At 41.0% G+C, this 139,285-nt stretch overlaps 2 protein-coding genes across 4 annotated transcripts; one reads left to right on the forward strand and one right to left on the reverse strand.

Annotated features, from left to right (window-relative positions):
- Nucleotides 1-4,837: 4,837 nt before the first annotated feature.
- LDAH (lipid droplet associated hydrolase) lies at nt 4,838-113,620 on the forward strand. 3 transcript variants are annotated; one of them, XM_036881729.2, is made up of 8 exons: nt 4,871-4,926; nt 19,476-19,561; nt 22,542-22,697; nt 40,709-40,852; nt 52,896-53,065; nt 82,082-82,316; nt 96,770-96,852; nt 110,450-113,620. In XM_036881729.2, exons 3-8 carry the CDS (start codon nt 22,544-22,546, stop codon nt 110,639-110,641), a joined length of 978 nt encoding a protein of 325 aa, XP_036737624.1. In that variant the 5' UTR covers nt 4,871-4,926; nt 19,476-19,561; nt 22,542-22,543; the 3' UTR covers nt 110,642-113,620. The 3 variants fall into 3 exon arrangements, with proteins under 3 accessions (XP_036737625.1, XP_036737624.1, XP_036737626.1); XM_036881730.2 differs by lacking the exon at nt 19,476-19,561 and having other exon boundaries at nt 4,838-4,926; XM_036881731.2 differs by lacking the exon at nt 82,082-82,316 and having other exon boundaries at nt 110,450-110,663.
- An 11,012-nt stretch (nt 113,621-124,632) lies between these two features.
- On the reverse strand, nt 124,633-129,475 carry GDF7 (growth differentiation factor 7). Its single transcript, XM_036881784.2, has 2 exons — nt 128,989-129,475; nt 124,633-126,259 (listed from the first exon to the last, which is right to left on the reverse strand). The coding sequence occupies exons 1-2, from the start codon at nt 129,371-129,373 to the stop codon at nt 125,298-125,300; spliced, it is 1,347 nt and encodes a 448-aa protein (XP_036737679.2). The 5' UTR covers nt 129,374-129,475; the 3' UTR covers nt 124,633-125,297.
- Between the last annotated feature and the right edge of the window lie 9,810 nt (nt 129,476-139,285).

Genomic DNA, 139,285 nt, shown 5'->3' on the forward strand with positions numbered 1-139,285 from the left:
CCGGCAGGCTCTGACACAACCTCCACTGCAATGTCCGCCCAGTGAGGTCACCCGTGTGCACAGTCCCCTGAAATCACTTCAGCTCCACAGGACACAGCAGACGTGGAAGCCTGTCTGCTCAAAAGGAAGCGAATCTCCCTGGTAGCTTACTCTGGCACCGTGCTTCCTGAAGAGCACTGCCTTGGAATCCCCAAATCTCTCATAGATTGTGTAAGAAAATTACATCGTTCTGCTTCCTGCTATAACCCTTCTCTCTCTAGGACTCAGACATGAGTCCATACAGGTTGGGCAAAGAGGGGACCATGTGTCTTAGCCCATCATCCTGAACTCTGTCCTCAAGCTTTTCTTCCCATTCTAGGCCTATGTAAAAAGTACTTAGCACAAAACTTGACACATAGTAAATACTGAATAAATATTAACCATTACTATTATTTGGTAAAAATCTTTCTTGGTCTCTTGGTCTTTACATTCGTTAGAGTTGCATAATCAGCTTACTCTACATAAGCCTTAACTTAGATTTTGAAGCTTTCTTTCCATAAATTATTCCTTGCTATCCCATCATGAAGTTCAATAATCAGAAAACCCTGCATTGCCTCTTTTAGTGGATAGTGCTAGATGAATAATATGCAGAGTCAGCAGCCGAATGCTTTTATAATGAGTCCCCAGATGCCCCTGGGATACGTCAGCCTCTGGCCAACAGCCAGTGAGGAACAGTGGTTGGCCAAGAATCATTTGATTGAGCTTAGCAGTGGGCTGTCCAGCATCAATGGAGCTTTGAGATGTCTACAACTTTGACCAACCAGCATGGCTGCAACTTCACCCAAGACTTTGAGCTACATCATCCCAGCTGGGCTGTGTCTGGATCCTTGACCCAGAAACTGCAGATAATCAATCTTTGCTGTTTTAAGCTGCTGCATCTTGGGGTAATTTGCTAAAGGACAATAGATAACTAGTGTACTTCTCACTCTATCTCTTAACCTGCTTTTAGTTCTCCTTCCACTATTATTACACATTAATACATTTGATTTGTTTATTGCGTTTCTGTGAGAGCAAGAGTTTTCCTTTCTGGGTTGACTTTGTGTCCTCAGTGCCTGGTAGAGTGTTTGGAATGTAATAGATGGTCAATAAACATTGAATGAGTAATAAGAGTCTAAACATTTTATGGTAAAGGTGAAAGCATTTAAATTTCATGTATTGCTCTTCTCACTATTCAATTATATAGCCATGTGTGCTTATAATAGACACCTTTGTGGAATGTTTTCCTGCTCACTAGGATCTCCTTTATAAGCTCCCAACCCTGCCCCATACGAGGTACAGTAGGACCCCTAGTGCTTGTCATTGATGATTGGACAATTGCTGGAAACCAGATCTAAGTTGAGCCGATCGGAAATTCTCCCCTGAGTATTTGGAATTAAAATCAAGAGAGTGAGACAAAAGAGTCCTTCTGTGTGGTTGTCCCCGAGCAGGCCACACTGCACTGCTGTAACACCACCAAAAGTAGCAATGGGGGTTTCTTTCTCTCCTGCCTGTGCTATCACTCAATGGGGGGTAGGCTTTACACAGCAGCTACCCAAGGACACAGGCTGTTGGGACAGACACCGTCTTGAATGCTGCTATCAAACTGCCAAAGGAAAAAATGAAGCACTGGAGGACCTCACACAAGGAATCAGTAGCTCAACCTGGAAATGACACAGTTCTTCTCACAACCTACTTGAAACAATTGCTCCCATTCCCTCAGCCCCACCAACACCTCCTCTGTCCCAGCTATAAGGGAAGTGCAACCCTGCCAAGTGCCTAGAAGGTAGAAAATAGAAACTATCTGAGGATCACTAATGACTCCTCGGTCCACAACATAAATTACATGGGCCGTAAACTGCATAGTCTGTCATGTACCCTGGGCACCAAAGAATGATAATGAAACAGATGCCCAGAGAGAAGTGAAGTCAGGAAGACAGAGGATTCTGCCTCAGTCTCCAACCATTTTTCAGATCTCATTTCCACCTGTACTCAGATCTGAATGCATCTCTGCCCTTGGAGTGGGGAATCAATAGTTCTGTGTGGCCTATGTTAACTTTGAGATGCCTATATGGCTTTCCAGTGGAGATGTAAGGGAGGCTGTTTTTTCTGTAAGTCTGGAACCCATGGGAGTGGTTTAGGTTGGAGGTGTGAACCTGAGAGGTGTCTATAAATGATATTTAAAGCCATGGGACAGGCTATGATCTCCTAGGGAGAGAGTTTAGATAGAGAAGAGGATCAGGACAGTGCTCTAGGATACCAGGCAGCTAGTGTTAAAAGAGACAGGTAGTGAGATGGCATGCGAGAATTATCTTCCATCAGATCTTCCGATTCTTTACCATTTAGGACTTAGCTCAGATGCTTCCCTGACTACCCAACCTAATTTAGCCACTCTCTTTCACCTTGACATTTACTTTTCTTTTGTTACTTTCTTCTTTCTTACTTACTTTCTAACCCTATTTATTATCTGCTTGCCCTTCAAGAAAGCAAAGATCTTTCTGTCTTGTCCCTAGCACTGAAACAGTACCTAGCACATGGTAGGCACTCAATATAGATGTTTTTGAAAGAATGAATAAACGGATGCTGTGGAGCAAATTCATTTCACAAAAAATATTTTGTGCAATATCTGTTGTAAGTGCTAGAAGTGATGACAATTATACATATTTTAGGTACAAATAAATCAACACTATCACCCTCCCACCAAGCATATTCTCTGTGACTGTCATGTAAGGCAGAGCTACTGAAAGTGTTGTAATGTGAGGGCCAGCCATCTGAATTGCAGCAGCAGCTGCAGGCTCTGAAGTTTAAATTCCAGGTCCTACTCAAGACCTACTAAATCAGAATCTCTTTTAACAAACTCTCCAAGTGAATCTTATGCATACTAAAATTTGAGAAGCACCGATAGAGGACAATACTAGAAAAGACAATTTGATTTAGAAATACCCCAGTCTTTCAAATAAATGGATACACACACAAGAATTTTAATATAGTCTTTAAGGATTGTACAAAGCATCATTTGCAGGGCAATCTCTGTCTTAGTTTGACCTCTAAACTAGTATGGAAAAAAAAAGATTATGCACATAAAAGCTCCATGTCCAAGTTTACCTGGAACACATGACAGATGGATTCCACAGGCCTCCTAGAGCACTCCACCCCACTACTTGAATGGCACCATTTAAACATAGATCTGTGGAATGTTCACCATGTATTAGATCCTATTCTAGAACAAGGGGAGGTAGAAGAAGGAAGAGACACTTGTCTCTAGGATCTCACAGTCTGATGGTGGAGACAAATAAATACCCTAATAGAAAAATGCAAACGGTGATATAGGAGAGAGCTCGCCACACCATAAGAGAAAGCCATTCGAAAGTGAATCTTGCATCAGGTGTTAAAGTTGATCAGAGGAGGATGGAGAGAGTGAGGAGAAGAGGGAGAAGAGCAACCCAGGCAGAGAGATTCGTGTGTGCAAAAGTATGAAAGCTTTCCTGAGGAGAGCATGGCCATTCTAGAAGAATGTCCTTTCAAGGAGAAAGGACGTGGAAAACAATTAGAAGCTGTGGCAAGTAGTCCAGGTGTGGAAGAGTAAGTGCTTCAATAACAGCAGAGGTAGTGGGACTCATCCAAGCATGATCTAGTATATAGAGTAGTGGAGCTTGGCCCTGCTAAGTGACCTTTGCAAGCTAATTTCTTCATGCCTTATTTTATCCTGTGGGTAAAATTGAGATAATCCATCAGTCTGGAAAGATAGACTTTTAAAGATTGAACCCCTTTGGTTAATTTTTCTGGCACAGACTTATTTAATGAAATTAGAGACATAAATCACTTGAGCAACACACCCCAAGTGCATATGTGAGGATTAAAAGAAAGGCTACATTAGTAAACCATACTCATTGTAATTTGGCACACACATTATGCTGAACATTAGTAATGAGGGACGATACCTTGAACATATCACGTAATGTCATTGTAATATAATCACTCATTTATTTCATGATTTATGTTTTTAGACTCCATGGTCACATGTTAATACTAACTTCATTGGGTTGCTGTGAGGATTAAAGGTAAGTTAACTCAGGAAAAGCTCTTAGCACAGTAATGACTTTTTACTAACTCACTGTATTAACTATTATACTAAGGAAGTAAAATCAGGGAGGTAAGGAAGAAGAGGGGCCAAGTCTACTGTCAACAACTTGGTGGGGGGAGGGGTGCCTATCACTGAGATGTTGAATACAAAAGAATCAAGGCTTCTCTTTATCTGTGGTTGAGATCTACTTGTCTGTTTGTTCCCCTGGCTCTAAAACGATGTCATATTCACTACTGCATTTTTGGACAGATACATACTTATCACCTACTCTGTGCCAGCTGCTGAGAATGCAACAGCTCTCAAGGCGAATGTGACCTTTGTCTTCATGGAGTTTGGGCGTGGTTAAGTTCTAACTACCTCTGAAATAGACATTTTCAGCATTTACTGAAGAGCAGAGAAGCAGTGGCTAGCCATATTAATGCTAATAAACGAGGTCAACCGAGAATCAGCTTTCCTATGTGAGTAAGGGAAGAGAAGAGTTGCAACGAGTAATGAAGGAACAGAAAAATGGTCAGAGGAAAAACGGGGAGAAATGGAGAAAGGGGTAAGGGAAGACGGAAGTGGATCAGGATGACTCTGAGAAGGTGGCGGACATTCAGATGAAAGGGAAGAGAAAGTTCCAGCACAGCTACACTCTCCTGACAGTCACACAAAGTCGTGCTAGGTCAACATTCTCCCGACCCGGGGCACGCCGGGTGTCTACAAGGGGGTGGCCGCTCGGGTGCGCGGCGCGGCCCTGTGACGTCATGGAGAGGCGGGACTTCCGGTCCCGGTGAATCCTAACCAGAACCCGCACGGAAGATCCCAGCTGCCGCCTAGGCGGACAGGTGAGGTGCTCCCCGCCGCGCTTGGGATGACTTTACTCAAGGATGAGCAGGCTGGCACGTGGGTTCCAGAGCCCTTCCCTCTGGCTCCTCGCAGATCCCGTGTTGTCCTGGGCCAGACGGCCCGCAGCGGGGTAAAAAGCGGTGCTGCGACGGCTGGGGGCTTCGGAACCACTTTGGCTGCTGGCCCGGCGGTCGCCCCACTGGGCGCGGAGACGTACCATTTTACCTCTGATTGCGGCCCGCTGGTCGGGGGTTGTGAAGGACCCCTTTGGGGAGTTGGGAACAGGACGTTAGGATATTGTCTGGGAAGAAGTGACTAGGAGGAGCCAGTGTGGACTGGGGACTCCAAAGATCTGAGTTGTACCGTTAAGACTAGCTAGCCCTAGGCAAATCACTGTCTTCCTTCCTTGGGTCTCAAGTTTTTACACTTGTCCATCAGCAGGGTTCTTTTTAATTTGGCCTTAATTTAAGACCTCTTTTGAGTTGGACTTGGGTGTCTCAGCAGGATCAATCTCCTCCCCAAAGTCTTTCCCAAATTTGTTACACCAGGTACCTTTGAGAATTGACGCTTGAGCCAGTCTCTCTATTTGGCAATCCCTAACACGTGTTTTTTGAGGTTAGGCTGAAGTTGCTCAATTATTTATCAGTGGTGCCAAGGTCACAACGGAGCTTGCTCCCTTGAATTTAAAGTGCAGCATTTGCCTTTGCTGAAAGTGGTATTTTATGGAAGTAGTTTCTGCCTCAATTTTTCCCATCTATGAAATGGGTTACATTAATAGGCTACTGGTAAGATCATTTTATTAACTGAGATAATTCATATAGCACTTAAAACAGTGCTTTACACATAGTAAGCCCTCAGTGAACATCAATCAACACGTTATAGAATGAACCACCCACAGCAACTTCAGCTCTCTTGCTGTTCTTTGCTCACATTGGCATCAGCAGGCATCAGGTGCTCACATTGCCTTAAATTCAGCCTTAAGTCTTTAAGTGTAAACTCTCACCCTGGGTTTTTTAATTTTTCCACACAAGACAGGATGCAGATTTGGACGTTTTATTTCTTGATTCATGAATTCTTTTCTTTCTTCACAAGCAGTTAGTGGGCACTTGCTTTGTGTCTGGTATGCCAAACACTGGAAGAATTTATAATCTAACATCTGAACTCATAGTTCTTAGCCATTTTGGTTCTAAGAGCAAATACCTATGGTGGAGGAGATAGATGTAACAAAAAGATACCCAGAAAAGTTTGAAAAATCTCTAGAATCTTTATTCATGAAGGTTTTTAAAAAGACTTCTTTCTAAAATGGTAAGTAGGAAAGTGTTTTTTAGGATTTTCCCCCATATTTCCACCTAAAGATGAAGGCCTGTAGACTTTCTAAGGCCCTCTTCTCGACTTGTAGGATTCCAGGAGACAATCAGGGCAACACGATTGGTGCCCCTTTAAAATTGGTATTTTGTTAACTTAGACCTTCAGACTGGGTGGCTTTTTTTTTCCTTAAAAGATTAATCTCCTTTCAGCATTTTCTCATTTTATAGTATTACTATATTTAGAATTAAATGTTAATTCCAAAATCTATTTAAGTATATTCAACCAAAGGAATATTAATATATTGCTTACAGTAAGTGTATTTAATATATAAGTAGGGTAGTTTGTGCAAATTTTTAAAGGTCTTGGCTTTAACTGATGTCCAGAAACTGAAATCTGGACATTAGAAAATTTCTGTATGTGTGATTACACCAAAATTTGATGTAATTGGTGGCTTAAAAGCTACAAAGGAGTTATGAGGAAAAAAAGCATTTTTCAAGTAAAGATAATTCTGCAAGTTCATCATGAGTGTAAATGTGCTTTACTTTTGGTATTTCCTGAGCAGTAGTGATAGGTTTTATATCTATCATATAAACTTCATCTTCTGACCCAACCAAACAGATTTGAGAAGAATCCCACTGGAGATTAGTATGTAGTCATTAAAACAGCAAAATTAGGCAAAATGTTGAGATTTCACCAGTTTTACTGCTGGTCTCATGGTAATTTCATAGAACAGGAGCAAGAAACTGTTGAACAGAATCTTGGTGTAACATGCATCATACTCATTCCTACTCTGACTTTTCTTCTGCAATATGCTATTTATTCTTCATATTCTGTAGTGTGGCCTAAAATTTAAGAGTAACATGTGATTGGGAAATACTGGAGTAGGACTCAAAAGACTAAAAAGTTGAGTTTGCCCTTCCCATGTAACGTTGGCTAAATAATGCAAAAATCTTTGACTTTCAATTTCTTATTCCATTAATTGTACTGCCTGCTTTGCAGGAGTTATTAAGGTCAGATGAGAAGGATGAGGATGTACTTAACAAATGAAAAGAACTACAAAAAAGATGGTGGTTCTGTTGTAATTGAGATCATCAAGTCAGGAGATGATTACTTCCTTCAAAATGTTATTCTGGAGGAAAAATGGGATGAGTAAATTAAAACAATTATAGCAGATCGTAGAAAAGTTTCTGCTTATGCATCTGTATTATATGTTGACTTCCAGTTGTATGTTTTGAAGCTTACATGGGGCTATGTGGTAAGATTCCTAGGTTGTCTCTTTCTCCACTTAAGCCAATTGCAGTCAAATAAATACATGTGTAATTAGGTTTTAAAATTGTATTTATTTTGATATAATTATAGATTCACAGGAAGTTGCAAAAAAATGTTCAAGGATGTCGCCATTTACCATGCAACTAACTATACCCATTGGTAACTTCTTGCACAACTATAGTACAACTTTAAAGGGAAGGTTGACATTAATATGCCCCAAAGAGTTTGTTGAGATTTCACCAGTTTTACAAGCACTCATTTGTCTGTAGCTTCTTATTGCCACTACTATTATTAGATACAGAACTGCCCATCTCTACAGGGTTCCCTCATGCGGCTCCACAGCCATCTCCCCCAACCCAGTCTCTAACCCTTGGCAACCACCAGTCTGTCCTGCATTTATGTAATTTTGTCTATTTCAAGAATGTGATATAAATATATAGTATGTAATTCTTCGAGATTGACTTTCTTCAGTCAGCATAATTCCTTTGAGATCCATCCAAGCTATTGAGTAAGTCAGAGTTTGTTCCATTTTATTGCTGAGGAGTGGTCTATGATATGGCTATACCATAGTTTGTTTAACCATTCATTTGTTAAAGGACATTTGAGTTGCATCCAGTTATGGGCTATTACGAATAGAACTGCTGTGAACCTTTGTGTGAAGGTTTTTTTTTGTGAATATGTTTTTATTTCTCTGGGATAAATACCGAGGAGTACAACTTCTGGATCATATGGTGTATATTAGTTAATTCATATGGTCATATGGTTTTTTCTTCAGAATATTGATATTGATTTAGAATATTGATTGATCTTTGAATGTTGAACATACCTGGAATTGAGTCCACTTGATTGTGGTATATAATTCTTTTTATACACTGCTGTATTCTATTTTCTACTACTTTGTTAAGGTATAGATATGAGATATTGATGTGCAGTTTTCTGTTTTTGTACTGTCTTTGGTTTTGGTTTCAAGGCAATAGTATTCTGTAGGTTCTTTAGTGATTACCCCTATTTCATTCCTGATATTAGTAATTTTTGTCTTCTCTCTTTTTATATTTTTCACTGGAGGTTTATGATTTTATTTATCTTTCACAAAGAACTAGCTCATTGAATTGATTTTTCTCTGTTTTCAACTTTAATGGATTTTTTTCTCTGATATTTGTCCTTTTCTTCCTCTTCTCGCTTTAGGTTTGTTTTGCTCTTGTTTTTTCTAGGTTCTTGATTGTTGGTTTGAGACCTTTTCTCACTTCTGATATTAATATATAGTGCTATAAATTTCCTTCTCAGCATTGCTTTCATTGCATTTCACAAATTTTGATATATTGTCATTTTCATTGAGTTTCATGTATTCTTCAAATTTCATTTGAAACTTACTCTTTGGCTCATAGATTACTTAGAAATATATTCTTTAGTTTCCAAGTATTTGGAGATTTACCTTTTATCTTTCTATTAATTTCTAGTATTCCATAATGGTCAGAAGACGCAAGGTGTTTGATTCTAATTCCTATACTAATGTTTGTTTTATGACCCAGGATATCTTCATGAATATTCCATGCTCACTTGAAAAGAATGTATATTCTGCTGTTGTTGGAAATTGTTTACATGTCAATTACATCTTGTTGGTTAATGGTGTTCAGTTCTTCTATACAGTATCAATTCCCTGTCTAGTAGTTGTTTTCTGAGAGCTTCCAACTGTAATTGTGGATTTTTCTGTTTCTCCTTTCAGCCCTGTTGGTATTTGCTTCCTGTATTTTGAGGGTCTGTTCTTAAATGCATATACATCCTAAATGTATAGTAGACTGATGAATTAATCCTTTTATCATTATATGTCTCTCTTTGCTCTAAAGTCTACTTTATCTAACCATAGTAATATAGCCAATGCTGCTTTTTTTAAAATGTTAACATGATATATCTTTAATTTTCAACCTACCCATGTTGTTATGTTGTTGAATTTCTTGTAGACAACATGTAGTTAGGCCATATTTCTTCTTAAATCCATTCTATCAATCTCTGCCTTTTGACTGGTAGACCATTTATATTTAAAGTAATTATATATATGTTAGGGCTTAATTCAGCCATTTTATTATTTGTTGTCTGTTTCCCATTACCATTTTTATGTTGCTCTTTCTTGCCTTCTTCTAGATTACTGGAATATTTGTTAAAATTCCATTTTATTTATTTATAGTGTTTTTGAGTATATGAAGAGACAATTAACAGAAAAGAAAGTCCAAAAGGTCAGCAAACATGAAACTATAGTGTTTTCTACTACTACATTCTAGTAGTTAGAGAAGTGCAAATTGGAGGAGATATTTTATACTCAGAAGACTATAAGAATTGAAAATAATGGTACAGCTTGTTGATTACAGGATTGTAGGGAGAAAAATACCTTCCTAAATTGCTAAAAGAAATGTGATTCTTACAGTCTATTTGGAAAGCAATCTGGCAACATCTGTTACAATTCAACCCAGTAGTCCATAATACTTGGGTATCTGGACATTTGAAACAAAGAAACTGGTATGTGTGGATATATGTAAGAGCACGGGAATGTAAGACTACTTACTGCAACATTGTTCCAAAGCACTAGGAATTGAGTGCCTGTCAGCAGTGAGATGATCATATGAATTATGGTATATCCACATTTAGAACCATTACAAATAATAAATTAGCATTATATGGCAGGGTTTTCATGTGTTAATGAATATGAAAGCAAATGCATAGAAATGTGTATAGTATGCTCCTATGTACTAAACACTGACAACTCATTTATTAAAATGTATATAAATATGCTTATGTATATTTGTATGTGGTTATAGAAAAACATGGAAGACTTTACACTGAGTTAACACTATGGGTTTAAGAGTGATACATGGAGGTAAGGAGAGGTGAAGATGAAGCTTGCAAAAAATTAAAAAATAGTAATTTTTAAAAATCCCAGCATGTATTATATCTTATTTATTCATTACAATGAAATTATATATGCACAAATATAAGTAAAAAATTTAAAACAAAGATGAGTTCTGGAGTCATTCAGACATCTGGGTTCAGATTCTCTCGCTGCCACATTCCACCTTACCTGATGCCTTAGGCAAATTCCTTAACGTCTTTCAGTCAGTTTTCTCTTCACATGTTTCTTGGGGTAGGAGAAGGAAATAAAAGTCCTTATCTCATAGGACGGTTGTCGGGATTAAATTATATATTTATAAAGCATTTAGCACAGTGCCTGGCTTTTAGGAGGTACTTTTAAAATGTGAGTTCTTACTATTGCCTCAGTGCTCTTGTTCTTAACATTTGTATATTTTTAAAACTTCACTATCAGCCCCTGACTTTATTGAAACATTCCCTTTGGCTTACTAAATCTTACATATTTTATTTCAGGCCCACTTTGAATTATTGCTTGTCATTCTTTTGCTGGCTTTTTTCTTGGCAGTGGATATTCCCCCCAGAATACAGCAGTTGCTGTTAAAGAAGCCGTTGAGTTAGATGACGGGAAGAGTAATGGTACTCTGTGTGGTAACAGAGAAGTCAGGATGTAGGGTTGATTTTTGAAACAAGATGATTTGATTTTTTAAATTTATATTTTTTTGAAGTATAATTGACAGTATCCTATTAGTTTCAGATATACATTATAGTAATTTGATATTTCTATACAATACAAAATGATCCCCATAAGAACTCTAGTTACTATCTGTCACCATACAAAGTTATTACAATATTAGTGACTATGCTACACATTACATCCCTGTGACTTACTTATTTTATAAATGTAAAATTTGTACCTCTTAATCCCCTTCACCCAGTCTGCTTGCCTTTCCCTACTCCCTCCCCTCTTTGGTAACCAACAGTTTGTTTCCTGTATCTGTGAATCTGTTTCTGTTTTGTTTGTTTTGTTTTTTAGATTGCACATATAAGTGAAATCATACAGTATTTGTCTTTTTCTGTTTGACTTACTTCACTCAGCATAATACCCTCTAGGTTTGTCTATCCATGTTGTTACAAATAGCAAGCTTTCATTCTTTTAATAGAGTACTACTCCATTGAATATATATGCCATTTCTTCTTTATCTATTGATCTATCAGTGGATACTTAGGTTGCTTACATATCTTGGCTATTGTAAATAATGCTCAGTAAACATAGGGATGTATATATCTCTTCAAATTGGTGTTTTTATTTTCTCCAGAAGTGGAATTGCTGGATTGTATAGTAGTTTTATTTTTAATTTTTTTGAGGATTCAACACACAGTTCTCTGTAGTGGCTACCTCAATTTACATTCCATCAACAGTGTATGAGGGCTCCCTTTTCTCCACATCCTTGCCAACTCTTATTTTTTGTCTTTTTCATAATAGCCAATTTGATAGGTGTAAGGTGATCCCTCATTTTGGTTTTGATTTGCATTTCCCTGATGTTTAGTGATGTTGAGCATCTTTTTGTATGTCTGTTGGCCACTTGTATGTCTTCTTTGGGAAATGTCTATTCAAGTCCTCTGCCCATTTTTTAATTGGGTTGTTGGTTTGTATATGTTTTTTATATAGTTTGGATATTCATCCCTTACTGAATGGATGATTTGCAAATATCTTCTCCCATTCAGTAGGTTTCCTTTGCGTTTTGATGGTTTCCTTCACCATGTAAAAGATTTTTAGTTTGATGTAACCCCATTTGTTTATTTTAGCCTTTGTTGCCCTTGACTGAGGAAACTGGACCAAAAAAATATTGCTAAGACCAGTGTCAAAGAGTTTACTGCCTGTGTTTTCTTTGCAGAGTTTTATGGTTACACTTTCAAGTCTTTAATCCATTTTGAATTTATTTTTGTATATGATATAAGATAGTGGTCCAGTTTCATTCTTTTGTATGTAGCTGTCCAGTTTTCCTAACACCATTTGTTGAAGAAACTCTTTTCACCATTGTATATTGTCATCCCCTTTGTCATGGATTAATTGGTCATAAATTTGTGTGTTTATTTCTATTTTATTCCATTGATCTACATGTTTGTTTTTGTGCCAGTACCATACTGTTTTGATTACTGTGCTTTGTAGTATAGTTTGAAATCAGGGTGCATGATACCTTCACCTTTGTTCTTAAGATTGCTATACCTATTCAGGGTCTTTTATGGTTCCATCCAAATTTTAATTCTTTTTTCTAGTTCTGTGAAAAATGCCATTGGTATTTTAATGGGGTTTGCATTGGATCTGTAGATCGCTTTGGGTGCTATGGATATTTTAACAACATTCTTCCTGTCTGTGAGTATGGAATATCTTCTAATTGTTTGTGTTGTCATTAGTTTCCTTCATCAGTGTCTTATACTTTTCAGAGTACCAGTCTTTCACCTCTTTCGTCAAATTTATTCCTTAGTATTTTGTTCTTTTTGATGCAATTGTAAATGGGATCTTAATTTCTCTTCCTGATAGCTTGTTATTAGTGTATAGAAATGCAACCAATAGATTTCTGTATGTTAATTTTGTGTCCCATAACTTTACTGAATTCATTTGTTCTAATAGTTTTTTGGTGGAGTTTTTGGGGTTTTCTGTGTATAGTATCATGTGATCTGCAAATGTCAAGAGCAAGAGCACTGAGGCAATACAGGTATACACAACCGACTCCCTAGGACAAAAGGAAGGCAGGCAATTTGAAAGACTTCCCAGCAGCGAGTGGGACGCCAGGGGGCAAAGATTACACAGAGCTCACTGCACAGAAGAAAGGGCAGGTGGACAAAATCATCCTGATACACTCACCCAGCAGGTTGGGAACTCTCAGACTCTCAGGGGCTTCAGACACTCCATCCCCCTGGCTGGCAAAGCAGCCTTGAAGACCCCCACTGTGATACACAGCCTGCTGCTCCTTTCTATATTTATCGCAGCACTATTTGCAATAGCCAAGATAAGGAAGCAACCTAAGTGTCCATCAATAGATGAATGGATAAAGAAGATGTGGTACATACACACAATGCAATAGTATTGAGCCATAAAAAGAAAACAAATCCTACCACTTGCAACAACATGGATGGAGCTAGAGGGTATTATGCTCAGTGAAATAAGAGAGGCGGAGAAACACAAGTACCAAATGATTTTTTTTTATTTGTGGAGTATAACAACAAAGGAAAACTGAAGGAACAAAACAGCAGCATACTCACAGACTCCAAGAAGGGATTAGTTGTTAGCAAAGGGAAGGGGTTGGAGAGGGTGGGTGGAAGGGAGGGAGAAGGAGATTAAGGGCACTATAATTAGCAATCACAATATAGGTAGGTCACAGGGTAGATAGTACAGCACAGCAGACAAATAATGACTTACAGCATCTTACTACCCTGATGGACAGTGCAATGGGGTCCGGGGTGGAGGACTTGATAATATGGTTGAATGTTGAAACCACAATGTTCATATGAAACCTTCATAAGATTGTATATCAATGATACTTTAATAAAAAAAAGATTGTAAAAGAATAAACACAGAATTACACTAGAGTTTGGAAGCTACTAAATAATGGAAGCAAGAAATGAGGGCAAAGTAAGAATGAAGTAGTGAATAACAGACTAAAGTCTTGGTAACGATTCTGTGTGGGAAGCCATGGAAGGGAAGGTGGCAATGACAACTTAAGTTCTGATGCTAAAGATGAGGGGGAATGGAAGCACTACTCATATAAGGGGGAACTATCAGGGCAGGGGAAGTTAGCTAGAGGAAAGGAAGTTGCATTTAATTCCAAACATAGTAGGTGTCAAGAATAAGGGACAAGAACTGAAGACAGTGGGAACCACAGAACTAAAGCTCCAGAAAATCTAAAGTAGGGATATGGTTTGCCCAGTTCCTTCTTTTTAAAGAGCTCCTTTGCCTTGTGTCTATGGCATCTCCCAGTCCTCATTAAGGACCTTTTCCTCCCCAAGTCTCTGTATCTAAAAGTTCTACCTGGGTCCTCTTCTCTATGTGCTCCCCTTTTGAGTTACACCCACTTTGAGACCTAGCAAACTAGAAGAATCCATATATTTATTTCTCTATTCCCCAACCTACTTCTCAAGTACCTATCCCATTTTTCCAATTACTGAGCATTTTTAACTGGGCACCTCATTGATACATCAAACTTTACATGTCAAAAATGAAAATTATCTTAAATCTGAAAGATTTTCCTCTAAGATAAGGAACAAAAAGATGCCCACTCTTGCTATTTTTATTCAACATAGTATTGGAAGCCTTAGCCACAGGAATTAGGCAAGAAAAGGAAACAAAGGGCATCCAAATTGGAAAAGAAGACATAAAAGTTACTATTTGCACTTGAATTTTTGTTTGGACCAAATTCTTCTGTCTCTTCATTTTTTTTTTTTTTTTAGTGTCTCTTATGGGATAATAGATTTGTGCAGGAGGCACCATCTCATGCCCAGAAACTCTACTCTCTGGAGCTGCCAAGCACCCGTACCAATGGCAGGGGGTTGCAAGTGAGCGGAACCAGTGCCTGCTGGGAGGAAAGACCTCTTTCCTGCCTTCCTGGCTGTAAGGTCAGCCTCCACTGACAGGTCCAGTGGGCCGACACTCAGGGAGGAGCCTCTGTGCTATGCGCCTGTAGCTGCTATAGGTGGGGCCACCCTCTAGCTGGCCCAGTGCAATGGCGGGGGCAGCAGGTGTGCAGGACCAGTGCCTGCTGGGAGGAAGGAGTGGCAGGCTGTGTATCACAGTGGAGGTCCTCAAGGCTGCTTTGCCAGCCAGGGGGATGGAGTGTCTGAAGCTCCTGAGAGTGAGAGTTCCCAACCTGCTGCGTGAGTGTATCAAGATGATTTTGTCCACCTGCCCTTTCTTCTGAGCAGTGAGCTCTGTGTATTCTTTGCCCCTTTGGCGTCCCTCTTGCTGCTGGGAAGTCTTTCAAACTGCCTAACTTCCTTTTGTCCTAGGGGGCCGGTTGTGTGTACCTGTTCTCCACAAGCAGTTGGAATCTCAGTCTCTCGAGTATTCCACCTGTCTTTGCTTTCCAACCCCACTAATCTCCAGGGCACCATGTAATGTGGGTTCGTGCTCCCGGAGCAGATCTCCAGAGCTGGGTGTTCAGCAGTCCTGGGCTTTTTTTCCCTGCCTACTCTGTCTCTCTTCCTCCTACCTGTGGGCTGGGGTTGGGGGAGGGCTTGGGTCCGGCTGGATCACAGCTTAGTTACCTTACCCATTCTGTGAGGTCTTCTCTTTTCCCCAGATGTGGGCAGTCTGTTCTGCAGTCTTCAGGTTGCTTTTTCAGGATTAGTGGTATTTGCTGTATTTTTGTTTTATGCGATTTCAGAAGGAGGTTTCTGCCTCACTTCCCACACCACCATCTGTTTCTTACCCGTCTTTCACATCTTAAAAGAGCTACTTTAATCAAATCCTTCTCCCCTTTAAAAACAATCAGATTCCCTATGTCTTCCAACATTTTCCCAAACTGTTCTGAGAACGGGGTGAGATATTAAGGGGAGAAGTTAATAGGATCACCATTGAGGAAATTTGTCATCAGTTTTTAAAAGGTTATATGTATACTTTGTCCCTCTCTTAAAGGTTCAGAATTCATCATTGTAATTTGAAAAGTTTGCAGAACTAAAATTCCTATTTTGGCAGATTGTGTTTTCCAAAGTTGGCTACAACAATAATCCCATACCATGTACTCTTTGTACAGTATGACTTTGACATACTCAGAGGGCATGTGTAGGTGTTCCTGGCCAGCATCCTGTCCAACAGCAGCATCAGTCATCGGACATGGCTCCTGCCCCTAGTAAATTAATCATACCCAGCTATGGAGTCTTTTCAGCCAATGCCCCAGACATGACAGGTTAAAGATAGACTTATTTTTTCTGTACTCTTTCTCAATTCCTGACCCACAGAATTCCATGAGTATAATAAAATGGTTGACTTAAGCCACTAAGTTTTGGGGTAGTATGTTATACAGCAAGACTATCTGGAATACCCATATACTATATATAATCTTGTGTGTGAATAATTGAACTTCTCTTTTTCCTAGTCAGTGCACAGACATTTATTTATTTTATGTGTCTTATTGCATTGGCTGGGTCCTCAAGTAAATGTGTAATAGAAGTGTTGATAGCCAACTTTTTTGTCTCGTCCCAAACCCAGAGGGTCTTTCAGCATTTCACCTTAGTAAAATGTTTGCTATAGATTTTTTATACTTATAGTTCATAAAAGAAAAACCCTCTATTTACCCTTTTTAAAGAGTGTTTTTATGACTGTTGGATATTATCAAATTATTTTCTGTATTGATTGAGGTGACTGTATGATTTTTCTCCTTTATTAGTGTTAATATGGTAACTTGATTAAATTTTGAATGTTAAAACAACCTTGCAGTTCTGATCTGTACACAATTTGATTGTCATGTATAACCCTTTAATGTATCACTGGATTTGGTTTGCTAATATTTCAAATAGTTTTTGCATCTCTGTTAATGAGAAAGGTACTTTTCCTTTCTTATAATGTCCTTGTCAGTTATTGATATCAAGGCTTGCTGATCTTATAAAATGAGATGGGAAGTGGTCATTCTTTTTCTGTTCTCTGAACAACTCTGTAAGATTGGTATTGTTTCTTCTTTTAAGTGTTGACTCTCATCTGGAGCAAAATTATAGATTCAATGTCTTTAATAGATATAGGACTATTCAGATTTTTCTAGCCTTTTTGTGTTTCTCTTGGAATTTGCACATGTCAAATTTATTGTCATGAAATTCTTCATAATATGCTTTTATTATCTCTTTGATGTTCATAGAATTGGAGTAATCTTCCCTTTTTAATTCTGGTATTAGTTATTGGTCCCCTTTTACTTGATGAGTCTTCTCAGATGTTTAAGTCTTTTCAAAGTACAAACTTGGCTTTGTAATCACTCAAAAGTAAACTTCTTGGCTATCCCATTAATTTATATTCTTTATTATTTTCTTTCTTTCAATTTTCCTTATTTGGATTCATTTAGTTTTCCTAACTCCTTAAGATAGGTGGTTTGGCCCTTGATATCCAGGGTTTTTTCCTAATATCTTAGGGAATATTTTGGAAAGCATTTTGGGACATTAAATTTTCCTGCAGTTATGCCTTTATCTGCATCCCATACATTTTTATATGTCATGTTTTCATTATTTATTACACTATTATTTAGTTGTAAATTACATTGTGATTTCTTCTCTCACTCATTTGTCATTTAACAGTATATTGCTGAATTTCCAAGGTTGGAATATTTTCTTATTATTTTTTATTTAGGGCATAATTATACTGTGGTTAGAGAACATACTATATATTATTTCAGTTCTTTGATATTTGTTGAGACTTTGTTATGTGGTCCACTATCTGGTCAGTTTTGTACACTTGAAAAGGATGTGCATTTTATCAGCATTGACTGTCTCAATTTTGTTAATATAAATATTGTGTCATTCAAAAATTCTGTACTTTCCTTGATTTTTTTTCTCTTTGCTTATTCTGTCAGATACTAAGAGGTATGTCAGAATCTTCCACTATGATTGTGGTTTTATCTATTTCTCCTTTTACTTCTGTCAATTTTTAATTTATATCTTGGGATGCTAAAATATTTAGTACATGCTCATTTAGAATTGCTGTGGTCTTTTGGTGGATTGACTTATGAAATGTCTGTTTATCTCACATCTTACTTTAAAGTGTACTTTTTACATTTGATTACAGTATAGCTACATCATCTTTCCTTTGATATTATTTGTGTGGTATATGAATTTTCATCCTTTCATTTTTATTCCCATGTATCCTTATTCTTAATGTCTATCATTTGTAAGTAGCATGTAGTTACTTGTTTTATTTTCATCCGATCTGATCTTTGCCTTTATCTAATTAGCATAGTCTATTTATATTGAACTTACTACTGATATATTTAAGTTTAAATATATTATTTTACCATTTGTTTTTTATTTATTTGTTGTAGCTGATCTGTATTACTTCTCTGCTTCTCATTTTTATATCAATGTACTTGTCTGTTTTTTTATTAATTTGTCATTTCATATTCTTGTATGGTTCTTTCACTAGTTACAGATTCTTTGAACTTATTTTTCTTTTTTTAATATTTTCTCTGGCTTTTCAAACTGTTCTCAGTGGAAGGTTGTTTCAAAACAAGCTAGTCTTTCCTTCCCAACACAGGTTCAAACTTAATTTTAATGTGTACTTTAAACTAAAACCCTCTAATTTAAAGCAACCCCCAAACACCTCTCTGTTATATGCCAAACACTCAATATACAGAGATCACCAGCATGTTAATGTTTGCTACTTGACTAATTAAAAAGAAATAGGACTTGAAATCTTCTGCTGCCATTTTAAAATATATTTGTATTTCTTAATATTGTGTTTTGATAACAAGTACAAATTTTTTATCTCTTCCCTGGGCCTTTAAAAATTTAATCTTCACTTGTTCAGTCACTAAATATTTTACAAGTTGGTTTAGTACTGGCGCCCAGGAATAGCACTAATTAATTGACAGTCAAGGCTCATACACATGCAAAGTGTATGATCTGTGTGTAATTGTAGGGTGATAACACAGCTCACAACTCATATATGATAATATTATGTACAAGGTTTTTGCCATTTGAAGTTCTTTCAGGAGCTGCTTATCCTCCTTACCTGTATGATAAATAATACAAATTATAGTTAGGTGTTGTAGCCATATTGTTAAATATTGCTTTAACTTTGAAAGAAAACTATCACTCTACCTTGCTTTCAAGTGTAATATAGTTTAATTGAAGACTCTCTGGACATTGCAGCACAAGTTTTTTAAAAACTTTTATCATTTGCAGTTCTTATGTAGATGGATAAAGCAGAATTCTTACTGAGTGGACAGAATTATATGCAGACATTTTTGGTGTGCTAAAGCTGAGTGAGACTCATTTGTAACTCCACTTTCAAATGTTTTTGTTCATTACTACTGCCTCATTGCTCTCATTGGCTGACTGTATAATAAATAAGTATAACTTTGAACCTCTGAAATGTTTTCTGATCAAATCCTGCTTCTCTCTTTCATTTATTGTCTAGGTTTGTGTAAGTTTAATTGCGAAAAAAGCCTTTTGCTAAATAAAATCAGAAACCAATTACAATAAGCAGAGGAACACAAATTTTAGGTAAGTAGGCTTTGCCTAAGTTCTACAAATTGTACCCACACTTGGTTTTTATCCAGCCTAAGTCTTGCTGCTTATCAAAACTGATTTCATTAAAGATTGCCCATAGGCTGTGGCTGAAGGCTTCACCTTCATATTAAAGGCTTCACCTTCAGCCTTTAATAGTAAATATTTAGAACACACTCTCAGTTGTTAATTTGACACTTGCGGAACTGAATTAGATTGGATTCTTCGGTAAGGAAGAATTTCAATTCGTATTTCTTAAGTTTTCCTTTGTTTTTTATTTGGCTGCATCAAAGTCAGAAAAGGAGTAAGAGTGAAGTAAAATTTTTAAAATGCTGTATAAATACATAGGTTAACTCCATGTTTCTCAGTTGTGTCTTAGAGTTCTGCTTACTTTTTTGTTTCCCAGTTTTTATAGACTGAGTTTTGTATCTACTTGAATTCTCATTAATTTGTGGCTAATCAAACTCCCAAGATATCATTTACTTGAAATTAAGTATTTATGAGTTAAATATAGTTAGTAACTTTGAATTCTCTCTGGTGCAAGTATTCAGTTTAGCCATTGTCTTCTCTGTCAATGCTCAATTTAATGTTGTGTGTAATAGCTAAAACTAATATTGTTTCCAACACTTTATAAATGTCCTAAGACCTTCACAAATATTCTGTGTTTTGTGATAATTTTAGAGATTGGGTTATAGTGACATTTTCTTAGTGAACTAAAAATCAATCCATAAGAAAAGGTGAGATGATACTTTTATTTAGTTACTTAGTTAATATGTTTTGAATGGAGAAGAGTCCTTACTTTTTAAGTGAGAACCTTTTATTTTCTAAGCAGTTTTATTTAAGAAAATCAATTTTGGACTTTTGGTTACACATGGAGGTTGGAATATATGTTTATTTTTCTCCCTTACTAAAGCCACTGAGATGACAGAAAAGTTATAATGGCTTAAAGAAGAAAAGAGAAGAGGCAACATAATACTGGATTAGAGAAGTGAGATTTTAGAAATGTTAGAAAGTGGGTAGATAAAGTATAACCAATTTAGCAGAGCTGAGCAGTTTTGATGGAACATAATAGTTGGTCATAAGGTTGAACTATAATTTATTTAATCATCCCCTTAATGTTGAATTATATGTATATATATAAATATAACTTTTAGTGAGTATATAATGATTTGTCATATTATTTAAAGATTCTTCCATTAATGGCCATTTGGGTTCTTCAGGTCTTCAGTGTTATAAATAGCATTCTAAACATTCATTCCAAAAAAATTTTTTTAATTTCCTTCCTAGAATTGATTTCCCAAAATTACTGAATCAAAGTTTATGCCTTATGGATATTGTCCCTTTTGCCAGATTCTAAAGGCCATTTTCATTAGCACCACCAATATGTGGAATCTCCCGTTTCACTACATCCTAGCCACCATTGCATTTACTTTAAGGTGTCCAGTTCTCTACCATCTGGGACTCTTGCTACAACAGAAATAAGGCATGTAACAGCTGGCCAAGTGCTGGAGAGCTGCACTCCATGGCACCTAACCCAAGAGCAGGTTTGTTCAACCTCAGCACTCCTGGCCTTTAGGGCTAGAGAATTCGTGGTGGCAGAGGGCTTCCCTGTGCACTGCAGGTTGTCCAGCAGCACCCTGGCCACCACTCACTAGATGCCAGCATTGCCTCCTCCCACCCCCAGTTGTGGCAGTAGAAACTATCTCCAGATATTGCCTTATGTTGTCCCCTGTTGAAATTGCCTAAGTTCTACAAATTGTCCCCTGTTGAAAGTTAATGCACTAGAGAAACCACACAACCTGAGCAGCACAGGGGGGAAAAAGGCAAGTGCTCCAGAAACCCACAGAAAGAATGCATTGAAACCAGGAAAGAAAACACCTTTTTCCTGTGTGTCTGTCCAGCACCCTCTTCTGACAAAGCTTAGCATCATGTCAGCTGGCAGAAGAAAAATATTTAAAGGCTCAGATGCATTTTTTCAGAGAAGGTAGTGAAGTATGAATTTGGAGTTGAAGCAGTAAATTGATAACTTGCACAAAGAGAAAGCATTTCAGAAGTGGTTAGAGAATAAAACATTAGCAAAGCTTTGGAGCAGAAAAGCATGAGTACACTGAGGAAATGCAAGGACACACAGACCAGAGTGCAAGGTCAGTGTGCAGTGGGACGAGGAGAAAGGCCCTAAGGGGACTTCGAATCTGGACTCTGGAGAGCTCTGCATGAGTGGAGGATAGGCGAAGAGGAGGATAGAAAGGCCACTGAAAGTTTGAGACATAGTCCTGTTGATGGATGCAGGGAAGGTGGGGGCAGAGGTGGAGGAGTGATATGAATAATTCGGGACTACCTTTTCATACATAATTAGATTATTCAGGAATTGTTCATAATCCTATCTCTTATCCTGTTTTTTCCACCTACTCAGTATATAATGTAATAATGTAGAGCTTTAATAATGCATAAGATGCATTACAGAATTTGGTGGAGAGAGAATGAATAGAGAAGAACACTGAGAGACTGTAGAGTACAAGGGCAAGCCACAACCTAGTTGTTTTTCCACCAGGCAAATGGGCCTGGGTGGGGTGGGGGAGGGGGGCAGAGGAGGCGTCTCACTGATGAAGCACAGAGCTCTGAAGAGAATTCCAGCAGAGGGAACACAGAAGCTGTCTGTCATTATTGTCGATAAAGACTGGAGAGGAGAGTTGTGGGAAAGGCTCTCTGATTCTGATTCACACCCCCCTGTAGTCTTTTATTTCACAAGAGACATATCTTATGAATGTCTCTTCTCTTACTGCCTTCTCTTCCAGTTAAAAAAAAATTTTTTTTTTTCCGTAATCCTATAACCCAGAATAGCTGAATATCATGTAATCTCCTCTTGGCATTTACTTCTATGTATATTTAAATTTGCCTTTTTATTCTTGAATATTGTCTTTGGCTCAAGGTTTTACATTTTAGTGCATCTTCATACTGTTTTTCTCCCCTTATTTAGAAATGGACTCTGAAATCAAGGAAGAAATTCCTGTGCATGAGGAATTCATTTTATGTTGTGGAGTTGAAACCCAGGTTCTAAAATGTGGGCCCTGGACTGACCTCCTTAATGACCAAAGTGGCAATAGACCTAAGCTGCTTATTTTTATTATTACTGGTAAGTTTAAAAATCCTTTTGAGGAGACTTTTTATGGATACTTGGAACTATTTCTGATTTTAAAGGAAATTGGTAAATACAAAAACCTTATGGGAGAAAATAAAATCATTAAAACCATGGATAAATAACAACCACTCTTAGTACTTTGGTGGCTGGGCTTTTTTTTGTTTCTTCTGTGCATTTATATCATATGTGTTATGTTGTTTATCATATATGTATATATTTTAATCACAGTTGGGAGTATATCTACCATACAGAGAGTTATATAATCTGCCTTTTAAATTTCTTAACAATACTTTAAATAGTTAAATTTCATCAAATAATTTTGATAGTTTTCTAAATAATTTTTTCTGTCTCATTTCAAGATGATTTTAAGTTTATTATAGAATATTTATTCTGGGATTTGGCAACTGGGTCATTTGTGACTTTTGCTAAATCACTGTCAACAGAATGATAGGGATAGATGCCTGATTGAAGATATTTGAAGCACTTTAATTATAAGTGAGTTTGAACATAACCTCAAAGATTAAAAATGAAACTTTAAATATGTATTATATATATGGCTGAGCCAATGGGATGTTATGATTGCATTTCTTTTCTTGTACATTTTTATATTATCCATGGATTGATTGTCTCTTTTATTTGCTTAATTTTCTATGTTTAATCCCATATTTATCCTAAAATTATTCCCTAGAAGTGGAAAAAAAATCCTCTCAATACATTTGAGTAATCATTTTTTTTGTTTTGTTTTTTCTTGGTGATATCCCCCTCAGAACTGTTCTTCTGCTCCAGTCTGGACTGATTGCTCTCTAGCCTGCTGTCCCAGGTCATCCTGGGGACCCCTCTCACTTTTCTCCTAGGTTAGATTCCCTGTTTACTGGATCCTACATTTTCCTCTTTCTTGGTTTATCAGTTGAGCACATCCTCTAGTAGCTTCTCTAGAAGAGGTACATGAGATGTAGTCTTTTAAAGATCTAACATGTCTGAAAATGTCATAGACTTTTAGGTTGGACATAATTTTTTCCTTAAAATTTGGAGGGTGTTTTCCTTGTTTCCCAGGGTTCAGAAGTGCTTTTTAGAAATTTTGATAACATTCTTATCTTTTTTTTTGTATGCAAAGTTCCCCCCAAAGAAAAACATTTTAGATCGTTTCTTTATTCTATGATTCTGAAATTTTGCAGTGAAGCACCTTGGTATGGGTGTTTTTTCATACATTGTGTTTGGGTTGTAGTGGACCCATTTAGACCAGATGCTCATACACTTCAATTCTAAGAGTGCTTTCTCTTCATTTTTTATAGTCTCCTGTTTCATGGGTGCATTATAGTGTTCTCTGGCTTCTTGCATTGTTAGAGTTTTTATTGTTTCCCTTCTTCTGTTTGTTTGCATTAATGTTTATTTTCCCTCAAATGTTTGGTAATCCTTGACTACCCCTTTCAGTTTTAAGAGGGTGACACAAAAACTAATTGGGAGTTTTGTATTAAGGGGTGGGGGCTTGTCCACAGGTGGGCCTAGAGTCACCAGCCATCCTGCTCTGGGGTTCACCAGGACATGTGACTTTGGTACTAAAACCACAACAGTCCTGGGCAAAACAGGATGGCTGGTCATCCTGGTAATCTTCCCCTCAGACTGGTTGGGTAGGAACCCAGTGCTTCATAGTGTCCTGTCTTAGGAGTGGAAGCCTGTCTGCTAATATTCAGAGCTGAACAAGGGAAAAAGAGGTTGGGAGTTTCGGTGTTTAGTAACAGTCTAACCTCCTCTAGGTGTAGTGCTTCTTTGCTCAGCTGGTCTAAGATTCCTGATCCAAAATCTCTCTTTAGTTTAACTTTTCTGGAAGTAAACCTCCAGTCTTCTGCCACAGTGTAACAGTTTTTTTGGAAAGCAGCCTGTATCAATTAAAATTAAAAATACATGTGTCTGTCAGTAGTGAGAGAGAGTTTGAAATTATAGGCATGACAAAGTGTTATTTGATGGAGGCCATGGCAAAGTATAGGGTTGAGAAAATAAGTAGAAACATTATTTTGGAGTGAAGAAGGGATTTGTTCCTGAGACTAGAATGAAGAAGGTGAAATTGGTTACTGAATGGAGAAGAGTAAAGATATGTCAAAGGGAGTAAAGTAGTTTCTGCCTACAACCTCTGTTTTCTCTGTTAATTGAGAGTTAAGGTGATCTGCTGAGAGTGAGGATGGCGGGGAGGTGGATGGGGGCTTTGAGGAAAGTGGTCAGTGTTGAGAATAGTAGATATGCAGGATGAAAGGAAGTATCAACCAAAAGTAAGTAGGTAGATTTTTAGCAGCCCTGTGATCAAATAGCCGGTGTACTGGGAGTGAGGTCTACAGGGCAGAAGATTGAGCTGGAGAAGAACTATGAGAGGTAGGATGCTTTGAATGTTAACCATTTCTGGCTAATGAAAAGATCTAGACCTGTGATTCTTTTTTTTTTTTTTTTAAGTGACTATTAACATTTTATTATTTAGAGCAGGTTTAAGTTCACTGACAAATTGAGGGGAAAGTACAAAGATTTCCCATATGCCCCATTCTCACACACAGGTATAGCCATCCTCATTATCTTCTTTTCCCACTAGAGTGGTACATTTGTTACAATTAATGAACATACATTGACACTTCTTGATTACCTGAAGTCTAAAACTTACTTTAGGGTTCACTCTTTGGGTCATACATTCTATGGGTTTTGACAAAAGTATAAATGACATATATCCATTATGTTATTATAAAAAGTATTTTCACTGCAGTAAAAATATTCTGTGCTCTCTGCCTATTTATTCTCCCACAATCCCTAGCAGCTATTGATCTTTTTACTGTCTCCATACTTTTGCTTTTTCCGGAATATAATATAGTTGGAATCATATAGTAATAGCTTCTTCAGATTAGCTTCTTTCACTTAGTAATAATGCAGTGAAGATTCCTCCATGTCTTATTGTATATCAGTGATACCTTAATAAAAAAAAAAGATTCGATTCCTCAATGTCTTTTCATGGCTTGATAGCTCATTTCTCTTTAACACTGAATAATATTCCATTACCTGGATGCATCACACTATTTATTCACTTACTAAAGGACAAAATGCTGGCTTCTAAGTTTTGGCAGTTATGAATAAAGCTGCTATAAACAAACATCCATACGCAGGGTTTTGTGTGAACATAAGGTTTCAAATCCTTTGGGTAAAAAGAAAGGAGCATGACTGCTGGATCACATAATAGTAATATGTTTGATTTTCTCAGAAAACAACAAAATGTCTTCCAAAGTGGTGGTACCATTTTGCATTCCCACTAGCAATGAACGAAAGTTCCTGTTGGTCCATATCCTCATTGGCATCTAGTGCCAGTGTTCTGTATTTGGGCCATTTTAATAGGTGTGCAGTAGTATGTTATTGTTTTTTTGTTGTTTTTTTTTTAGATAATTATTATTTATTGAAGGGTAGTTGACGCACAGTATTACATTACATTAGTTTCAAGTGTACAACACAGTGATAAAACATTTATATACATAATTCTAGGTTCCAGCTATCACCCTACCAAGCTGTTACAATATCTTGACTATATTCCTTATGCTATACATTACATCCCGGTTACTTATTTATTTTACCATTGGAAGTCTGTCCTTTTTTGTTTGTTTGTTTGTTTGTTTTGTTTTGTTTTGTTTTGTTTGTGAGGGCATCTCTCATATTTATTGATCAAATGGTTGTTAACAACAATAAAATTCTGTATAGGGGAGTCAATGCTCAATGCACAATCATTAATCCACCCCAAGCCTAATTTTCATCAGTCTCCAATCTTCTGAGGCATAACAAACAAGTTCTTACATGGAGAACAAATTCTTACATAATGAATAAGTTACATAGTGAACAGTACAAGGGCAGTCATCACAGAAACTTTCGGTTTTGCTCATGCATTATGAACTATAAACAGTCAGTTCAAATATGAATACTCATTTGGTTTTTTTTTTTTTTTTTTTTTTTAAATAATTATTTTTTATTGAAGGGTAGTTGACGCACAGTATTACATTACATTAGTTTCAAGTGTACAACACAGTGGTAGAACATTTATATACATAATTCTAGGTTCCAGCTATCACCCTACCAAGCTGTTACAATATCTTGACTATATTCCTTATGCTATTCATTACATCCCGGTTACTTATTTATTTTACCATTGGAAGTGTGTACTTTTTTTTTTTTTTTTTTTTTTTTTTTTTTGTGAGGGCATCTCTCATATTTATTGATCAAATGGTTGTTAACGACAATAAAATTCTGTATAGGGGAGTCAATGCTCAATGCACAATCATTAATCCACCCCAAGCCTAATTTTCGTCAGTCTCCAATCTTCTGAGGCATAACAAACAAGTTCTTACATGTAGAACAAATTCTTACATAATGAATAAGTTACATAGTGAACAGTACAAGGGCAGTCATCACAGAAGCTTTCGGTTTTGCTCATGCATTATGAACTATAAACAGTCAGTTCAAATATGAATACTCATTTGGTTTTTATACTTGATTTATATGTGGATACCACATTTCTCTCTTTATTATTATTATTTTTAATAAAATGCTGAAGTGGTAGGTAGATACAAGATAAAGGTAGAAAACATAGTTTAGTGTTGTAAGAGAGCAAATGTAGATGATCAGGTGTGTGCCTGTAGACTATGTGTTAATCCAAGCTAGACCAGGGCAATAAAACATCCACGTATGCAGAAGATTTCTCTCAGAACAGGGGGGGTGAGGTTCTAAGCCTCACCTCTGTTGATCCCCAATTTCTCACCTGATGGCCCCCCTGCGACTGTGCCTGTCTTAGGTTGTTCCTCCCTTGAGGAATCTTACCCGTCTCTGGCTAACCAGTCATCTTCCGGGGCCATACAGGGAAATGTGAAGTTGGTAAGTGAGAGGGAAGCCTTATTGTTTGAAAAGGTTAGCTTTTTACTTCTTTGCATATTTATGCCCTGTGGCTTCTATGCCCAGCATTTGTCTTGAGGTATCTTTACCACTTGGAGGAGTTATGATACTCGGTAAATTTGATATGAGGCACGAATTCTATTTAAGGGTTGTAATTAGGAAGGAAGAAGAAAAGCTATAGAAGTAGCAGACGGAAGAAAACATGGGAAGATTGATTATTTCTTTGACATATCTTCTTGTAGAGTAACTTCAGCATATATAGGTTTTCAGCTACTACTTAAATTGCGCACACACATTAACATAATAGGAGTATAGTTACATAACCAAAGCATATCTGTAATTACCAGCCATCTCCAGTGAAACCAAGAAAATCATTAAGGCACCTTAGGCATTTGTGAAAACTTATCTATGATATGGTGGATATTGTCCAACTGAACTTGAACAGTCTGAGAGAAATCAGACAAATTAAAACAACCCATTCCTGGGGAATGTTCACATCCCTTATGTTCTTTTAACAGTAAATAGTCTGTAGTTGTAAGAGTTTGGAGCGCTACAATTTGCACTTCTCCAAATTCTTGGTTGAGTTCCAACAGTATAGATCCAGTCAAATTTGTTGTTTTACTGTATGCACAGGCCAGCTTAGATATCTCCTTCCTCATTCCCATGGAAAGTCCAGGAACTGGTGGGATGAGTGCATCTACAGCTGTAGCAGTGCGTGGATCTTTGTTGGGGTTTTTTGATGATCATCTTCTGGCATGAGTCTTCCAGAGAGTGCAGATGTTGGAAGTTCTTTTTCATATCGTATCTTAGTTCATTTTCGGGGTAGCCCAATTAGGCTTTGATCCTCTGTATAAACACAAACAGACCCTTTGCCTACACTTTTATATGCCCTTTATACCCTTGTGTAGAACTCATTGGAGGTTACCACACAGGAACTGCCCTTTTTTTTTTTTTTTTTGCTTTGTTTTTGGTATCACTAATCTACACTTACATGACGAATATTATGTTTACTAGGCTCTCCCCTATACCAGGTCTCCCCTATAAACCCCTTTACAGTCACTGTCCATCAGCATAGCAAAATGTTGTAGAATCACTACTTGCCTTCTCTGTGTTGTACAGCCCTCCCTTTTCTCCTACCCCCCCATGTATGTTAATCTTAATACCCCCCTACTTCTCCCCCCCTTATCCCTCCCTACCCACCCATCCTCCCCAGTCCCTTTCCCTTTGGTACCTGTTAGTCCATTCTTGAGTTCTGTGATTCTGCTGCTGTTTTGTTCCTTCAGTTTTTCCTTTGTTCTTATATTCCACAGATAAGTGAAATCATTTGGTATTTCTCTTTCTCCGCTTGGCTTGTTTCACTGAGCATAATACCCTCCAGCTCCATCCATGTTGCTGCAAATGATTGGATTTGCCCTTTTCTTATGGCTGAGTAGTATTCCATTGTGTATATGTACCACATCTTCTTTATCCATTCATCTATCGATGGACATTTAGGTTGCTTCCAATTCTTGGCTATTGTAAATAGTGCTGCAATAAACATTGGGGTGCATCTGTCTTTCTAAAACTTGATTGCTGCGTTCTTAGGGTAAATTCCTAGGAGTGCAATTCCTGGGTCAAATGGTAAGTCTGTTTTGAGCATTTTGATGTACCTCCATACTGCTTTCCACAATGGTTGAACTAACTTACATTCCCACCAGCAGTGTAGGAGGGTTCCCCTTTCTCCACAGCCTCGCCAACATTTGTTGTTGTTTGTCTTTTGGATGGCAGCCATCCTTACTGGTGTGAGGTGATACCTCATTGTAGTTTTAATTTGCATTTCTCTGATAATTAGCGATGTGGAGCATCTTTTCATGTGTCTGTTGGCCATCTGTATTTCTTTTTTGGAGAACTGTCTGTTCAGTTCCTCTGCCCATTTTTTAATTGGGTTATTTGTTTTTTGTTTGTTGAGGCGTGTGAGCTCCTTATATATTCTGGACGTCAAGCCTTTATCGGATGTGTCATTTTCAAATATATTCTCCCATACTGTAGGGATCCTTCTTGTTCTATTGATGGTGTCTTTTGCTGTACAGAAGCTTTTCAGCTTAATATAGTCCCACTTACTCATTTTTGCTGTTGTTTTCCTTGCCCGGGGAGATATGTTCAAGAAGAGGTCACTCATGTTTATGTCTAAGAGGTTTTCGCCTATGTTTTCTTCCAAGAGTTTAATGGTTTCATGGCTTACATTCAGGTCTTTGATCCATTTTGAGTTTACTTTTGTATATGGGGTTAGACAGTGGTCCAGTTTCATTCTCCTACATGTAGCTGTCCAGTTTTGCCAGCACCACCTGTTGAAGAGACTGTCATTTCGCCATTGTATGTTCATGGCTCCTTTATCAAATATTAATTGACCATATATGTCTGGGTTAATGTCTGGATTCTCTAGTTTGTTCCATTGGTCTGTGGCTCTGCTCTTGTGCCAGTACCAAATTGTCTTGATTACTATGGCTTTATAGTAGAGCTTGAAGTTGGGGAGTGAGATTCCCCCCTACTTTATTCTTCTTTCTCAGGATTGCTTTGGCTATTCGGGGTCTTTGGTGTTTCCATATGAATTTTTGAATTATTTGTTCCAGTTCATTGAAGAATGTTGCTGGTAGTTTCATAGGGATTGCATCAAATCTGTATATTGCTTTGGGCAGGATGGCCATTTTAACGATATTAATTCTTCCTAGCCACGAGCATGGGATGACTTTCCATCTGTTAATGTCCCCTTTAATTTCTCTTAAGAGTGACTTGTAGTTTTCAGAGTATAAGTCTTTCACTTCTTTGGTTAGGTTTATTCCTAGGTATTTTATTTTTTTTGATGCAATTGTGAATGGAGTTGTTTTCCTGATTTCTCTTTCTGTTGGTTCATTGTTAGTATATAGGAAAGCCACAGATTTCTGTGTGTTGATTTTGTAACCTGCAACTTTGCTGTATTCCGATATCAGTTCTAGTAGTTTTGGGGTGGAGTCTTTAGGGTTTTTTATGTACAGTATCATGTCATCTGCAAATAGTGACAGTTTAACTTCTTCTTTACCAATCTGGATTCCTTGTATTTCTTTATTTTGTCTGATTGCCGTGGCTAGGACCTCCAGTACTATGTTAAATAACAATGGAGAGAGTGGGCATCCCTGTCTAGTTCCCGATCTCAAAGGAAATGCTTTCAGCTTCTCGCTGTTCAATATAATGTTGGCTGTGGGTTTATCATAGATGGCCTTTATTATGTTGAGGTACTTGCCCTCTATTCCCATTTTGCTGAGAGTTTTTAACATGAATGGATGTTGAACTTTGTCAAATGCTTTTTCAGCATCTATGGAGATGATCATGTGGTTTTTGTCTTTCTTTTTGTTGATGTCGTGGATGATGTTGATGGACTTTCGAATGTTGTACCATCCTTGCATCCCTGGGATGAATCCCACTTGGTCATGGTGTATGATCCTTTTGATGTATTTTTGAATTCGGTTTGCTAATATTTTGTTGAGTATTTTTGCATCTACGTTCATCAGGGATATTGGTCTGTAGTTTTCTTTTTTGGTGGGGTCTTTGCCTGGTTTTGGTATTAGGGTGATGTTAGCTTCATAGAATGAGTTTGGGAGTATCCCCTCCTCCTCTATTTTTTGGAAAACTTTAAGGAGAATGGGTATTATGTCTTCCCTGTATGTCTGATAAAATTCCGAGGTAAATCCATCTGGCCCGGGGGTTTTGTTCTTTGGTAGTTTTTTGATTACTGCTTCAATTTCGTTGCTGGTAATTGGTCTGTTTAGATTTTCTGTTTCTTCCTGGGTCAATCTTGGAAGGTTATATTTTTCTAGGAAGTTGTCCATTTCTCCTAGGTTTCCCAGCTTGTTAGCATATAGGTTTTCATAGTATTCTCCAATAATTCGTTGCATTTCCGTGGGGTCCGTCGTGATTTTTCCTTTCTCGTTTCTGATACTGTTGATTTGTGTTGACTCTCTTTTCTTCTTAATAAGTCTGGCTAGAGGCTTATCTATTTTGTTTATTTTCTCGAAGAACCAGCTCTTGGTTTCATTGATTTTTGCTATTGTTTTCTTCTTCTCAATTTTATTTATTTCTTCTCTGATCTTTATTATGTCCCTCCTTCTGCTGACCTTAGGCCTCATCTGTTCTTCTTTTTCCAATTTCGATAATTGTGACATTAGACCATTCATTTGGGATTGCTCTTCCTTTTTTAAATATGCTTGGATTGCTATATACTTTCCTCTTAAGACTGCTTTTGCTGTGTCCCACAGAAGTTGGGGCTTAGTGTTGTTGTTGTCATTTGTTTCCATATATTGCTGGATCTCCATTTTGATTTGGTCATTGATCCATTGATTATTTAGGAGCGTGTTGTTAAGCCTCCATGTGTTTGTGAGCCTCTTTGCTTTCTTTGTACAGTTTATTTCTAGTTTTATGCCTTTGTGGTCTGAAAAGTTGGTTGGTAGGATTTCAATCTTTTGGAATTTTCTGAGGCTCTTTTTGTGGCCTAGTATGTGGTCTATTCTGGAGAATGTTCCATGTGCACTTGAGAAGAATGTATATCCCGCTGCTTTTGGATGTAGAGTTCTATAGATGTCTATTAGGTCCATCTGCTCTACTGTGTTGTTCAGTGCTTCCGTGTCCTTACTTATTTTCTGCCCAGTGGATCTATCCTTTGGGGTGAGTGGTGTGTTGAAGTCTCCTAGAATGAATGCATTGCAGTCTATATCCCCCTTTAGTTCTGTTAGTATTTGTTTCACATATGCTGGTGCTCCTGTGTTGGGTGCATATATATTTAGAATGGTTATATCCTCTTGTTTGACTGAGCCCTTTATCATTATGTAGTGTCCTTCTTTATCTCTTGTTACTTTCTTTGTTTTGAAGTCTATTTTGTCTGATATTAGGACTGCAACCCCTGCTTTCTTCTCACTGTTGTTTGCTTGAAATATGTTTTTCCATCCCTTGACTTTTAGTCTGTACATGTCTTTGGGTTTGAGGTGAGTTTCTTGTAAGCAGCATATAGATGGGTCTTGCTTTTTTATCCATTCTGTTACTCTGTGTCTTTTGATTGGTGCATTCAGCCCATTAACATTTAGGGTGACTATTGAAAGATATGTACTTATTGCCATTGCAGGCTTTAAATTCGTGGTTACCAAAGGTTCAAGGTTAGCCTCTTTAGTCTCTTACTGCCTATCTTAGCTCGCTTATTGAGCTGTTATATACACTATCTGGAGATTCTTTTCTTCTCTCCCTTCTTGTTCCTCCTCCTCGATTCTTCATATGTTGGGTGTTTTGTGCTGTGCTCTTTCTAGGAGTGCTCCCATCTAGAGCAGTCCCTGTAAGATGTTCTGTAGAGGTGGTTTGTGGAAAGCAAATTCCCTCAGCTTTTGTTTGTCTGGGAATTGTTTAATCCCACCGTCATAGATATATGTTGTTTTGGGAGGAGATTTCCGCTGCTCTACTCGCGCCGCCATCTTCTGCCCCTCCCCCTCATTTGGTTTTTATACATGATTTATATGTGGATACCACATTTCTCTCTTTATTATTATTATTTTTAATAAAATGCTGAAGTGGTAGGTAGATACAAGATAAAGGTAGAAAACATAGTTTAGTGTTGTAAGAGAGCAAATGTAGATGATCAGGTGTGTGCCTGTAGACTATGTGTTAATCCAAGCTAGACCAGGGCAATAAAACATCCACGTATGCAGAAGATTTCTCTCAGAACGGGGGGGTGAGGTTCTAAGCCTCACCTCTGTTGATCCCCAATTTCTCACCTGATGACCCCCCTGCGACTGTGCCTGTCTTAGGTTGTTCCTCCCTTGAGGAATCTTACCCGTCTCTGGCTAACCAGTCATCTTCCGGGGCCATACAGGGAAAAGTAGAGTTGGTAAGTGAGAGAGAAGCCTTATTGTTTGAAATGGTTAGCTTTTTATTTATTTGCATATTTATGCCCTGTGGCTTCTATGCCCAGCATTTGTCTTGAGGTATCTTTACCACTTGGAAGAATTATGATACTCGGTAAATTTGATATGAGGCACGAATTCTATTTAAGAGTTGTAATTAGGAAGGAAGAAGAAAAGCTATAGAAGTAGCAGGCAGAAGAAAACATGGGAAGATTGATTATTTCTTTGACATATCTTCTTGTAGAGTAACTTCAGCATGTATAGGTTTTAAGCTACTACTTAAATTGCGCACACACATTAACATAATAGGAGTATAGTTACATAACCAAAGCATACCTGTAATTACCAGCCATCTCCAGTGAAACCAAGAAAACCAGTTAGGCACCTTAGGCATTTGTGAAAACTTATCTGTGATATGGTAGATATTGTCCAACTGAACTTGAACAGTCTGAGAGAAATCCAACAAATTAAAACAACCCATTCCTGGGGAATGTTCACATCCCTTATGTTCTTTTAACAGTAAATAGTCTGTAGTTGTAAGATTTTGGAGCTCTACAATTTGCACTTCTCCTATTTCTTGGTTGAGTTCCAACAGTATAGATCCAGTCAAATTTGTTGTTTTACTGTATGCACAGGCCAGCTTAGATATCTCCTTCATTCCCATGGCAAGTCCAGGAGCTGGTGGGATGAGGGCATCTACAGCTGTAGCAGTGCGTGGATCTTTGTTGGGGTTTTTTGATGATCATCTTCTGGCATGAGTCTTCCAGAGAGTGCTGATGTTGGAAGTTCTCTTTCATATGGTATCTTAGTTCATTTTCGGGGTAGCCCAATTAGGCTTTGATCTTCTGTATAAACGCAAACAGACCCTTTGCCTACACTTTTATATGCCCTTTATACCCTTGTGTAGAACTCATTGGAGGTTACCACACAGGAACTGCCCTTTTTTTTTTGGTATCACTAATCTACACTTACATGACGAATATTATGTTTACTAGGCTCTCCCCTATACCAGGTCTCCCCTATAAACCCCTTTACAGTCACTGTCCATCAGCATAGCAAAATGTTGTAGAATCACTACTTGCCTTCTCTGTGTTGTACAGCCCTCCCCTTTCTCCCACCCCCCTATGGATGCTAATCTTAATACCCCCCTACTTCTCCCCCCCCTTATCCCTCCCTACCCACCCATCCTCCCCAGTCCCTTTCCCTTTGGTACCTGTTAGTCCATTCTTGAGTTCTGCGATTCTGGTGCTGCTTTGTTCCTTCAGTTTTTCCTTTGTTCTTATACTCCACAGATGAGTGAAATCATTTGGTATTTCTCTTTCTCCGCTTGGCTTGTTTCACTGAGCATAATACCCTCCAGCTCCATCCATGTTGCTGCAAATGATTGGATTTGCCTTTTTCTTATGGCTGAGTAGTATTCCATTGTGTATATGTACCACATCTTCTTTATCCATTCATCTATCGATGGACATTTAGGTTGCTTCCAATTCTTGGCTATTGTAAATAGTGCTGCGATAAACATAGGGGTGCACTGATCTTTCTCATACTTGATTGCTGCATTCTTAGGGTAAATTCCTAGGAGTGCAATTCCTGGGTCAAATGGTAAGTCTGTTTTGAGCATTTTGATGTACCTCCATACTGCTTTCCACAATGGTTGAACTAACTTACATTCCCACCAGCAGTGTAGGAGGGTTCCCCTTTCTCCACAGCCTCGCCAACATTTGTTGTTGTTTGTCTTTTGGATGGCAGCCATCCTTACTGGTGTGAGGTGGTACCTCATTGTAGTTTTAATTTGCATTTCTCTGATAATTAGCGATGTGGAGCATCTTTTCATGTGTCTGTTGGCCATCTGTATTTCTTTTTTGGAGAACTGTCTGTTCAGTTCCTCTGCCCATTTTTTAATTGGGTTATTTGTTTTTTGTTTGTTGAGGCGTGTGAGCTCTTTATATATTCTGGACGTCAAGCCTTTATCGGATGTGTCATTTTCAAATATATTCTCCTAGACCTGTGATTCTTAAAGCTGGTGTTAGGACCAGCATTGTCATCTGAAAACTTGTTAGAAATGCAAGTTCTTGGGCCCCGTCCCAGATTCTCTGAACCAGAAACTAGGGATGGGCAATCTGTGTTGTAACAGGCCCGCCAGAAGAATGTTATGCACACACATCACACTAATCTTGGGTGTGGCAGTGAAAATTAGTTGCTAACTTTAATTTACATGAACTTCTTTGAATTTGATCAATGTGGTGAATTATAGGAAAAGGTGTTGGCTCAGGCAGTCCACCCAGATTTCAAAATTACCTAATCAGGGAGTGACAAGTGAAACTGTCATTTAAGGGTCAAGATTTTTCGGGGAACATGTGAGAACAGGTAAATGTTGATAGAAGTAGATGGCTTCAGTCTCAGAGGATGATAGGTGGTTACAGTAAGGTGAACTAGGAAGTGAAGCAGAAAGCTGTCCGATTCCCCACTTAGATGTGTTGGTTCTCTCACCCAGTTGTACTAGGTGTTAGGAATACTGTGTTGCAAAAATCTTTGCTTTCATTGAAGTGTGTGAGGTCTCCTGCAGAGGCTTGAAAGGAAAAACCATCATAGGGGAGAACCAGTTTGAAGAGATGGTGAGAAGATTGAGGGAGCATTCAGTGAAGACACTGAAGAGAAAAGGAAGCTTAAAACATTTGTTGTTGTCTATAGTCTTGTTGTTTTATAGTGATTTGACATTTTGAGACCATGTGTTTAGTCTCCTGGTGTTCTTTTGTGTTTGTCCGTCTGTTCTTACTGCTGCCCTTGGCCCTTTTCCTTGGAGGTCATGAAGCTGTAAGCTGGTGCTGCTCATTAATTTGTGGGATTCAAAATGGTATTTCATTTTGGAACTAGTCCGTTTATACCATGGGGGAAATTAAGATGGCAGTATTTCAAGGATCATTAAGCCACTATAGACATCATGTTTAGCCCATCTCTGATAGACTGACATAACATTTCATTTAAATCATTTTGCTTTTGCAGGTAGCAAAATCAATTGATCACTTCCAAGTTAGTAATGTTATTGAGGACTGATTTATTGGAATTCACCGATTAAGGAACTTTTAAATTAGTTTCATGGTATCTCTAGTGAACCTTGGTTGTAGAATTTCTGTTAAGTAAGTTTCCTTGGACTTTCTTTAATAGTGAAATGAGCAAAGGGAGGCAATTTGAGAACTCACTATAGAACATATTCAATAATTTTAATTCTCAAATGGCCACATGGGGATAATAGAATCATGTGATTTATCTTATTGTGGGTGCAGTGATTGGAGATGGAGCAAACAAGGCTCAATAGACTAGCCCAAAGTTCTCTCCACCTGGCAGCCTTCTATATAGATGCTATGCTATATTAACTTAATAAATGGAAGGTTTTGTCCCCTACAGGATTAACTGGAAAGCATAAGCAATTGCAATGTTGAGTAGTTAGTTTATTGGCAATTGATGTCTAGAGATGGTCACCACAGCCTCTTATACACTGTTCAGACACATTTGACTATGTGTATGTTATATGTTTATCACACATTTTGATATCCTTTGATAAAATGTTTTACTTGGCATATCTGTATTGGAATATTTTCCAACATCCCTACACCTGGATACACACACACACACACACACATATATACATATATCTGATTTTAGTTGCATAAACAAGGCCCTTTTAATTTTCCTTGTGGTTTCCTAACCAGGAAGTTTAATTCATGGTTCATAAAATATAACATAAGCCATAACATTTAAGTGGTGGAGTATGCAATGACATTTAAATGAATTGCATTACATTTTCCACTTCTATCTCTAAGTTGGATCCTCATGTTACTGGCCATTATGGACTCCTCTGTTTCTTCAGGAGCCAAGCTCTTTTTTGCTTACGGGCCTTTGCAACTACTCTCCTCCCGTTCGATTATTCTCTTCCCTCAAATTTTTACAAGGTGGATTTCTTCTCATCTTTTGGGGCTTAGCTAAACCTCCTCAGACATTATTCTCAGGCTACCCTAATCTCTTCCCTTCTCTATCACATGATCCTATTTATCCTTCATAGAAGTTATGACTCTCTTGAATTATTTATTTAGTTCTGTATATATTCTCCCACTAGAATATAAATTACAAAAAAGCCCTTATCTGTCTTGTGCCTAACTCAATGACTTCTTTATACTAAGTGGTGAATAAATAATTGATAACTAAAGGAATATAAAAAAGAAGCTATGGTGCTAAATAGAATCAGTGAAAATGAAGTAGTTAGCATTATCATTTACTTGATGATAAAATAGTGAATCAGAAAATTTCAGGGGGGTTGCTTAAGATATTATAGTCATTGAAGGAAAGAACTCAGACCTAAATCCAGAGATGGGAGAAAAATTTGCTAGGGCAGTTAGTTACATTACTTAGTATTTATTGATTTTATGTATCCTGTCATTGTAACCACTGCATCCAAATCATGTAGTTATTATCTTTGGATTCTCCTTAGTGTTGGGCCAGTTTTAACTTGCTGTATACCTTAAACTTACAGAATATTATGTGTCAAATTTATTCACTAAAAAAATTAAAAATACATAATAGTAACTATAGTAAAATAGCTACCTTTACTCGGCACCTACTGCGTGCCATGTACTATGCAACCAGCTCTCCAGTCATTATCCATAATGAGAATGTCAACTACTTGTAGAGCCATTATAAGATTAACTAAAACAAGGTATGCAGAAGATCCTAGACCAGGTGATTATGTATGTGTGGTTTTTTTTAAATTCAGTATTAATATTTCCTTTTGTCACCTTTCAGTCATCAAATACTTATTGAAAACTTACCAACTATGTGACCTTGGGCCGATTATTCAACCTCTCTGTACCTCAGTTTCCTCTTCCCTAAAAGGGAAACAATAATAGTACATAATAATAGTACTACTTCATATCAGGACTAAATGAGTTAGTAAATGTAAAGCACTTAAATACTGCCTGGCATGTATTAAGTTATAGCACTGAAAAATATTGACTATTACTATTTTCTAGCCATATAAAGAAAACTGTAGAACTTTGCTGAGAGACATAAAACATTTGAATATGAGATTAAACACATTCCTAGAAGATTATACTCAGTGTCATATCTTTCTAAATTAGTGTATAAATGAGATGAAATTTCAATCAAAATTCTGAAGAGTTTTTTAATAATTGAAACTGGTGAAAATAATTCGGAAGGGTATAAGGTCAGCCTTGAAAATTTAGAAAAAATAAATAGAAAGAAGGGGTTTGCCCTGCCAGTTACTGAAACAATGAAAAAAAATGTAGTAATCAAGACAGTATGGTGCTGGCAGAGGAGAAAAGGAAAAAATACATGGAATTATTTGGAATCAGAATTAGCAAGCCAATGTTAGAAGTCAGTATTGGATCAGAAGACATTTCAAATCAATGCAGAGAGAATGGATTATATAAAATGGTCTTGGGACACTTGGCTAATCACTTGGAAAGAAATTGGATGGTTACTTTGTACTTTATACTAAAAAATATTCCAAACTTATTGAACACTGAAATATAAAATATGAACCCATACCATCCACATCCACCATAGCCGTCCCAGCCCCTGTGCTGGTACACCCCTCCTTGTTTCTTTTCCTGTGGCTGCACAGGGGCCAGTTAACTGGCCAAAGAGCATATTACAGCCTTTGAGGAAGTTTCCACTCGATTTAGCAAAGATGGCACAAGCACCATCACAGAAAGGAATTTGGAGCTTTGGTCACCAGGTCAAAATGCAACAAAAGCAAATTAACTGTATGGATGATAAGGCCAATCATATATGACTGTCATGGCTAGACACCGATGACAAGTTGGAATAGCTAACATTTATACAGCACTTGTGTACTGAACAGTATATAAGTATTTTATATTTATTAATTCATTTAGTTCTCATGTGAGGTAGTATGATTATTTTCCTCATTTTCGGACAAGGAAACCAAGTCCCAGAGAGGCTATGAAATTTGCCAAACATCACACACTTGGTAAGTGGCAAAGCCAGGCTTCCAACCCAGGCAGTCTGGTCAAGAGTCAGTGCCCTTAACCACTTTGCAACACTGCCTATCTAAGAAACCAAAAGATACGGACAATGAAGAAGAAATCAGTGATGTTTAACAAGAATGGCAGAGGTTACATCAATGCAGGAAAATTATGTCATGTAATTGCAAAGAGGAGAAGATCTTGGCATGAGGAAATTGATAAATCGGAGAAATACATATTTATGGAAAGGGACCAGTATGAAGACATTATGCAGTGATGATTACAAAGATGAAAACCCCATTTCACTGTCTTTTCCCCCTAAAAATATATCAGATTGACACTTTTTAAAAGAGTTCTTTCCTTCTGTTTCTCTACAGCAAACTCCTGTCAAAGATACCTTCTGTACATACACAAGACAAAATCCACATGTATTAGTTGATGGTCTTTTTCCCAAAAGATCAAACTATACAGCTGTTTACAATATAAGTACTTACGATAAATGACAAGGAAATAGGAGGCTCCTTAAATTCTTCTGTGAATGATTTGTACACTGACTTGTTTTCATGCAGCTTGGTAACTGAACATAGTCAAACCTCAAACCTTGAAGGGCCTTATAGACAGTATTAATGATTTAGACTCTCCAGATGACAAGGGGAAGCCACTGAAAGGTGTTTAGCTAGAGTACTGCCATCATTTGATTTGAGATTTGAAGATTTCTCTCTGTGTACTCTCAGTTTCCAAGGGGATAAGAGTAGAGAGAAGACCTATTATGAGACTGTTGCAGGAAACCCAGTGGGAGGTGATACTACACAGAAAGAGGTGGACAAAGTTGAGGTGTATTTTGGAAGCAGAGTTAACAGGACTTGTTGGCTAATTGGATGTGAAGAACAAAGAGAAACCAAGAACGGCTCCTGGTGTTAGGACTTGAGTATTTGGTTTACGATTGGTGGCTCCATCTACTGAGTGAGGAACAGGTAGGAAGAATTTATTTGAAACAGTTGGAGAACAGAACAAGAGCAGACATTTTCTAAGTGATCATTCCCAAACTTAAGGTAAAGGATATTAAAATTGAGGTATATGTGTAAATGTTACCAGATTTATAGAGGAAAGTGTTAGGAAAAATAGATCCTTTCTTCCAGTCTGCACATCAACTTGGTTGAGTTTATTGCTTTGATTAATCTAAGGTCTGTGTTTCTTTTCTTAGGTAACCCAGGATTTTCTGCCTTTTATGTGCCATTTGCAAAGGCTTTGTACTCAGCAATAAACAGACGCTTTCCAGTTTGGGTTATCAGTCATGCTGGGCATGCCTTGGCCCCCAAAGACAAGAGGATGCTTACAAGCTTGGATGGTATGTCTTTATTAACATCTACTTTCCTTTATAGTGAGTTGGGTGCTAATGTTTCTGGAAAGTCTGATAAGATTAAGAATTACTACACCAATGGAAACCTCTGCTTGTGGCATCAGTCCTATGATACCACATTTTGGTAATTTTAGGATTTTGAGAGTTGTTTTAACTCTTATGTAGGTAATCTTCTATAAAACTTGGGCAGATCAAACAGTTTGTCTGGAACCTGCCCTCTCTAGTAACCACCTAGTAATTGACTATTTATTAATCAGGCACTATATTTTCAGGGTGTGCTAAGAGGAATGGTGGAGAAAAAATATTATAGGTCATGGTCCTTATTCTAAAGAAGCTCTCACTCTAACACTTAGAGAATGAGTAAGCGATAAACTCTCATCTGATCATGTGAATACTTCAGGAGTAAACAAAGGAGAGAACACAGTATGGGTTTGAATAGACTTTGTAGAGTAGACGAGTTTTGACAGTTGAGTAGAATTTGGATTTGAGGGGTGGAGGTGGGTGCATAGGTATAACAGGCGAAAGGAGTAGCCCAGCAGGGAGAGAGACAGGAGGAGTGTTAGCGGGTGGGAGGAGCCCACCTGGGGGGCAGCGAGGACTCTCATATTCCACATGTGGTAGGCTGCTGGAAGCCTTTCCCTGGAGGGAGTAGTACCATAGACATGCAAATTACCTGCTTTTAATTTATGAGAATTCTAGCATGTTCACTCTTCTAAAAAATGAAAAATGAGAGGAAAAAATAAAATTAAACTTCTCTGTAGACATTCCATTCAAGGGCCATTGTCTTCTGTTATGAGCATCTTCTTGTACTTACTGAGCAATAATAGGGAAACCATGTGTGGGTAGGGAGAGGAAAAGGAGCAGGTGATGTGGGAACTCTGTATACTAATCTGTTCTGATTTTCTATAAATCTGAAGCCATTCTAAAAAATAAAACCTGTTAATAAAAAAGTGTTGGAATTTAAAAATATTACATTTTACATTTTATCATTATACTAGTCAGCCAGAACAGCCGTTAAGAAAAACACAGACTAGAAAGCTTAAATGACAGGAACTTATTTTCCCACGGCCCGAAGCTGAACGTCCGAGATCGTGGTTTCATCACGGTCGGGCTCGGGTGAGAGCCCTCTTCCTGACTTGCCATTGGCTGCCTTCTTTCTGCGTCTTCACGACAGATAAGAGAGTGGGAGAGGGAGAGCCTCCACGAGCTCTCTGCTGTCTCTCCTTACAAGGACATTAATCTCGTTATGGGGGCCCCACCCTCAAGACCTCCCCTACCCCAATTAATCTCCCAAAGGCCCCACCTCAAAAATACCATCACACTGGGGGTTACGGCATCTTCATAAGAATTTTAAGGGACAAAAACACTCAGTCGGTAACAGTCATGAATGGGAATGTTACGTTTTGGCATTGTAAATCTGATCACAGGTATAGGTCAGCATATATAGATGACATTGCACCTGAGCATACAAGTTACCTCTTAGGCATTTTTTACTCAATATTCAAGTTTTAGTAGCAGCCTTTGGTCCATCCTCAGAAGTATTAACCAACAGTTTTTAGGAGGTGGTCCTTTGAAGCCTTGATCCTATTGAATAGTGAAGGAAAAGTTTCTCTTCCAAGTGAAATTTCTTTCCACATACATGAACATATGCAGGTGTGCTAAATTTGTAAGAATTCCTTTATTTGAGGAAGTGGGTGACCATTAAGAGGTGATTCCTGTTTTTATCCATATCCTATTTTTGGCTGTTAACTGGACCATATGGCCAAGACAGGATAGTTACTGGAGAATTTAGGAAACAAAGTCCCCCTCGTGAACCAGAGAAGATAACTCTTTCGTTCCGAAGTTAGTATGGAATTTGGTTCTCTTTTCTTTTCCCTTCTGAAGCCAGAGCTCAAACTCTTCATGTATCATCTCACCAAGAACATCTCAAGCCCCTGGCTCTTGACCTCTCCTCTTAATTCGCAAATGCAGTAGTGTAGCTCAGCTTCCTGAAATGTTAGTTCTGGTTCCAGAATCCTGTGAATTTTAAATTGACTTTAACATCAGATGCCAACTCTTGAGAATGGAATTTAAGCCTCTTATTTTCCTTAGTTCCACTTTCTCAATGTAATCATTTTCAAGTACCTGCTAGGAATTTCCCTCTTTGATAACATTTAGGGAAAAATAACACCTGTGCTTAAACAAATCTTTTTACAGTTACATTGTTTATTGTTAGGTAAAGTCATCACCCATACTAACTGTGTCTTTTTAAGGCATCACACATAAGATTGCCTTTGTTTTGGCAAACTGTCTACTCTCTGCTAAAACAGTTTCCACTCTTAGTGTCCAAGCTTTAGGTAAACAAGGTCATCCAGACTTTGTTTCAGTACTTCAATAGCTTAGATTTCTTCTACTACCACCTCTACCTACTTTATCTTTTTTACTTCCCTAATTATCTTCTATTTAGCATGACAGATCTACAAAGTCAGTGCAGTACTTATTATAATTTCATTTAGAATTATAGCAGCACAGATTCAGTGTAATCCTTATATAAAATCCTACCAAAATTCCAGTAATATTTTTCACAGAAATAGAAAAAAAATCTTAAAATTCATGTGGAACCATGAAAGGCACCAAATAGCCAAAATAATCTTGAGAAAGAAGAATAAGAAAGTTTCACACTTCCTGATTTCAAACTATGTTACAATGGTAATAATCAGGCAATATGGTACTGACATAAAAAAATGAACAGAACAGAGCAGAGAGCCAGAAATAAACCCACACATACAGGGTCAGCTAATCTTTGACAAGGATGTTAAGAGTGCGCAATATGAAAAGGATAGTGTCTTCAATAAATGGTGTTGGGACAACTGCTGTCCACATGCAAAAGAATGAAATTGAAACCTTATCTTACACCACACACAAAAACTAACTTGGAATTTTTAAATACTTAAATTTAAGACCTGAAACCGTAAAACTCTTTGAAGAGAGCATAGGGAAAAAGCTCCTTGACTTAGGTCTTGGCAGTGATTTTTTTTGGATATGACACCAAAAGTAGAGGTAACTAAAGCAAGAATAAACAAGTGGGACAGTACCAAACTAAAGTGCCTATAGAGCAAAGAAAACAACAAAATAAAACAGCCTGCAGAGTGAGAGAAAATATTTGCAAACTATGTATTTGATAAGGGAATAATTTCCAAAATATATAAGGAACTCATGTAACTCAATCGCAAAAAACGAATAGCTTGATTTTAAAATGGGCAAATTTTTCCAAAGAAGTCGTAAATGGCCAACAGGGATGTGAAAAAAAGCTCACATCACTAATCATCAGGGAAATGCAAATCAAAACCACAGTGAAATTCACCTCACTTCTATTAGGATCGCTGTTACCAAAAAGAAAAAATAACAAGCATTGGCAAGGGTGTGGGGAAAAGGGAGCCCTTGTGCACTGTCAGTATGAATGTAAATTGGTGCACCCACCATGGAAACAGCATGGAGGCGCCTCAGAAATTAAAAACAGAAATAATCATATGATCTAGCAATCCTACTTCTGTGTATATATCCAAAGGAAGTGAAATCTGTACTCCCATGTTCACTGCAACATTACTTGTGATATATGGATAATTCCAAGATATGAAACAAGTGTGTGTTGATGGATGAATGGATAAAGAAAATGTACACACACATATAATGGAATATTATTCAGCCATTTAAAAAGAAGGAAATCTTGCCATTTATAACAGCATGGCTGAACCTGGAGGATATTACGCTAAGTAAAATAATCCAGACACAGAAAGATAAATACTATATGATGTCACTTATATGTGGAATCTAAAAAAGTCAAACTCTGAGCCAGAGAGTAGAACGGTAGTCGCCAGGAACTGAGGGGTGGGAGAAATGGGGGAGATGTTGGTCAAAGGATAACAACTTTTCAGTTGTAAGATGAGTAAGCTCTGGGATCTAATGTACATCATGGTGATTATAGTCAATAATAATGTATTGTGTAATTGAAATATGCTGAGAGAGTAGATCTTATGTGTTCTCACTATAGCAAAAAAGAAAAAAGGTAAGTGTTCCCTCAGTTCCCAGCCTTCTGGTGGTAGCTCCCTCAGGTAGGAATGCCTGCGTGCTCACCCAGGCACACATCACCAGTAAGGAGCTCCACAGATGTTTCCCTCACTGGCGCCCTGTTTATGGCTGGGCTGGCTTTTGTGGTTATATATGATCACAGGACCCACTTTAGCAAGAAACTATCAGGGAACTTTGACGAATAAGATTATCACTCACAGTTCCTGGAGGATACATTTGGGGGTGGGGTAGGGCACAGACTTGGGGCTCTGCCTTTATCAGGGTCCTAGGGTGGGATGTCTAGGGTTTGGCAGGTTTGATGTTTATTGGCTGATTTAAAGCATAAGAACTGGAATTAGGGAGTGGGCAGGGAGAAGCGAGCCACACCGGCAGAAAGCTCTCTGGGGTACCCAAGGCTTTCTGGGGACCTTTACGGGTGGAGGCAGCCTAGTTCTTTAGCTGGTGGTTTTGCTAATAGCTGTGCAGTACACCTGTGGCAGTGTGTTTATTCAACGTGGTGTCTTTTGAAGTGGATGCCTAGTCAATCAAAAGCTTAATGTCAGGCACTCAACCCTGCACTGTGTGAGGTGATGGGTGTGTTAATCCACTTGATTGTGGTGGTCACAGTGTATGCTTCTATAAAATCATCACATAAAAACAATTATGTTGTACAACCTAAATATATATAATTTCTATTTGTCAATCATACTTAAGTAAACCTGGGAAGAATTTTTAAAAATGGATGATGGTATATATGGTCTTATTATATACTATTCTCTGTACTTTTATGTATATTTGAAAGTTTCCACTATTGAAAAAAAAGGTTTTAAAGAAAGAAGAAGAACTATAGAATCTTAGAGCTAGAAGCATCTACATCAAATCCCACCTTGCACCTTTATTTTTCAAGGACGTAAAGTAAGGTGCAAGAGGGCTAAATGGCCTTCAACTAATGAGTAACAGGACCTAGACGAGAGGCCAGCTCTTTTGATGCTGAGGTCAGTGATTCTGGTCCTGTTGGTAGGTCACCTCAGGTGGCTAGTGCAGAGTACTGATGAGACCAAGTTTTCAGATTTAGTTACTCTTTGAGCTGATTTTCAGATCAGACCTTCCATGGTCACAGGTTACCCTGGTCTGTGACCTTTTCCTGCTATGACTTGTAAGGGGGCAGGGTAGGTGGAGTATTGATGAAACAGTGCAACTCATGGCAAATGCTTGTATAAACACCTCAAAGCACCTCTTTTCATGGTGTCTTTTTCTGTTTATGTGTATATGTATCCCTCCATTAAGGCAATTTACTTGAGAGCCTTTTACACCTTGCTTAAAGACTAGGGTATGCTTTAAAAGGTAAGTAAATATTGATTACCTAACAGTAAAAGATTTTAAGAGCACTAGTGAAGTGAAACTGAATATACAGATTTTATTTCCTTGATTAAAAACATCTATTTCAGCACCACTGCATTGAAAGGTGACTGAAAGTAAGTAAATCATATGGCAGATATTTTGCTCTACTGTGAAATATTTTTAAAGGTACATCTTTGTTGTTCTAAGTTATTTCTCCATATATGCCCAAAGAGATTTTTGGATTCAATGCTGTATGTAGTTTTTCCTGCTTAAAATGTGCTTTTCCTATCTTATGTTGTGTTTGGAAAACAGAGGTGTTAAAAGGATTCTTAGAAAACAGGCTTGTTTAACATGCTAAACCTTCCAGAGCTGCCAGCTTACTGTCCTGTTACCTTAATTCTGGCAAGAGAGGAGATAATCCAAAGACAGAGGGCACTGGGCAGTAGTGGACATACCCGAGGCTACCCAGTGAAGGATAATAACATTGTTTGTCGTGCTCAGACTTCATGGTTCGCTAACATATCTCATTCCTACATTCTTACCTTGGGAGAAAGGCCATCCCTAATTGAGAGAAACTAGTATTGAATTACTTAATGGGAGCAACGTCCAACTCAGTTATCACATAAGCCCTTAAGTCACACTGAGGACGAAAGCAAACATTTGAACAGACTGTGAACTTTGAAAGCTGAAAACAGATTCTAGAGGTGACCCTAGATGAGGGGGTTCTCAAACTTTGGCATGCACCAGAGTCACCTGGAAGATTCATTAACACAGATTACCAGGAGCCACCTGAGTTGCTGATTCAGTAGATGTGGGGTGGGACCCGAGGATTTGCATTTTTAACAGGTCCCAGGTAATGCTGCTGGTGGCCCTGGGACCACATTTTCAGAACCACTGCCATTGATCTTCACCAAGCAAACACTGGAGAGAGAAACAATTAGAAAGTATCTATTATGTGTTTTAATTTCTTGGAATGTATTTAATTCTTGTTCTAAATTGACATCTTATTATTTGTAACTTTGACTATCCTTATTGCTTAGGCTGCTTGTGTACTATTGAATTAATAACCTACTAATTAGAGACTGGTTCCTTTGCTACCTAATGGGAACAGTGCCATCTAGAGGCATTAGCCCAAAGGGCCACCACAGGGCCAAAGGAAGCTGTGGTTTCCAGGGAGCTTGGAAAGGTAACTTACCATCATGGAGGATTTATTGACATTGGCAACCTACTAGGTTATTATGGGCGGTACTTCAGAAGTATACAAAGAAACAAATTCCAGTCTCTGTCTTGCAGGTTAGGGGCGCTCCATTTGTGTTGTGAGTGGCCCAAAAGTTCTATGAAAGGCAGGTGAGGAGGCTCTGGGCCTCACTAGGACTCCCATTGAACCAGAACAGTTCTGCTTTCATTGTTTCCCATATCGGAGGTTATGTTTGCAAATGCTTGCCCTAGTAGATTGCTTTGGATAAGCAGGACAGATATATTATTCGTCATTCAAGACTATTGTTCTAAGTAGAGCTTTTCCGACATGCAAAATATGTGTGAAAAATGTGTAATCATTGAGGGAAAGGACATAAACTATAACCACACATCAAATGTTGAAACTATTTTTTCTTCATATTAGCACATGTTAAAATTATGAACAGTTGGAAATAATATTCTAGTTGCACCACATTATCACAGTCATAAATTGAGTATAATTGGGAGAACAGATGTTCACCAATGTCAGGAAGGGGTAATTCCAGGAAAAAAAAAGCGTGAAAAGAAAATTTGAGGAATTAGAAGTATAAACTCTTTCTGGCTTTAATTTAATGTAGAGTCAGCTTACTTGATGGCAGATTCATTATCAACTATTTTAAGTAATTTGTTCAAAAAGTGTAACATAAAAGCTAGAAATCTTAGTGGTTTAGTTTCAGCTGATAAAACATTACCCAAAAAAGTTACACAATCTTTCAAATAATGATGAATTTGGGTCATGCTTATCCAAAGAAACAATACACCACTCCCACTGCAGCCCTCAAACAGAAAGGAGGAGAGAAAAACCAGTAGGGCTTTCTCTTGCCAGGATGTGACTGGCGGAGGACAGTGGAGGTAAAGTGGAAAGACTAGATGGGCCCAGGGCAGGAACAGTCAGTCAGTCAAATCTTGGGGCTCATAGTCCCTAGAAATAAACAAAATGTCTCTGTGAACAGGTGGGAAGAATCAGAAAACCAAACGGCAGAACAAGGAGAGGACTTAAGGATCAAGCCTATCATTAGAGTCTCAGAGAAGACAAGCCGGGAAGTAGGGAGAGTCGCGTTCCAGGGGCGTCTCTACACAGACGGGTCGGCGCCCCTCCCCTGTCGACCTTTAGATACCTTCTCCCTGCTCACCCTGCGGAGTCCTGACTCCTTGGCCATGTTCCCTGTCATCCTTAATCTAGTTTCAACCTTCCTTTCCAACCTTATTTGTTCCAGCTCCCCCTGTAACCACTGTGTCCAGAATTACACCTCACTCTTCTATGCCGTTTGCTTTATTTGCTGAGGAACGTTATGTTCTCCTTGCCGAAGCAATCAATCTCTCTCCCTCCCCTTCCCACCCCATATTTTCCCCATGCAGATACTTAGCAGATCATTGGTTTGGGTCAAGTAGAGAAAGCATAATTGATAGATCCTAGTTTTCACCACCAAAATTATTATTTTGAGAATAATTAAAAATTATAAGATATATTTGGGGTTTACAAAGTTTTTTGTTTGTTTTTTAAAGATTGTTTTAAATAGTGTGCCTGCCTACCATCCCCTCACCTTGAAGGCTAACAGAGTCATACCAATATTTAGACACAGGGAGCTTACAAAATACTTACGGAGCTGGGAAGTTGAGGCCTAAACTCTGAGAGTGTACTTTCACATCAGCTTAGTAAACTTGGGGGATAGTCATGAAAGGAAAGCCTTTGGGTTGGTGAATTAAGTAAGCATAAAGAATTAGGGACATTTCTCATCCCCTGTTTGGCTAAGGTTTAGCCTAAATCTAGATAAAGTCCTTTGTCCTTCTGTATTCTACTGGGAGTAATAAAGAAGTGAACGGTGGTTTCCCTATAAAATTGAAGTAAGTAGCTGGGAACAGCATTACCAAAGCACTCTTAATTAAAATTTCTTCTTTTATTTTGAGAAATTTTTTGGAAAATATTGAGAAGTACAAACAATTGTATAAGAGTCCAAGTTTCTGTTCCTCAGTACTCTTGTTGATAGTTAACACTATGACATAATTGCTTCAGTATTTTTTGTTAATAAAATAAATGAAATAAAACAGTGCAGAAAAAGTTCCATCTTTTTTGTATCCTATCTCAAGTTCTACTATCATGAATTTAGAGTAAAGTTACATATATGTAATGATGAACAACATATTGTTTTGTGTTTTAAAAATTTTGTCTAAAGAGTAAACTGTACATTCATCTTACTCAGAGCATTCTTTAAAATATGAAGTGCTACATTTAGCCTTTTAATCTCCACTTGCATATTTTTAATTAAAGCTAGTGTTAAGATACAGCTTTGTAGTAATGATGGGCAGGATGGAAGAGCTTCCTAGCTCAGAAAATTCTGGTGAGAGGTTGAGATTTACTGTGTACAGACTCAGTCCTAGCAAAAGCCTCAGTAACCCTAATCTGCAGTCTTGTCAGTTCTGTGGTCATAGATCACTTGTAAATACTGCTTGTGTGACAATATATAGTAAAATATATGCATTTTTATTCAATATGTACCTGGATATACATAGACATACATGTTAGATGTATGTTATATAAATGCAGGTGTTAAATAAATATCACTAAATGTAGAGTGTTAGAGTGTTATGATTGTTTTCAAATATGTCAAGTTACACATTTATAATAATGTGCATGTAGTAAAGAATATTTTCTAGTTCATCTTAGGTTACTTGGAGAAGGGTACAATACTTTTTATGAATCCAGAGGAGCATTACCTTTCATTTGTGATCAGTGAAACCCGTTCTCTTCTCAAAGAAATGCTTCAATCATATTACTTCAGTGTTTTGTGATTGCATTTTTATTTACTTCTGTTTTACTATGGGCCTGTTTGTTGATCACTGTTTTCTGTCAGAGTAGTTAGTTTAGTTCATGTGAAATGGAAGGAAATTATAGTTGTCATACTTAACTGTGTTGTGAAGCTATAAAGGATGAATAATATTTCAATTCAAAATTGACAAAATTTTACTAACTGGATTAATCAGTTTGACCAACCAGATGAAAAGGAAATGTGAACTGCTAATACTACTGAATTTCTCTATGAACTACTTAGGACAGATTATATGTATCTTTTGAAATAAACCTTTTGAATCAATAAAGTAGCCATAAAGTGAATTTCAAAGAAATGGGTCTAAGAAATAGCGTCAGATACTGAAAAGGAAATTATCAATATCATATTTAGGACCACATAATGACAAAGATATAGCATATTGGAATAACATCTATCAATTCAAGCAGTTCTCAGTTTGGAAACAAGATTGTGTTCTAAATGTATTTAGTTGATTATAATTTGGAGTACATTTTCCCTATAGAAAGAGTGGTATAAATCATTTCCCTTTTATTATTATTCTGATTTTGATATAATTCAGTGTAATTTTTTTACTGAATTTTATGGAGAATAAGTTAAAGATTCCTAGCATTTTTTCAGAGTACATTAAAATAATAATAGGCATGAAAATACAGTTATGTATGTAGATAGTCTTTTAACCTTTACTTTTTGCTTGTAAAATAATGTCTGGGTAGCATATTTAAAATTTCTATCATAGATTATTAACAGAAAGTACTTTCCCCATTCATCTCATTACTTCAGCAAACACTAACAAGTATTATTTTTCTCTTTGAAATCTGAGCAGTTCCCAGAGGTAAAGCCAGATTTGCCTCTAAAATATTCATTTGAATTATAATGTTCATTGAAATTCATCTGAAATATACTATTTTAGGACCTTATTTCTGATGTCAGTGAAGTTTTAAAGTGTTCATTGCATTTATATCAATTTCTTTTCTTTGTTCTAACCATGTAGATATTCTTGGTGTATTTGCGGCAGGACTTAAATGACAGAAATTGAGATAATAACAATCACAACTTTTCATTTCTTAGTTTACGTCAGACACTTTGTGCTAAGCGCTGTAAAGTGTTATGCAAAAAAAGTCCTAAGAGGCTAGAATTATTATGTCTGTTACATATGAGGAGACCAAAGCCAGGTTAAAGGATTTGCCAACTCACGCAGTCAGTAAGGTGCTCATCTGGGATTTAGGTCCAGATTATCTTGTTTCCAATGCCCATGATCTTTGTACTATACACCACACTGTCCCAATGAAGCGAGGATTTCAACATTTGCCAAGTGCTGTGTATTTCAAAAAATAAAATAAAGAACTTGGGTTGAAAATATAAGTGTTTGTTTTTTAGTATCAGAGAACAGCATAATCACTTCTGGGTAGAGTTATCAGAGAAGATAAGAGTGGGAAAGTATAAGGTACTCAAACTTAAATATAATATTAAATAAAAATTGGGATTCAGAGCCATCAGAAGCCCTGCCAAAGTCAAATTTCCAGATTCCCTCTCTTCCCAATTCTGTTTTATGCTGAACTTCCTTCTTAAATAGGGAATAAATTCTAGGTCGACCTGGGAAGGAAAATTAGATGAGAACACATCCTCCCTGGGAAATCAGTGGTACCATAGAAATAGGGAACTAAGCCTCACTGATTCAGTAAAAAGTGCTTCAATAACTCTATGCCAGGCATTGGTGAACAGAGGTAAGCAAAACATGAACTGCAAAGTAAGAGTAAATGTGAGTAGTGTGGTGAGACGAACATGGGATGTTGTGGGAACAGAAAGGAAGGCCGCTTTTACTCGTTACCTACTGAGTCATGGGAAGGCTTCTCAGAGATCACACTTGCTGAGAGTTTGAAGGATGAAGAGGAGATAGCCAGACTGACAGGGAAAGCTGAGCCCTTAAAGAATTGAAAGCAGCACATCCAGATAGAAAGCAAGAGCGGTAGTTCATAATGAATTTTGGGTACTTTTTAAATGAGCCACATTGTACCTCATTATAATTTGCATCTGTATCTTGCAGGAGTCATAAAGGCAAGAAATTTAGTATTCCCATGATTCAAATTTTAGAAAGCAATTAACTACTTTGTGACATTTTGAATTTTACATCCTGTTACTGCATTTGTATATATATGTGTGTATATGTATATTCCTATTCATGGGAATATATACATATATTTATAGGAAAATACCTATTCACATTTTCTCTATTTACAGAATATTAGAGTTGGCAGATCCTCGGAGGTTGTCTAGTCAGTTCATATTTTCAGTCAACAGTAATACCTGGATTTAAATCTTGCCTCTCCCACTTAATAGGTTTGGGACTGTCAGTCTATCACCTAATGTCTGTGAACTTAGCGATTTTCATCTATAAAATGAAGATACTTCCTGTCCAGGTTGTTTTGAGGATTGGTTGGTATAACTTAAATAAAAGTAGATAGTACGTTGTAGGCTTTAAATGGTAACTACTACTATTGTTACTGTTTCAAAAAATAATGTTATTTTTTAAGATGTATTTCCCAGTGAATTTGTTACTTTCACCTACTGAATGAAAAACATGCTCATATTTTTGCTTTTAGGTCCAAATGCTCAAGAAATTAAGGACATCTATGGACTCCAGGGTCAAGTAGAACACAAACTAGCTTTCCTGAGAACTCATGTGCCAAAGAAAATGAAACTTGTGGTCATTGGCCATTCAATAGGTGGCTACATTTCCCTTCAGATTCTGAAGCGCGCCCCTGAGCTCTCAGTAAGTACGCCTCCGGAGTGCTTGTGGGTGCTTGTAGGGACTCGCACAGATCCCCCTCAGCTTTCCTTGCCTCTTTTGTCTCTTGTTTAATTGATAAGTAGAAGAGAGAGGGGTACTCGGTAGCTGCCTTTACCCTTATCTCTGTATTACTGTGGGCCTCTGTGAATGTTTGTTCATGCAGTTTCTGTAATATTTCAAAAAATAATACAGAAGGAGGCAGGAATTTCCAAATGAATGCCTTTTAATCCAGGGTTTTCTGGCAATCTTAAATTACATCTAATTTGTCTTTATGAAGGAATATTTAAGAGTACTCCTCAGCTAAGACCTAGACAAGAATCTATTGGGAGAGTGTTTTGCAAATGCTCATACCTCCTTTCAAAAGGAAGAAAATTTTACCGTCGTCATCATCGATAGGCAGTCATCCTTATGGAACACTGAATATTTAGTCATACGTGTGCATGTTTACCAGTTCTGTAGCTTGGCAGCCTCTTTTGAGACACTCCTTCCTTCATTCCCTCATACCTAGTGGGTGCCACTGTGCGCCAGATACTAAGTGAGACGTTGGAGACACAGAGACCTACCTAATGTGCCCAGGAAAGCCAGTGCACTACAGGAGACTTCAGAACAAAACAAAACCTTGTCCTTTCACTAACATACCATTGAAATGACCCATTGAATGGATGCAGTTCACAACACAAATTATTTCTTCATCCAACAAACAAACAAAGTTCTTGCCATGTGTCAGGCCCTGTGCTGTATTTTGAAGACATCCCAGTGAATATGACAGTATTTGACATACTAGAGTCTGACGTCTAATGGAGGAGACAAACTACCCAGTAGGTGTGTAACTACTGTCCTGTGTAAGTACAGGGTGTGTGGGACTGTGAAGGAATGCTCTTCAACCTGGTCGCCTGAATGCATGATAGGTAGTGATTCTTTCATGAAACCTCTCTGTCCTAGGATTTTGAGTTTTCTTGTTTCATGTGATAAAATATCTCCAGTGGAGTCTCGGAGCTCACTAGGAATTTGTTCCTCTTCCTACCAGCTTGACACACTTACTTCTTACTCACCATTACCCTTAGGAAAAATGCAATTGTGTCCCCCCTGGTTGTGGTTTTTAATACCAAATGGAGGTTGTTAATTTTCTCTTATTGGGTATAAAAAATGTATTTTTTCATTTCTAAGTGTGAATTCAAATTCAAAATTGAACTCCATTTACTTATGCCTTTTTTCCCCCTAGATAAAGCATCTTAATCAGAAAGCAGACTTTGTTTTTAGCACTTTGCATGGCTTCTAATCTCTTCTGTGCTTTCTAAATCTCCTCTGTGCCATGTCACCAGGCACCGTCTTTACAGGGCACCTCATGAGCCCTGCCATGCCGTGGTTGCACAGTTGCTGCGGCGAACCCCAGCTCCAGAGCCAAGGCACCGAGGTTCAGACACTTGCTGTCATGCATGTGTGGCCACAGACAGGTCACTAAGCCTCTCTGTACCTCTGGTTTGCCTCATCTGTAAAATGGGGATAATAACATGTTCTTCAAAGGATTTTTGTGAGGAATTATATAAAGACTTAAGAATGGTGTCTAGAATTTAAAATTTCCCTATAGGTATAAGGTATTATTATGATTATGGAAGTGACAGTGGGATCACTGGCTCAGTCATCATGTTAACTACTGCATTAGTTACCTACAGCTGTGTAACAACATGCTCCAAAGCTTGACAGTGTAAAACAATACACATTCATTTTCTCACAGTTTCTGTGGGCCTAGGATCTAGCCAGACATTGGGGCTTCGCATCCCAGGCCTTCAGACACCAAGGCTTGCACCAGTGGGAGCCTCAGATTGGGAAATATCACATCAGCTCCCCTGGGCCTCAGGCCTCTGAACTTGGACTGAGTTATACCACCAACTTTTCTCGTTCACAGCTTGCAGGTGGCATTTGTGGGACTTCTTGGCCCCCATAATCACATGAGCTAATTCCTGTAATAAATCTCATATAGATACATAGATTGTATCTACATAGATCTGTATATATTCTATTGATTCTGTTTCTCTGGAGAACCCTGATGAATACACTATTCTATAAACATAGGGAAGAAAAGACGCATTTCTGAGTCCTTCACAGTTTATTAATTTAATCACAAATCTGTCATTTTGGTTTTTGTTTATTTGTTCCACATCCGTCCTTTATGTAATAGATTCTTTCACTTGCACATATTTGAAACACGTTTGTTTTGAACCCATCTCTCTTTCTTGGCTTGCAGTCACAATATCTATTGGGAAAGAAGGACAATGCCTCTTAAGGTTAATGTACTTCTTAGAGCTTCTTCAGCTTTATAACTTTCTAATTAATACTCTACTTTCCAGTATTCTTGCCCTTACAAGAATAGTTGTGCAAAGGGAAAAGGAGGATGAAACATGAGCTTGACTTAGTCAGTTTGTGAGACATAACTCACACTGTGATTATAGAATTTTCGAAAAGACATGTGAAACTGTGTTTTCCTGAAAGTGTGTATTCTAAAAAATAATGCATGCAATAAATTGTCCATAAAGATTACCCGGGAGGAAGGTAAACATCTGTATGATTTTTCTTTTTTATTATTCAAAAGCTTTTTCTGGTTTCAATTAACTACATTGTTGAAGTCCCCTCAGCCCTCTTTAAACACCTGGCCCAGTTAATATTGGTGGTATGATCCCTGCTGAAGTGTTGAAATTTCAGTGTCTCTGGGCTACTCTAAGACGGCAGAGTGCCTGCATGCCTGAAGTTAGCATGACACGCTCCATTTAAGATGCATTTGACAATCAAATAAGTTTGTGTAAGCCAGAGTGTTGCAATCCCTAATCATTTTGCCAAAAATAAGTTAGCTGTTATGTTTTATAACATATGAAGTGTGATAATAAGAAACTTGTGTTTCCATCTTTTCTGTTATTTTTACTGGAATATTTGACTCCCATAAGATTTTGAGGACATATGTATGGTTTAGTAGCTGGTTTATTTGGTTTTATTTTGTTTCAGTTCTTTGCAATATTTTTGTAACTAATCATAGAAAACTTCGGTTTTAAAATCATTTTAAGAGACTCATTACATATTTTAAACATATTGTCTGACCTATATTTTAATACAAAAAAAAAATCATTCTTTTTAAAAATCTGGTATTAAATCTTTTTTGTTTCTTTAAGCGAATTTGGTACGTAGAATTATAGAATTTCTAAATATATTTTGACAATAATGTCCAGAATAAAGTATTTGAAAAGAAGCCTGAAAAGATAGGTAGTTGGAAGACTATTAAATAGTAGCTGCTGTGACTTAAAATAATAAACGTAACTTAAGACTCATAGGATCTTAGAACTGAAGTGGGCTTTAGAGACAGTCTAGTCCCATCTTTCATCTTATGGGTGGAAACTGAGAGAAAAGTGTCCTGCCAGGACTCAGCCACAGCTCTGTCTGAATCCAGGGGTGGGGTACAGTTTATATTAGCTGTGGGTACACATAGAGTCTGAGGAGGTCTTTGGTGGCTCTTTCAACCTTTGAGTGATAGCAGGGCCTGTAGATGGTACGGAGTGTTCCTGGCGTGTCCACTGCTAGCTTCGTGCCACTCGTTGGGTTGTAGCACAAAGGACAGGAGACCCCGTGGACCCTGCTCCAGCAATCTGATCTGGGAGGAGAGATGACATGGGGCGAAAAAGTAGTCGTCTTATCCCCACTACCTAGAATCTTCTTCCTCTCAACATCAATACTCTGTATGTTAAAAAGGTGCCGTCTGATTTTATCAGTAAATTGTTTGTATAAAGTTCAAGGTTGAGAGTTGAAAACCTTTCATTCTTAACTGGGCTCTGTATTTGGTCATAAGGTAAACTTCAAGTAATTTAACTTTTATTTTCCTCTAAGAATTTATATAGCATTTGATGATAACACTTCCTCCCCTTCCAGGGTTATCAGATCCTTGAAAAAGTTAATTTTTTATATTATTTGGCCTTCCTTGGGGAAAAGACACAATAACATAGAGCTGTCTGGTTGGCAAAAATATCTCTGTAAATGAAATTTCCAGATTACTGACACTCATTCCTGTAAGCAATAGAATATTTTATCCAGCTGGATAAAAAATTGTCTAAAATATATTATTTACTTACCTGCCTTTTCAGCAGTTCATATTGATGATGATGTAATTAGTGATTTAAGAACTCATTTTGATAGTGTAAGACTACAGTAAAATACCGTCAAAAGGATTTTGCCTGTGTCCTGAAATTTCTTAGATGATAGTGCTTTTTAAAAAAAAGAGTTTTCTTGTCTGTTAATTTCATAGTTTTTCTATCTCCTCCCTCAGTGTTAGGTGCCACTTCTCTTCCCCATTTATAACTTGTTACTACTAATTTGCTGCAGGTAGAGAAAACAGATAACCGTGTTAGAATTTTGTCTCAAGGAAGAATGAACAGGTCTTAAATGAAGATACAAGAGTAAAATTGATGAAATTGAGGGTTTTTTAAATTGCTCAGAGCCTTTTTTTTCTTTTGTTTCTTTTGAGATCCCCAGTAGCATTTTAGATACTCAAAATTTGAGAGACTCAAAGCACACCACAAGTATAGCTGAGAAACTTGAAGAACTTGCACTGAAAGAGAATAGCATATTAGATCGTGGATGTGTTGATTCAGGAGTACATCTCATCTATGTTAGGGGAAAAAATAAATATTCTGTGAACAATGAAATTATTGAGACTTTGTGGTATACTTACATGATTCTGATGAACCCTCAGAATAACGTGCAGATGCACGTCTGCAGTCAAATTTAGACGTGGCATGTGAGAAGCATTCACATAATACCGCTGAGTGGTGGTCACTAGTTGGGATAATTTGGAGGAAGTGGGAAGAAGAGAGATAAGTTGTTTGTCAGAGTCCTGTCCCTAGATTAAGCATTGAGAAGTGGAAGGCAAAATGAGGAAGTACTGTAAGGCTCTGAATGTTTTGGAGAGGTGGCTTCTAACTGGGAAGATCAAAAGATGCTTAATGGAATAACTGGTATATGAACAGAGAAAGAGAATTTTTATGATTTGGTAGTAGGGGGTTGCTGTGCATTCTAAGCAGTGGGAACGGAGCCCAGTGGAAAGAGAGAAATGTGTTTTTATCACTGGGCACATGCAGAGAGCAGCAAGTGGTCTGCTGTGGATGCAGCGCAGTGTATGAAGGGAGCAGTGGGCTAGGAGAACCTTGGCTCCCAGGAGTGGAGGAACCTGTAAGCATGGGCAAAGGAGTCTGGACAGCAAGGAGCCACCGAAGGACCTGTGATGATAGTAGGCCTGCATTGGGTAAGTTAATCTCTCAGTGAACAGGAGAATGGAATCGAGCACATAGAATAAAAAGCAAACAACCACGTGATAGGCAGGTTGACCAGATCAGAAGAGAGAGAATGAAGGCAGTATATGGGATTTGCCAAGGGAAATTGTTAAGAAGGAAAAGAAGCAGGTCACAGATATATATTAGGGAAATGACCTCGTTTGATGGAAAGGAGGATGAGGAAGAGGAAGAGCATAATAATCTTCCACACTACTGGCTGCAATCCATTAACAGATCCTGAAATCACTTCAGTGGTTTGCAGCCAGTGGCTCAGTCAAGATACTAGACTATGCTATAGGAACAATGTGTTGGTGGCTTTTAACAACAAAGATTTGTTTATTGCCCATGATATAAGTCTTCTGACGGTAGGCTGCCCCCATGTAGTTCTCTTCATGCAGCCTTACTCCAGAATCCAGACTGATGGAGTAGCTTCTGTCTGGAATATTCCAGTCTCTGCTATGACAGAGGATAGAAGGGAAGTAGTGAGCCACACTCTGCATTTTAAAACTTCTCTCCGGAAGTGACATTTGTCACTTCTCATACTGTGTTGTACAGAGAGCGACTTATGTGACCAAGTCTGCCATCAGTGAGGCTGTGAAGTAAAATCCCTTCAGAGAAGGGAAGCATATGCTTGTGAACAATAAAACAGCATTTGTAAAAATATATACAATAAAAAGTAAAAAAAAATAGAAGATATTAGAGTGCATTGTATTATAATAAAGGTATGTATTGTGAAACTTTTGTTTCACTTTATATGGTTGTGTGTTGATTCTTAGATTACAATATAGAATGTGTTTCTTACTGTGGGGTCAAGGTAAAAAATTAAAGCCATTAACCTAGACTAGAGCATACCACAGACGCTAAGAGGAGAGAGAGGACAGTGTCAAGAAAGATGTGGATATGTTGTGGATTAAAGATGACAGATTCTTTACCTTTCCTCTCTCAAGAGGTGAAGTCACTTTCCCTTCCCCTTTGACTTTGCGCTGGGCAAGTGACTTGGGATACAGTAGAAGTGATGTTCTGATACTTCCAAGCCTGAGCCTTAAGGGGACTGAGAGCCTCTATTTCCTCCCTCTTGGAAGCCAGCTGCCATATAAGAAGCCCACCTGCCTGGGACCACCATGTTGCAAGAAAGCCCAAGCTGGCTTCATAGGAGGCATGAGACACCAGATGTGAGTGGAACCTTCTTGGACCTTCCAGTGTCTCCCATCTTCTCCTGAATGCAGCCAAGGGAATGACCCCAGCCAATGCCATAGGCAGCAGAAGTCTAGCTGTGCCTTGTTTATGGAAGCAGAAAGAATAATCATTGTGGTTTTAAACCCTAAGTTGGGAGATAGTATTTTAGTAGCGGTTGATAACTGAAGGTAACAGAATTGAGTTCACAAAGGTTGAAAAGAAGGAGAACTTAAGGCTTCAAAGGTAGTAGTAATTGGAAGGTTGTTAATGATCTTGAGAACATTTTTAGTGAAATAGTGGGAGAAGGAGGTGGCAGGAAGTTAGGTGATAGATAGTGATCCAGGTATTGGTCAGGAGAAGGGGAAAAGACAAGATGATAACTTAAGGAAAAAGCTGGTCAAAAGAACATTTTTCTCCTGTAAGTGAGAGATTTAACCTGCCGAGGGGAGTAGCCCATGCAGAGAGAGATGTTGAAAATGAACGAGAAACAGGAACATTTGTTCAAGCAGGTTTCCTTCTGTTTGTCTTACAGACTCTAGTCGCTTGAAAACGAGGCAGGGTGCCTTTTTCTGAATCTTTCACTGCATCCTTGCCCAAGTGTTTTTGTGATTTCACTTGGCTCTTCATTTGAGTCTAGAAGCCTGACAGTTTTTAAAATTAATGTACTGTCATTACTAACAACTAAATGTACCCAACATTCATTTGAAATTTACAGAACATGTTCAAATGTAACAAGGTCATTTAATGACCTAATTTTTCCCATCTTACAGATAAGAAGACTGAAGTTCCAAGGAGTTGTGTATCTAAGCCATGTTATTTAGCTAGTAAGTGGCAGAATCATGACACGATGCAATTTCCCAGTATCTGTGTCAAAGCAGTTAGTTAAGTAATTAGAAAGGTCGTGATTATCGGTGGTTAGAGTAAATTACTTTGACAAATCACCAAAACCTATTTGACCTAAATGTGAGATTTCTGCTGTTGTTTCTTTAGTACTTGAGTTCTTCAAATACACATGAGGGTTTTAGTGGGAAGCAGGTAAATGCTTTGGGGGGAAGTTCACAGAGAATTGGGAGAAACAAACTGAGAAGATAAAGGGAGTTGGTGTGGAGGGTTGGGCCATGGACAGAAATTGAACTCAGAAGAAGGCAGTGACTCAGAATCCTAGGACTGAGCTGGGGGCAGAAGGTGAGACCAGAGTGTGAAGGGACCTGGAGGATTCTACAAACACCATGCATAGTAGTTCCACAGTTGTGTCCACATGAGCCCTTAGTAAGCACTGGTATGTGAAATCCACAGGGGTCAGGCAGTCAGCCACTAACTATGGTTTGTGAAAGACTCCATTTCAGAAAACAATATCCTCTACTGTGAGGAGGGTTTGTATTATGATGAAATGCTGCTTTTCCAGTCACTTATGCATTTATTTAAATGTATGTATGTATCTGTTTATGTCTGTGCACTCGCACTATCTTTTCTGAATAACCTAGGAGGCTACCTTGCTGAAAATTAAACACATGGAAAGTTTCAACTTTTCAACTTCAGCCATTTTTTAGTCATCTGCATATTTTTAAAAATCCCGAAATTGCTTTCAAAGTGGAAAAATTGTGTGGGCTTTTTTCATCTTTTCATAACTCAAAAACTATTTAATATATTTTTCTCAAACTTTGCAAAAAAAATCACCTTTGGGCTGAAACCAAGCATGGAAAATTTCACCACAAAGGGCTAATTTTTTGGAAGGCTGCAAGAAAGTGAAAACAGGGGTTTATAATAGAACATTCTTCATGCATGTTAATACTTAGTACTTTATCTAATGCATTTCATCTGAGAATTTCTGAGCACTTTTCAGGTTTAAATATTGAACCATTTTAATATTTGTGTATCCATGATACTTTCAGATATGGAAAATTTCCCACATCCTCTCTGCGGTCCAGTATACTGGAAGTTAGTGAGGTGTGTTAAAGGGACAGGTAGGACAAATGAAGTGAAGTAACTCCTGGCCAGGGAAAACCTTACACTTAACTCACTTAACTGCCAAAACGCGTTTTGTCACTATCTCTTCCTGGCCTGGAAGTAGTTGTGAGAGACTATAGTAGATGACATGAGGCGCTCATTCAGATAACTAAGCCGATAATTCTCAAAGCATCAGATCCCCTGGGATCTTGTTAGAAATGCAGATTATTAGGCCCCACCCAGACCTGCTGAATCTAGCGCTTCAGGGCTGGGACCCAACAATCAGTGTTTCTGATGCATACTTAGGTGTGTGAACCACCAACCTAAGTTTTCCAAAAGTTTGAAATGGAAACTTTTGGAGAATTGTTTAGACAATTATCTGCCCTTGGATATGTCAGCTGTGTTCTTGTATCACCTCTTGGAAGCAGGAGGAATGCTAATCAAGTTCCCTAAAAGAAGAGAACTTGTTTTCTGTATTTCATGTATTCTAGCTCTTTCCACCTATGACCTTATCCTCAAGCACAGCGACCCCCGCGAATAAAGGTGCTGACAAGGAAATAGCACTAGGTGTTTTTCCGCATTTCCTTGAGTTATCAGGGCCAAACCTGGGATGGTACCAAATATTTCATTCTTATTTCTTTGAAGTATCAAGTGGCAGGGTAGCAGAGGTCTGTCAGTAGAAGCTGATTTAAGCCCTGCTCTTTTATGTGCAAATTTTCAATCTTACGTTTTGCAGTGGCCCTTTGCACTCCCGCAAAGGGCAATGTCTATGTTACTGTCTGTAGGCACTGAAGTAGTTGCCTAGGTAGCCTTGTAACAAATTGTGAGAATATTCTCCTGATGACATAAGTTACTACTCTGTTGTACGTAGGCCCTTAACTAATCTCTGGGGCCCCAGCTTGTTAAGGATGGGAAACAGGCACAGCCTTTGAGGGGTGGTTAAGCAGTTTAAAGGGATTTTCAGTTGCAGCCCATCTCTGTGAAGCGTGAATATAGCTGTCTAAGCCAATATAGATGGGAAGGAAAAAAGAGATGCCTTCTTTTTTAGTTGATCATTTAAAATTTTTACTGTGAAAAATTCCAAACAGGAAAATAAAAATAACTGTATAATGAATCTCCAGGTACCATTATCCAGGTTAATATAGCTATTAATATTTAAACTTTACCTCATTTTTTTTCCTTAAATACTTTCAGGTAAATTATAGCCCTCATGATATTTCATCCTTAAATACTTAATTGTTCATCTTTTAAAAAGGGCCTTTTCTTATATTATCCACATAATAAAATTAACGGTCATTCTTTGGTACATCTGATAAAGTCCATATTCTGATTTTCTTTGTCTCCAGTATGCCTTTTTACAGTTACTTTGCAAGATCTTTCCTTAAATTAAAGATTTGTCTTTCCAATTACGGAAGTTAATCTATTTATAAATTTTAGGAAGGAGGAAAAAAAAGTAAAAAAGTAAATGTGCCTGTGAAGATTGTTGTAGGTCCAGAGAGACTTAATGTACCACGTACGAAATGCACCACAAGTTACTTTTATAACTCAACAAGGAGCTTCTTAAAACAGAATGTGGACTTGTTTACAGAAAGATATGAATAAGTCTAATCATTTGTTATAGAGAAACTTAGCACAAGAGTCATGACTTTATATAGATCATTTTTAAACTACTTAGCTTGCCGCTCGAGTTTCCGTGGTTAGACCAGAGAGGATAATGCAGTACCTCTACCTCTCAATTTTGTTTTTATTTACTAAGAAAAAAAAAGAAAAATTCTGCTGTTTTTGCATTATTTCTGAGGATATAAAAATTTAAGACACCCGATTCTCTTGTAGATATTTAGAGTAAGATTAAATTTTAACTTTTTATTATGATTATTATATTACATGACTATAGCTTATGGGTGTAATTTAATCCTCTCTCAACAACTCTTTGAGGGGGCTTTACATTAGGAACCTCAGAATAGGACAAAAGTAGTTTGCTCAGGGTTAGACAGATAGTAAGTGCCTGTGCCAGGATTTAAGCCTATGTGTGTTTGACACCAAAGTCCAAGTTCTTAGCTACTAGACTAAAAAGGGTAACTTCATATTATAAAGAATTTGTAGAAAGCAGTAAAAGCATAGCAACCCCTCAGATAAAGGTACAAAGGACATGAACAGGTAATTCACCAAAGAAGAGCTAGCTAATAAAAATCTATCAAAAATGTATACCTAGCACAATGTATGACACAGTGCTTTATAAATTAATATATGGCAATGCTTAGACATGCCTGTTTATTGAGTATAGTAGTGTTTTCTAATGTTTGATGAACATAGCTCAACAGTTACCAGAATGAGTCACTACTACTGTAGATGTAAAGTTCAGTGTTGTGTGTATGTATACCTCTGCATAGAGTTTTAGAAAGTCTGAACAGGTACATACCAGGTGGCTGATAGTGGTGATCTCTGGAGGTTAGGGGTAAGGGTGTACTGCGGGTGGAGACTCTGTTGTTTCTACTTAAGAGATAACAGTGATTGTGTGATTTAAAAATAATTCCTATTAAAAAATGGTCATACCCTATGAACCTACAGATTCCTTTCTTTGGAATCTATAGTAAGAAATAATCTCAAGACAGAACACTCATGTACAAAAATATTATTCGCTGTAGCAACAAACTGGAAACACCAGGATGTGCAGGAGGGGTTAAGTAGAGTATGGAATGTGCAGCTATTAAAATTATATTTTCAAAAGACTTTGTAATACATAAAAGCTTATTACAGACTATTAAGAAGGATGTTAAAATTTATAGAGCATCTACAACTAAATCAGAAGAAGACATACATAAAAAAGCTTGGAAGTAAAATAACCTAAATGAATACAGTGTTGTGTTTGAGTGGTGAATTTCGGGATGATATTTTTTCTATTTATTTTTTGTTTTTAAATTTTCTTTTAATGGTATGTATTTCTTCACTATAATAACCACTTAATGATTGTGCATTTTCTTTTTTTACAAAGCAATTTGTATGACTTCATTACAAAAAGTTGGTTCAGGAGGCATAAAAAATATTGGGTAATATGTTACAGAGCAATAGTTAATAAATACCTGGGGAAAGTGGAAAGGTAGTGTCAGCCTCGTGATTTCCGTGCAGGAAGACGCCCGCCTAGCCCAGTAGCGACGGGAAGTCCCTAGCCGCGTCTTTGGCAGTGGCGGCTTTCCTAGCCTCTGACCCTACATTACCTGCCTAATTACCTCACTTTAAAATCAACAAGACTTTTGGCCTTCCCTGTGATTTTTTTAAATTAACCCTGCCTCCCCCTGTCCCTCAAAATAATTTGGGTTGCTGATAGGTATACCTTTGGATGGCCAGCTTCATGACTGTTTCTTGGGTATGAAAAAAAAATTGCAGTTTGGGATTAGCATCGTCATTCATCCTGCTGCTGGAGTGAAGCAGACCTTCTTCAAGAATGTACAGCCGTATTCAAATCTCATCCGACCATGAGGTTCTCGGGGCTAGCACTTGGGAGGCTCTGGGTTACGCACGAGTGACCCGTTCTAAGGCAGAGGTGTTGTCTGTGTGAATACCCTTGCAACTGGGCGGATACAAGTCTGAGAAATATAGCTTGTACCTTGCTGCATTTAGACATTGTTATACCAAAGAACTGGATGTTCATAGGAGAGCAAATTCTTAGAGCATCAGTGGATGGAGCATAGCAGTCAGAGAAGAGGTAATACAGAAGAGAGTAGAAACAGATAAAATTCTGTGAAAAATTTTTTTGTGGCTGTTGTTTATTCCAGCCAGATGAAGATTCCTTACAAGTCTATCAGTTGGCAGAGATGAGAATTATGAATGTAATCTTTAAGGAAGGAAAAGTCTAATATGGTTACTCAGTGTGCATGAGGCTATTTTTCTCCTTTCTTGCTCATAATGGAAAATTTGTGAACAATATACCATGTAGGCCACAAAAAATGCCCTGACATGGAAAAAAGCCCAGCAGGCACTGAAGGAAAGATGCTGTGGGAGAATGAAATGTGGCTTGCTTTGAGCTCTTTGTTCCAAGCCAGTTCAGACTGATTTTATTTGGTTGGGAAGAAGACACATTATCAGGTATCAGAGATATATTGATGAATGGATAAAGACTGAAGCCAGCATCATTTCTGACAACCTGTCCCCAGGAAGCCAGATAGTAAATCACTTCCTAGGAAAAGACACACAGAAACCAGAAGGCGCACACATGAATGAAGTCTGCAGACAGTCCAGAAACTCCATTTCAACAAGTAAGTTTATCTCCTCACCAATGTAGTTATGGAAGCTTCTGTAGTAAACCAAATTCAGTGTTAGAGATTCTGCCTTTTCCTCTTGCATGAACTACTACCCTCAGGAAAGTGCTGAGTAGCTCCTTGTTGCCCACTGCAGAGAAGCAAGGCTCTGAGGGCATCAGGAATATTCTGTGCCTGTTGATTAGCACTGATTCAGACGTGATTTCATAAAAATGTAGGGATGGGTTCTGTCTGGGTGCCAGGGAATTCTCTTCAAGGTCCTCTGAGGGAGATGGCCTCAACTTACCTCCTTTGGTCGTAGTCCCTGCGCCTGTCCTATACATATATAATGCTCCCTCATAATTATTATTATTTCTGCTTGTCTACCTCCTTTCTGCTTTTTCCTGTCACCACCTAACACATGCCTTCTCTCTATTTTCTAAAATCATCTCAAATATAAACTACATGAACTCTTTCCTGATTGTTCCCAGTCATTTTTATTATCCCTCCTTTGTAACCTTTTTCTCATAATTTTTACATATTCCACCTTGTATTATAGGCATTACATATTAATTTGACTCTCCCTATTAGAGTTTTTAACTTTTCTTTTTTTCAATTAAGGTATAATTTATACAATAACTCTGTTTTGTCTCTGTGCTTCCATCTGGGTATTTTCTGACATATATTTCAGTTCACTAATTCTCAGTTCAGTTATACATACACTCCTTTCAAATCATCTGCTGCATTCTCATTTTCAGTTATTAGATTTTTCTGCTTGTAGGATTTCCATTTTATTATTGATATAGTTACCAATTCCTGAAATTCTATATCTCGTCATTTACTTTCTTGATCATATTAATCACATTTTAAAGTCCATGTCTGACTTTATTCTCCTCTGTACTGTCAATAGTTTTTTTTAAATACAATTACTTTTATGCTTAAAATGTAAAGATTCGAAGATGACATAGTTGAAATAAAAATAAAGATTGTGTCTGATAACTCCAGTATCCAAGTCTTACGTAGTTGCATTTCTTTTCTGCTTTTTCCTTCATTTCTGATCATGTTCCTTTGTCCCTCAGCATGTTTGTGTATTTGTCACAGTTCCCCCAAAGAAACAGAACCAAAAGGATGTGTGTATATATAGGAGATTAACTCTAAGGAATCGGCCAACGTAATCATGAAGGCCGACAAGTTCTGAGATCTGTAGTCAGTCCCCTGGAGACCAAGGAGAGCTGATGTTCCAGCTCGAAAGCAGTCAGCAGCAGGAGTTCTGTTTCTCAGCCTTTGTTTTACTCAAGCCTTTGACTGATTGGCTGAAGCCCACTAGCTCTGGGGAGGCCAACCTGCTTTCCTCAGTCTACCAACTCATATGTTAAATCTCATCCAAAACATCCTCTCAAGACATACCCAGAATGTTTGACCAAATATCTGATCATCCCATAGTCATGGAAATTAATCATCACAGCTTGATAAGGTTATTGGTTATTTTTTAATTGAATACCTGTCATTATGTATGAAAAATTGTTATGACAAAATGAGGCTCCTGTCTTCTTCCATAGAGGATTTACTTTTGTTTGTGTCTAGCAGTTGTAGAAAGGTCTGATTTTTAATGCCATCAGGATTTGGGCTGAATCAGAGCTGTCTTTGTAAGGGCTGGTCTATTTCCAGTGCATCACTACTTCCAGGGGGTAGCCCTTCGTAGTTCCCACTGAGAGCCTAGGGTGCCTTCTCCTTAATGGGCACCAAATGCTTAAATTTTGACCCCTGAGCCACAGAAGATTTCCAGAAACTCTTCAGCTTCATGGCCTCTTAGCCACTGCTCATAAATTGGTTAAATAACTAAGAAAAGCTATTTCAGCACACTTCTCTGAGCTTCCTTTTTCTCTACAGTTTTGGCCCACCAAATCTCCTCTGCCCTTTGATGCTTTCCCAGGCACCTAAAATACTTTTCCAGCTTTTCTGATTGATCTTGTCATGAAGATTGCTTTGCAATAAGCTCGTCTGCTATCCCCACTCCCCATCTCCACCATTACCGGCTGTTGCCTAGCTTCAAGTTCTTTGAATTTTGCCATTGAGAAGTGTGCATTTGAGGTTTTGATTCTTTATGTGATCTGTTTTTTCCTCTAGACAGTTTTAGAATCTTTACTTTATCCCCATTATTATATTTTATGATGATATTCCTTGGACTGTTTGTTTTTGTAAGAAAACTTAACATCCTTACATACTGAAAATTTCTCTTGTATTTTGTTTTCCTTTTCTCATCCTTTATATATTAAACCTCCAGAAGTGATTCTCTTGATCTGTTTTCTTTTCCATTGTTCATGTCTCCCTCTCTCTCTTTTGTTTTGTTTTGTTTTTTAATTCTATATGATGAGCAATATGGGATGTTTTCCCAATTTTATCTTAGAACTCATCTAATTAAACTTTTGATTTCAGCCTTCGTGCAAATCATTTCTGAGATAATTTATTTTCCTTCATTACTGTTTTGTAATGCCTTTTTATTTCATGGCTCACTTACTATTTCTTCGAGAAAAGCAGATTTTTTTGGAGTTTTGTTTACCCTTGCACTGGCTTTATTCATTCTGAATTCCCTTTTTTCATGTTTAATGTTTATCTGCCTACTATAATTGAAGCTTCCCTCAAATATCTGACATTCCTTTTTGATCTATTCACGTTTAAGAATGAGTAACTGAAAGTCCTGGGAGGTTTTATGTGGGAGTGGGCCTTGTCAGCTCTCAGCTTCACTGCAGGGTAATTGGACAGGTGTCCTCACATTTTGGGGGGATGTCCCCCAGTGTCGCTATCTGTGTTTTTTCCTCTAGACACATTCAGTTTCACACACACACACACAAAAACCAAACTTAAAGGCTCCTGCCTGAGGGCAGCAGCATCTCAGCAAAACAGCACAGGAGGCTGGCATTTGCATGTGAGTGTGTCAGCATTTTGGTGTTTGGGTGTTCACTTAATTCCCATTAACAGGGTGGCCCATTTCCCCTGCCTTTCTCATACGCCCAGTGTGCCCCAGTCTGAAAGCTATCTCCTTCTGTTTCTGTATGGAGGAAACCTCTAGTGCTGAGCCAGGGGAGGAAGAGGCTACTGGATGAGGCCAGTCGTGGGGGATGCACTGCTCCTCAGCCAAGCTTTGATTCAGTCAGTCTCTTGTGTGCCATGCACCGTCATTGAGCACCTGTCACAGACTTAAAGACACCTGTGAACAAAACAGAAATGCTCTACCTTTCCAGAGGTCACAGTCTGCTAAAGGGAGATGGTAATAAACATTAAAATATGTGTAAATTCGTATGGTCAGGGGTGATACTACCTTGATAAAGAGTGGAACAAGATAAAGGGGATCGGAAGTGCCATGGCTGGGGAACAGAAGGCAGTGGTGGACGATATTTTTTAACATTTCATTTGGAAGTAATTTCAATCTTGTGGAAGAGTGGGAAGAATAAGAATAGTACATAGAACACCACACACACTTTACCCAGAGGCACTGTTGCTGAAATTTTTATCTTATTTGCTTTATTTGCTCTCTTCTATCCCTCGTCCCCTCTGTCTCTGTCTCTGTCTGCATATATACACATACATGAGAGAGTAAGGAGAGCAAATGTGTGTGTACACATATAAATATTTAATCGCTGACTAAAATTTGAACTGGTAACGGACTGTATGACTAGCATTTTCAGATACCATGGGGCATTTTTAACTGATACGTGTGATCTATCATATTTGTATGCCATGTGCCCTTAAGGGTTGGCAAAGGTGTATACCGGCCATCAGGAATGCAGTCCAATCCTGTTCGGGAAGGTAAGAGCCTTCCCAGAGGCACTTGTCCCCTCCCCGAGCTTTGTAGAAGCTGAGGCTGCAGAAGTCAGGGAGTCAGTGGTAGGGCTCAGGAACTAACTTGGGTTTTTGCTAGCTTAGGAGCGATCATGGTACCGCCAGGAGGGATGGCCCTTGGGAAGCTGGTGTGTCTTGGGTGTCAGTGGAAGGAGGAACACCGGCTTCAGAGACCTGTGAGGAAGAGGATATGTTAAGATACATCTTTGATACATTTAATTTTTTCTTCTGAACTGAAAGGAGGACAGATCTTATCTGTTTCATTACCAAAGCTGCTATTGGGATTTATGCACATCCTACAGTTATTTGGGTCTAACCTTTTGCCATGAGCTAACTGCTTGTTTTCCCAAGTTTTAATCTTTATCTCATGGGATCTTTGCTGCCCTAACTGCTGGATTTGCTTTTTGCCAGGTAAAATGTAACAAGAAAGCCATACTTTGCACCCTCCTTTTGACTTTGGAGAAGCTGGGGGTGTTGCTTGGACAGCTCCTGTGGCAGAAGCCCCTTGTCTGGTACTTGGCATGTACCCCGTGTGCCTCTGGCCATGGACAATGGTCCCTTGCCATTGTATTACTCTTCCTTGGTCTGAAAGCCTGTGCCTCGTCTAGTACAGATACAAAACTGGTATTTTAGTATGTGGAACTGATGTGTACATGTTTCACAGTGTCTTTCAGCAAAGTCAAATGGGGAAGAATCTTTTTACTAGTTTCCCTGAATAACCCTAAGCTCCATCATCAGCACTTTGCTTATGTAGGTACTCAGTGAATGTCAAAGAATTTTCTCTTTCCAAGGCATTTTTCAGAGGTTCCTAGGCCATGATGAGTAAGAGGATTCTAGTACCTATTTTCTTTGTTTCTGTTGCTCTGCTTATTTCCCATAGTGCATTACCTATCATGCATTATTATAAATTCCTCTCCCACTAGAGTTTAAGTTCTCTAAAAGCAGAGACTTTTTGTCTTGGTCACCATTTTGTCCCCAGCACTCCCTGCAGCATCTGGTGTATCAAAGGTACCAGTGTATCTTGAATGAATGAATGGATCAAGAAGCAGCAAGTAGACCTAACAAATGACTCTCCCCTCTCAGTCATTCTTGTCTTAAGCTTCTAAAGACTGAAGTTTCTAATTTAGGAAAGTACCAATCCCGTTGTGAAACCATTGGGGCTTTTTACTCCCTGCCCCACATGGAGTGCTCCGGATCCAAGTTTAGGGAATTGCCAAATAGCAGGGTTTGGGTCAGCAAAGCCATCCTTTCAGATTCTGTGTAGCTTTGCCTTTGGAAACCCAGGGAAAGCTGCAGCTGCCCAAGGTTGTAGTAGTCGCATGAAGGTGTCGTAGCTGCAGACATGAAGATGGGCTTGCTGCTGTCACCGTTCACTGAGTTGTGAGGCTGCCGAGAGAACACTGCAATTCCGAGTGACAGGTGCTCTACATGACAGAGCAGCTTGTAAAGAATGATCTACATTGGACCTGTGAGCATCATTATTTTCTGTTTGAGTTCTTAGTGATTCTGAATCTGAAAGACTCAAAAGGAAGTGAACTCTAAGAGATTTTTAAGCTGAGGAGATTTGCATTCAAAATAAAATGTGTGTGTAGAAATGTGTGTGTAAAGCTTCAGAAGGATGGGCTATAGGAAGATTTTGAGCCTATGTTTCAAATTAAGTGTAATTATAAATTGCATAAATATCTCTGCAAATATGCAAGCATTCCTTGTAATTAGCAATCCTAACATGTAGTTTAAATGCATGAAATGGCTTTTTAAAAATATTTGGGTAATTAAGGTGTAGGAAAAAAATCTCTGCCCCAGGAAATTTCAGTGTAATTCACATGAATGACAGGCCAGTTTCATGAGTGTCATCTATATTAAGCAAAACATACTGAAGTGGTATAATTTTTTTTTCAGTGACCAATATTTAAAGGATCTCATGCTTTACTTCTTAGGATATGGGATTAGTTATTTTGAAACACTTAGATTCAAAACACTTGTAAATATTAGTCCATCTCTAGCAATAATGGTAATGATTGATTCAACCATATCACCAAACAATGATTGCTAAGAAATTCTTTTGTATGCACTGTGTATATTGAATTTACTATGTATTTACTATGTATAGTGCTTAATGGCATGGGCTCCTTGGGTCTGTGCCTCCTCTTTGTCACTTTATAGCTAGACCTCAGTTTTCTCATCTATGGAATGAAGAAACTTACTTGCTAAAGGTGTTATGAGTATTAAATAAGATAATGTATATAAGTGCGTTAGTGTAGTTCCCAGAAGATAGTAAGCCATAACTACTACTGTTATTCTAAGCACTTCTCTACCGTGAGACATAGTCCTGTCTTACTGATGTATGAAATTGTTAAGACAGAATATGAGATCTCAAAAAGCAAGTTCTTGATTATTAAAACAGAATGGCATTTGCAGTTTATAAACTGCATGCATATGATTAAATAAGCTGAATAGTCTTATCCTAAGGAAGAGGAAAACATGGCCTTCTGGGGAGAGGAGATAAACTTAACTAGGATTATTTCTAGGTCTGTGCTTTGACTGTTAACAACTTTATCTTGGAAGGCTGTGTGGTTTATATTGCATATTCTCTAACATGTCTTAATGTTGGCAACCATATAAAGGGAAAAACTGTGTGCTGTTTTCAACGTGTGTGTATTGAGAAGCACCCTGCCCTCACTGCAGCAGGCAGACTCAGCTCATAACCAGATAGGAAAAGTAGCAGGTGATGCTGTTCTTTTGAAGATGTTGAAGTACCTTTTATCATGGCTTCATGTAGTCATAACACTGGACATCATTGCTGTACCCCAGAGAAATGGATACATCTGTAATAAGCTATCTGAACAGTAATGTTTACTGATACTGATTTTCAGATTTCACATTTTGTTTTTAAAAAATGCCTATTTAATGAAACAGCTTGCACATAAACTACACCTAAACATCATACTCCTTACCTTATGCCTGTACTTCAGATTGCTTCCTAACTTTCTTTCTGAAAAATGATTAATAATAATAATACATCAGAATAATAAAAATAATTCTGATTAAGAAAAATAAACATCAGAATACTGTGTCTAATCCCCCAAAATGCACCTTGTAAAAAAGTCCCTGTGTGTATCCTCTCTTGTACTATTGGAGGAGACGTGGTTGTGCTTCATTATCAAAAATTGACTCCAGTAGATTTAAAATGAGAATGAGAAATATATGAAAATGTTTCCTTAGAGTAGAATGAATTGGCCAGCCTAGAAGTTCTTTCTTTAATGAGACAGTAACATAAGAAAATGTTTTGTCTTATACACAGATTTGGAAACCTTCTCTGCACAGCTGTGTTATAAAATTGGGTATACTTCCTTGACCTCAGTGATTTTTTTTGCCAATAGGTTTCTATATTATTAAACATACTTTTATTACTATGACTTATCCTATCAAATGTGGGCTATAAATTTCGTTGAATTTATCATTATGGTATCTAGAAAAAGTGTAAGTTTCATCTAACAGGGAATAACTGTTCTCCATAGGCCAGAGAGGAAAACCAGTCTCTCATCAACTAAGTATTAATTATGATAAACAATCTTTGGTCTTTTTATATTTTAGAGAGGCAATGATGCATTCAGAGTACACATTAGAACTTCCTTATTGTTTTAGTACATTCCCATGATTTCAGAATGCACTTTAATTCTCAATTTGTTATTGATACAGATCAACCAAATGTAACCCTGTAGTTACTCATGTATTTTCAGTTTCCCTTGCATGCAGTTTGTTAAGTATGGGTCACAGTAATGGATCATTTACATGAAGTTATGGATTACTTCCTCTTTCTGCCAGCTGATTTGATCAGTATGAAGTTCCTTATGTGCTGTGGGTTACCTAACTTGTATGGAATCTGTATGGTGCATTTTTTAGTATGACAGTAACTGTATTAACCATTTATGTCCTTGAAATCTTTGAAGATATTTTAACAAACACGAGGACACCCTTATTTTGAAGTGAATAAACTTGAAAGTAAAATGAGCAGTGGAGTTACCATAAAAGACTAAATTACCAGAGTCCTTGGAAAACAGCACATTTTCATTAGTTGATTGTCTGGTTAACTGGACTGGCCAGGGGGGGGGGGAAAGCAAAACGTTTATTTCTGACTTTCCCATTTAAAATGTTTGTAATGTGTTTTAGCCTATTTTTCTGCTTTCATAAACAGAGTACAATAGAACAAAATTTAGTTTTATTTTCCTAATGAAGAATTTGTAGCAGCTGAGCATCCTCGTTCTGAATAGTTTCTCTTACAATCTGTGGGGCTGTTATAAATGCAGAAGTTTTAGGAGATTAGGATTAAATGAACTGACCTCACATTATTCCCTGGAATTATTTTTTTGACCAAATCCAAATCCCTGATAATAGTTGGTTTGGTTATTTACTAATATGGTCAAAAGTTGTCTGGAGGAGAAAGTAAGATAGAGTCGAGTTGTTAAATTCTAGCTAGTGGAGATTACATTATTCAGTGACATCTACTTTTCCAGGTTTCACTTATATGACATAGTTGAGGAACCTCAAAATAAGCAAAATTGCCTTTGTGTTTCAGAATAAAAAGCCTGAAGAACATATGAGCCCAAGGCTTAGAATGTCTCATTTGAGGCTTGTCAACTCCCTTTTATTCACAATCCCAACCAGCTGGTTTTGAAGAAACAACAGAATTTGGACATCCCCATTGTCAACACATACAAATCTACCTAATGTTTCATCGTAGCATAGTACTCCATTGTGTGGCTACATCATAATTTATGCAACCACTCCTAATCATGGACACTCATCTCCAGTCTTTGCTTTTCTGAATAATTCTGTTTTCAACTTTTCCCAACTGCATTTATTGAACAACTCTTTCTTTTTCCACTGATACCTTTATCATACATTTAATTCCCATATGTATTCAGGTCTGTTTCTAGACTTTTTTGTTGTTGTTCCATTGAGCTACAATGATTGTTTTTGACATGTTACTGTTTTAACTATTGCAGTTTCATAATTTGTGTAATGTTTAGTAGAGCACATCTCCCCTCTTCCTATTCTTTTTTCAGAATTCCCAGATTATGAGTGTATTCCATTTTCCAGGTGAACTTCAAAATAAGGATCATTTTTTTAGTATTTTAATTGGGATTAAATGCATTGAATTGACAAGTTAATTTAGTGGGAGAATATTCTTTTGCAATGGAAGAACAAAGAAATGTCCCTTTGGGTCTTAAAGTTTTCTTTAGATGTGCTGTACATTTCTTTTAATATTTGTTTTTAGCTATTATATGCACGAGATTTTCTTAAATGTAAGCCATAAATAATAGTAATTTTGCCTCTCCAGTATTTTATCTTGTCTAATTTCATTGATTTAGTATTTCTGGTACGGTATTAACAATACCACAACTAGAATAATCCTATTAAAAGGGAAGTTAGGCATGTCACTCCTGTTTTCAAAATGCGTCAAAGGCCTCTCAGCTACTCAGTAAGAACCAAAGTCCTCTCAGAGCCCACATCCTCCATCCCCCTGTGGTCCCCTGTGATCACCACTTAAGCTGCTCTTCTTTCACACACTCTGCTCCAGCAATACTGTTCTCTTTCTTTTACTCAAACACACCAAATTAGGTACTATCTTAGGGCCTTTGCATTTGACCTTCCCTCTCCCAGAAAAACCCTTTTTCCAAATATCTTCCAGCTCACTCTACAACTGCCTTTGCACAAATGTCCCCTTTCATTGACTCCTTTACAACTACCACTTCTAGCAATTCCTACTCTTCTTTCATTATTGTTTTTTCCCTACCTCACCATGGACTTGAGACTTACTAATAATATACATGTTTTATTCAGTTATTATTTTGTTGTTTATTCCTTAAATTGACATATAGTTATTTTTAAATTATTAGTCATTTGTTGTGACTTACTAATATACATGTTTTATTCATTTTTATATCGTTTACTCAATCATTTCTTTAATATTTACTGTCAGTTATATTTTTATTATTTATACCTTTCTCATGCAAAAATTGGTGAGGGTATACAAAAAAATTAAAATGTCAAAATAAGATTTTTAGATTTACATTTTAGATTTAGCTCCAAATATTAGGAATTATTTAAATAAAAATGTAGTACATGTACTGGTCATATTATTTAGAAGACAGATTGCCATATTAAATAGAGGAAAAGAAAATCTAAGTATATTCTCTAAATATAAAGCTATAGAAAGGCAGAAAGTAAAAGAGTGGGAAAGTTATATCTTGCAAATTCTACCAAAAGAAAACTGGTATAGCTATGTTAATATTAAAATAAGCCCTAAGGGAAAAGTATTACTAGTGATGAAGAAAGTTCCTTCATAATTACAAAAGGTTTACTTTGTCAGGTACAAATAGTCAATATTAGGAATGAAAGAGGTGATATCACTACTGGTGGTCTGGAGATTGAAGTATAATAGCAAGAAATAATAAATAACTTTATACCAATAAATTTGGAATTTTAAATGAAATGGGCAAATCCCTAGAAAAAGGTAATGTCAAAACAGATTCAAGAATAGAAAGTCTGAATGGTCCTAAGCCATTAATGAAGTTGAATTAATCAATAGCCAAAACTTTCTAAAAATAAAACTCCAATTTTCACTGGTGAGTTCTATCCAATATTCAGAGAATAAATTATTCCATTATTTACAAAATTTTGTGATATAAAATTTTACAAAATCCTCTAGATAATGAAGACAATATTATCCAACTCAGTTTTCTCAGCTAGCAAACCTTTATATCCAAACCTGGAAAGAAAGAAGAAAGTTATAGGACAGCTTCACTCACTAACATGCAAAATTCCCACCCAAAATATTAGGAGACCAAATGTAGTAACATATAAAAATGATGTATTCTGACCAAGGTGCTTTATCCCAAAAATGGAAAGTTAATTTTACATTAGAAAATCAATTGATAATTTACCACATTAATAAATGAAAGGAGAAAAATCACATGACCATCTCAATAGGTACAGTATTTGATAAAATTGAGCATCCATTTATGATTTTAAAAAGCAACTAGCAAACTACGAATAGAGGAACTTTTTAAATTTGACAAAGCATTTCTCTAGAAAACCTTCAGTATACATCGTGCTTTATGGTGATTATATTGAAATTTGTCCTTTTGAGTTCAAGAGCAAGAATTATTTCTGTTTAGCATTATTAGTAGGGTTTTGGCCAACTCAGTAAGTTAAGAAAAAGAAATAAAGGATACAAGGATTTGAAAGAAGCAAACACAGTCTTTATTTGTGCATGATATGAATAAGTACTTAGAAAATTCAAACGAATTTACCGACAAGTTATTAGAACTAATAAGGAACTTTAGTAAAATTTTCTAGACAAAAAATCAACATGCAGATATCATTTATATATATAAGCAACCATTTAGAAAATTAAAATTTAAAAATATCTATTTATAATAGCACAAAAAATAACAAGCACCTAGTAATCTGACAAAAGTTATACAAGATGAATACATGTGGTATGTATAAAATATTTTTAAAGACACTAAAGATTTGTAGGAAAAGGAAAACTATCCCACTTTCATGGATGAGATAATATTGTGAAGATAGTACTTCTCCTCAAATTATGTACAAATTTAGTACAATCCCAAGTTTGTGGAGCTTGAATAGCCAATGCCAAAATATTTATGGAAATGCAAAGAGCCAAAAGTACCCAAGGCATTTTTGAAGAACAAGGGGGGATTTAACATCCTATCAAATATCAAAATAAAAAGCTTTCATAAATAAGACATTGTGCTCTTGGTGCAGAGTTAGAAAAGTAGGCCAGTAGGGCAGATTAGAGAGCTCCGAGAAGGACCCATTCACATACACACAAGATGTACAACAGACATGTCAGTGTAGGAAAGTGGGGAAAGGGCGGTCTTTGCAGTTAATAGTGCCGGGACAATTGGGTTTCCATATGGAAAAAAAATGAATTAGATCAGTATTTCAGCCCACTCATAAAACTCAGTTCCAGGTAGATTTTGAACCTAAATGTGAAAGCCTAGACCAGAGAGCTTTTAGAGATATTGTTGAAGACTGTATGTTGCCAGAGAACCTGCCGTGACTGTGAACTGTGGCCAGCCTGGCCTCCTTCCAGTATCGTGTACCTGTAGCTCCAGGTGGGACTGACAAACGAGAGACCAGCTGAAGCTGAGAAGTCAGTTTCTTCATCATTGTCTTTGCTGCCACCACAGCTGCTAACAAGAAACCTGCTCTTCAGCCTGTGGAGTGAAGGTAGCTCCTTCTTAGCCCTTCAGCTAGGAGGCCCTCAGCAGGGCAGTGAGAAACCCAACCTCTCTAAGTACCAAAGATTGCTTTGCGTAAATCCCCCGTTTGAAGTCTCTCAAGCCTTGTTAAGTCCACTAGAACATTGGTACCACTTACAAGAATAAAGGACTCATGATACTAGAATTACCCATAAGATAGGGAAAGAATTCTGAATTTGAAGGTATAAAATCAGTAGTTAACTACAGCACCCCTCCAGTTACTGGAAGATTTTTCATCATTTTTACCTCTCAGACTCTTAAAGCATGTTGCTTAGTGTCCAAATGCAATGCCAGCTCCTTGAAGAAACCTTGTCTAACAGCTAACGTTAGACAGTATGGTGGTAAAATTTTACTTCCTGTGTGAGCTCCAGATACCCACTACAGTGACGGTGCTTTCAAAACAGAGGAACAAAGTCTAATACTTAATTAATGCCATGTTGTTTAAGAGTTACTGTTTGTCAACATCATTAATACTTGGTATTAGTAGACTTCTTAATTTTTGCCCGTCTGAAGTGCATATTCCGTATCTCTAGGAGAAAGAGCAGTCACATGTGACTTTGAATCATTGAGAGCTGTCCTGAAGACTATCTTTGGACAGAGGCAAATGTGAAGTAGTGTCATACCCCTGTCAATCAGATACAAACATACAGTGACTGGCTGTGGCATAACCACAGTGATGATGCTTGTACTACATACTGTGCTTACCCTGTGTCCTCAACACTATGATTGCTGCTGAATTGGAATGCTATATGCTGGTGTTATGGTACCAGAGGAAGAAGATGACCAAAAATCAGCCAAGTCCAAGGACTCCAGAGCTGATTTCATGCCTTCTTTGTGTTTGAATGCATTGAGTTGGAGATCACACTGAAAGTGACATGCAGGGAGAATGATTCCTCTAATTGACTTTTCTTATGCTACCAGACTTCACAGAGATTCCATAACCTTTGTATAAATCTGTATATATAACCTTTGCATAATCCCATTGCAATACAGGCAGCCAGCTCTAGCTGGAGGATTCTGGATCATCCTTGTCATTCTGGAGCCCACAGTGATCTTCATCACAAGTACCCATGAATACCTGCCTCATAAGGCCTTTATTAAGCACAGTCCATCCAGCATCTCTTCTGCTTTGTACTTGAGAAGATTCCAAAGTGGCAGAAACTCCCATATTCTGGCTGAAACCCTGCATTCATTCGAAAAACATGTTATGAGCATTTTGCATGTGTTGTTGCGGATCTAACATTTACAAAATCAACTGAAAAGGTTGAGGCTTCCTGCTTCCAAAGAATGTTTTTTATTCACCACCAAGGCTACAGGGAACAGTATATTCTTACTTTTGTGACAGAGGAGGGGATCTAGTAGAGGTCAGATTATTATGACCAAAAAAGAAACAACTGAAATACCTCAGTTATTGTTGAGGGAAAAGGAAAAGTCTGTAGGCCATGGCTGAGCCCTCAGCTGACAGATAAAACCAAGGTAATATCATGGTTAGAAAGGAGAGTCCTCTGTGTTTTCTGCCCTTCAGTCCCTGCCCTTTATTAGTAAGAGAGGCTTGAAGGCAGAATTAGAGGTGATACCTGATCAACTTTAGCATTTGGGAATGCCATCAAACAGGTTACTATGAAAAAGAGACAGTCAGCAAAAACCTACCTTTACTCTACCAGGAACAGTGTATTCATTCATCTAGAAGGAGGAATATAAATACATAAGGGTAATGGCAAATCACTGATCCCTGAAACCAAAGGAACAGATTCACACCAAAGTTGTGAAGTTAAACACAACTGAAAGTCTAAACCCACAGTGCAGAACAGGTAAAAGGTAGCATTATCTAATTTGTAAAAAAGCATTTTGGAGGAAAAAATAGTATCTTCATGATTTGAGTTTGGAAAAGAATTTCTTGAACCAGGCACAAAGAACAACTATAAAGGAAAAGACTGCTAAATTCAACTGCATGAAACTTAAGAACTTATCTCCATTAAGAAAAAAAAGTAAGAAATGACAGGCAAGCCAAGGACTGCAACATGATAAAGAACTGGTATCTAGAAAAAAAAAAACTACAAATCTGAAAAAAAGACAGGCAGCTTAATAGAAAAATGTGCAAGACACTTGAATAAGTACTTCAGGGCATATAGAAAATGTCCAATAAACATATAAAAGCTATTCAACCTTACTAGTTCATCAGAGAAACACAAAGCCACTGTGAAAGTCCACTATTCACCAGGTTAGTCAAAATACAAAGCTTGCAAGCACCAAATATGGTGAGGATATGTAACAATATGAACTCTCATGTCTGTTGGTAGTGGAGATAAACTGGTACAACTGCTTTGGAAAACTGTTTGAATTATCTATGAAAGTTGAACATGTGCGTATCATATGACCCAGTATTTCTATTTCAAGGGTATGTAGTCAACAGAAATATATATGCATTTGTGTACCAAGAGATGTGTATAAAAATGTTCATAGCAGCCTAGTTGTACTATTTCTGGTTTGAAAACAACACAAACATCTATCAGATAAATTGTGATATGTTTATACAGTGGAAAACTGTATAGCAAAGATAAGCTGTTGATACATGTATCAACATAGATGAATATTATAAACAATGTTGAGTGAAGGAAGTAAAATACAAAAGCATGCATGATTACATTTATATAAAGTTCATTAACCAACAAAAATTAACTACAGTATTAAGGCATATATTAGTCTTCTCGAACTGCTCTAACAAAATACTATAGCCTAGGTGGCTGAAACAACTGACATTCATTTTCTCACAGTTCTGGAGGCTGGGAGTCCAAGATCATTATGGTCAATTTCTGGTGAGACATCTTTCTGGCTAGTAGATGGCCACTTTCTCCCTGTGTGCTCATCAGACCGCTTCTGTGTTCTTGAGAAGAGAGCAAGCTCTCTTGTGTCTCCCCTAATATGGATACTAATCCTATCTATGAGGGCCCCATCCTTATGACCTCTTTAGCCTTAATTACCTATCTGAAGATACTGTCACACCAGGGGTTAGGGCTTTGGCATGTAAATCTTGGGAGACACAATTCAGTCATTATAGCAGGATGGTAAGTATTAATGTAAAGCAAAATAAGGAACTGACTGTAAAGGATGATAAGTACTGACACAAGTAACGTACTGAGGTCAGGATAAAGGCTTACCTAAGTTGAGCAGAGGAAGGAATGATTGGAAGATGCCATACTGACAGTGTTTTGTTTCTTGAACCATTTTATAAATTATTTCTTAAATTGCATATTTATGTTCTTTATGGTTTTCTGTATGTTATACTTAACACCTTAAAAGATTAAAAAATAAAACCATTGTACCCATTCTCATTTCCTATTCTATATGTTAACATTCATGATCTATTCCATTTACATTATTCTATTATTAATATGGAAACTTAATGTATCTCCATTAAGAAAAAAAATAATAAGAGATGAACAGGTAAGCCAACTATTTTGGCTTTTCTGATCCCCCATGGAAGTTATGTATTAATTTTTAAAGTATTAATATGGTGGATAGTAGTAAATTTTAAGTGTTTTAGTGATGCTTTTTCTCCTTCTGGAGTATTATTAAAACATATTTCGTGACATTCTGATGAATTGGGTTGAAATGATATTTTTGTTCATAAACATTTTCCCATGTAGGTAGAGATTTCCAGTTTCACTTGTCCCTGGTCTGCCCTTTATTAAGGTTGAATGGGTTGTTAAGAATATATTTGGTCCTGTTAAAGATCATCTCTGGCTGGTAAGATTAAGGAATAGAGGAGCTTTTCAAAAGTGTACTTTCTCCACGTATAATCAATAAAAGAATGCTGACTCGAGTTTTTTTATGTATCTCTGTTTTTTTCTGTTAGCATTAGTAAATCAAGTTGGCGTAACTACTAAAATAATACATTAATTACTGCTTTCAACAATCCTCCAAAGGGACTCTGAATTGCTATCACAGTCAAGAAGTTATCTAGGAATTCTGATTTCTTCCTCACTCTGAAAATTAACTCCAATCACTCAACCAATATCCTTATATCCTACCCAGATTGATTGTGGGCTGAGAAGGCAGCAGTCGGTAGTTCTCATTCTGAACAGATTTCAGTCGTATGCTAAAACCCAGTCATTTGTAAATATTGTTAATAGAAAAAACAATAAAGCAGTAAGTCCCTTAAGAAAAGGTCTCATCAAACTATGTTTTTTATTGTAGATAATTCGCTCCTTTCTGCTCTTTCCAACAATTGAGCGAATGTCTGAGACCCCCAACGGCCGGATCGCCACTCCACTTTTGTGCTGGTTTCGATATGTACTCTATGTTCTTGGCTACTTTTTACTTAAACCATGGCCTTTGAAAATCAAGTCCTTGTTGATCAGAATGAGCCTTCAAATGATGAGCCTGAAGAATGAGTTTTCACTCCTGAATGTACTGGAACCATTCTGCCTTGGTAAGCATATTTTAAAATGTATCTTTACTCTTGTGTCACAAGGTGTTGAGAGAATAATCTCAGACAGTGGATTAATATCAAGCAACGAATTATTTGTTGAGATTGTTTCCTCCCAAAAGTTTGAAACTAGAAATAAAATGAAATTATTGAGTTCTGTAGGACAGACAGAAAAGCCTAACCAAGGTTTCATTTTAAACCTCATCCTTCCGATTCTCCACTCTAGCTGCAGGATGGTGAGAAAGAATTCTTCTCTATCTACTACATTCTATTTAATGTAATGAAATAGTCCTTACAGGAATCCATGGTGTGCACTGTTAGCTCAATGTGAGCACTTTGCAAAAAACAGTCCAAGGAAACCAGGCCCAATATTCCTGTAGAGTGAATGACATTTACTTTCCTCTTTAAATGTTTTTGGAGGTGTTTAAATTATAAAAGTAATAAGTAATAGTCATAGTAATATAACACTGACTGCTTTGCTGACTATATTTTCTGAATGTGCCAAAGAATGTTTTATTACTTTACTTTTTGGCTTCAAATGTAGTTTTTAAGCATAATGTATCTTTTTAGCTAATAACAACCTATACTATACTTATAAATGACCTTTGTAATAAAATAAGCCTTTCCTTATCTATAAAATGGGGATGATAATATCCCACACCTCTGAAGATTACTATAAGATTAAACATGATAATGTATGTAAAGTGTCTAGTATTTTATTTATAATAAGACTTCAATTAATGATATCATAACAGTTGCTGCAGCAGCTGTTGGCACCATTCAAAACTTTTACGTGTAGACCTTAGAAGAGCTAATGAGCTTTAAGTATTATTATTTGCCCCATTTTACAGATAAAGATACTGAGTTACAGAGAAGTTACATGATTTTCCCAGAGTCACACAACTAGTGGGTAGTGTTCAAACTCCAGCACACTGCCACTGTGCTAAGCTTCCTTTTACCTTAATTGCTGCTATTGTCTTTTTCCCTTAGTCAATCATAATAAAGTTTGTGATGCTCACGTACATTAAGAGTACCACAAGATCATGAGCATAGCAAATCCAGAAACAAGTCACACTACTACCTTTTCAGTTGTACAGCTACAGATTATATGGGATGTGTTTATCCAAATAGGTAGCAAGCAGCAGTCCTCACAAAAACAAAGTTCAATTCTTTATTCAGCCTTAGCATAGCAATGAAAGAAGGGAAGCAATGCTAAGAATAGTCATAAAAATTATTAAAAATTGGAGGTGGTGATGTCCCTTAAAGATTTTCTGGTCCAGCCCTTTATCCTTCCCTCTTATTATAGAAGAGAAAGAGATGGTCTAGTAAGTGAAAATGGCACTGACTGCAAGTCAGAAACCCTCAACTCTCATTTTGGTTTACCCCAGGCTCACTCTGTGGCCTCAGTTTAGTCCCTTCCTCTCTCTCATTCTCAGTCATTGACCAAATCAAGAGTTAGACTAAATGATGTCTAAGGCCTTTGGAAATTATTTGAGACCAAATAGAAATCACTTGAAATTCCTATCTAAAGTTACTCCACATACCTTTTAATAAGTCATTTTATTTCACTTAACAGCTTTTTTTTCCTTCTTGGTTATTTTTCTTTTTACATCATAGAAAGGATTTAAAAAGACATTCTCTATTTAGGGACTCCATTTTTCTCTAACAAATTCTGCTTCCAGGAAGATGATACACCTTTCCCTGCATCTCCTACTAAGTACTAAAGCCCCTGTATATTTTACATAAAACAAATATAGGAAGACTTTGAAAGGTGGAGAAGAAAGCAAACCTTTCTTCTGTAGGAATCTCGGACTCAGAGAACAGCGCAGTAGTGATTTCCCTGGGTTTCTTTGTACCACATATATCCTAGACTTGGAACTAGCAACCCAGAAGCACCAACAGATACAGACAAAAAATGCCCCAGCAAGAACCTGCGCTTTCTAGCCAAAGGGCCAGGGAAATGGCAACCTTTGTAAAGTAAACTTTCAGATAATAACTGCTCTAATCTAGCCAAGCATAGTGGTAAAATGTGGCCTTATCTGTACTCATGCTAGCAAAGGCCAAGTAGGAAGCCTGGATTTCACCCCCCACCCAACCGTATTGAGATACTTTTCTCCTTCCCCACTAGGGCAGTGTGAGGAGGAGACTGTGAAGAGCTGAGCTCTCACCACTGCTTAGCAGTATGGGGCCGTGACCACCACCACCCGTGAGGTCAGGGGAGGTCACGTGAGGGGAAGTAGCAAGGCTGGAAGAGTAACAGTAGAAGCCTAGAGAGGAGTCAGAATTTTACCCCTGCCCAACGATAATGAGGAGTCTCCCCACTCTTTGGATGTCAGCAGAAACCTGGTGGAGAACCTGGTAGTAGAGAGGTGATACTCCCCCCTTCACTCTCCCCCTGTGGAGAAGTATCAGGGAAAAATAAAATCTAAATTGGGAAGTTTAAATAAGATCCAGAGTATCATAATGAAACTTAAAATGTCCATATTTTAGTTAAAAATCACTTATCATTCCAAGAACCCAGAAAAATCTCAATCGGAATGGGAAAAGACCATAGGTGCCTGTACCAAGATGACAGAGATGTTAGAATTATCTGATAAAGATTTTAAAGCAGCCATTATAAAAATGCTTTGGTGAGCAGTTAATAAACATATTTGAAACTAATGAAAAATTAGAAAGTCTCAAGAAAAAGAAGACTTAAACTGGAAATTTTAGAATTGAAAAAATAAATGAAAAAAACTCAATGTGTGGGCTCAACAGTAAAATTGAGGGGACATAGGAAAGAATCAGTGAACATGAAGATAGAACAATAGAAGATAGGAACTTTCCACATTTGGTAAAAGACATAAAACTACAGATTCAAGAAGCTGGATAAACTCCAAACAAGATAAACTTAAAGAAATTCACACCAATACACATCATAATTAAACCTTTGAAAACCAAAACAAGGAAAATGCCTTGAAAGCTGCCAGAGAGAAATGATTATTTATAGAGGAAAATCTATTTGAATGACAGCTGTTTCTCATCAGAATATATAGAGGCCAAAAGAAATGACATGTATTTCAAGTACAAAAAGAAAAGAACTGTCAATATAGAATTCTATATCTAATGAAAATATACGTCAGGAAAAAAGTAAAAAGACATACTCCAGTGAAGGAAGACTAAAGGAATTTGTCCTAAAAGAACAGCTGTAGGAAGTTCTCTGTACAGAAAGGGAGTGATAAAAGGAATCTTGAAACATTAAGAAAGGAAGAAACAACAGAAGGAACAAAAATGTGAGTAATTACATTTTCCTTCTCTTCTTGAGATTTCTAAATTATATTTTAATAGTTGAAAAATTGTAACACTGATATGGTTCTGAATATATACACAAGTATTTAAGACAACTATAAATGAGGGAGGGCAAAGGAACATAAATGGAAATAAGGTTTCTATGCTTTGCTGGAACTGGTAAGATGTCAACAGCAATAGACTGTATTAAGTTGCATATATAAAATGTAGTATCTAGAATAACCACTTCATAATTATACAAAGAGACATAATCAAAACACCATAGGTAACTCAAAATGATATTCTAAAACATATTCAGTAACAAATAGGAAGACAAAAAGAAGACCACAGAGGAACAAAAAATGGAAAACAAATAATATAATGACATAACAAACTCTTACCAATAATTACATTACATGTAAATGATCAAAATACACCAACTAAAAGACAAAGACTGGCAGAGTGGATTAAATAATATAACCTAAGTTTACTGCTGTCTTCACAAAACTCAGTTCAAATACAATTATATAGATTGAAAGTAAAAGAATGGAAAAAGGTACATCATGCCAAACATTAATCAGAAGGAACCACGAATGACTGTAATATCAGATAAAGTAAACTTAAGCAAAGAAAATTACCAGCGACAGAGAGGAACATTATGTAATAAAATAAAAGGGTCAGTCTACCAAGACTATGTAACAATCCTAAATGTGTGTGCACATTTAGGACACAGAAGGTCCAAACAGGAGAGCGCCAAAATACATAAGGCAAAAACTGATCGAACTGAAAGGAGTAATGGACAAATCCATTGGATAGTTGTATACTCAAACACTCCTGTCCCAAGAAATGACAGAACAAGACAGAAAATTACCAAGGATATAGAAGAATTCAGTGACAGTATCAACCAACAGGATTTAATAGACATTTGTAGAACATTCCACCCAAAACATCTGCATTTCTGATAGACATTAGATAGATACCTGTGCTTTCCTTATGCATCTAGAAATACTTTCTAAACCCAAACCAGGACATGGGATATAAGAAAGTTTTATTTATTTGTTTTTCTCTATATATTTAGTGAATATGTAATATATTACATGTGATATATAATCAAGCGCTTCATGTTCTTAATTAAAGCAGGTAATTATATAAATGTTTTTTCCAATTTTTCTACACCAGAATTATGAACACCTGTTGGAGAAGTAGGTTCTGTAAACTGCACTTGAGAGAAAGGAATCTGCCTTTCAGCTGTAGTAATAGACCCCCTACTGCATTTTCCAGCAGCCCCAAGTACAGGCATCAAGTTTGGACACCGGACACATTCCTCCCTGATTGAAGGCAACCAGAGCCTTCTGCCACTTTGTTGCTTGGAGAGCCCTGGGGTTCCTTCGCCACACAACCATAGTAGAGTTATACTGTGCAAAATAGATTCTGTAAACCAGACTGAACACTCAGCCACGGTGCTTCATCTATGTGCCAGACAGCCAAGTTGCAAACAAACTTTTGAAACACAGCCCTCATATTTCTGACATCTCTCCCTTCTCTGATTTTCTATTCTCTACTAGATCTGACCTCCTGATGTCCAAGTAACCAGTACTTCAGTGTTCTCCTTTATTCCCCATAACCTCGGGTAAAGAGAAAGGAGGCAAGAATTACCTGTCTTCTTTCTTCTTTGGGTTCTTGGTTCATATTCTACTTGGGTACTTTGTTCAGTCTCCTAGTAGTGACCCTAGGTTGATCCTTACCCAGGCATCTGAAATATCCTAGCCAGACTCTTCCCACCTGTCCCCTTTGGATACTGAGTCATTCTTGCTGCCTCTTGGAACCATTACCACGGAAGCCACCCTTGCCCTGGCCTGCCCCGGCCATCCCTTAGGCGATTCCTGTTACCTTGCTTACTGCAAATGGAGGAAGGTCCCTGCTGAGACAGAGCCATACTCAAAAGGTAATGCCCCGGCCTTTGCAGATGGTTAGTTGACACCTCTTGAGTTTATATCTCATAAATAGTGTAGGTAGTCAATGTTCAAGCCAGCCACTTGAACTGGTGGCATGATTTTTAGGTTATACAAGGAGGAGTTATTAAAGAAAAGGAGACCAGATCTGAGATCATTTTCAGTGGTCATATCTGTGCCATCTGGACATTCCTCTGAAAGATCTGCTTTTCTGTGGCTTGATTGTCATCCAGACAATAACCTTTAACATGCCAGCTTCACTTTTAGGAGGCTTTGCAGTATTTACACATTATGTAATGTCTGTGCTTCAGTAGAAATCTTATGGAAACAAATGGAGGAAGTTTCCAGTCCACTAATAATAATAAATCCTTCTCTATCTAGACAGACACTGATTTTCTGTATCCTTTAGTTTATACACATATTTTTTTGTTGTAGTAAGGTCTAAAAAATTTAAGGAGCCAAAATGTTCAAGTATTCTGAATGCTGGTGCCCTTTTGGCAAAGATGGCACTTCCCGTAGGCTGAGATTCTATGTTTTAGTCTTCTTCACCAGACTGAGTGAAACATAATTTCCTATCCAGCATTCAGAGAAGAGTAGCCCTACTTCAGTTAGCGGTACTTTATTAACTTTGCCAGTGTTCATCAGTTCAATTTATGTAAGTAGATTGTTATTTTAAATGTTATTTTTAAGGGAAATACAATTTTTTAAATTTTAATTCTGGAATGTTTGCTACTACGTATTTTCTTTAGAATAGATGTTCTATTTCATGACAAATAGACTTTTCACTGAGACAGCTTAATTGTATTTTCTGATCAAAGCTAACAGCAAATGTATTTTAGCTTAGCAATATCATAGGTCAACATAATTAACTTTAAAATATATTCTAGGGCCTTTTGTTTGGTTAGGCCAAATTGACATTTTAATTCCTTTCCGTTACCTAACTAGAAAAACACAGGGCAGAGACAAAGGGCATTCCTGGTAGGTTACATTACTTTGTTGTATATATTCTTGTAAAAGAAACTTTCGTAATCTTCACTTTCCGTAATCAATATGAAAATAACTTTTAAAAACATGTACAGTGATATGAAAGGAACTGAACTGGTCAGTGAACTGACACACGAACTTCACTACAGAATCACGGATTTCTTCTCAAAATACTTTAACCCTAGAATAATTTTTTGGATAAAACAAAACCAGACTCCCATGTTACCTATTCTCTCATTTGTGTATATAGCTTAGGAAAATCCATTTATAAATGCCAACTGAAGTTTTAATGATTCACGGAAGTTTAGCCTACAACTCAGCAATGAAGGAAAAGATTTTTTGTATATATGGTCAGGATTGGGATTTAGGGCAAAAGGTGATTAGATAAAGTACTAGAACATCATCCCTGGTTTAAAATTAAATGGCTCAATGAAGTTTTCACTATTTCTAAAGAAATTTCTAAAGAAATTTACATTTCTATAAAATTATCTGCCATTGAAAAAGTTGAATTATTTTTTTAAAAATCATACACCTTGAGTTATGATTTGCACTTCAGTGAACTCAATGTCACATAGATAAGATTATCTGTTTGCAGAATAAATGGATGGTTATAATAACCAAAGTCTTGGCTAATGGAGAAATACATAATGCATCATATGAATAATAAACACTTCTCCAAATTATTCAGAGATTTCAGAGGATAGAATTACTTTTTTAGGTCTGGTTTTCACATTGTTAAAAGCCACATTTAGCACCATTAGGAAAGATGAAAAACAACCTGGAACAAAATAAAGAACTCCCCTTGTAAGAAGAGTTCCTGGTTTCTAAGTACAGCTAGTCCTGCTTAACCTTCTGACAAACTCCTGGTTTATGCTTCTCGGAGTGTTTCTAGTCCTAACTCTGCCTGAGCAGCTCTGTCTGGATGGAGCTCTGCTGGAGTGTAGGGTACTCATGTCTGCAAGACCATCAAGTTTTATAGTCTTTTCTCACCCCAAGAATTGGCTACCATGCAGCCCTGCATGGCTGGCACTTCTCTAACTGCCCTGCCTTCAGACATCTTGCCAGCTTCAGGATGAGTCAGACGATGGGCTGAAGGACCTGTCCTTGGCAAGGCTCTTCTTCAGTCAGCCCCTACCTCTGCCTCCTCTCGGGGAAGTCTTAGTATATACAGAGATGGCATGATGCCACCCTCTCCCCCACCCCTGTGTATGACCAAAAACACCCAGAAAATTTCAAGGCCCCATCTTTGTCTTTGTTAGTAGGATTGAGTTTGGCTATGGATAACAGGAAACTAAATTATAGTGGCCTAAACAGACAGGCATCTATTTTTCTCATGCACCAGGAAATCTAGAGGTAGACAGTCTACAGATAAATAATATTTCAACAATGCCATCAGGGAGGGGGGTTCTTTCTAGATTTCTACTCTTTTGTCCTCACACATGGGAGATTTACTACTTCAAGAATTCACCTATCCTAATTTAACTTGTTCATCTGCAGTTAGTCCCTGTGCTTCAGCACTAGCAACCCTTTCTCCCCAATGTAACAGCAAAACCAGACAACCTGGGGCATTCTACTATGGAACCTTACCAGTGGCATCAGACCACATACTGTCAGAACAGCAGGACAACTTGGCTTCCAGCCCCTAAGTTCGACATTAGAGAGCTAGTCATACTCATGCATCTCCCCAGACCTCCTATTACATCATTAATTGTGGTTTTACTTCCCTCTGCATTTTCTCCCACTGCTGTGACCAGTGCTTTATGTGGCCTACTTTGGGGCCAGTTTCAACAGAAACTCTTAAACTTGCTCTTTTGCTCGCAGTGGTCAGTGATTTGTTCCAATTTTACACCAGTACCTGCCAGCTTGGCTCACCAATGACTGTGCTTCAACCTCCAGTTCTGGCCTCCATTGTGGCATCAGCTCTTGCACCACTCAAGGAGGGCAGCAGGTTTTTCCTCCTGACCCCCACCCCCCAAAACAAAAAACAAATAAAACACCAGCCCAGTCCTTTCTCATTTATTTCATTTAACAACCCTTACTGTCCCTTGCATGAACCAAGCACTTGGATAAGCCCTGGAAAGTGATAAGTGAAATATAGCTCCTTCCCTTTAGTTACTTTCACCAGGTTAGGGGAGACAAATCTGAAGAATTTAAATGCATCACAGTTATGGCTATCATGAAAACAGATGCAGGGCATGAGCTGTACTAAGAAAGGAGAGATCAGTTCTACCTAGATGAGTAAGGGAGGAGAAAACAACAAATTGGACTTGAAAATTATTTTTTTGCCAGGCAGTAAAATGATGTCAAGGTAGGTGATTGAGTTAAAAAGAAGGCAGCCTCCTATTGTAGACCATGTGACCTTGAAAGATTTAGTGATACCGTTTATCCTGTGAGATGAATATCCTATTGATCTTCCAACTTCAGCCCTCACCCATTTTAGTCCTTTAGCCGCTCTACCATGAGGTAAAGTCCTGTAGTTAACATCTGAACCCTAAGCAAATTTGCAAGATGATAGTAGCAAAGAAAATAGAGTAGTAGACTCCTTGGAGAGTTTCTTTTACACCTGTATCTAGATTTGTAATGAAACAAAAGTAAACAACATTCTTCTAAATCTTCCTCTTTCTTCATGTTTTTATTTCCATTACTTCTGCCATCAGATATTTCCTTCACTGTGGCACTGTGGTGCTTGAAACTGAATTCTGCTGGGTTTCCAGGAATACCACTGACAGTCATTGCCAAGAGAAATGTGTTTTCCCCTTAGGAAATTACACTTCTGTTTGGTATTATTATTTCTGACCACTGTGTTGTGTTATGAGCATTTCTGAGGAATGAAAAAGATGGCTTCCTTAGAGCAATTACTGGAAAAGAAACTGGTATTCTACTTTCTTTTTTTTTTTAAATGGTGAAATGGCAATTTACTAGGAGAAAAAAAAAATAGGGGTAAAAGTAGGGCCTATCCCTTTAAAAGAGATGCATTCCCTGATGAAAAATTTACTTTTAGAAATGTAAGATTTCTTACAAGTTGCTTAAATTTTTAAATTTTTTCAATTTCAAGAGTGACACTACAGCAAAGCATTTACCTCCATGAATTATCTTATTTCCCTTTAGAATTCTCCTTTGATCCAGGAGTTATTTAGAAATGTGTTATTTTGTTCCCATGTTTTTGGAGATTTGGGGGATATCTTTCTTTTTTCATTTCAAATTTGGTTCCATTGTGGCCAGAGAAGATATTTTGCATGACTTTAATTGTTTAAATGAATTGAAATTTATTTTATGACCAGGATATGGTTTATCTTTGGAAATATTCTGTGGATACTTTAAAAGAATGTCTATTTTATTCTTGTTGGGTAGACTGTTCTGTAGACACCAGGTCAAGTTGGTTGATGGTGTCATTCAGGTTTTCTATATTCTTACTGATTTTCTTTCTAACTGTTCTATCAATGACTGGAAGATGAGTTTTGAAATCTCTGACTATATTTGTGTATTTGTCTGTTTCTTGTAACATTAGGTATATAACATTTGGGACGTTCATATACTCTTGATGAATTGACCCTTTTATCACTATGAAATCACCCTCTTTGTCTCTGGTAACATTCTTTGCTCTGAAATCCATTTTGTCTAATAATGCAGTCATTCTACCTTTCTTTTGACTGAGGTTAACATGATATATATTTTTCTAGCCTTTACCTTTTATCCTATTTATATATTTATATGTAGGCAGCAAACAATTGAATCTTTCCTTCTTACCCATCCTGACTTTTAATGTGAATGGTAAAACAATTTAAATTTAATGCAATTATTAATAGGGATGGGTTTAAGTTTACCATCTTGATATATATTTTCTATTTAAATATCTCCTGTGTTCTTTGTTCTATTTTTTGTTTTTTTCTACCTCTTTATGAATTAATTGCTCTTTTTATTGTTTTCTCTCCTTTGTTAGCTTATTAGTTACAATTCTTTGTTCTGCTGTTTTAGTGGTTGCTTTAGGATTTATAATATATGTCTTTAACTTTTACAGTCTTCAGATGATATTACAACATTTTACATATACCATAAGAACCTTACAACAGTGAGCCATTTCTTTCCCCGACATCTGTGATATTATTGTCATACATTTTACTTTTTTGACATTATTTTTTGCTTTAAACAGTTTTCCTATAAAGAGATGTAACTCAGAGAGAATGTACTTTAAATTTATCCATATAGTTAACATTTTGAATGCCTTTTATTTCTTTGAATAGACATAATTTCCATCAGACATCATCTTTTTGCTTGAAGTACTTCTCTTAGCATTTCTGGTAGTACGGTTCTGCTCGTAGTTAATTCTTTCAGCTTTTGTATGTCTGAAAGTCTTTATTTTGTCTTCATTTTTGAAATCTGTTTTCACTGGCTGTAGAATTCTAGATTGGCAGGTTTTTTTCTTTCATTACTTTAAAGGTGTTATTTCACTGTCTTCTGGTTACATTATTTCAAGAAGAAATCTGCTGTCATTTTAAATCTTGGTTCCTCTGTATATACTATATTATTTTTCTCTCTGTTTTTAAGATTTTCTCCTTATCATTGGTTATAACCAATTTATGATGTATCTTGATGTAGTTATTCTTCATGTTTCTTGTGCTTTGGGATTCTTTGAGCTCCTTGGATCTGTAGATTTATGGTTTTTAGAAATTTGAGAATTTTTTCAGTCATTCTTTCTTCAAATATGTTTTCTATACCTACCTCCTCCAATGTCACCAATTATATGATATAATGAGACCACTTTGAAGTTCACTCACAGGTCATTGATGCTCTGTCCTTTCTTGTTTTCTCTAGTTTCTTTCTCCTTGTTTCCTTTTAGTTAGTTTTATTATTAAATCTTCAATTCACTAATTTTCCTTTTACATCTGCTCTGCTATTAATCCCATCCATTTTTCCTTTCTTGAAGTTTGATATGGGTCTTTCTTATATCTTCTGTAATTCTACTTAACATACTCAATACTTACTGCTTCTTGAATATATACAGTAAGTTATAAAACTTCTGATACCTGTATCTACCCATGTTATAAAAATATGTTGATTTTGGTATCATTTTAGTGCCATAAAACTCTTTTAAAGTGCACAAGTCAGTGGTTTTTAGTATATTCTCAGAGTAATGCAACCATGACAACTATCTCACTTCAGAATATTTTCATCACCTCAAAAGAAACCCCATACCTTTTAGCACTCCCTCCCCATTTCCTCCTTCCCCCAGTTTCAAGAAACCAATAATCCACTTCCTGTCTATGGATTTGCCTATCATAGATAGAGACACTTCAAATAAATGGAATTTTGCAGTTTATGGCCATTTGTGACTTGGTCTTTCACTGAGAATAATGTTTTCAGGTTCATTCATGTTGTAGCATGTATTAGTACTTTATTGTTGCTCAATATTATATTGTATAGCTACATCACATTTTGGTCTCATTCATCAGCTGGTAGATGTTCAAATGGTTTCTAATTTTGAGCTATTATGAACAATGCTACTATAAACATTCATGTACAAGTTTTGTGTGGACCTTTGTTTTCAATTATCTTGGGCTTTATGCATTCAGGTAGAAATTCTAGATATATATATGGTAACTATTTAACATTCTGAGGAACTGCCAAACTGTCTGCACCAATTTACAATGCCACCAGCAATGTATGAGGGTTTCAGTTTCTCTACATCCTTGTCAACACTGATATTATTTGCCTTTTTTCTTATAGCCAACCTGGTAGGTATGATGTGGTATCTCATTGTGGTTTTGATTGCATTTTTTGAGGACTGATGATCTCATGTGCTTATTGACCATTTGTATATCTTCTTTAGAGAAATGCCTATTCAGATCCTTTGCCCATTTTTAGTCAAGTTATTTGTCTTTTCATTGTTGCATTGTAAGAGTTCTTTATATATTCTGGATTTTAGATCTATATTAGATCTATAATTTTCTCCCACTCTGTTTCATTTCATAACACCTTTAGAATAGAAAGGTGTTAAATTTTATAAAATCAATTTTTTTTCCTTTTGTCATTGTGTTTTTGGTGTCATATCTGAGAAATCATTGCCTATTCTAAGATCACAAAGATTTATTCTTATGCTTCCTTCTAAGAGGTTTATAGATTTAGTTGTTACATTTATCTTTGTCATTTCTAGGTCAGTTTTGATTCCTTTTTTTCCTCATTTTGGGTTGTATTTTCCTGCCTTGCATGTTTGATGGCTTATTGGATGTTTCACACTGTTAGTTTTACCTTGTCAGAAGCTGGATATTTTTATATTCATGTAGATATTCTTGAAATTTGTTATGGGACACAGTTATGTTACTTGGAAATAGTTTGGTCCTTCTTGGTCTTTGTTTTGAGCCTGTTCACTGGCACCAGAACTACATTTAGTTTATGGCTGCTTTTACCCCACCACTAAGGCAAAGCCTCTCTAGGTTCTAGAGTTGATACATTATGAATTATGAGATTTTCTACTGGACTGGTAAAAATAGTAACTTTTCCTTGCTGGGGATTGTTCCCTCTAAATCCTTTCAAGGTGGTCTTTTCCCCAGTTTCTGGTAGTGTCTCACATGAGAATGCCAATTAGTACTTAGCTGGAGTACGAGGGGAACCCCCTGCAGGTCTCTGGAGCTTCCTTCCCCCCCACTCTCTGCAGCCCTTTCCTCTGTTACTCTACCCTAACAAAACCACTGTACTCCCAGACTCCAAGTAAGGCCTGGCAGTTACCAAAGAGGAGGGGCTGGAGAGGGTGCGTGGGGAGGGAGGAGAAGAGGATTGAGGGGTATTTTGATTGGTACACAAGGTGTGTAGAAGATCGTGGGGAAGACAGTGTAGCACAGAGAAGACAAGTAGTGACTTGACTCTGTGGCATCTTACTACACTGATGGACAGAGATTTCAGTGGTGTATGGGGGGGACTTGGTAATATGGGTGAATGTAGTAACCACAATGTTTTTCATATGAAGCCTTCATAAGAGTGTATATCAATGATACCTTAATAAAATTTTTTAAAAAACACTGTGTTGACCTCCCCAGAACACCAGCTCTGTCTCCTGGTTTTAAAATGTGTCCAGAATTTGTTTTAATCAGGTACGGTAGAATGACAGACCCAAGGACAACTGCCTGTGGATTCAGAGTTTATTACTTAGAGTTTCCAAAAGGAGGCATGGGAAAGTGCAGGGTCTAAGGGGCTACTTTGTTTGGATAGAGGGATTATAGACACTGATTTATTCCAGGCAGCAATAAAAAAAAAATGTTTTACATTTTAGGTACAACTACCCACTTAATTAATAAAAATAGAATTTATCCTTTGAGACTATTAATGAAAAGAAATTTTTAGAATGTAGGGGAGGAAAACTCATCATTCATAATAAATGGGTGGAAAGAAGAGTCAGAAATAAGGCAAAGCATACACAAAACAAGATGACTGAAGTCAAAGCAATTATCTTTAATAGCAATATATGGGAATATGTTAAGTCCCTTGACTTAAGAGATAGAGATTTTAAAGAAGTCCACTTATGATATCAAGAGACATACAGAATGACAAAAGATTAAAAATAAAGGAAAGGGCAAATATACCAGGCAGACGATGATAAAAAAGAAAACAAAGTAACAGTAATAATACCAATCAAAATGGAATTCACAGCACAAAGCATTAAAGGAAAATTCTGAAACCAATAAAAAAAAGCCACATAAATTCACATTGTCTCTGGCCTTCTTCCTGTTTCTCAGGTATTTGACACCGTGAAGGTGAGGGTCACTTTGCAGTCAGTGTAATGGGACTAACTTTCATCATTAAAAATTCTTAGAGGTCCTTTAAGCCCATTTCAAAATAAACATGTTTTTTAGTTGTGTCCTTTCTTTAAAAATTTCTGAGACAGTTTCATGTTAGTAATTGTGTGCAGTTTCCCTGGTATACATGATTCATCTGTGAAAATTTGTGTTTATGGTCCCTAAGTCATAAAAACACCCTGAGCAATTGTTCGTGTCATCTGCTGTGGAATCTGACATTAGTCCACATGCTGCTGTTGGGGAGGCCAGGTAACAGTGAGAGGAGGTTCTTCCGTAGGACAAGCACTTGTTTTCAGAGGTGACACATGTTACCTGACTCCCAGACCCCTCTCAGCCTTACTGGTATCTCACATCAGGCAGCACTTGCTGAAAGACAAGAGGGCAACAGAAATTTACTACAATTATCTTGACATCTGTGTTTATTCTAAGTGAATGTTCTAAGTGTTTACCTTTTTTTTAAATGTAGCTAATGCTGCCTACCTTGGGAGCCAAGAAATGGTGGAAGTGGTGAAGAGAGACAATGGAACCATAAAGGAACATTTATCTAAGGTAATCACTTTAGTGCTGCAAGGAAGTTAAGTAGATGGGCAGAAATATTTACTGAGGGTGAAAGGCTAGTTAGAGTCTGTAAGACCTCAAGGGTTTGTAGATTTAGAGAGAGTTCTACTTTAGTTAAAATTAATATAATCCTTGAAAGTTTCATAGGAAGTAAGTAAAGCCCATTGCATGGTTTCTTAAATACATTTGACTACCTGTTTTTGTTGGGTTTTATTTTTAGAATAAATACTTCTCTCTAGGGCCTTGTGCTGATTCAGTAATATTTATATAGAGTAAATGAGTTATATTCAAAGGTAATTAAAACATTGGAAAATAACTAACATTACTATGACCTGAAGATTCAGTGAGCCTCTCTGTCTTATTCTCTAGTGTGTTAGAGGAATGTGCAGCTCTGACACCAGGCTGTATAAGCTGAGACAGAAAGGCAAATATTAAAATATTTAGCATTTGTTAGTTACTGCTGCAAATGCTAGAATCTACACAAACTCGTTTGGAAGCATCAATCTCTGAAACTGCAAGGAGACCGTGGTTCAGAATATGTCTGAGCACCCTAGAATTTAGGTGGCTCTGGTACCCCCCTTGCATCTTTTGTGTATCTGCCCATTCTGAATAGGACAGAGCAGTACTGTCTCATATGAGAGCCACTAAGCTGCATGTGGTTATTTATGGCTGGTCTGAATTGAGACGTGCCGTAAGTGGACAATTGGATTTCAGAAACCTAGTGCCAAAGAAAAGTAAAATATTTCATCAATATTCTTATATTGATAACAAGTTGAAATGGTAATATTTTAGATATATTGAGTTAAATGAAATATTAAAAGTAATTTCACCCATTTCTTTATACTTTTTTAATGTAGTTGCTAGAAATATTTTAATTACATATATGCCTTTATATTTCTCTTGGACTGTGCTAACCTAGAGCTGTATAGTCAGTGCTGAACTGTGATACCTGCTGGGTTCAGTGAGGTGAGCCCTGCTGAGCGGCCAGCTCTTACCGGGCCCAGGAACCTTCAGTCTGCCAGTAAAGTCTTAGATACCCTACTGGGTTTAGAATCTCTTCATAAACTTTGAAGCATTCAACTTAAACTTGCCTACAGTGTTAATTCATATTTCTATAACCTCCCAATACAATTATCTTAAAGCAAAAAATGCATATGTTCTTAAAAAAATATTTTCAGAATATTGATCTGTAGTAGCTTCACCCAGAGAGGACTTTTAAAAATGCCAATCTGTGTTTTGCTTATGACCATAGCAGTCATCATATTTCTAAAATAGCATTTGGCTAGAGATTGAAATTTTGAAGCCAGAAGGAAACCCTCGCTAGCTGACTGGGGGAAGTTGGGGCCTCAGAAGGACCCTCTCTCCAGGGCTTTTAACTGTTTCCAGTCATTGAAGGATGTGAAAATACAAGAAAAGCAATATTTTATTTTTCATTTAAATTATAAGTCAATTTGCTTCAAAAATGCATTTGAGTTCTCAAGGCTGGAAGTTCATAAAAACAACTCAATTCCCAGTTTATAAGACTGGCAGATGCTCACTTCCAAAACTCACACTTGCTGAATGTCTAGACCCATCATATGTCAAAGCTCTTCTTAGCACCTGTGGAAGCCAGCTGCTTTAGAATACTCATCATTTCTGGATTCTGTTTGTATGTTGTGCTCAGAAAGAGGTCAAAGGAAGGTGCTAACTTATTCCTGTCCTAAGTTAAGTCCATATGCACATGTAATCATTCCCAGATAGAAGTCTGCTCGTGGTAACTGTGTCAGGACTGTAAGTTTACTGAAACTTTTATGGGAGAAATATGGGGTATAATGGTAGATGACAGACGTTTCAAGGTTAATATTAACACACAGTCACAGGAATAAACTTTTCCAACTATAGGGAATGGTTTTGTTTTATTTCTAAGATAGCATTGAAAGTACTTGTGGAATTTTGGAAAGCAAGACATTGTTTATTTAATGATGCAAAACTACTTTGCAATTAATTGATTATCCTTTTTACCAGCGAAATTTGAGCTGTCCACCACAGTAGTACAGTTCCAGTTCCTGAGTGCAGTGGGGAACAAAGAGACAGGAAGTTTATTGCAACTTTTTGTTCCTGTAATGAAAAAAGAGGAAACATGCTGTAATTTAATATTGGTAGAAGTCAAATCAACATGTGTCCCAGTCTACTTGAGAAAATAAGGAAAGTTGGAAGGGCACATAGTTCTAGGAATATAGTAGGCATCACTTCTTGCCTTCGACAACCCTGATAATTAACCAAACTTAAAAACCAATTCCCAAGACTAGACATATCTATTGTAGATAGCCTAGTCGAGATACTCTGTCCCATTTCAGCCCAAACTTAGGCATTCAGAAACCTCATACCTACCCAGGACTGTCCACTTTGAAGACATTTTGAACCACATATTTTGTTGCAAAGATCATTCCCTGTATCTCAATTATTCAACTTTGAAAGCAGTTCTGAAAAATGTATCTTTGTGCCATCCAGCCAGGAAGCCATAGGAAGTTAGCCTAAAAATAGTCTGTCTACTACATCATGTGGATAGTTTTTGGATTCTTTCTCCTTGCCTAGAAAACTGCCATTCCATAATCAACAGACTTTGGTTCTACATTCACATTTTCTACTGCTGCATTTCCATTGTGCAAATGAAGAGGACTTTTTATCTTCTTGAGGAAAATGGGCCTTTTTAACTCTGAAAAATCTACTGAGCTGACTGACTGCTTGCCTGTCTTCCTTCCTTCCTTCCTTCCTTCCTTCCTTCCTTCCTTCCTTCCTTCCTTCCTTCCTTCCTTCCAAGATGTAGAGATTTATACACAGTATCAGATAGTTGTGTTTATTTGCAGTGCTTCAATACTCCATAAAGTTATTTTCCTTTCTTGGAGCAAATATATTACACTTATAGTTGCTTCCAGAAGAGTATATACTGTGGCCGGTGGTATCACAGGTTGTATTCTTTCCTCCCCTGACTAAATCCTTCCAGTCCTTGAAGACTTGGCTCCACTGTCATCTCCAAGAGGCCTTCCCAGCCCCTGGTTTGGGTTAGTGTCCCTTCTCCTGGCTCCCAGGTCTCCCTATATAAAGTTACAATACTGCACTTAGCACATAGTATTTAAATGGCCGGTTTTCCGTCCCCACCCACCGTGAGGTAAGGAGCTGCGTTTTCTCATCTCAGCATCCCTAGCACCTACAACAACACATGATACCGGGTGAGTCATCAGTAAATGTGCACTGGGCAGATGGATAGGGAAGTATCCATTAGTACAGTTAGTATAGGTGAGTATAGATTCTAAACCCTGTGATGCTATGGATCTCTTTGGCTCTCTCTTGTATGGACCCCTTTTCCAGTAATGTTTTTAACTGCATAAAATAAATACATGAATTATAAGAATAAAACAATGATACTGATGTATAGTTATCAAATATCTTAAAAATAAATTGTGATATATAATATGTCCATCTTTATTAACAAAAATAATGAGATATACTAGCAGCAGAATTGCTACTGTAATTTGTAGTGATGAGCATAAGTAATTTTTTAGTTAACTACAAGTTCTTTGTGATTTGGAAATTCCCATAATTTTATAGGTAACAAAATAGAGGTATTACCGATGCTTCTGTGGTTTGTTGCCTGTATTCATAATGAAGGAAATAACCAAATTATACTTAGAGGTTAGCAAGTATATCCCATCCACGTGTACATTGCCCCCCTCCCAAGCCCTGCCACTGCTTCTGCCCATGAACACGTGCCGGGGCCCATAGGATCTAGGGGAAGACACCCTGCTGTAGAGACACTAGAACAGGTCAGGCAGCATTGTTCGGTATTGTGGTTTGGGCACTTTCCTGAGAACAAGGATCCATTACCAGCTACAATAAAGAGACTAGATTATCTTGCATTGTTGGGGGGCCACTGAGGGGTAATAGGGTTCCATTCCAAACGTTTAACAACCGTATGGCATAGCCAGTAATTCACCAGAACCCATGCTGTCTGACAGACAGCCATTCAGAGGTACCAATTCACAGCAGTCCATGCCAGAAATGTGGCTGGATTTACATACGAGAGGGATTATTTGGGGGGAAATGTGTGGCAGAGGGCTTTTTACTAAGCAGTGGAGTAGAGGGCAGAGAGGGCGTAGAACTTGGGAAGATTTAGGAAGTAGAATCAAAGGCACTTTAGGACAACAGGATACAAGAGAATGGAGACGGAGGAGTCTCAGGTTATTTCTCTGTATTTGGATTTGATAGCAAGATAGGGAATGTGGGAAGACAAACGCCAGAAATTGTGGGAGATGGCTGAACAAGTAGTTCATTTGGGAACTTCTGTTTGAGATCCCTGTGGGACTTGCAAGTGGACACATAGCTGGCAGGTGGCTGTGAATGTGGGGCTTCAAAGTAGTCTGGGCTGAATTTTGCTTTGGGAGTAATGAAGATATATTGGAAGCCATGAGCATGGGTAACAGTAACCTCGGGACGTATGTAGTATAAGGAGAGAAGTCATCTAACGATTGATCCTTGGGGAACCCAGCTTAAAGGCTAGGAGGAAGGAGAGGGGCTAATGGATACGGCGGGAGTGGAGGGGGAGGGCCGGGAATGAGAACCGGGATGGAGTCAACCAAACAAGACAATCAACCGTACGTCTTCACCAGCCCAGTTTCATTTCTTCTGGGAGCCTCTGGAGAATGCTCTGCTTTATGAGGCACCTGGTGCGTCTGAGGCAGTAAGGGTCAGCATTCCCTTGTTCTGTCATTGCTCTAAACTATATGAGGATGTATGTCTCATTCATAGAAAAGTGAATTAGTGTTTGGTTGAACTTGAAGTTTTCATTTAAAACTCTCTTAGGAGAGAAATTCTAAACTGCCATGACCATCTTTGGCCTCGATTTATGGAAACAGCTGGTGTGTGCTACTGCCAGACTGAATCTGACCGTCGCTCAGTCACTAGGGGTTGGAAGTTGTTCCCAGCAAGAGCATATGAGGCGCAGCTTTCTGAGGAAGGTAGACAGCAGTGGCGGTTGCCTGCAGAGGGTACCCAGGGGGCCAGGCCAGGGCAACAGTGGTTTGGGGAGGGGGCAAAGTCCCTCGGGAGCAGGAACCCCTCTTCAGTGGCTCTCTCTGCATCCTGCTTAGCACACCCGAGTCTAGAGGTGCATGCTACCTTTGGGAACAAACCTGGCGCAGTTGTTTGCAGATTGGGGCATGCAAATCCTTCGGACATGCACGCGTCCTGCTTAGCGGAGCATAGGAAGCACTCCCAGGACCAGCTCACCAGGGCTGCCCGCCAAGCCTCTGTCTGAAACTGATTGTGTTAGTTCTGCCTATTTAATGTGAAGCCTGCTCAGAATGTCATAACCATCCTAGCACTAGGTAGGTTTGTTTTCATCTCAATTATTTAGACCTTGAGAGCAGTATTCTAGGTGCTCATGTTAGCGTACCCTCAAAGTTGCTAGTGGAGTGTGATTGAAAAGTGTGGCGTGTACTGGGGAGCAGTCTTTAGAATCAGCCCAGGCACCACCACTGTCTTAGTTATGTGACCTTGGTTAAGTTACTTGACTTCACTGTGCCTCCTTTTTCCATCAATAAAATGGTTTAATAATAGCATCTATTCTCACACTGCAGTTCCCAAAATAGAACACTATAAATACATATAAAGACCTTGTAACTGTGTCTGGCGTATACTACGCATTCAATAGAAGTGTATTATTATTATTGTCATCATTCTTATTAAGTTACTTGTATCCCAGATATACCTGTGGAGTATTTTCAAAAGACTATTTGCCTAACTTTTCTTTCCCAGGTATTTTCATTCCGTAATAAAAGATTTTGGTTAAATATATAGCCTAGAGACCCTGGAATGCCCCAGTCTCCATCTAGATCACAGCCACCGCTCCCCATGAGATGCCTACGGGACATGTTGTATAGGAATGGTGCTGAAGGAAAATACTATACCGCTTAATCTTTACCAGGACGTGGGCCAGTACCCTCGTGCAGAGAATTCAGACAAGCTGGACTTGGCCATTTCTCTGTCAGTTAAGCAAGACCCTTCCAGCACCTCTCTCAGATTTCTGAGGCATATAACCAGAGAGAAACAGAAACACAAGAGGGTACATTTGCCCCTGGTGCCTCATCCCCTCCTGCCTCACCAGAGGAAAGTGGATTTGGGTCAGCTTCTCACCCCAGTCCCAGGAAAAAAGAGACGAAGCTAGTTACTCGATGGCCCAGTGACTTCCATTTGGGAATGAGTGGGTTCAGGCCCTCACACCAGTCACACAGAAAGGAGAAAGCCCCACTTTGCAAGCCTTTTGAACCTCGGGGGGGGTGCTGTCAGTCCCGCTTGGGCTTCCTCCTCCTCCTCTGGCACCTCGATTCCCACTGCTCCCTGGGGTGCCGCAGAAGCAAGCATGGCTTGGTGGCCATAAAAGATAGTGTTTTCACCTCCAACCTCAGCCACTTTTTTTAATCTTTAGGGGTTTTAATTGTCCTTTTCTTAAAAATGGTAATTGAGCCAATTCTGGATAAAAGGAAAAAAGGAAATAAAAGGAAGAAAGGAAACAAGGTAATTGGAAAACGAGTTTCCTAAATTGTCTCACATTGTTTAGCAGTTCTTCGGTCTCCTAAAAGTGGCTGCTCAGAAAGACAGCAATGAAATTACAAAGCTTTGTGACTGCTATTCCTCTGTTCCCAAGAGGGATAAGATTTTTTAAGTAACTGAAAGGAGATGCTTATCTTACAGAATAGGTTACCTTTCAGGTTGTAGGTTTGAGGCTTACATGTCCGACTTGGGGGAGGGGAGAAGCAGCAGTCCATTGCTGTCATCCAGCCTGTTGTGGATTCTCCCCAGGGATGGAAAGTACTGGAGGACCTAATGGTTTGTACCCAGAGCCTGGGAAAGCTGGAGGGGGAAGAAAATGGGGATACAAAGGCAGCTCAGGCAAACTGAGCTGAGAGGCAGGAGGGCTCGATGCGTGGGTACTAATTTGACCCTCTGGTAAGCAACTGACTGGCTGCTTTCTATCTGATCTTTTGCCTCTTTGATCAAAAAAACAAAACACTTGGTCAGGTGGGAGTTATTTCAGAGAAGAAAGAAAAAGTGGAGAAAACAGGAATAATGTAAATTTTCTTGACTTCTTAAAGTCTAGCAGAGAGAATGCATCCCTTTCCCGAACCTCTGCATCATTGTTCTTTGGTTACTGTCTCCGAGCTGGCTGACTCTGTCCCCTGCCCTACATTGTGACAGTGCAGGGCTCTTCCTAAAGAAACCCACACATAAACCTAGCCGGGAAGGTCAGTGCCCAGTGAGCCTCCCCTCTTTGTGAAATGCCAACAGGGGTCCCCACACAGCCCAGGAGAGCCCAGGGCATCACCCTGCAGCTGCGAGAACCCAGGGGCTCCCCTGTGAGCCCCAGCCGGAGGCAAGGGACAGTCTCAGAATGCCGGTACCGCCATTCATTTTGGAAGATATTTGACTCACAGCACGCAAACGGCACTGCAGCTGAGGCTCCAGGTCTCATTTCTGAGTAAACGTCTGAGAGTCCACTCAGTGAGCTGAGCGTGAGTAGCAGCTTGAAGATGGGGGATGCACTTCACTATTTATTTGGCTGATGAGTGCTCTTGATTTTCTGTCCAACATCTCTCTCCGTGATCTTTTTAGGGGAGTACTATATATGTAATATATACATATACGTATGTATATAATGAAGCACTTTGCTTTAGGCTTAAAAAAAATGTGATACATATATTCTGAGCCTGACATATCGAAAGCAGTTTATCGGAAGAAAATATGTTCTCTTAAAAACTTATTTAAGATCATGAGGCTGCTTTTTCCTCTGACCTGGGCACAACTCCCACTGTGGCCATGGGAGGGACACAACTCCCTCTTTGCCATGACCTTGATAATAGCAACCACCCTGGAAGAGTGCTTACAGGATGTTAAGTACTGGATATGCTTTGTTTCCATCCCTTAGCACCAGCCCACAAGGTAGCTATTTCTGTCCCTCTCTAAAGATGAGAAAACAGGCACAGAGAGACTAAGTCACTAGTCCAAGATAGCAACACTAGTAAAAGGAAGAACCAAGATTCCAGCCTAGGTGGACGTGGCCTAGGGCCCAAGCTCTTAATGCTGCACTGAGCTCTTTCCCTGTAATGGCATGATGAGCTCCTGCAGTTTCACAAATTTACTTTACCAGAATTACTTTACAAAATTACTTTACCAGAATATGGAGTATAAAGGTGTTAGGAAAAGCCCTTTCACTGAGCAGGGTAGCCCTGAAACACCATTTACCACCGTGTTCAGGTCTACACCCTGTCATACAGATTGGCCAGTGACCACTTGAAGGAATAAAGTTAGAGTTGGTTAACTACTAAAACTAGTTTATAGCATCCTTGGTTGCATGATGAATTATATTCTAAGCAGCTTGTAAAATTCAGTTTATCTGTAAGGTTAACAAAATAAATAAATAGATACAATTCTAAGACTATGAAAAACCTCCTTTTACTAGGCCTGCAATTCCTGCAATCCTAATAGTCCTTCTGGACCATTGAGTAGAAAGAAATAATTCAGATAGAATATTTTTCCAGTTTCATTGAGATAATTGACATATAACATTGTATTAGTTTAAGGTATACAACATAATGATTCAATATGTGCACGTATTGCAAAATGGCTACCACAATGTTTAGTTAACATACATCACCTCACATTTCTTTCTTGAGATGAGAATTTTTAAGATCTACTCTGTTAGCAGCTTTCAAATATGCAATACAGTACTGTTAACTATGCTGTACATTACATCCCCAGAACTATTCATCCTACAATTGGAAATTTTGACCTTTGTATTTTTTGACCACCTTCACCCATTGCTCCACCTCCCACCCCCCACCTGTGGCAACTACCAATTTGTTCTCTGTTTCAGTTTTTTTGTTTGTTTGTTTTTTTGAGACTCCACATATAAGTAAGGTCATATAGTATTTGTTTTTTTGAATCTGACTTATTTCACTTAGCCTAATGCCTTCAAGGTCCAGCCACATTGTCATACAAATGACAACATTTTCTTCTGTTTTGGGAGCTGAATAGGATTCCATTGTGTGTGTGTGTGTGTGTGTGTGTGTGTGTGTGTGTGTGTGTGTGTGTACACTACTAGGTAGAGATTTTTGTGGCTTTTTTCATTTTTAATATTTTAAGATGTTGATATACCATTGAAAATGATTTTTGTTAGGTATTGCTAAATCAAAAATATAAACTTGGGTCATAAGATGTTTTCTAATATATCTTTTGTTCTTACAATAAATCCTCTATTAGTAACGCATAAAAGCCACAACTCAAAATGTGTACAAAAACAAAACTTTGTTGACTGTCTCAGGCAGAATGCGGAGTTCCTACTTTGGCCTCCTCTTTGTTCATACCTCTCTCTCTGCCTGTTGTGTTGAATGGCCACATGGTACATGCCCGTGTTCTTCCTTAGTCTGGAAGCTTCTCCAGGGCAGAGGTGTCTTACTTCTGAATTTCAGCCACTTAGCCAATGCCAGATGGGTGAGGTTTAGAGTCACTTTTACTGGAACTGCTATGAACCTGTTGGTTTCGGGGGCAAAAGTGAAAAGAAAACAGAGAGAAAACAAAGGTAGCTTCCAAATGGTGGCAAGCCGCAGCACTTTGCAGGGACATGTCAGCTGGGATGTGTCTCCTCAAGGGCACACTGAAGAGTTAAAGGAAAGTACTTCTGTGAACAAAGAAACTATAGTAACCAAAATTCCACTTTACTGCAGAAAACACACCAGGAAAAGCAGTGCAGTTCTGAGACAAAATTTAGAAAAACTGAGAAAATTAACTTCTGTATTTAGTAGAGGAATGGATTATTTAAAATGACAACAATTTGGAAACAGAATAATTTCCATCTCAATAAAAGCAGGTGCCAAGGAGAAATAAACTATAGGAAATAATTTATTTTCTTACAAACCTTTGAATGTGAACATCCTATTGATAGCCTAAGATTCTTAAGTTAACAATTACAGTATTTTTACAGCATTTACCTCTCCCATCATGCACAGCATCCTGGAATACATAGACTTTGAGAAGGCTGTACAGTATATTTGATGTATTCTGTACTGTACTATATATTTGAAAGCTGATTGTCACACTCACTTAGTTTTCATGTCCAGTTTTAAGACGTCCCAGTCTTTAGGTTTTGGGTTTTCATAACATGAGTCAGTTTGTTGTTAATTGCAAATAGTAGTAAAAGATACTGATTAGGAATGTGGCCACCAAATTTATAACCCAGCTTTACAACTCACTTAATTGCTTGAACTTAATGCAAGTTAATCTCTCCAAGCCTCAATTTCCTTTCCTGTGAAATAGAGATAAAATACATTCCTCAGGGTATTGTTGTGAGGACTTAATGAACAGAGCTTAGTGCAGAACCTGGCACATTATTGCCAGTTTTCATGAATGCATTGTTCTTCATTGCCATTTGTTTTTATGTATCAACATGATAATGGTGTACACTCTCAACCAGCCTGCTTTGGTGTCCAGTTCCTTCTTTCTTCGTCACCTGTCCTTTCCCTTCTCCCACCTCTACCTCCACACACCCCATACTTTTTCAGTTTCCTATTTAGGGCTACAGGTGCAGTGTCCTCTGTTCAGATCTATTGCCTGTGACTTATAATCTGTAGGGACCAGGAAGTATCTTAAGCCAGTGTGTGTAAAGACATTAGAATAGACACGTGTTCTACTTGTAAGCCAAGATTTTCATAGAGAGCCCTTCAGTGAATATAGTCTGAAGAAGAACTTTAAAAAAAAACAAAAACAAAAAGACCTTACCCCACCATCACTTAGAGATTTAACCAAATACAACCCACTCTAAATGGTTCCTGGCCTGGAAGATTGAGAAGTAAAATCAGATGAACATATGGGAAATCCAGAATCCTTTCTGTTACTCCATCCTAAAAACTGACATGACTTTGTGTTGATATTCCTAGTACATACCTGGGGCATGCATGTCCCATAACTACTTGGACACAACTTGTCTCTTGATACCTGAAGGTAGGTGTAGGGGTCCCTCTAATCCATGTTTATTGTTGCTGCTCAACTGTCCGGCCCTTGATGCATGAATTAAGGGATAGCATTTCCCCAGTGCTGAGGTTCATCAAGTTGACTTCTTATAGGAAACATTTTAAGTTGTAATTGCCTCACTGACAAGTAAATGCTGAGTTCTCCACAGAAATAGTCTTTGAAATGTTAGGCAGGAAGCAATGGCCATGTTGTCTTCCTTATCAAAGACGTTGGGGACATCCTCCTGCCCTGCTTGCTTTCTAGTTGACCCTTTTGTATTAGGGGCTTCCACAGACCTTACCACCATAGTTTGTACTGAAGTGAGGGCTCTCTGCGTATCTTCAGGCAATAGAGTGCACTGGAGCAGAGGAACAGACCGATGGACACAAGGCCAAGTCTAATTCCTAGATTTCTCAGCACTGTTTCATACTCTGAGGAGGTGCTGAACAACTGTGCATAATGACTATGCCATATACTATTGCCTGGATAAAATGTGATGGATTCTTGGTGATAAGAGAAGGGACTTGTTTGGAGAGAACCTAGTTATTAGCCCTCTTGGTAGACAATTAATGCCTGCAGACAGCTTGTACTTCAAGTGGTGTTTCAAAGGGAAGCTATAGCAGGGTGGTTGCTGAGATATCTGGGGAACTTATTTTTCCACAGCTGGACAGAGTAGTCACACACAGCATCTCAGCGCTACAGAGAGACTGACACCAGGAGGAAAGAAGGAGACAGCAGCAGGGCTCTCCTCTTCTCCTGGACACGAAAGGAATCTCATACTCTGCTAAGAACCATAACAAAGTGAATTTTTGTTTTAGGGCTTTAGAGTTTTCAGAAATGGTTGCAGTGAGCAAAAATAGAGTGGGAAGAACAAATTAAGTGAGAAATCTATGAGCCCCAGATCTTTGCAGCATTCAAAACTAAAACCTCAGGTGACAACCAGAAAAATTTCTGTGAAGTGACTCAGAATAATTCTGTAATTCAAGGTTTAGTTGTTCATAATTGACTCTCCGGATTATTGCATCAAATGTTTCCTCTTTTAAGTGTTTTTTAACTAAGCATCTCTTTATATATTGGTTAAGTCATCATGTTATTACAGTAAAGGTCATTGTTTTTATAAGAGCAGTCTCATCTGTCCATATTCAGATCGTGGATATAATGATTATTATAGGAATATTCCCATATCCTTCTTCCCCCACCACTTGATACCCTCCAGCCTGTCACTACTGTAACCAGAATAAGTTTCCTACCATACAGACCTGATCAGGTCGCATTTGTGAAGTTTTTTGTTAGCTCCTATGGGCTCCAGAATAAGGGACAGGTGCCCCCCATTGTCCAAATGTAGAGCAGTCCTGTGAAACCTTTCATAAATCAAAATGGCATAAGGAAGCAGTTACCATTAATTTATGTGGACAAATGTGAGCATTCCCAGTCCCCAAAAATAATCTCTTTCAGGCTTTTCTGATACCTTATGACACTTGTTGTGAATGAATGTATAGCACAAAATAAGTAGAGATGAAGCACAGATGTGCACAGACACCGTTCACAGCTCTGGTGTCTTAATGCTGAGATGCTGAGTATGGTTCCTGGGGAAGGAGCTTGGCAGGGCCACACACTGGTTGGGGTGCGTGCTGCCTCTTATAATAGCTCACTGCAAAACAAATGCTGAGCAGTTTCTCACTTTTGCCTTTTTTCATAAAAGCAAACATCCTCTTTGGATTTCTTTTGGTTCGTGAAAACAGGTACTAACGTAGGTCTTTCATAAAAGCAACAAGTGGTGTAATGTGAACTTTCAAACAGTGGGGGATGTCTGTATGTGTATGTAGACATATGTACCCATACATATACTCTGTGTGTGTATGTACATGACATATACACACATATACATGTACTTGTGTGTGTGTGTGTGTGTGTGTATGTATTGTGGGCGGGTATAGATCAGTATCCAGTACAGAGCTTAGTAATGCCTCAAAGGAGGCTCTATCTCCATCCGGCCTGCCTGCTGTCACCTGAAGTACGATTATAACACTTCCCACCGAATCAGTTTACTCTGCTGCTCTTTGGGGCCTATTCATGGAAATGTGCTTGCCCCCCTCAGGGTTCTGATCACATTTCACCTGCTTCATTGAGAAGCCTGCATCTGTCTCATTCACCGTCACTTGAATTCAGCATGTCCACCACGTGGCTGTGTGCAAGTAGGAGTGGTCACTGGTGACTCCGTCATTGTCCCAGTGAGTCCTCATTGTCCTCCTCTACCACCTCTCCAGTGTCTGGTCCAACCTCAACATCCATACCTTCCAGGGAATCACGGGTGATCTGTCCCCCAGACTCTCCCTCCGTGGGTCTTCCCTTCGGACACCTCCTGATTCGCTCCCGTAAACCATGAAGGCTCCCGGCCTTGAGAGAGCCGCTCCGTGGGGGCAGCCGCGGGGCCAGCTTCAGGGCCGGGCGCCGGGGCTATTTCCAACACCGTGCACATTGCTGGTGTCATGTCTGTTCTGGGAGGGGAAAGTGTTCTCTAATAAAATGTCTTTGTCTTATCTTTCAGCTTACATTTTACTATGGTACCATAGATGCTTGGTGTCCAAAAGAGTACTATGACGACATGAAGAAAGATTTTCCAGAAGGAGATATTCGGCTCTGTGAAAAAAAAATACCTCATGCCTTTATCCTCCATTTTTACCAGGAAATGGCTGACATGGTAGCTGACTGGCTAAAGGATGATCTGTCCAAAATATAACCACTAACGCAAGGCAACAAGCGCTGATAGCCAGTGGCACCATAGTTTATTTTGGTGGACAGGATCCATGCAGACAAAAGGAAATCTTAATTTAGGCTATTTTGATTGAACTGCATTGTAGAATAGCCTCTCTAGAGGAATTATGAACCACTTACTAGAATATGCAAAATAGATCAGTGAATATTAAGTGTATAGTCAGCTATGTGAAGTTTATGAGGCTCTAAGAAGGACACACTCATGTGCCATAGCAGGAAGTGATGAGCCGCGGATCTTGACAGTGGACCCAACTGAAGGCGGAAGCTCACCAGCCCAGAATAACTTTGCACAGGTCTTGGCTGAGCTCATCAGAATCAGACTGGATATCAGGACAGCCTGCAGACCCCACCCGTGACTGTCTTGCAGCCGGTCACAGAGCACCAAGTCAGCCTTTTGTCTGGCCTCCAGTGGCACAGTCTCACGCAGAGGAGGCTCAACATCGGGAGAGGCACTCCATGTAGCCATCCCCGAGAAGCTTCCCCAAGGAGTGTTAACTTCCTGAGCTACCCGTGCAAGACAAAGAATAAAGTTCTCCAGACATTCCTTTGGTCAACTAATAAGAACTGTTGAGAGATGTTAACTGTGCCTCTCACAACAAGACAGCCAGCAAGCTCCACGCTTAGGCTTAGCTGGCCGGGTTGTGAGCTCCCTGCAGGCTCTTCTTCCGCAGAGCCAGAATGGGGAGGCACTGGGCTGTCCCAGATGAAGCCTGTTCTTTCCACATGCAGTTGCCCCTTCTGTGATTTTTTTCAGTAAAACTCCACTGGGGACCAGCTATAAGCAAGTACTGTGCCAGGCGTTGAGGATAGAGTTCCTCGCCACATTATGGTTCTTTTCTTCTGAAAATATTCTAATCATTTTTGAAAGGGCACCTTTAAATTGCTGAGTAGAGAATTACTTTTTTGGAAGGGCACCTTTAAATTGCTGAATAGAGAATTACTGTAAATGAGTTCTCCATTTCTGCATTAGTTTTGTTAGCTGGAAAGAAGTTGCTTTATTAATGAATCAAAAACAAGCCATTATGTGAGTCCACCTTCTCCGGGCACCTGGAGGTACAGCAGGGAAGCAGCGGGGTCTCTGGCTGAGAGCGGCTAGCAGTGTTACTGCTCTCCCCAAATCGACCCAATCCTGGGACCTTAGGAGCCAGTAAATTCCACTGACTGGAGTGATGGTTGATGATCAATCAGAAGAAGCATTCAGTTTTCTCCTAAAGGAAATCCCTCATGATGTTATCATCCCTTAGGGACAATGGGATGTTGCCCTTCCCTTTCAAAACCTAAAGTTCCCGATGAAAGATTCAGCTCTGATGTGTTGCCAGCTCAGTGGTGAGTGTTACTCTGCAAGCTCTTATCCTTTGGCATGGCTTCGGCATCAGTGCCGATGACTTCTTAGAGGGGAAAACCAAGCTGCAGGTAAGGAGGAGCCAGGAGACACAGGCCACTGGCACAGGGCTGCACACAAGTTCTTATTGACATCTGCGTGGGTAGACCTAGAGATCTGATGTTAGAAGCCAGGACTCATGGCTCTGAAGTGCTCTGCATACAGGAGATGCTCAGAAGTGCTAAGTTGAAGCAAGTAGAGTAATTACTGGGTAAATCATACCTACTGGAATAAAGGGCAACCTCCCCAACATTTTGGCATTATTCTATATCACTCCATATTTCAAAAGTCTACATGAATCAAATTTTATCTTATTTTGATTTTTCAGAGCTTAAAAAATGATAAAAAGTAAAACGATAAAGTAAAAGATGCTGGCTCTTATTTCCTGTTTATCATCTAAGCACCAAATATATTTTTGAAAACCATGTTTTACCAGCACTGTGGTCTTGCCTGACCCGATCTCTGTGTTGGGAGAGGAAGGGTGTATCTGAGTTCTCCAGAGTTAGGCTTGAGTCCAAGTCTCTCTGTTCAATTGAAAAGCCCCTTTCTCAGTGCTGCTTTGAGAGAAGGAAGAATCCGATTTCAGGAGATTAAAGTTCATTTTATTTCATTAGGAACTAAACTAAAGACTAAACATCTCATGCATATGTATTACTTGATAAAGTCTGTGAACCCTGGAAGCCTTACCATCTGTGTGATTTTTAGGCAACTTCATCCAGTTTCTGCATGCCTCAGTGTCCTTATTTACAGGCAGGATTAATAAGAATGCATACCCCATGTTGTTGGAAGCACTGAATGAGTTGATAATGCATGTAGCACAATGCCTGACCAAGAGCATCATCTCAATAAGGATTGGCTAAAATAATTATTATTGTTCAAGATCATTTAAAAAAATGACTAAAATTGAAAAGCAGTGGATGAAATCCTTTATCCAGAAGCATTTCTGTGTGTGTGTCCCAGTCAGCCACACAGATAATCCTTGCTCATTATTTAACTTTCTGTGGAGTCCGCTGGTGCCGAGTGAAAAGCCTAAACTGGGTATGACCGTTGCCCACAGTCATTCTCAGCCTGTTCTGGGCACTGGAAAATAATGTCTGTGGTCAGCCCCATGGTGCTCATGGACCAATGGCTCACGTCCACTTCTCTGCTCAACCCTTGGAAAGCCAGTGACCTCCAAAGGCTTGATTTTCTTCACCTTACATTTTATTAAAATTTAATTGCAGATTTAAGGAGACTAAGAAGACATGCCAGTTTAATACACCTGATTCTGGATTAGGTGGTCCTGCTATAAAAACATCGTTGGGCAGTTTGCACAACTTGAATGGGGCCTGAAGATTAGGTGGAAGTAAGAAGTCTATTAACTTTCTGATTTCAATGATTGTGAAGAAGCAGGAGAATGTCCTCATTTGTACTAAAGACACATTGAAGTGTCTGGGGGTGATCAGGCATCGTGTCAATTTATTTTCAAATGGTTCAGAGGGAAAAAGTGTTCTTTGTACTTGTAACTTTTGTGTAACTTTAAGATTATGTAAAATTTACAAAAATAATCATTTAAAAAACCCCACCATGCTCTCAATGTTTCTTTACTAGGAAGCAAATTTCTTCTTTAAGCAGTAAATGCAGGCCGGGGTTCAAATCCTGGCTCTGCTATTAGCTTCAAGATACTGCATAGGCTTATCTTCCTGAGCGCCCACCTCCCATCTCCTCTATGAAATCACTTGTGTCAGGTTTGGATTCTGGTTTGGGGGAGGATTTTTTGTTTGTCTTTAATAGAGCTAATTGAGGTTGTCCCTACAGCCTTTAGCACCTTGTCCAGCTTATGACAGATGCTCTGTAATATGGTTCCTAAAGGAAAAGGAGAGCAAGTTCACTTTCTTTTAGTGTCTCTTCTCTCTAGTGCAATGGCGGACCCCCTGGTATCTGTTTCTGCATTGTTTTACTCAGCCTGGAACCTGATTCTTAGCATTTGTGATTCATATGTGGGGTGGCAGCACTTTCTCACCTGGCTCAGCTTTCTGCCCCCAGGCCATGCAGGGGCAGCATTCCCTGCCCTGAGAAGCTTACGGTTGATTTAGAAAGATGGACGGAACAAAGCATTTCTTATTTGTCACTAGGCATCGTCTTTGTTGCTGACTTTCTCTTGCAGGAGAGAAGAGGACATACCTGGGCTGCTCTGTCCCTTGAGGGATGGCATTTAAGTAGCTGTCAGTAGCTGGAGCTAAGTGTGCTCTGTGAACAAATATCTCTCTGAGGCCTTAAGGCTGGAGCTCCCCTGCAGGAGTGCTGAGCACAGAAAAGCTTTCTTCCCCTTTCCAAGGAGGCTGGGTCCCCTGCCTGTGCCCCATCAGAATGTAGGTGAGTAACCACACTGGTCCCGGTGGGGAGCTGCTGTGGGACACGGGTCTGTCCTCCTCCCCCTGACTGAAGGCATCTCCAGAGCGAGACCGGTGAGGTCCGGAGGAGCCTCTGCGGTGCAGTAAACTCTGTAAAGAGAAAACTCCCCGAGGCTTGGGGGAGGCGGCTGCTCCCCATGCCGGAAGGACAAGCAGAGCTTGGATGGGTTTGAAAGGAAGTGAGTGCAGAGAAAGAAGTTGCTGCTCTCTCTGCACTTCAGGCCCCACAGTCGTGGGAGGTTATGTCATACTCATTGTGCAGATTGTCACAAACAGGCAAAGGTAAGTGACTTGCTCAGAACCTCACAGCTGCGGAGTGACATCTGGGACTCCAAGGTAGGCCTCTACTCGAGAGCCTCCCTTCATCCCCTTCTTGCCACAGCATCATGCGCCTCCTGGAGGCAACAGCGGGCAGTCTGGTGAGCGTGGAGGGTGGGGAAAGGGAGGCACGGGAAGGGCAAATGCGGCAGGGGAAGTGAAGAGTAGATAGTTGGTAACAACTGATCAGTTTTAAAAGAATGAAAGCAGACTGGTTTGGGGGGCTTCTTCAGGTAGTGGTCCCCAAGGAGGAAGGCCTGTGTGCTTGCAGGAGTCAGAAGTCACAAGCTCTTGCCCACTGCAGCTCTGCTGCAGCCGCCCGGTACTCCAGATGCTAATGGCTGTGGGTGCCTCTGAACATGCGCTGTTCTCTGAAATGTTTGCAATCAACTGCTCCAACTTTGAGACTGCCTGTGACTCTCCACACCTCCTGGAGACTTGGCCCAAAATCCCAACTGCTTCTACCTCCCAGAGCAGTCCTCTTCGCTCCCACCCTCTGAGCCCTCATGGTGCCCTGGCTATATCTCAATTGAAGTACTGACCATTTTTGCAGGAATTATATTTGTGTGAGTCTGCTCCTCCCTGCCCCCACCATCAAACTTCTTCCTGACCTTAAAAGGAGAGTCCTGGGTGATGGGATTTGTGTCTTAGTCACCCCTGTCTTCTCAGGGCTTATCAAACAGAGCCTGCCACACAGAATATTCAATAGATTTTGTTATCTAAACTAACAGAAGTTTCTATCACACCTAATATGCATGTTCTCAAGAAACACTATTCTCTCTCACTTGGCCAGACAATCAAGGAGTCACATCTCAGGGACTCTCCCTCAAAACTGAATATGTAAAAAGAAGTGAGAAAGGGACTTTCTCTTTTGTCCCTTTAGTGTTTCCCAGGTGAGCTGTGCACAACTGGGTCAGACAGATCCAAGCACACTGCCTGTTAGCTTTCTGGCTCTGGGGGACTACGAGAAAGCAAGGACACTACACCTCGTGGCCCATTCTTCTTGTCCCCTCCAGCTGCAACTGTTCCTTCCATCCTTCTATGATTAGAAAACCTCTGGAGTTTGGGTATTAGCAACTGCCAAATATGTGGTTATTACTTGTTGAGCACTAACCCCATGCAGCACCCCAAGTGGGAATTAACAGCAACAATATGCTAGACCGTGGTCTGGGAGAGCTGTGCATTTTCATTTTGTATTGCATTCCTCAGACATTCTGGCAAAGGGGCCTGTGCTGACCTCCCTACGTTGGGACAGGCTTGCTTGCTGGGTAAGTGTATGGGAAAATTCCTCTTCCCTGGGATGGGAATGTGACCCTGTGACTGGGCGTCCATTACAGCCAGGCCGTGCGGGTGCACCTGCGGGGCTTCCTCCCTCACAAAGGGGCTAGAATCCCGCCCCTGCAAATCCACCCTGCTCAGGCTGAGCAGCACAGCTGGGCTTCCTCCTCCGGGCTGCTGCTGAAGGGCTGCACACCTGCGTGTGATTAGGATGCACACTGGTGAGGTGCTGCAGTGGACAAGTTTCTCCCCAGATCACTGTTCCTTCTGAGCAGAAGCGTTCAGGACCTCCAGGGGTCCAGGCACACAACACGTCCATAACCAGCTGAGGCAGCAGTCGGGCATCTTTGCCTCAGCCCGATTGGAAACAATCAGGCATTGGGCTCACCAGGAGGGAGTGGGGGAGTCAATCTGCACCTCCTTTGAGCATCAGCCGTTGCAGGGCATTTTCGACTTGCTCAGTGTTGGAGAAATAGGATAAAATTTTAAATGCCACCCCTGACTCCTAGGTCCGTGTAACTACCCCTTCTGTACTGAGTGTATGATCCTCCAACTACAGAATGCTGGCCAGGTCAAGTGGACACTGGAAAATAAGAAAATGAAGAACCGACCGTGGATTGTTACAGACACAGCATGACAAGACTTCACCCATTTTGGTGGTAGGGTCATAAAACACATTTATTGTACCTACCAAACAAGTTCATTGAAAGGGAAACACAGCTTTTCTTAAAGAGAAAGACCCCTTTAGTAGTAATGAAATTAAGAAGCTAAAAGGGAGTGCACTGTCCCAACTGACCTTCCACCAAAGAGAGACACCACGGCCATGGCAGCCACGCCGGGTCGCAGCCCACCTGTCCTGCCTGCCCTCACAAAGAGGCCCGGTGCGCATCCCAGCGGAGGTAGGTCCCGTGATGGGCCAGTGGTGAGGGCAAATCCCTGTCGTCTTCCACCCCTGCTGCTCTACCCCAGGACTATGTAAGGATCAGAGAAGGGGTTTTCCTTCTTCTGGGACAGCAGTGGTTGGTGCTGTCCAGCCCCATCTGGGACGCATGCCAGAGGGTCCCAGGCAGTGCTGCTGAGCACAGATCTCCGCACTGGTCTGGGAGAGTCCCGGGCATGACGCCCTCTCAGGTTTGCTGTAGGACTTGGTTGGTTTCCCTGAAATCTGTGGTTGGCCTTGCTGAGGAAGCCACTACAGTTGAGCATTGTGCCTTTGGACTTAGACACTTAACTGCAGCTTCCAGTGGGAGGGCTCATGTTTTCTGAGGTGAGATGGATCCCACAGCAGCCTGATGTGTATGAAAGCCAGAAACCTTTTCACTCAAACTGTGTTGGGAATAACAACACTCACTCATTACAAATGGCAGTGCACATTTCCCAAAGAGAAAACGTTTTCCAATGCATGTGGCGGCTTCCGTCCTGACCCCAATCTTGGTTGCCTTCCTGTGCAGTGGCCCCATGCAGTATGGGGCTGTGCACGGCATCCTACACACTGTCACACCAGTCACAAAGCCCCAGGGAGCACAGCCCCATGCTGAGACCCCCATCCCTGTGGACAGCTCCACATTAGAGCTCGAAGCGTTTCAAGAGGGAATGTTCAGCATAAAAACTAATGGGCCCAGAGGTACTGGGCAGCCCTGTTTCAATGAGGTTCAGTTCAAAGGCCTACGTGGCTGACTTCCGTTCTTAGTGCTAAGCAGTAGGAAGAGAGTAACACAGGTTAAATAACAAGTCAAAAGCGGTTCTCTAAAAACCAGTCAGAAGAAGTTGTATCAATAAAATATTTAATCAACTTATCTGTGCAAAATATTAAAATGGTTAATGAGTATACAAGCATGTTTAACAAATATATACTGCTATATAACTGTCAAGAAAAATAGAGATTGCTGTTTTACAGTTCATTTACATTTCAATATGTACAATCTATTTAAACTTGAGAATACATATACACAGTGGATTTGTACTGCCCTTGAAGAGCTCCCTGCCAGCCGGCCTGGGCAATGGGCAGTGTTCACAACATCAGCTCCTATGGCCCAAGTGGCCAGGCTGGGCAGCAAGGAGACAGCCTGACCTCCAGCCGCCAAGCCTCAGAGTTCTGCTCTGGCCAAACCAGAGCCAGAAGACCACCAACAAAGGAGAGCTCAGCTTGCATTTAGATGAGTTTAAAAACCTCACCCTTCCCCATCTTACTCCTGAGCCATGCTGAGAAACAGTGGGTTGCAAAATAGACTTCTGCTCCTCCAAAAATAAAAAAAAAGTTGTCTAGCTGTTAAGGAAATGGCGTGTTGCTGAGCTGTGATGGCATTAAGGCCACTTCGAGTTTGCCCGTGGTATAAAAATCACAATACTGGAGTTGGAGTCAAGGCATCTGGAAAGGAGAAGGCCACTCATCATGTCAGAGGCTGCAACCCTCCAGGGCCTTCTTACAAAGAGCACCATGCTGTAAGCTGGTACAGGAGTTCTGCAGAAACCTTCACAGTGACAAGAGCTGCCTCTCTATATATTTAAAAAAAGATAAAACTTCCCAAACTTTTCAGAATCCCCTATTGTCATCTGCCTAAGGACAAGTTGGAGTCAGCATGTTAATCCTTGTAAAAAAAAAAAATGCATTCACTTTTCATTTGGGGTGAAATGCTTCCAGCTAAAGACTTAAAGTGACTCAATCATGATTCCTTGTCACAGCAGCCATAGGCTGCTTGCTGTAAAGCACAAAGTGAAATACAGAAACAAACAGAAACAATTACTCTAACAATGCTCACATTTGATCCATGATTTATCCCAGGTGGAGAATGCCAGAGCAATTCCCCTTTCCAACACTTGAGTGTTTTCCCAGCCAGAAAAAATGTTTTATCCCAAGCTTGCTTTCTCCCTAAACTGTCATATCATTTTCAAAATGGAAAGCTGACTGGTTGACTTTGCTCTGACCCTGGCAGGCCTGACCTGGAAGTACAAGTTGCAAAGCAGTAAGCCCTGCTCATGGCCGCAGCACCCCTTCCTCAAGCCACCCTGCTCACCTCAAGCCAAGTTGCCGCTGCTGTTTGGAGCCACAGGGGAAACTCGAACGCATCTACCTTCTTCTGCCCTGGCAGCTTTCAGTCGTTCAGAGACACATGCAGACAAGGAATGGCCTTGGACACACCTTGTCACTGCTTTTCTGGTTCACTGCACTGAAAAACTCAGGCGAGGGCTGCCCACATGTGAGAGGTTGTCAGGATGATGTGCAAGGATGTCACAGGTACAAGCTACAGTTGACCTTTCCCACCTCGGCAGCCCAGAGGGTCCTCCAGGGAAGCGTGTGTTTGTGTTTACCTCTAATCCAGCAGGACTCCTAAGCCTTACATGGAGTCTGGTTTTTGTCAGACCCAGAAGCCTAGATTCTGGCTGCCAAGTGTCCGAGCAGCTTCTAGGCTCAGAACAGGAATCTCAACCTCATGTCACCATGCAGTAACCAGGTGTAGCTGTTCCGACTGCTGGTCAGATGGATGATTCTGCAAAGAAGACAGCCATTGGCCCAGCTCCTGCCAGGCCAAACCTCCAGTCGCACCACACCACACTCCAGTGTGCCAACAGCTCAGAAGGTAGTAAAATAAAAATGCACAGCCAGACAGCTGGCCACACACTGGGAGATCTGCAATAGCATTTCTAAAGGCACCCAGGCCGTGACCGTCAGCTTTTCCTTGCTTTTGTAGACAATTTATGTCAGCATCCTGTTACTGATTTAGAAAAGGATAAAAAGTTTATGCATTACAGCTCCTATCAGGTATCTGATAGAACTCTGGGATGAAGTTTCCAAACTATCAGAAGGACATTCATCAGGAAAAGAGTGAAAAATGTCCTTCGTATACCAGTGTGCCAAGCTGTCCTGCCAACAAACTCACCTGACAACAGAAACGCTCCCGTCAGGAAGTTTCCATGAGGGCTGCAGCCCTCTCACCAGTGTAGGGAGAAGTGGAGAGAAACCAGTCCTTCCTTTCTGCCAGCATAGACCATACCCTCGAGTCACAGATGCTGTTCAAGCCTGTTCCGCGAGGCAAGCATAGGCAAGAGGGCCTTTGCACTCAGGTTGTGCTGCTCTGAGAGCATATTTGTACTTTTGAACAACTATAAGCATGACTTAAAATGCACATCAACTTTTCCGTGGCCTCACTCTCTTTGACCCCACCGTTCCTGGGCCACCCTGCTCTAACTGCTGCTGCCACCATGAAGTACCCACCAAACCGTGCCCAGGTAAAGCCCCAGGCCCGCTTTAGGCATGGCACCCATGCCAGCAATTGCAGGGCAGGTGGGAAGAAGCCAAGCTCTGGTGAGGCTGGATGCACGAACATCATGAACAGAGAGCGTCCCTGAGCAAGACACACCACGCAGCAAATGTGAAGCCCTCAATTACCTCAACTGACTTAATAAACCAGCCTTGTAGGCGACTCTCCAAATATGGGAACTGTGGCCCTCCTGGAGAGAACACTCTTCTCTCACCTAGGGCCTGGTTGGGGTTTAACTATGTGTGCACTTGTAAGCTCTGGGCACAAAATGAAGTCCAGAATGGCACAAACCGTAACTGCTCCAGCCTAAATGGCCAAAAGGTCCAGCTATCTGAAAACTTAGAAGTAACATCTTTTGACCTCTTCTCTCCTAGTTTCTTAATGTTAAACTCTGCCACCATTTTCCAGACCATAAGGGAGAAGAGAAGGAAGCTCTTCTGATGGCTGCCTCTGGGTTACTCCCCCAGCAAGCAGACCACACATGGGTGTGGCAACTGCTGGGGACCCAGTGAGGCAGTTCTCCCTGAGACAGGCTTGCTTGCCTCATCTGGGAATGCCGGCACAGTCCCAGACCCCTTCTGGGCTGCTAGCAAGGCACAGCCTTTCCTGTCCTCTGCTGCTCTGGAGGGACCAGCAGCAGGTAGGAGCCTTCCTGGGACTCGGTCACAGAACAGTCGCAGCCCAAGTATGGCTCTGCCCACACGTGTGTGAGCACAGGGGGAACCTGAGTTGGGTTGGCAGTGCCCCTCAGCTGGGACACAAGAAAGGTCATGGCTCTGCTGAGCTGAGCCCTGCCACCAAGATCATGGCCTCCCCTGCACCTGCCTTGCCCCAAATGGGAATCAAAGCACCCTCCACAAAGCACCAACAGGGGCAAGAGTACAGTGGACACAAATGTTCGCACACGCAGGCCAAGAGCTGGCGCTGAGGCTGGGAGGGGACCTCTTCCAGGAGCAATCACATCTACTCTGCCTTTGAATGGTGTGAGCAGGCACTGTGCACAAAGTAGAATGCCAGGGTGGAGAGCTCCTCATTTTACAGGGGCAGAAATCGAAGATCCGGGCAGAGGTGACTGCCCACGACTGGCCTAGACCTCTCAGGAGGCACCTTGCATAGGAGGCAGGAGGCAGGTGGTGATGTGGGGCATGAAGAAGCCCCTGTGGGCTCCCACTCTAGAACCACTCCAAGGATCTAGTTACTTCCCATTCATTTTCTGCCTGCTGGGTTCACTCATCTGTCCACGGACTCCCTTTCTTTCCCAATCCAGACACCTTCTGAGGTGTCTTCTGAGGGCCCGAGGCAGGCCTTTCACTCACTCTGCCAGACTTCTGCTTTCCAGAGCCTCAGAGCAGCCAGCCCACCTGGTGTCCTGCTTGAGACCTCCTGGCCCACAGCCCACCGAGAGGGACCTGCTTCTGGGGCCTGGGGAAGGTTCTGTCTCCCTGCTGACACCCTCTCACAAGAATCAGCAAAGCCTCTGATGACATCTGTGGCCCAGAGGCAGCTGTGGTGCTGCTTCTCACTGAATTTTCCGGAGACCAGGTTAAACCAAGGCAAGAGTCTGACTTTTTCTGTGTACAAGCTGCTCTTGGTTGTCAAGAATTCAACATTTCTCCCTGTTTTAAGAAGAAAACCAGTCCACATGCCTAGTTATTTTCTGCTGAAAGCTTGAATGTAAGTGCAAATAGGACAAATGACTTGTAGGATTTGGATTACGCTCTGATTACATCCACAGGGTGGTCACTACTCTCCGGAGCACTGAGAGCAAGGCTCCTGCTGACCCTGAGACCATCGGGGAGAAGTCACTGCTGGGTCTGACTCTGCTGTCACACAAGCCCATACCTTTCTCTTTCCCAGGCCACTTTAGCAATAAAATGGCAGGACAGGGGGGTGAAGGGAAGCAGATACATAATGAACAGGCAGAGCTCAAGCCTGCCATCCTCTCCAGAGGACCCAGCCTGTCACTGCTTGGAAAGCCAGAATTCAACCAGACAAGCGTTTGGGCATCACCCCCTGCCATTGTAGGGGTTCCCCTAACACAGAAGCCTGGCTTCTGGCGGCAATGACCAGGTTGTCCTGGTGTTTGGCAGACCCTGCTCCAGCCCTCGTCTGGCCTCAGCAGGCCTGCCCTGTGCTCCCCAGACCTGGGGAGGAGGCCACAGGGGAGGGAGGGCTGCCTTCACCTACAGTCCTGACACACTTTTCCCTGCTCACCAGCAGCGAGCTCTCCCATCGGTGGGAACTGGTGATTCCAGCTGGGTGACTCGGCAGGCCCCCCACTGCCGAGCAGACAGATGGTTTGAGGGCAGGCACTACCATCTGTGCTGACAGCCTCCCTTCCTCCACATCCTGGCACGGCTAGTCCAACCGCATCGCAGCAGAGAGAGCCTGTCTGCCTTGGCATGTGCCGTCATTTTCACAAAGGGACATGCATCTTCTCCATTCACCTACTGCTAACTCTGGGCTGCTGGAGGGCTGAGCGGAGTTACAGCAGAGCACGGGTGGTCCCTGGTGGTTACGTGCAGCTCCAGAGGAAACCAGGAGGCAGTCCTTTTATTCAATAATCAAGAACATGCTGAGGCCATCGGGGTCACTGTAGGAACTGTCAATGACTAAAGACAACACACCTTCAAGGGCACAGCCAGCCCCTCAAGACGCAGGAAGAGCCTACTTGGGGCACCACTCAGAACACATCTTGGTAGAAGGAGATCCTCAGCAGGAAACAGAAAATGGATGATGTTTTCCTGCCATAAAGGCCCAGGTAAATCAAGACATTTTTTCCCCAAAAAATTGTTTTTCCCAGGCACTAAAAGAGTATCAAAGGGTTTGCTTCTGTCCAAAGATATTAGATACCTTCAAAGTAATACTTAGCTAGAATTTTTCATTCTCTCTAAAATTCTGGATTCTATTAACAATTTAGTGCCATTTATTTTTATTTTTCATTATGACAACAATCACCATGCAGTCATGATTACAATGACAGTTCGGTAAGAGTGAAGCTTCTCTGGCAAAATCCCCAAAGTAACGGGATCATCTCAGCCCAGTCACTGTAACTGGAGGGATACACCATAGGAGCCACTTTTTTTGTTTGTTTTAACCTGAAGAGACTGTTGCATTTTCTGATTATTTATAGCTACTCATGTAGCCATAGCATGTACATTCACATAAATGGTATTTTCTTCTCCTTTGGGGTATTTTACAGGAGAAAGATGACTCAGGTGGGGCCCTTAAATTAATCAGCTGTATAAATCATTAGTAGCTCTCTCCTTCTCTCTCTTAAGCATGTAATCGCTGGGAATTAAAATTTGTATAACTCATCTTGGACCTTGGCATCCAAGACAAGAAGGGCAGAATGACTGCCTCTCTGGGACGCCAAAGGGGGAAAGCCCAGCACAGCCCTAAACGGGGACGAGGAAAGCTGCAGGGTTTTCAGAAAGCCCCAGACAGGTGGAATCCAACTTGTGTCTCCTCCCCATCCCAACCATTTACAAAGACTCCCAGGCAGAAACGAACCACGTAAAACAATGTACACTGGCACCCTGGAGCTCCCTCTTACATGGACAGTCCTCCCATCAACAAGACTCTGGGGCAAAAGACAGGGACTGGGAGATAGACTTCCATCTCCTCTCCACACCAAGGCCCGCCCTTCTGAGGGGTCACAGCAGCCAAGCTACAAATGCTCCTGTACAGAGCAAGAAGGGAAGAGGGCAGTCCTTCCTTTTGCTCAGAACCCCTGGGTTGTGGGGAGCTGAAACTTCACAAAAGCACTTTTCTGTGGCTTCACTTCCCGTTACTATCATACTGCCAAAGACTACAGCAGCAACCCAGTGAAGTGTATAAAAGCCACACAGACCTGATAGCGAAGCACATGTTGGCCCTCGGAGTAGCCATTTGGAGGGGGCAGTGCCTACCTGACCGGGGAGCTTGAGTCCTCCACAGGAACCTGCCCAGGATCCCTCCCTGCCTCTTTCAAGCCCTAAGAGCCTTTTTGCCTGCTCCTTAGGAAAACCTGGCAGTTGCCTAGGAAAGGCTGTAGCTGCCCTCCACCCCCACGCCCACTTCACCATGCCCAGCCATTGCACGAGCTTTCTCCTGAGCGACCCCAAGCGGCTCTACCACCTCAGGCTGCCGAGCCCAGGAGCCTCAGAACCTGGCAGATGCCACCCTACCCTCCAATCTCATGTCAGATCAGAATCGAGTTAAAAACCTCTCCAACATTCACTTCCCCCCAAAAGAAAAACATATTTTCCACTTTCTAGATCATTCCCAATTGGAACTGATTAAAAGGGGGGGTGCTGACCTTTGCAGCGATCTGGGAAGCTCCACAGTGCGTTCTTCCCGACAAATGTGCCCTTTCAAAACTGGGGGGGCACGTTAGATTTTTTAGACCAAAGGAAAAATATACCTTTTGCAGAGGTTCATTCCCAGAGTAAATAGCCCGGATGCAACGCAAACCTCCAGAAATGGCATTTCTGCCCTTAAGTTGGTCCCAGGGTGCAAAGCCAAAAACTCGGCCACCTAGCCAGACCGTGTCCCACTTTCACCAGAAACAAAAAACGGTGAGAAAAAAACTTGTTTCGGTACCCCTTGAGTTCGCCCATTCTGGAACTTCCGAGTCCCTAACCCGTTTTGACCCAGCTGGGAACCTGTTAACTGTGACGAACACAAACACCATCCTCTCTCCCCAAAAGGGGGCAGTAGACGCAATGAGGATCTGTTTGCAGGGTGCGCATGGCTATGACACTCGGTAGCTTCACATCATCTCTTCCCAGGGCCCCGACGCCGACCACCGAAATGTGTGCATGAGTGAACAAGTGTGTGGGTGTGATCGTTGGTGTGTGTGAACGTGTGCTCTCCCTCCTCTGCGACGGCGCGCCGCCAGAGTCCGATGAGCACCCACGTTTGGTTGACAGGCCCGGCCCACAGCTGGTCTTCAGCAGGGGGCCCTTGGTGGTGCGGCTGCCCCCTACCTGGCCCGGCCTGGTCCCCATGCTACCTACAGCCGCACGCCTCCACCACCATGTCCTCGTATTGCTTGTAGACCACGTTGTTGGCGGCGTCGATGTAGAGGATGCTGATGGGGCTGAGGCGCGCGGGCACGCAGCAGGAGGCCGGCGCCGCGTCGGGCGCCATGGAGTTGAGCAGCGTCTGAATGATGGCATGGTTGGTGGGCTCGAGGTGCGAGCGCAGCGGGAAGTCGCAGACGCCCTCGCAGTGGTAAGCCTCGTAGTCCAGCGGCGCGATGATCCAGTCGTCCCAGCCCAGCTCCTTGAAGTCTACGTGCAGCGGTTTGCGGCTACAACGGCTGCGGCTCCTTCGCCCGTGGCCCCTGCCCGCGCCCCCGCCGCTGCCCTGCGCCGCCCGCGTCCCGGCCAGTGCCGTCCGCCGCCGCCTGCGACCACCGATGAGCGACGACGACGAGCCGGTGTCGGGTCCCGGGTCAGGAGGCGGCTCTGCCGCCAGCGCAGCCCCGAGCGCGCGGGCCTGGGCACGGATCTCACGGAACAGGCTCTCCTTCCTCTGCGTGCGGGAGGAGACCACGAGCAGCGCTCGCTCCTCCGCCGCCAAGCCGCCCCCGCCCCGCGGGCCGAAGCCCAGCAGCCGCAGTGCCAGCGGACCCCGAGCGGGACCGGCCTCTGCGCGCAGCAAGAGGCAGAAGGCGCGCGTGGCGCGCAGCTCCCGACGGTGGCGCTGCACGGCGTCCGCCACGTCGAAGACCTCCCAGCGCGCGCCACCCAGGGTCTCTGCTGCCCTTGAGTGCAGCAGGCGGGGCGCACGGGCGGCCCCGGGGCACGTGGACAGTAGGAGCAGCGGCGGGGGAGTCGCGCTGCCAGGGTTCAGCTCCGGAGAGTCGTGGCGCAGCACGCGCAGCTCCGCGCCCACCACCTCATCAGCGTCCGGAAGGCTCGACACGTCGAACAAAAAGCTTTGGCCGGTCTCGGCAACTGGTTCGTCTGCGGGCGACGGAGAGAGAGAGAGAAAGAGCGGAGTGAGAGTGAAGTCTGCACTCCCGACCGCGGGGCCTCCTAACTGCAGTAGCCCAACTGCCCTGGATGCGGGAGTCAGGCCGGCTGGAGCTGGCGCTTTCCCCAGCCGGAGAGCTGCCGGCCCGACCCAAAGGAAAGTGAGCCTTCGCCCCGACTTATCGACTTATCGCGACAGGGCTTCGATTCATCAAGCCACAGTCCTGCCACCGCGACCACCCACGGGCACTCACTCACCGCTGGGCCGCAGGACCACGAGCGAACCCCTGCATCCAAGACCAAGACTTAAGGCCACTAACAGCTCCGCTCGCTGCCTGCCATGGATTTGCAGGGACCATGCCAGTGGCCAGACTTCCAAGCCGGTGGCGGACAGAGAGCCCGGTGAACGCAACAGAAGTTGTGGCGCCCTTTCCAAGGCCCGAGGCCTGGTGGACTGTTCGCTCAAGGACCCGAGCTGTACAGGGACTGCTCATTATGGCCCCCAGGAGAGCCGGGGAGTCCCAGCTGTGCGAAAACAGAAAATCCATGTCCCTGAAAACTGCTGCCTCTGCTACCTCATTCCCTAGCACAGCTTGGACATTCCTGCTGGCACGCTCTCCTTGCAGGCTGGGGCCCTGCAAGTGGTCCAGAAGAGGAACGCGGCACAGGGCTGAAGAAACCCTCTAGCGCATCCAGCCTCCTCGCTTTGCTGAAGGGGAACTGAGGTCCAGATAGGGACTGGCTCAGCCCAACGTCTCAGAGCGGCGAGCGCTGCTCGTGGCCATGGGAAACTCCAGGCTCAGCTTCTCCTAGTGTTCCCGCGACCTCCGATGGAGGGGAACGGCTGCAACGCCGCGCAAGGAACCTCCTGGGAAGGGTTTTGGGAAGCCGAGACTACCTCGCCCATCCCTTCGCAGACTTATTCTCTCCCTCCGTTATGGCAATCAGGGTTTGGGGTTTTTATATCTGGTTGTGGGTACTTTTTTTTTTCTTCTTTTTGGGCTCAGGGGGAAGAAAAGTTGAAATTCCACCAAGCAGTAGATAAGAGCTCCCTTTGAAGAGGGTCATATGGTTTCGTTTTGCCCCAAACTCCGAGAGGCTAGACAGACTGCCCCACCACTGGAGAGTGCTCACCGACCACGGATGCCAGGCCCTGCGCTCCTAAAGTCCAAAGTCTGGGCACTGCTTTATTTTAGGTGCAGGGACATTCTGGTGGCCTCTGGGGACCTCAAGCAGCCCCACTTCAAGTTGAGGCTCAGGATGGAGATGGGGCAGGAAGGTGATAGGCAAATGCTCCCCACCCTCACTGCTTTCTCCCAAGGTCTCCCTGGAGCACTTTCTCTGACCTTCCCCTGCAGCCTCTCCCTGCTTCAAGATGCCGCCATTGCGTCCCCTGCCTCCAGAGGCAGGAAAGAGAGGCAGCCTGGACAGAGCTTTCCTGACCAGGGAGAGCTCCCCAGGAAAGGATTTAGCTCAGGCTAAGGCCAAGATAGGCCTAACTCCACCTAAGAAAGAGTGGCTGGTGCCTCTGCCAGCATAGGGCCCTGCACACCCACGTTTCCCGTAGCCTGGGAGCCAGCACAGCAGCATTAGGGCTGGGGTCTTCCCGGTCCAAGGCTTCCTGTGAGTACTCCGGTATCCAGTGCAGAGGGCCCCATGCCAGCCCTTCAGAGAATGTTTGATGGTTCTCCCCGAATTACAGCACCATTATAGCGCAGAATGCCCCTGCACCCAAAATAAAGCAGTCTGGATGCAGGCTGCCTGTCTGCTGGAGGAGATGGGTGATCTGGCCCCAGCACCACCTCTGCCTGCTTTCCCAGCCCAGGGTCTGGGGTGCACAGTCCCCAGAGGCTCCAGGCAGGGCCCCTCTGCAGCAGTGCTTCCTCCACAGCCGCATTTGCCTTTCTTTCCCTCCTGCCTTCTATGTTGGGTTTCTGGCTGGATAGAATTAAAGCCAAAATTACTTGCATTTCCTCCTGAAATTAGTTAAATTTTCCCTATCTGTCTTCTTTAATGACTTCAATAGAGATTAATAAAATCCAGATGACACACAGCAACCACTACAGCCTCACCCACGCCCTACCTTTGGAGAACCCAGGACAGAGTAAGGTGGGCGCCTGGTGAGAGGGAGGCCTGCATTCCTGCACGGCCTCACTGGCCAGCCTCACCTCCCCACATGACCAGAGTCCTTGCCCGTTGCTCTCCTAGGGGCCAGCACAGGACACAGGCACCAAGAGCTGTACACCTCCACCCTGACGCAGCCTACTGAGAGGGGCCTTCCCTCCTCACACCTGGTGATGCCGCAGCCTCTCCGGAGCCATTTACTTTAGTCTAATGCCTGCCTCGGTCTCCTTCCCCTCAGTGTCCCCCTAGTTTGTGCAGCCCCCGCCGCTGAACTAGAAGCTGCAGAGATTGCTGCAAGGAAGCAGCCGCTGCCACCATCACCGCACAGTCCTCGTTCGAAACCCCTCCTTGCTTCTCCAGATCTCGGACTCAGCCTGCCTCCTCGAGGGCAACCGCCCAGGGCAACTCGACAGCGGGACTGGCTGGGCTCTCTGGGGCCGAACCGCGCCAGCTGCCGCCTCTCCCGCCACAGTCCGGGCGCAGCGGACCGGGTTTGGGTGCGGGGGCCTCGGCGAAGTTTCTAACACCTGAGGCCCCGGCGGTGGCCTCAGCCTGGGACCGGACAGGATGGGCGGGCGCAGAAAAGGCGTGAGTACCTTGGGTCGCCTGGTCTGCGAAGCCGGTGATTGTGTCCGCGCGGCCAGAGCCCGAGGTGGAGGCGGCGGCTGCCCCGGCCGGAGCCCGACCGGCCAGGCTCCGGTAAAGCGACATCATGAACTGGTGCGGCACCACCGAGCCGTTCCTGAAGCCGGAGCCGGCGGCGCGGCGCGCTGCGCGAGCCCCGGGAACAGCGGCGACCAGCGAAGCGGAGGCGCCCGCGGCCCGAGCAAGGGTCCGGCCGCCGCCGCCGCCGCCGCCCCCCGGACTCCCGGACGGCCCTGCCCCCGCCGCTCGCAGCACGGCGGCCGCCTCGAGCCCGTCGCGGGGGCGGCAGGCGCTCAGCAGCCAGAGGCACAGCGCGGCGGCGGCACTCAGGTCCATGGACTCCGTGGGCCAGGCGGGCGGGCGGCGCGGGCTCCGTGGCTCCGGGAAGTCCCCCGGCGCCTTTTGAACATAGTGTTTAATAATGGGGGAAGTGTGCGCAGCAAGTCGCGGCCCCCCCTCCTCTCCCACCCCACCCCCGCCCAACGCCCGGAGCAGCGCCCCCTGCTGAACACGCTCTAGCTGCAGCGCGGCGCCCCTCACTCCGGCCTAACGTGGAGTCCGGGGCAGGACCCTCCTCCCCTCTCCGTAGCCCTTCGCCCCCATTCTCGCTAAGCCAGTGCTACCGGCGGGAGGCTCCTGCCACAAACAGGGGCCCCGCCTCCCTTCCCCAAGGCAATGCGACCCCCCGCCGCCCGCCGTACGCACGAGCCCAGCGCGTCCTGCGGAGTTCCAGGCTCCGAGGCGTCTGGCGTACCAGCCCAGCCTCCTCCTACTCCCCTGCGGAGAAGCACCCGCCTCTCCCGACTCCTATTCCGCGAGTGTCCAAGACGCCAGAGGTGGGGCCGCGACGGGCTCGGCCCTGCCGATGGGTGCCAAGACCCCGTGGCCGTCGCGGAGAGGCCACAAGGGCGCGCGAGGCTGCCACAAAGGCGCTTTATTATCACCTATTCTGCAGTTCCCCACCCTGCCACCGCCGCCAAAGATCGGAGCGGGCTGCAGGAGCAGGAGAGGGGACCTGGAAGGAGGAGGGCAAGCAGCTGGAAGGGCAGGCCGGAGAGGCAGATGGACATGGACCGGCAATTGGAAAGCAAAGGTTTGGGCGCTGAACGTCCCCTTACACGCGAGCCAAGATCAGAAAAGAGCGCAGGAAATACAAAGGAAGCCCCGGGCGCCCCTAGTTCGTCTGTGGCTCCCTGAATTCATCTGTGCGTCGAAAGTGATGACCTTCCTCCCGCCTTCTAGGGACCCGGCTAACGGAAACTGGCTACTGGGTATGTTGGTGAGCGGCCAGAAGCCAGGAGGGCGGGTGGCGGAGATCCCCGGGGTGGCGCCTTCGTAGTTCCTTCCCCCGCAGCGTTATTGAGGGGGTCGGCGGGTGCGTGATGGGGACGCTCGGAGGCGGTGGTGCCCTGTTGCGCACTCGCGCGGGCCGTGGGGTACTTGATCCGCAGCGGGCAAGGTCAGGCCCCGGAGGCCACGTCTGAGGGGGATGCGCGCGGAAGGCAGGTCGTCCTCTCAGCTCCACCAGCACCCTTTACCATCCCGCGAGTGTGGGAATGTCCAACAGATGGACGAGCTGCTGTTAGGGGGACGGAGGGGCTGAGCTGGATGGACCCAGAAGCAGGGCAGGCACGCCCTTTATTCTGTAAAATTGCATTTGCTACCGAGCTCGAAATCTAGGTGGAGCGGTGTGTCACGGTTACTTTGAGCGGGTGATCAGCGTCCACGCGCCGCCACAAGACCCAAAGCCGCTTGAGTCCCGACTCTCACCCGACGGCTCCGCTTTCTGACCCACCGAAGAGGCCTGGCCGGGGAAGCTCCTAGGCCGACTGTAGCCCAGGTTCCCGAGTTCCCCTGCCTCAGCTGCTTTGTCCCAAGCGAGCTCCTCAGTCCTTGCCAGTCCTAACCGCGGCAGAGACGTGGGCCACTCACCGCTAGGGGACTCATGGCAACAAAAGGAGAGGTCTGGTGGTGGGACGCACTCCACCTGGACCCCAGGCCCATCAGGTGGGCAGAGGAGAAAGCCTGAGATAGGCGTGGGACTGTCTAGGCAGGAAGCGCTGTGGGGGATGGGATGACCACGGCTGCTGTAACTCAGCTTGCCTTTGAGACCGAAGCTAGAGAGCCCAGGACAAGGCCCCTGACCACAGAGCTCCCTCTCTGGGGGTGTCCGCAGCGGTGGGCAGGAACCCATGTGGGCTGTCTGCCGGAGCTGCCCCTCTAGAGAATCTGGTCAGGCTGCTTGGTAGCCCAGCCACAGGCCTCCCTGCTGATGCGTATACTGTGTCCCTGCTGTCTTTCCCAGCTCCCTTCCCTTTACAGCCGCACAGGAACAGTCCTGGAGTGTTTTACAAATCATACCCATTGCAATTTGTGCCAGTGTCCTGGGAACCCTGGGCTGGGGTCATAGTACTGGTTCTCATCCTGCCCTTGACCTCTTAATAGCAAGGAGAGAATAGAAGTGTCCTGGCACAGGCTTGGCACAGTGGGTGCCAAATAATCGTGTTGATTGTGTGATACCATAGCCCTGAGGCCACCTTGGAGCTTAGGAATTGGGGATGGGTTGATCCCTGCGTTCTCGCTGTCCCTGTAAGAGCAGGCTACTGAACATCTTCGAGACTGAGTTTCCTTATCTGTAAAATGGGAGGATTCTCCAGCTTGGGGAGTCCATGTGTGGACTGAATAACAGGCTGGCACAGAAGAGGCTCAGTATCCTGTCCTCCAATCCCCAACCCTCCCTCAGTCTGCTCTGTATCCCAAGGTGATGATGGCTGAGCTTAAATGCATGACAAGGCTCCGGAGGAGACAGTCACCGCCCGCTAGCTGTGTGCTTGAGCCAGGATTTAATCGCTCTCACCTATTTTTCTTGGTCTGCAAAATGAGGCATCATTCATTCATTCATCACTTAGCCATACCTCCATTCATTCCTTCTTCCAGTAAATACTTAACTGCTGGTAGCCTTCTGTGTGTTATGGACCCAGCAATGCACACAACAAACCATTGGAGCTTCCCTAAGAGCAGGAGAGACAGTAAACGCATACATGCACATGAATGTGCAGTGCTCCATCAGGTTCAGAGTAAAGTGAGGGAAACCGGGACTCGGGGACGTTTTGATCAGCAGAGGATGCACTGAAGCTAAGCCCAGGGAGGAGGGAGGCCCAGGGATGCTTGCTCCATGTCTGACTCCCTCTCCTTCCCCTTAAATGCTGATAGAAACCATTTGTTCTCTGAATGCTGGGCACACTGCCAACTGCTTACCATACCTTCTGTCACTTCATTCCCACCATTGCTTTGTTCTGTCAGGTGGGTATTATTCTTCCCATTTTATAGATAAAGTTGAGGCACAGAGAAATTCAGCACCTCCCTTGGGGTTATCCGGTGAATGGCAGAGCCTGGAGTCACCAACTCTCTTTGCCCAACACTTGGCTGCCCACAAGGGAGGTGGGAATGAGAGGGGGTGGGTCTGCAGCACTCTCCCCCCGCCACCAGTAGAGAACAGGGTCCCACCTTTCCTCTCTAGCTCTCAGAAAAATTCTTGGCAGGGAAAGAACTCTCAGGCCCAGGTGAAGGAAGACTGTGAAAGTATCCCCTGGGGACCTCTTCCTGCGACTGACTGCCGACTGCAGTCAGCTGAGAGCTCACACCTGCTGTTGAATGTGATCTGTCGTCACCAGCAGCGTGGCCTGCCTGTGGCTCAAGAAGCTGCAGAGCTCAGAGCAGGACGGACTAACAGGAGTATGTGACCCAGCTGCTAAGTTTACATGATGTGCCCAGATGGGCAAGCCCAGGGCTTGACTTGATCCAGGTCTCGGATGCCTTGTCCAGGGCTTCCAGGTGGCCTCTGAATGAGCATCAGTCCCAAGTGAAGACAGCGCCCTCCTGAGGAGAAAGAAAGGTGACAGCAGGAGTTCCCAGCCCTCGGTCCCTGACTTCCTGAAGCTGAGGACTTCTGATGAGCTGGTGGCCCTTGTGGGGCCCACAATACCAGGCTGGCCCTGGCTTGCTTGGGGCTTCCTCTTGGGAGACACAGGGAGCCTTTGGGGGCCAGGCAGGAGGGAGGTAGTGTGCTTTGCCTGCCACTAAGTGCACTTTGAAGAGAGACCCTCTGTCTGCTGCACTGACCCAGGGGTCACTAGGGTGCTGTTGATGAGGCTCAGAGGCTGGTGCGGGAACTTCAGAGAAGCCTGGGAGAAACCTGGGAACTTTCATTTGTCATCAGTCTGATGATCACCTCCTAATAATCCCCAGAATTCCAGACTCCAGAGAGAGGAGGTAAGATTGCTTCAAGAGGGAGGGAAAAGTAAAAGCAGCCTGGTCAGCGGGTGGGTGTTTCTTGACTGGGTGGGGAGGGCTGGTCCCCAATCCTTCACTTGGAGTGTGCTTTGCTGTTCATCTTTGCCTTGCAGAGCTGTTTGCTGTCTCTGGGCACCACGTCTCTGAGACAGGTCATACAATCCCAGAATCCAAAGGAACATTTTGGGTTATTTGAACCAACTTTCCATACCTACCATGCCATATTCAGAGCAAAGGGCTCCCCAGGCTGTGCTTGCATACCTGCAGAGACGGGGAGCTCCCTGTCCCAGGCAGCCTTCTGATAGCCATGAATGTGAGGAAGTTTTCACACTGACCCTGAGGGAGCCACAGCATCCCTCAGACACCTTTGCTATCAGGAGTTTACATGTCCTCTGGGAACATCAGCCTGGGTTAATGCCACTTAGGAAATTAGTCTTGGATACCAGCTAGAACCACCTTGTGTGACCTCTAGGCACCGGAAACTGTACAAGCCCTAGCTGCAGCCTGCTCAGCCTACTGCAAGAGTCTCCTGACACACCCAGACACTGGGTCCCCATGTCCTATGACAAGAGCATGAGGAGGTTCCTTAAAGATGGCCTGCTGTACAGCCTGCATCATCCATGTGAGGAAGCCAGGTTCCCAGGAAGGGGATGTGATCAGAACCCTGCCATTTTGCATCACAGCCATCTGGGATGGCAGGTCCCACCTGTAAGCCTGTGCCCCTGAAGCTCAGAAGGTCTCAGCCCAGCCTAGTCCAGCCCAGGCAAATGAGGGCTCACTTCTGCCCTCCTGTCCACTGCTGGGGATTCTGGGTCCCTGCAACCAAGCACTGTTTTGGAAGATAAAACAGATGGCCCCTGGCAATGATTGGTTGATGCTCCTGAGAAGCAAGAGACCAAAATTCCAATCCACCCTTTACCCTTGGGCTGCAAATCCCTCTCAACTTCCTGGCCTTACATCCCCAAATGCACAGTGAGGCTGACAATTTCCACCAACAGTCTGCCTGTGCAAAGTGGAGAGCATGTGAGGATGGGGCCCACAGCCAGGGACCCACTCAAGAGATTGCCCTTGGCCTGCCCCACGGTGGCCCCTGGAGAGAGCATTATAGATGAGGAGGCAGGTTCCTGCATAAGCCTGGAGCTCTGCTTCTGAAGACGGTCTGCCTAGAAGGGTGGGAGAAGGAAGGTAGTGACCACAGCCTGCAGAGGGGGCAGCCCTGCACTGCATCAGGTGCTGCTGTGCTGCAGTCCTCTCCCCCAGAAAGACCCGGGATGGGGCTGCCTGGGCTGTGGGTGTGGGAAGAGTCCAGCAGGGCTCTGGTTCAGTCCCCCATCTGATGCCCAGAACTGAGCTTCCTCAGGCTCCGAGGTATTTCCCATGCACAGCCCGGGGCCGCCTCATTGCAGGTTACCCGGGACAACAACAATGGCATCCACACCATCCAAAACTGAGGACTAGGCCCTAGACCATGGCAGCCCCTCTGCACCCCCAATTTCCTAGGTAGCTGATGTGTGTCAGGGCAGGCTCAGCCTGCCCCTGGGCCCGACCGCGGGGTGGGGAAGGGAAGGAGACAGAGGAAAAGGGTGGCCTCTTTCTTTCCCGAAAGTTCCTCAGGGATCTCTCAAAAAGAGCCCCTCTGTTGGTTTGGAACAAATGGTGACAGAGTGGCGGACACTGCCATCTGCTGGTCACTGGTTATAACATCATCACAGTGTGGCTGAACTGACGGTTCAAGATTCACGAAGACCCAGTCAACTCGCCAGTCTGGGAGAAGACTCAGGATCCCTTGCACCCGGGCACCTGCAGTTGAATCACGTAACCTGGAGCTCTAAGATGTCCTGGGAGATGACGGGGCAAGGACCAAATGCCTCCATTGAGGTCAGGAAGGAGACTACAGTAGGGGGTCACGATAAAGACCTAACCTCCAAACCACCACTACGGGAGTTCTAGCTTTGTGATTCTAACTAAATCAATTAACCTGTCGTCCTCCACCTCCTCAACTTTAAATGGGGACAGAAGTCCCTACCTGTCAGGGTGAGGGTATGCCAAAGAGCAAAAGAAGTAAAGTAGGTGAAGCCCTGACCACAGGGTCTGGCTCAGTAAGTGATGGCTTTTATCGTTTTCTGGTAAGACCTGTTTTAACCAGTGATCTAACCTTTCTGTCCAGTTTTCTCGGCATGGCTACTGTTGTGAGGCCTTTCCCCTCTGTCGACTTGCCCGTCGTGAATATCAGTAGTCTGAATGTTCTGGAGTTGTGTGTCCATTAGATTTTCTTGGAGACCTTTGTGGACACATAAGATTTAAAAAAACAGCAACAACAGCCTCTTTTGTAATAAAAAGTGGTGACTCTTAGAACGTGCAGTGATTTGGAATGCCCAACTCTCCACTGGCTAGGTAGCAGCCCAGGGCTTCCGCTCTAGACCCACAATGAATAAGAGACCGGACTCCTTTCACCTGGGAAGATAGGGGCTGACAGGGGCCAGGAGCAAGTTGGAGGGGCTCAGCGGGGACCTGGTACCATCAAGCTGGGTAGCCTGCCTCAGGTCTTGAGTCAAATGGCAAAGGCATCTGTGAGATTTGTCTGCAGGAGGCAGTCTTTGAGACGAGGCTACCTACAAAACTGAGGACTAGGCCCTAGATCATGGCAACCACTCTGTACCCCCCAAATTCCTAGGGAACTGATCTGTCTCTCACTAATGATTTAGGGCCACCCCAGCTGGGTTCTGTCCTCCCAGGCTTCCTTCCTGGCCTAGATAAAAAGCTGTAGGACTCTAATCAAAATGCTTATGCTGATTGCTAGGGGCACAAATGTGAAAGAGTTAGAGAAACATTGGGTGACAGAATTAAAATCCCATAAGCCACCAGCAAGTCATTGCAAATTAAAAGAACGATGAGACACCATTTTTCTTCACTTCTCAAGGTAGGTAAACCTGAAGAAGATAAAATCCACTATTGTTGAGAGGATAGACAAGTGGGCATCCTGTGTACCCTTGGCGGGAATGTCAGTTCATAGAGATTTTCTGAGAGCAGTGTGACAGCATCAACATTTTAAAGAAGGAAGTTCTTTGATTTAGCATTTTCACTTATAGAAATTTAAATTGACATGGCTATACTCGCACAAGTGAAGATAAATATACAAGAATTTTAAAATTGAGAAGTGAAAACTGGGGGACCAAAATGGCATTTAATAGCATAATGATGAAATAAAATATGATGCACACTCACGTGGATTGCTTGTCCCCTGTCATAAGACTGAATTCAATTTATTTTGAGTGCATGGCATGGAAAGATACTGGAAATATATGATGCTGAAATCCAAGGTGGGCAGAGCAAGAGAGGAAGAGGAAGGAGCAGGCTCTCGGCCAAATGCCAAAGGTCAAACCTCGCTGACAGCTGTGTGTCTGTCCAGCTGTCACCATCTGTCACCACCCTTCCACCCATGGTCTTTATCCCAGCCCTCTTTCTGCCTCAGGGAACTCTCTCACTTCTTTCTGCTCTGTCTAAAAACAGATTCACATTTTTACATCATAAAACAATAAATTCACTTGGAGAGTTTCATTGTCAGATATCATTATGAGTGAATACCTGTGTAGCACTTGAAGCCAAATTGGCAGATCAAGACAACAGAATAGAGAGTCCAGAAGCAAAAAATGACATTTATAAATATTTAGAATACAAAAATGTGGCAATTCCAGTGGAGGAAAGGATGAGTTGTTCAATAAAACTTAGGAATGAATGGTACTGGACACTTGGCTATCTATTTAGGGAGGGAAATGACCCTTATCTCATGACATAAACCACATTTCCCAAAGAATTGATTGTAGGAAATATATTTGGAGGAAATTGGTGAGTATTTATATAGTCTGGGGTGAGGAATACTTAGTCTAAGAATAATTTCATTGTAAAAACCAAGAGAAATGTCCACAGTGGGCAGTACATACAAACCTTCAAGCCTGCATGAAAAAATTCTACAAACATTAACTGACCTCAATCAAATGATCCAACTCAACATTGCCAACCAGGAGGATGCTGTCATCACACGCCCCCAACATGACACTGGTGAGCTCTTCTGCCCAATAGTAACCTACATCGAACCATGAGGAATAATTAGACAAATCCCAACCGAGAAGCCTGCACAATTGGCATGGATCCCGCAAAGACATCAATCTCGTAGAACATGGAAAACCCTGGGAACTGTTAGAGCAAAGGAGACAAAAGGGACATGACAATTAACACGATGCATAACCCTCGATTTGATTCTTGATTGGGGACAGGGAGAGGGGGGAAGCAGTTGTGCATAAAAGACATTATTGGGACAACTGGGCAAAACGGAATATGATTGTATGTTAGGGAACAGTATCATATCAACATCAGACTTCCTGAGCATGATCATTGCATGGTGGTTTTGAAGGAGGATGCGCTGGTTCTAAGAAACATGAAAGTTTTATTACACTGAAGTATTTTGAATGAAGTGTCAGGATGTCTACAATTAACTCTTAAATGTTTCAGGAGAAACACAGAGCAACAGAGAAAGGATAAAGCCAGTGTGGCAGCCTTAACTGCCGGCACATCGGTGACCTGCCGCCCAGCTCCCCGCTCCAGAACAGAAGTGCTCCTCCCCTGCTGTGGGCAGTCCTGGCAGCCCTTTGCTCAGTCCTCCCTGGGACTTGCCAGGGCTGAAGATAGGGCATGGGGCACAGACGCAGGATCAGTGCTTCCACTTTTCTGTGAGCTTGAAATTCTTTTAAACTAAACACTTAGGGGAAAATAATTAAAAGACAAACAGGGGATAATGTTTAGCACAAAGGCTTAGTATCTCTAATACATGCGGCCAGAATCATGTCACATGGGCCCTTTTATCTTGAAGTTTGTCTGGGAGCATGACTGCTTTACCTTTCCAGCCTCCATGGCAGTCAAGGCAAAGAGGACGGGAGTCGTGGGGGACTGTGGGGTGGATGACCTACAGGGCTTCTGCACATTTCCTGTCATTTCAGTCATGTTTTCTAAGCCATGAATTAAAAGTTTCTATTGTGCCAGTTTCACCAATGAGAAAACCAAGGCTCAAAAAGAGAACGTTCACTTTTTCGCGGCCCGGGTCTGGCACCTCCTCCTCCTGGAAGAATTCCTTGTAAGTCCAACTCTGGGCTAACTTAGATATGTGCCTATCCCTGTGTACCCTGGGACTACGTCCGTGTTGGCATCTCCAGCTGTCCCTGAGTATGGTGTGAGCCCCACCAGGGAAGCCTGCGTGTCCTGCATCCCCAGGGTCTGGTGAGGTCACAGGCCCAGAGCTGTGCCCAGGAGCTTTTGCCAAGCGACGAGGGACACGGTGGCCTTGCTCCTCTTGGGGCACCTGGAGCAGTACAGCATCACTCGAGAGGACAGAGACAGACCAGCTGGTCCCCAAAGATGCCCCCCACCAGAAACAGGGGCAACGTCGGCGGGTGGCTTGGCCAAACCTCAGACCAGACTCCCTGCGGGCCGTGGTGTCTCTGACTGACTGCAGCTTCCCTGGGGAGTGGGGGTGGCGGGAGCTGAGCCCTGGAGCATCCCTCCCAGGCAGTGGGAAGGGGGACGCTGTGATCCTCTGCCATGTGGTTTACGTTACTGCAGCTTCAGCCATGGAAGGGGCTCCTTGAGTCAGGCAGGAAGCAGAAAATATCAGATTTAGATCCCACATTCCATGCATTGTATACAATTATCCACTGGAGCCACACAGGGGCAGGCAGGACCCACAGAGGCAGAGAATGGGATTGCTCTCAGGCACGGGGTCACTCTTTTCTGGGGAACCAGTTGTGTTATTGGCAGGCACCAGGAGTGCCAAGTCCCTCTGTGGTGCACGGTCGGTAACCCCGGGGCCGGGGGTGACGTCATTTGCCTGCAAAGCATTGGTGACAGGCACACTACCCACTCCAGCAACAATGGGGAGTCCCCTCCTTCACAGCCCCCCACCCG

Source organism: Manis pentadactyla, chromosome 2 (genome assembly GCF_030020395.1).
Source record: "Manis pentadactyla isolate mManPen7 chromosome 2, mManPen7.hap1, whole genome shotgun sequence".
NCBI classification, from domain to species: Eukaryota; Metazoa; Chordata; class Mammalia; order Pholidota; family Manidae; genus Manis; species Manis pentadactyla.

Excerpts from the sequence above, each read along its gene's own strand:
- LDAH (XM_036881730.2), top strand. The coding sequence starts at position 22,544 with ATGGACTCTGAAATCAAGGAAGAAATTCCTGTGCATGAGGAATTCATT. Across the intron at positions 40,853-52,895 it reads GATGCTTACAAGCTTGGATG|GTCCAAATGCTCAAGAAATT; the intron begins GTATGTCTTTAT and ends TTTTGCTTTTAG. Across the intron at positions 96,853-110,449 it reads TAAAGGAACATTTATCTAAG|CTTACATTTTACTATGGTAC; the intron begins GTAATCACTTTA and ends CTTATCTTTCAG.
- GDF7 (XM_036881784.2), bottom strand. The coding sequence starts at position 129,373 with ATGGACCTGAGTGCCGCCGCCGCGCTGTGCCTCTGGCTGCTGAGCGCC. Across the intron at positions 126,260-128,988 it reads CGCAGACCAGGCGACCCAAG|ACGAACCAGTTGCCGAGACC; the intron begins GTACTCACGCCT and ends CGTCGCCCGCAG.